The sequence below is a fragment of the Mastigoproctus giganteus genome, chromosome 5, assembly GCF_048544385.1.
Source record: "Mastigoproctus giganteus isolate SK-2022 chromosome 5, ASM4854438v1, whole genome shotgun sequence".
NCBI lineage: Eukaryota > Metazoa > Arthropoda > Arachnida > Uropygi > Thelyphonidae > Mastigoproctus > Mastigoproctus giganteus.
The window spans coordinates 77,143,773-77,287,951 of NC_143579.1; the positions used below are offsets into that span (position 1 = coordinate 77,143,773).

General features: G+C 37.9%; 2 protein-coding genes across 2 annotated transcripts; one reads left to right on the forward strand and one right to left on the reverse strand.

The window, feature by feature from the left end:
* Nucleotides 1-34,195: 34,195 nt before the first annotated feature.
* LOC150085508 (uncharacterized) lies at nt 34,196-104,625 on the forward strand. Its single transcript, XM_090374586.1, has 7 exons — nt 34,196-34,325; nt 55,756-55,917; nt 75,364-75,449; nt 88,636-88,780; nt 95,687-95,836; nt 98,406-98,576; nt 104,535-104,625. Exons 1-7 carry the CDS (start codon nt 34,196-34,198, stop codon nt 104,609-104,611), a joined length of 921 nt encoding a protein of 306 aa, XP_090230712.1. The 3' UTR covers nt 104,612-104,625.
* A 16,878-nt stretch (nt 104,626-121,503) lies between these two features.
* On the reverse strand, nt 121,504-122,326 carry LOC150085509 (COMM domain-containing protein 7-like). Its single transcript, XM_090373304.1, has one exon. It carries the CDS (start codon nt 122,308-122,310, stop codon nt 121,699-121,701), a length of 612 nt encoding a protein of 203 aa, XP_090229430.1. The 5' UTR covers nt 122,311-122,326; the 3' UTR covers nt 121,504-121,698.
* Nucleotides 122,327-144,179: the final 21,853 nt, after the last annotated feature.

The following is a 144,179-nucleotide window of genomic DNA, read 5'->3' on the forward strand; positions in this document are numbered from 1 at the left end:
GCAACTAAGGCCATGATGCATCATTATTTCTATCTTATCTTCTGTATCACCTCTTTTCCATTAATAGCATTTCAAATACATTATTTGGATGACAATATCCAAATGTTTATCTCTGGTTTGAATGATAGCTAATAGTCTATCATCCAGTAATATGAAATCATAAATTTAAAGAAAGATTATTAATATACAAATTTAATTATAATTTAATTAAATATACAAATGAGAGCAAGCAATTTGAACTTCTCAAACAAAAGACATCTTGAGAGAGAGAGAGAGAGAGAGAGAGAGAGAGTTTAAAAATAAATATGGCAGATTTTTCTAAATGTACTTATTAATTAAAATGTAGATGCAACTATTTCACATATTTACAAATTTTGGACAATAAATATATCAAAAACTTTTAGAACATCGATATAATATATTAGAAAAGAATACATAGGTCTGTCACATATGTTTTTAATGCATATTTCTGTTATTTTACTTTTTATCCGTTAAAATGACAAGTACATCAATACTACCTCTGTTATCAAATCATTATTTATATTAAAAAACCAGTTATTTAAGATTATTGGAATGAATATGGAATAAAAGTTATTTGAATATTGGATTTGCACAAGGTTAGTGATCAAATGCCATAATTGAGTGACTCCAGTATGTTAGTGTATTAATTGCATAACTTCTTTAAATTGATTTAAATAATACAGCATATAAGCAAGCAATATAATATATATTGTAAAAAGCATTATTTGGCCACAGATGAATATAACATGCCTGAAATGATGTATAAAGGATATGTTATATCATATGTATGTATGTATGTCATTTTTGTATCTTTTACAGGTGCATTCTTATGCAGTGCATACAGAAATATTCTTATACAAAGGTTGGGTTTTTTATGGTACATTGGTAGCTGAGACCTTGTTGTGCCAAGTGAAGATGATGGGATATATAAACATATATGTGTAATTTTATCTGTACAGGATTTAGAAGTTGCTTTCTTTTGTTATAAAGTTGGAAACTTTTCACCCAAACTTACCTGTTACCATGTCTCCAGTGTAATATATGCAGTATTCATTATTACTATTATGTACATATGTAAACAGTCTGTGCTCAGAATACATGCACCGAAGTCAAAATGGAGATGTTTGTATATAAGAATTCTGTATAGTAATTATTAATTGTATGTGTTTATTTTATTGTATATATGCAATTATATTTTGAAATAAGATTTTTATGTATGTATAAAATTATAATGTAAAGTACTGTTTTAGTCTTTATATCATATTCTTTTCTTGATCTAGCTGTGCAGATGATCATGTAAAGAATAACTATGGATGTTGATATTCTACCTTTACAAAATGTTTGCTATAGTTTCAATATATATATATATATATATATATAATACCACTTGATATGAGGCACTTTAATACTTCAACACTAATTTTCAATTCTTAATTTTGAAATAGCACTATATTTCTTCTCTTTACAAGGTATTTGATCACATGTAGTTGCAACAGTTAGTTACCATTAACAGAATGAGATAACAAGAAAAGGCAGATGTCTTTTATTTGGCTACATTTATTTGGCAAAAAAGATAAAGCCCATTCAGAATCATGTTCTATGCAGAAAACAAAACTAACAAATCAAACCTAAACAGACATCACGGTATCTCATTTATGAACCTGAGCAATAATCTAGCATGGAGTATGATTCATTGTACTCCATGCTAGAATGTGATGAATCACTTACCATAAGCCAGCCAACTTGGAGTTTGCTTACCTTTTGTATCCTCTTCCTAGGCTCTACTGACACTTCAGGTCATATAAATTGATTTACAATACAGCTCAATTTTTTGTAGTGAAAGCGATTGCTAGTGATCTCTTTCATTGTGCTGCAAAATTAACTGAGAACAATCAGATTAAAACACACATGCACACAGCACATTTAAATTTATTCAGAATAGTGTGCCAGAATATCATATATGCAGAGTTACTAAAGACCTTCATTGCATTGATCAAATTTATACAATTTAACAAAAATTTTATGTTATGCAAACCTTTCTTTCAATCAGTACATTTCCGTTTGAGCTAGCAAAATTCTGTATAGGATCTTAGCTTTCAATGCTGCAAATAAGATCTAACAGTTTCATAGATAAAGTGAGTCATACATTTAATTCGTTTTAGTACCCCCCCCCCAGAATGGGTGTTTCTGTATATGTCTTTTTTTTTTTTTTTTTTTTTTTTAATATTAATTTGTATCTTCTGCAATTGTTTTGAAACACTTGAGATGGCAATCTGTGGCCTTTCTGCTTTTCCTAGTAACCCTTTATATTGAGTGTGACTCAATATACTGTAAAGGTATTAATAAGCCTAAAATGTAACGCAAACATGGTGTAATCAAATTATGATTTACAAAATTAAACACTATTATATGATGTTAAAGGAATTGTTACAATGAGTAATGCCAGAGAGATGCTAACTGCCACCTTAATTCAAAAGAGTTTGAGAATTTCAACAGTTCCAATACCTCTTTGACCTCCCTTCTTAAGTGGATATCACTAGTCACTCATTGGGTTAGGTTCAGTGGGCATTTCCTTGCTAGTTGAAATAAAATAAATACACTCACCTAGGCAATCACTGAGACTGTAACCTCTATGCTTGCTTGAATGAATGTAGGGCCCTGCTTATCTATTCTTTAATTAATTAATTTTTATTTTATTTTATTTTTTTTCTCTTGAATAAAGGGGCTGTTGGCACCCCTTCAATGTTGCTTGCTGCAGTTTGCAACAATTCCTTTAATGTGATTAATAATATTTAATTTTGAAAATCATCATTATTAAGAAGCTTGGAGGACTAGCTTGTCCTTTCATATGTTTTTGTAATCAGCAGGATTTAAACTTAGTTAATGCAATGGTTTTAATGCTCATGTCAGAACAAACTAATTTTGAAAGTCTAACTTTGTAAGCCACATGAAAACTTACACAAAACAAATTCTTCACAACTGTTTTGTCTGAGTATTGTTATTAGAGATCCTGTTATTAGATGACACTTGGCTCCCGAAAATAGGCACATCCGTAGCCAGGTGGGAAGGAGCAGCAGTGCGTAGCACATGCTTCTTGATTAGACCAGGGTTCGAGCTCGTCACCACCAAATACAGAGGATGCGGAAAGATCAGGGAATGACCACCGCATATCCCCGGAGCAATATGGCCTTAGTTGCTAATGCTCCTAAAAACCAAATAACAAGCTCCCGAAACAGGCTATCTCATCTTTTAAATGGCCACTTAGCCATTTGGTGATTTCATTTATTTGAAAGTAGTGCAGTATCAAATTATACATGAAGGGACATGATATTCCTCCAGACTTCTTATAATTTCTGTGAGTCATAGCATTATATGTATTATAACTTTGAAGCTTTAATAAGCCATGGTTTCACCTTCTCATCTCTGCAGTTCTATTAGAATTCCACCTCTAATTTTGTTGCTTAATAACCATTGAAACAATTGAGTTTTTTGTGTACCAACATTTAGCTGCATCATGTAAGTTCCTGTGCTATGCATTAGTTATGCCCTTCTGCATCTCTCAGCTTCAAGTAACGGTAGTTTACCATTTTAGTTTTTAGTTTCAGTGCATATTAATGAGGGCACAAGACTAAAGAAATTAAAAGCAGACTACAAAGAATCTTATTTTATGAAATTATGGTGCACGTAAGTAGAAGAAACATAACATAAACTTTTCTTTTCAAAATAAATATAACCAAACCAACATACAAATTTGAACTCTTGCAGTGATGTCTGAAGCTGTAGTACATTCATCAGTCTTGAAGACATTTGTAAGTTATGTAAATTAACTAGTGCCAATCTTTGTGAAAGTTCTGAATTTCATGAATAATGTTTTATTAAATGAGAAGTTCACTATTCTATAGCCTGAAACTATATAATGGCATAACTCTAACAAATAATATATAATATATGCAGAAATTCTGAAATGCACGAAGTAAGAGGCACCTACTAAGGTCAGCAGTTAGTAAAAAAAAAAAGTCTGAATTTTTTGCAATATGATACAAAATGGATTATACACATTTTGATCCTTTTGTATTTCATATATAAGAAAACATGGAATACTTTATGAAAAAATTGCAGTTATTGAGAGAAGTGTTATCATCCACTATGAATATAGATTTGATGTTTTTAAATACTAATCAGCAAAGTCTTAAATATTATCAGAACTAAAGACCAAAGGAATACATTCAAGATACTAGGTTACATTTGAGATTTCATTAAAATTAGACTGCTTTGTTTCATGATTTAATTTACATTTTTACAGCATGATTTAATTTACATTTTTGTAAATTAAATCATGCTGTAAAATTTACAGTGTTGTTAACCCTCCATGATGACTTCATGGCTAGTTTCAAGAAAGAAGCATTTAAGGTCAAGTAGACCAATAAATGGATATAAATTTTGTGACAGGTCACTGTCTTAATGACTTCTTATATTCTGTTTAAATGAATGGTCAACTTACAATTAGGTAAGCTAAATATCACTAGAAATAAGGATAATAAATTACTGCATATTTATTAAAATATCAAAAAAATGTAAATCCAAAGAAGAAGAAGAATCTAAATTCTGATTATTTGGGATGAATATTTATCTATTTTGCTATCTGAAATAGAGAATGGATTGATAAAAAAATTGATTATTTTCTTTTAGTTTCAAAGATTTTTTGAAATGGGAACTAAACTGTATTAGTGATAAAGTAATAGAATAGAATAAGTAATAGAATAAAGTAATAACAGAAAGTTATCACAGTTGTATTGACCATTTTTCTTGTCTCAGAGAAATTTATAATTTTTCTGAGACATGAACCATATCTTGATTTAGGTTGAGCCATATCAAAATTTTCATCTATTTTATTTGAAAAGTACTTGAATAAAAAATAGCAAGGAGATTGTCATGTGGAGAAGAACAGTTACCAAGTTACCACCTAAGAGAATTAAAATTCTTGTCTTGTACAACAGAACAGTTACTAGTAATTGTGGTAATTGTTCTGTTGCATGTGATCAAGGACCTAGATAAAGATCAGAAATGGCTTGCTGTTCTAAATATTGTTGAAAATTATATCATACTGTTAAAATTGTATCTTATTTTCATTGTTTTTAGTATTAATATTAAGCATCCTAACAGTAAAAACTACAGTATGCAACATAAGTCTGAGGGCTGCTCAACGTGTTTAGTTGCACAGTTTTTCCACAGCAAAATATTACTTAACCTGAAAATTTGTTGTGAAATGTTAGACTTTATAAAGATAACTCAGTTCTGTAGAACTGCTGACTAGATTTCTATGGTAGAGGAGGAAGGGTGGGGGGAAGGAAAGCTAAAGGTATAGCAAGTCATTAAGAATTACAGCCCCACTAGAGTAGTAATCTTAATACTGCCATTTCTGGTTATAATATAACCAAAATTGAAGGAATTTTAAGAAAGAACATAATAATAAAAAGAGAACCAGCCTTTTTAGATTTATTGAACCAATTAAACCATATGGACGTGCATGAAAGACAGGGATTTATATATTTGGGTGGTCATGTGCTGTGGAGATCATGTATAGGGGTGGTTGTTTGTGAACTTAATTTTATCCAGGTATTTTAAATTGGAAAAGTCAACAGGTGGTCCAGCATTAAATGTGTTTGAATCGTCTGATTTATATTTAACTGTGGTAGCTAATGCTTCCATACTATATAGTTTATAGTCATCATTTAATTTGACTAAACTTTGGGCACTGTCTATCTGCAGTGTGTGCCAAAGTTGCATGCATGTGATGAAAATTCTATTAATCTTCCCATGCAGATAGTGTACTTGTAGAAATATGCATGTGTATTTGAGATGCCACATCAGCCATATTGGACAGAAATAAGCCTATATATTTGGCCTGGCAGCCTTGTTGGAAGTGAATGAAGTATACTATATTGTATAAGTCACAAATTTTTTAGGTTTGTGTACAGGAATTATGGAACATGTAATCAATGGTGGAGTATGAGGAAAAGACTAGCTTTATGGTAATGCCTTTACTTATTAGTACCATTAAAGTTCATAAACCTGGTTACCTCTTACATTCAGTAGCCTCATACAAGTCCTCATCCTTTTCTAGTTTATCCTCATTATAGTGAATGTTATCTGATCTATTAAAGTTAGTCTCATCCACCTTCTGAGTAAACAATACAAAATATATCTTCCAAAAGCTAAAATGCTTAATTTAGACCACAGTGATATATTTGCCTTTGTTGATATTGTTTCCTCTAAAGCAACATAGATATCAGCGTCATCATGCAAAGATTATTAGAACTACTATGAACAGATTCAAAATTAGGATAGTACACAAAATTAACCCCAGAAGATATTCCCTGTATATCAGCCATGATTTCTGATGTCTATTTGATTGCCATCAAAAACAGCACATTAGTCACCATACTTTGGGTCTGGTGACTAATGTTTAATGGTCTTACATTAAACTCTTTGCCAGATTTTCCAGTGATATCCTTATAAGCCACAGACTTGTCATCAATAACCTCCTTGTTAAATTCAACTCATTTCATCCATGATTTGAAATAACTCTCAAACTTGAGACCAATAACAGCATTAACTTCCTCATTTAACCCTTAAAAAGAAGCGGTGCACAACACTTGGTATTTAGAAAACCAATGCACTTCAGCCAATATTTATGTTTATTACCCTGTACTAAGGCAGTCTCCCTACCCCCATAATAAGATGTTGTTGCATGTGTTTTAAACCTTCTGATCTCTCTCTCTCTCTACAAGAATAATTCTTTGGAGAATTACAAGAATATAGTTTCCTTTCCATGCCATGATTTCATCAACTACCAATAAGGCTGCTCAGCCAAATATGTAGAATCCATTTCTGTCTGATGTGGTTGCTGTAGCATTACAAACAAGCAAGCATGCTTCTGCTAATACAGTATCCCAATGGGAACTAGATTAACGGAATTGTTATCACATGCACAACCTTGGCCACATGCTGTGGACAGACAATGCTCAAATTCTATTCAAACTAAACAACAAATATAAACTATACCATGAAAGCATTTGCCATAATTAAATACAAATCAGATGATTAAAACATGCTTAATGCCAGACCACCTGTTGACATTTTCCAATGTCTCGTGTCTGGATAAAATTAAGTTTGCAAACAACCACCCCTGTATGTGTTCTCCACAGCACATGACTACCCCGGACATATAAATCCTTGCCCTTCATATGCACCCATACATTAATTAACAATGATTTAAAAAAGACCAGTCCTCTTTTTACCATTATATTCTCAGTTTTTTTTTAAAAATCCCTTCAATTTTGGTTATATAAAATGACCAGAAATGGCAGTATTAAGATAATACACCCCACTGAAGTGCCAATATATATTGGCAGAACAGATACTCTAAATGAAAACATTTCACCTGTATAAAGTAAGTTTAGAACTGTTATTATTGTTATAATATAAACTTTATACAGATGAAGCACTTTCGTTTCAAGTATTTTTATCAGGATAGCCTCTGCAACTTGCTGTTCGAACACATCAGCACAGTATTAAATTCATATTCCACTTGAATTTTATTTATGAATCTGTATTGGATTGAAAGGCATTAAAAAGAGAAGTTGTCTTTAAAATACGTGTGTGCACGCACACACGCAAAAACAGTGATTGCAGAACAGTTGTCCATATTTACATCATATAAATATGAACATTTCATATTTATGTCAAGTTACATATTTTGAAGTTGCAGATACTCATTTTTGCTGCTGTGGAGAGAGATGTGCTGGATGAAGACAACGTTCACATATTTTTGGAGTGCTCTGAGGGCTATACAAAAACTTTTCAAACTGTACCTTGGACACCACTGCTTTAGACTATATTAGATTCAGACATACCCAGTTTCAAACTAATAAAATTAAATTTCAGTACTTGATATACCTCTTTTATAATAATAAGCTACCAGAGATCAGTGCCTTTATGAAAGGTTCTATTTTCATGGAAGCATTGATCTCTCATATTATGAGGCTTTGCTGATTTGATCTGCTCATGCTCTACTACAAAATAAATAGTGCTTTCCAAATGGGAAGTACAGTGCTGTTTATTTTTAATTCTGTTCTGTTACCCAGGTGCCGTTTCAAGGGCTATTGCCTTCTTGTTACTTAGTTGGCTAGGCGGACCGGGCTAGCCAGGTGGGTGAAGTGCCTGCCTGGCAACCCAAAGGTCGTGGGGTCGAATCCTGTCTCGGGCTTGGATCAGAGTAAAATGCAAAAACTTTGGGAGGTGCATCATGGTCACAAAGGCTGATGCACCAATAACTAACAAAAAAAAAAAAAAAAACTTAGTTGGCTTACCTGATTATCTGATCTGCTTAGCAGTGGTGGTACACTAGTGAAGAATTTTAGTAGTTGTTTCATAATTAGGGGTCAGTGCCTTTTATATATAAAAAAGACTATTTTGATAGACTGTTTTGACATATTAAAAAAAAAAAAAAAAAAAAAAAGTCTTTTTTTTTCCCTAGTATGCTTTTGTTTAACTTGCTGTAAAAGAAGTACGTACTACCAATCAGGAACTGATAACAACACAACTTTCACCTACATCATTTACTTAACTGGTGAGAAACAGTAACTTTGTCACTATTCCCTGTATAATACTGAATATGAAGGACAGCCATGATTTGCCTTTTGTTCTCAATAGAAAACAGTTTCCTGTATGGTTGGCTTTTGCTGTGGCAATCAACAAATGTTAGGGGCAACATTCAACCAGATAGGTTAGAATAAGCCAATCTTTGGCATGGCTCTGTCTTGATGTAAAACTGTGGCTAGCATCAAAATTCAAATTACAGGTGCTGAACATCTTGTTCAGACCAGTATAATTTACAATATTGTGTACAAAGAAGTTTTCAATAATGTATCTGTAAGGTAAGAAATAGGCTAATATATATTTTTGCTTTCTTAATTTCTTTTAAGTATTATTCAATTGTCCTCTCTTAGTACAATATTTTCTGTAAAAATCATTCATCAGGATTCAGACTAGTCACTTCATTGATTGTTTTGTGAAGCCAGTGGTTGGTGACTGGGGATAGAGGACTCTAGTCATGTAATATATTAATTTAAAATGTCTCATATAAAAAAAGTTATGAAATTACCATTTAGTTTTTAATGGTTATCCACAAGTATCCAGTATAATAATTTAATCGTGATCAGTTTTTTTTTTAAATATTCCCTATGGCCAGGAATCTGTTATGTTTCCCCACTTCATCTCATTGTAACTGTGATGGATCATGGCTTTTGATAAACCCAGTCCCTGATTGTTATTAGTTATCGAGATTCTTACACTGAAGTATCAACCAAGCAAAACATTATGGCTGAATGATAATCATTATTTTGAAAAAAAACAAAAAAAAAAAACAATAATTATATTATCTGTCCATTTAAAATGGAATTGCAAAAAAAATTTGATTTTAATGACTGTGTTAATTATTTTGACATTTCAGATTTTAGCTAATCATACTAGATTTAAGGAAGTGTTTTCTTATAATTGTTTATAATTTCAGTGTTTCTCTCTAATTCATTTCCTTGTGTTTATAAAAATAACATTAATTTAATTTTGTACTCCTTGCCTGGCATTTCAAAGTTGAATGCAAAATGCAAGCTTACTAATTTCATAGAATGGGGAATATTTTCCTTTTCTGATTGGGATGTGGTATGTTTGTTGCCAGTATATCAAAAAGTAATATTAAGATTTTGAATTTTTAAAATGCATTGAATTATTTCAATGCATTTTTTAAAAAATGTGATAACTGGATATTGTGTAGTTTTTGTATATTTTATTACTGTTTTTTCCCCCTCTCAATGAGAAAATGTATTCCTGATATATTTTTTTATTGATAATCTGTTCCCACTACTTTACCTATTTTACTTCTTAAAGCATTTAGAGGATATTGCAAGTTGAACAGTATGGCATTGTGAGAAAAGTTCTTTAAAATTGAAACTCTGACATTACTTTTAATGTTTATTAACAGTGGTTATAACACCTTGCAAGTTGGTGAAATATAAATGTTTATTTATATATAGTGTTTGAGTGAAAATGTCAGCTTGATTGGCTGTAGCTATATAACTGTTTAGTATGGCATATATGTTATAGCCAATAAATATATTTCACATCTTTAGAATATTATTATTATTTTAATATTGAGTACTTCCTGAGAATTCTTTGATAACCTGATTTTTAGAGCAATTACACAGTTACAACAGTGTTACATCCCCTTGAGGAGTATGACACTTGCAACACAAAATGCTTAAAGGAGGCATACACCAGCACCACATCCCTTAGATGTTAACACTGTTGGAAATTGCTGGAACTTAGTGAGGATGTCAGTAGCACTATCTTCTCACTGTTTCCCATATGTACTCTGGAAATCAAATTTAGAGGACAAACAGATCTCCATATGGTTTCTGTCCTCTTTCCATTACATCATTCACTGGCTGCATCCTCTGAGGTCTAGCATTGTTATCCATTAGAATGAACCTCTGACCTATAGCTTCAGTATATGTAATAACTCTTGGCCTGGGAATCACATATTTATACCTAAGTCTGTGAATCTTCCATTGTAATTTGGATCATGTTAAAGCCTTTTTAATTGTTGATGCTAATGTCTCTCTCTCTCTCTCTCTTAAAACATTGCTGTGTCATACTCTTGTCATACTAAAGCTTATCACAAATTAGACTGAATTTGAATTTTTCTGAAAGCAAACAGGCCAAAAAAGCTAATGGAATGCTTACGTTCTTAAGTTCTGTAAACAGAGGAATGTAAGACACTGACCTTGTACAAAAAAAAATCCATATTAACAATGACCACATGGTGCAAGGAAGCATACGGCTTATGCTGCACTAGCCAAAGAAAAAAAAAAGACAAATAAAATAATAATAAGAAGAAAGTTAAAAAAAATAAATAATTCATAAAAGAAAATAGACAATTTATGTGTTTCCCTCCTCTTGTAGATAACTATCCAGCTGACTTTTTAATTTCCCTAAACTGTGAGGTTCTATCACCTATGTAGGTAACTTATTCCAGTAATTTATAACTCGCTGGCATCTCCCCCCTCCCGTAACTTAACTTTATGGCCCCTAGTTCAAAAATCATTTACAACCGTGAAAATTTCATCCTCATTCATTTTACTTATGCCTCTCAGAGCCTTAAACACCTCAGTCAAGTTTCCTCTAAGGTGCCTAGTTTCCAAGCTCTGCAACCCACATACTCAAAGTCTTTCTTCATATGGACGGTCTTTTGCTAATCTCACCAGGCGAATACCCGTCTTTGGACCCCTTTCAAGAAGCACAATGTCTTTCTTTTGGTGCAGTCTCCATACTTGAACACAGTATTCCAAGTGTGGTCTAACAATAGTGTTATATAATGGGATTATGACGTCCTTATCTCTACTAGCAAGTGCTCGATAAATCATCGAAAGGACACCATTCGCCTTGCTTGAAACCTGTCTACAGTCAGACATGATGCTCGGAGAACATTGTGTCTGACTGTATTATAAAACCCATGTCCCTTTCCTTCACTACTGGCTTTAGTTCAACTCCACTAAGTGTATAAGTTATTTTGGGGTTACTCTTCCCCAGGTGTAATACTTTACACTTTTGCTGGATTAAAGCATAGCTTCCATTTTTCTGACCATCCCTGAAGTCTATCGAGGTCACTCTGAAGAAGCTCTGCTTGGTGCTGATCATTAACTACTCTACATCATTTGGAAATTTAGACATCAAGCCTCTATTCCTTCATTACTGTCATTTATGAAAATCAAAAACAACAGTGGTCCTGATACTGGTCCTTCGGGAACTCCACTTTTTTTTTATGAAAACCCCAAACACGAGAGGTATTAGAACCTATAGTACTTAGTGCTGTGCATGGGTTGGAGGTTGAGATGATGAAAGAAGATATTTGTTGACATTAGACTTGAACTTCTGTAGACTAATTTTCAGGAAATACGTATGAAGGAAGGTTGTCCCAGAAAACGGCAGTTGAATGAATAAATGAGGAAGATGAAAAGTTGGTTCTATGAGTTTGAATCAATATTCCATGGTAGGTCAGATTAGCGATTTGTACAGAGTGAACAGCTGTTTGAAAGAAAAGGAAGCAATATTTGTAATGTGCTTGTGCCAAGAGAGCAATTAGAAGACAGGGTAATTCCCAAAAGAGATATATCATCTTGCTTAGAAATCGGAGTTTCACCAAAGATAAGTGTAGGAGCAGAAGAATCCTTTTTGTGAGATATAAGACAGGACAGGTTTTAGAAGGATTGAAATCAACTAAGTTGCCTTTCCCCACTGGAGAATTACTTGGAGATTGGCATTTAAGGAATTGGTAGTGGATATTCGAGAAGTTGAAGCTGATTGAGCAGGACAAGATTTCTCAAAATGGAAAGTAGAATGCAATGTGCTATCATCGGCAAAACTATGGATAGGATTTCCAGTCAATGGAAGAAGGTCATTAATATACAAGAGGAAAAGAGTGGGGGACACCGGCGTTAGTGGAGAAGTTAGAAGACAGAACCATCTACCGTCACCCTCAGTGAGCGATCAGAGAGAAATCTGGATAACTAACTACAAAAAACAGTTGGCAAACTGTTGTTTAGAAGACCTTTATGCTAAACACAATCGAAAGCCTTTGAGTTGTCTAGAGCAACTACTTGTGTTTCACCGAACTTTTCCATTGAATTAGTCCATAAATGGGTAACATAAGGCAGAATATCATCAGTGGATCGACACTGATGGAATCCATACTGGCGATCGTTGATCAAATGGAAGGTTTCTAGGTAGTTTGAGTTGGCAGTTAATTTCTTTCTTTTTTTTTTTTTTTTTTTTTGGCTGATGCTGAATAAGCTTGCTTTCTTGCATCATATGCCTCTACTAATGCTAATGCTAAAAGAGTAGAAGTAATTGCAATGGGACGATAATTGGTTGGGAGGGACTTGTTACCCTTTTTAGGAACTGGCTGGATATGAGGAAATTTCTAAGCAGAAGGAAAAGACCTTTGCAATAAGAAAGTGCAAAAAGGTGGCAAAGAACAGGAGTAAATTCAGGAGCACAGGTTTTGAGAACAAGTGGAGAAATACCATCGGGACCTGGAGCTTTCTTAGCATCAAGATTCGTCAAAATCCTTCTGACATCCTTTTGACGGACCCAACACGCTCCATTCAGTGCCTCCTGTGGCATTGAATGGAGCGTGTTGGGAATGGTGGGAGGTGTTTTACCAAGGTCATTAATACATGAGTTGGAAGAAAAATTGGATGCTAGCAGGTCAGCTTTATTCTTGGCTGAAGTGACAACAGAACCATCTGGTTTGGACAGGGGTGGGGGCAGAGATGGGCAAAAGTTGCGGCCAATAGCTTTGGCAAGAGACCAGAATGCTTGGCTACCATTAGGGCAAGAAACAAGTTTTCTACTCTTAGCCTGTTCAAACTCTAGTTTGGACTGATTAATAACTGCTTTACAATTGTTGCGAGCTTTGGTGTAGGCAGAAAATGAAACTGAAGAATTAGAAACTAGCCAGTTACAATATGCAACGTTCTTCTCTTGAACAACGTTAGCACATTTATTGGAAAACCAAGGTTTAGATAAAGGACGAGATTTTAAAGTGGAGTATGGGATAAAGGATTCCATTCCTGCAAGAATAATTTCACTGACACGATCTGAGCAAACGTTGACAATGACAAACAATACGAGGTTGGGAATAACAATGAGATAAAGGCTCCATTGGAGGAGAGACAATCACCAAGTTGTGATCTGAGGTGGCTAAAGGACTTCTCACTTCGACCATGTACTTAGAAGGGTTGTTTGTGAGGAAAAGATCAAGCGTGTTGGATCAAGCGGTAGGTAAATGAACAATCTGTGCAAGGGCATTAGTAATTGCAAAAGCCTCAGCATGTCGACAAGCTGAGTCGGTGTGACTAGAAAACAGAAGCCAGCTGGAGTTGTGAACATTAAAATCACCAAGGAAAATTGCCTCACTGTTAAGAAAGTTGGACTGGAGAAAGTCAAGTTGCAAAGAGAGGAGTCAAAGAGCTCCAAGTGATTAGTGGAGTTGGGAGAACGATAGAGACAACAGATGAATTTGACACAATGAGGTAGAGAGATTTTAAGCCAGAGAAGATCGAAAAGAGGAGATTCCAAATTACCAAGTCTTTGACAGGGAATATCAGAACGGACATATGCACAAATACCACCTTTGAGGCAAAAGGAATCATACAGCGAATAATTTGGGCAACTGAGATGAGCAGTAGTTGAATTAACTGAGATTCTGTCAGAAAAAGTACATGGGGTTTGGCAGACTGCAAGTGGAAATGGACATCGTTGAGATTAGAATTGAGACTACGTATATTTGTGAAATGAATCAGGAAGTGTTTGGGAGGTTTAGATCTTTTTGCAGATGAGCTTGCTCTATTAGTTTGACAATTCATGGTAAGAAAAAGTGGGTGGGACATGCTGTGTGAAGTAATGAAATTTTTGGATATGGCATACACATGGTAAGAATATACCCAGATCCTTGACATAACATGGCCTCAACAATGCCCCCTGCCTACACAATACTAGGACTCCCTCCACTCACTATCTGGCAGAGTAGAGGTAGCAAGATCCGGAAGCCGCCTAGAGAAATACTAATAGGTTCGGTCCGGTGTACTAACTAGCGGCTGGCCTGCGAACACCGTTTTAGAGCTGTACCCTCGAAATGTAAGGATCATGGATCATTAATTGGATCAATTAATGATATAGATTGAAAGTGAATACCATAATAGAGGAACACTAGAATTCTCAGTGTCAAAATTCCGTTAGATATTAATTTTATTTTTTTGTTGTAGCCAGTACACCAAAATGCCCACTAGAGGATTAAATATCTGAATTATATTCAGCTCATCAGGAAGATCACTTACATTTATATTGCATTCCTTTTTACTATATTTTGTCAAATTGATTTTTATATGAGAAATTAAACATGTTACTGTGACTTTCTAATAATGTGGATTGCTCAAGTACAAATTGATTGTTGTATTCACAATATCAAGACAAAAGAAAATTATTTAGTAATTGTCTTGGATTCTCTGTTGTTTCATCAGTATGTTCATAGTAATTTTTTTAGAAGTCTAATCTGTAAAAATGTCGGGAAATTTCATATCAGCTATAGCATTTTCAGCAATTTATAGATGTTTTACCAACTATGTTGGTAAAACATCTATAAATTGATCATCAGGCTAAACTGAATATAAATATATATTCATTTCTTTTTTTAAATCCTTGTTATTTAAAATAAAGGTTAAAGTGTAAAGAGTGTCAGCAAAAGTCATAAACACAGTTAAGAGAAAATGGTATAACAATCTGTGACTGAAAAAAAATGTAAATAATTTATTTAGTTGATGATTGAACCTAGTATTTAGTATTATAATATTGATATTCATATTTGTGTTTATTGTTAACTCAAAAACCATCATAAATTTCTGCTAGGCAAAATTAAAAGTTTAATGTCTTCAATCCAGTGTACTTTCTCATGTAATATCAGAAAGTAGCACTAGCGTAAGGTTTGTGACATTATATTTTCAGTTTGTTAGTAATGTGTTGAGTGAAAACAGTTCTTTGATTCTCACAATTTTTTCTAAGAGAAGAGAAAAGCTTCTTTCCTGTTGCTTTCAATTAATTCTTTCAGTAGATTTTCAGTCTGTTGCAAAAAGAGAATACTGATTCTTTGGAAAGTTGCCTCTCGATCACAAAGTAAGAAGGCTGCTGACATCCCACAAGATTTATTTATTTATCTATCTATATTTATTTATTTATTATTATTTATTTTTTTTTTTGCTTATATATTGTGACAAAATTAAAAACACAAATTTGAGATATTCAGTCTTTCTTCATTAATATGACATACAATCTAAATCTTGCATGGTATGACACAATACTCCTAATTTTTTAAAGATGTGAGACCTTTAATAAGCTCAGTTTAGTTACAGGCTTGCTGATGCAGTTGCAAGTTAAATGAATATAACTAAAGAAAACAAGTAAACAAGAAAGCCTTTTGATTTTTGTTACTCAAGCACTGTGTATCATTTGCAGCCCTGATACAATTTATCTTTGAATGTAATCAGTTATGTATGTGCAATTTTTCATATACAATAATTTTTTTGCATATAACTTCTATGCTTAGAATCAACTTAAGTTCCTCACTCATCATTTGACCTGAAGTAGATACTACTGACATCCATACTAAAGCAAGACCTGCAATATTCTCTAATTGTTTTGAGTAATGTATGTTAAATATATGCTAAACATTAGCTTATAAAGAAAGAAGTTGTTCAAATGAATACTATTATCTTTTTAAGAAGTCAAAATTATTCTCCTTTTGAATTTTGTAGCTGTCACAAGATAGTTTTGCATACTGGGTAATTATCCAGTGATAGTTACATAAAGTTGTATGTACCTGACTAATGAACAAATTTTAAGAACAAATTGTTAAATAAAAAAATAAGTCTTTCAAAAAAAAAATTTTTTTTTTCCTTCGGTAATTTTCTGGGGAAATTGAAAATTAACCATGAAAAATTAACATGACAAACAGATAAGTTACAGTGACAATTTAAAAAATTAAAGTGAAATAAAATGTTCATTAAGTGATATTAAGAACTATCCATGACAATTCTAATCAAATTATGAAGGGGGAACTGAACCCTGATTAAGTTTCCATTCCACGATTAGATTTCATTTATTGAAATATTGATATATATTACATTAGGTTGTATGTAAACTTAAGATTACTAATACATTCTTCAGGCATAAAAATATTCACAAATACACATGGGACACACGAGGAAGCAAATCGATAATTGATTATATTCATATTAATCGCACATTGAATAAATACATTAAAGACTCCGAGTATACAGGAGAAATGAAATTGACAGTGATCATTACTTACTAGAAAGTAAATTTGAAATCCCTCACAAAAGGATTATAAAACAACAGAAAGAAGAACAAAGCTTATGACAAAATTTTTTTTAAAACATGCTTATTGGAACAGGAAAGCATCAGATATCTTTATGAAAAAAAATTATTAAAAAAAAGTAAACCTAGCACAAAGAAGATTGGCAAAATATAAATGAAGCAATATTGACAGCAGCAGAAGAAAGCATTGGATATAAAAGATGATTTTGTAATAAATCCAGTTATATTAAAGGAGGCAGCAAAGGAAGTAAGCAAATCCTTAGCCATAATTATGAGAGCTTCTTTGGACACAGGGGAGGTACCCATAGACTGGAGATGTGCAAATGTGTCCCAAATTCACAAAGGAGGATCAAAGGCTGACTCAAGTAATTATAGACCTGTGAGTTTAACTTCTGTTCCAGGAAAATTAATGGAGGCACTGGTTAAAGAAGCACTGCAGGATCATCTAGACAAGACTTCAGTTATAGCTCGGACACAGCATGGTTTTGTTAAGGGAAAGTCTTGCCTGACCAATTTGATTGGATACTATGATGCAGTCACAAAACAACTGGATGTAGGGAATAACTTTGATATTATATATTGGATCTTAGAAAGGCTTTTGATACTGTTGCACATGGAAGACTGCTGCACAAATTGGAGCAGTGTGGCATTGGAGGCAGATTGCTGCTATGGATATAGGGGTGGGTGAGGGGAAGAAGACAGTGGTAATCAGTGGACACTGCTCATTGTGGACTAATGTTATTAGTGGAGTTCCTCAGCGTTCAGTGTTGGGTCCATTGTTGTTTTCTGTATTTATAAATGATAGTATGTCAAGCTTAATGTCCAAGTTTGCAGACAATACAAAGTTTGGCAGGGTTGTTAAGGACACTATGCTGCTGCAACAGGATCTGGAAAGGTTGAGCAGATGGGCTGAGAGGTTGCAAATGAAGTTTAATATTGACAAATGTAAAGTACTACATATGGGAAACAGTAACCCCAGAGCAACGTATCAACTCTGTGGTACTACTGTGGTAGAGAATGAAAAGGACCTGGGGTAATTGTGCAGGCAGATATGAAGTTCTCTGAGCAGTCCAGACGGGCTGAAAGAGCTCATGGTGTCTTGTCAATGATATACGGGAATTTTTCTAGCAGGGATAAGGATGTGATTATTCCCTTGTATAAGGCAATGGTCAGGCCACACCTTGAGTACTGTATACAGGTTTGGAGGCCTCATTTCAAGAAGGATGTAGAGCTGCTGGAACGAGTACAGAGAAGAGCAACAAGATTAGTGAATGGAACAAAAGGTTGCTCTTACGAAGAAAGGCTTAAGTTTTGCAAATTACAGTGTCTGGAGACTAGGCACCGGCGAGGTGATCTGATAGAGGTGTATAAAGCCTTGAATGGTTTGAGCATGCTCAATGCTGATGGGATTCTTCCTCTTGCTCAGAATAATCACCTGAGATGGCATAAATTCAAATTGAGGAAAGACACATATAGGATAGATGTGCGGAAATTTGCCTTTAGCCAGCGGGTAGTTGATTGCTGGAACAGACTTCCATCCCTTGTTGTGGAAGTTGATAGCCTAAATAAATTTAAGGCTCAGCTGGACAGGTATTTTGAATGAACGGAGGGATGAAATGGGAGTGGGTTTTTTTTTTTTGGCTGATGCTGCATAATCTAGCTTCCTTGCATCATATGCCTTTACTAATGCTAATAAACCTTTAAAGAAAAAGAATTGGCTGAGGAGCTGGAACAAAGAAAATCAAAAATATAGAAAAGAAAAAACAAGCATATAAAATGCAAAGCAGAATTGTAGACAATTACATAAATTATAAAAAAAAAAACTAAGAGCAGAAGTTTGAAAACCATCACAAACTATAAAAATACAAGATTGGGATAAATTGCTAAATCTTTAGAATATGATATAACTGGTGCACAAAAGAATGGTGCTTACAAGAAATTTAAAAAATTATAAATTGAAAAAAATCACTTGAGGATTAATTTAAAGAAGAAACATGGAGAAAACATTACTCTTCACTATGGTTATTATATTAGCCATATAGTGCAAAGAAGCCTGAGGCTTATGCTGCACTAGCCAAAAAAAATTTGAATACCTTGAGAGAAAGAGAAGTAGGAGGAATCACCAAAAAAGGGAAGAATGATGATATCCAGCTCAGGACCCTGGGTGTTCCAAGCCCATGCCAGATGTGAGCCCCTGGGGTTGCTAGAAACAACAGCAGAAGATAATAGGAATATCCTTCCGAAGAGGAAATTGAAACTATAGATGCAATTTTACCTAGAAAACTACAATATGTCATTCAGAAGTCTAAGAACAAAAAAGAGTCCAGGACTAGATAATATATGTGTAGAACTGTTTCAACAACTGTTTGCCTGGGCCATATAATTGTTAATAGACACAGACCCTACGAGTGGGAGGATTAGAGATATACAGTACCTGGATCTGAATTCAAGGAGCTTGGCCGAGACCTCTTTTCGCCATTGCATCACTACTACATAATAACATCCATTATTACAGGGGCTCACATTTGGTGAGTATGGGCTTGGCAAACCCAAGGTCTCGATCTGGACATCATCATTCTTCTCTTCCTTGCTTTCTTGGCGATTCCCTTCTACTTCTGACACACACTCTCTCTCTCTCTCTCACACAGGGTAACATAATATGGGATTTTTTTTTTTTTTTTTTTTTGGCTGGTGCAGCATAAGCGTCAGGCTTCCTTGCACCTTATGGCTAATCATAATGACCATGGTGGAAAACTAATTCAGGAACGATTACTTGCACTGTTTAACAATACATGGAAATCTAAACGAATACCAAAAGATTGGCAGATAGCACTGGTAATCGGCATGCATGAAAAAGGACTGGGAATTACAAAGGAATCACATTATCAAAACTATATGCAAACATATTAAAAAACAAACAATGAATACTTCGAAGAAGAACAGTGTGGATTCAGAAGAGGATGCACAGATGCAATATTCACTCTGCAACAAATAATTGAGAAGAGAGTAAAATTTAACAACATATTTATTGATTATGACAAAGCTTACGATAGTTTGAATCGAGAAACACTATGGACAATTTTAGAAAATTATGATAACATCCCTGGGAACTGATAAATGCAATAAGAAGTTCCAGGGGCTCACATCTGGTGAGTATGGGCTTGGCATGTCCAGGGTCCTGAGCTGGATATCATCATTCTTCTCTTTCTTGGCGATTCCTTTCTACTTCTGACTCTGTCTCTCTTGGTAATTCAGGAATTCTTTTTTTTTTTTTGGCTGGTGCAGCATAAGCCTCAGGCTTCCTTCCACCATATGGCTAATAATAATAATAATAATAATATATATATATATATAAAGACACAAAAATTAGCATAAAATACATGAATGGACACATTTCAGAACTTACAACAAATAAGGGTGTAAGACAAGGTTGTGGACTGTCACTAACACTTCAATATTTGAAAAATTCATTTTTTAATTTCAACAATAGAGTGCCAGCAAGTACCTAAAAAAAGAAGAAAGCAATTTGAAATTGAAATTAGTATTAGTCATACGGTGGAAGGATGCCAGCCTTTTGCTGCATTGGCTAAAATGAAATAAATTAATAATAATCAACCACAATAAAGAAAATAAAAAAAAAAGAAGTACATAAGGAAATAGACTATATGAGCTTCACTTCTCACATAGGTAACTTCATTTGACCTTTGAATTTCTTAAAACTCAGCACCTCAACTACCCACAGAGGTAATTGAGGCACGTCCACAGAGATACATCCAGTAATCAACAACTTACGGGCTAATAGAAAGCATCCTACATTCCATTCTATGCTTCTTCCCCTGTAATTTGAATTTATGGACCCTAGTTTTTTGATCCTTTATAACTGAAAATTTTTGTCCATTCATTTTACTATTGACTCCCAGAGCCTTATAGATCTTGATCAGCCCACCCTAAGGTATCTAGTTGCCAAGGCAACTTATGAGGAATGGCTGTGTGGTCCATTGTTGCTTTCAAGATGCATTTTACATTTATAAGTGCTAAATATCCTGATTGTGATATGGACGGTGTTTATGGATTTTGTGTTGGAAATGCTGTTGCCATTTTCACTGAATACCAGCAAAGTTTCAAAACCACAGAGTTCCAAATTGACAAGTTATTAGAATTTTCCATATATTGTGAGATATCAACTCACTCCCTCTAAGTGTATAGTCCAACAATATGCGCTGAACAAGAAAGTATCATTGAGAAAATACAGCGTAGCCTCATGCTAGTATGCGAAGGATATCCTTGCATGTGTTTTGCCAATCAAGTGCGTAGAGAACAATCATTAAAAAATACAATAACAGCACCCTTGTGGGTGGTGTTCTTAGGGTATGTGGTGCCAATTGAAATTTGGTGCCCCCTTTAAAATTTTCTTCATATGTGTATGTAAGTTTTAGGTGCCCCTTGAACGTTGGTGCCTGGGTGCAGTGCACCCTCGGTACAGCCCGCCTTTGCTTATTAGTAGAATTGCTGTCCTCCTCATGCCTGCTGGAAAAGAGTTTGACTCCATCAATTACAGAAATTTTTATGGGCCTTTTTCACAGCATGGCCCAGTCGGTCTTAGGTGAGGGAAGCATGGTTTTTTTTCCTCCAGCAAACAGAAAATTTACCACAGAACACTCGCAATTTACAGATAGTATATATGAAGCAATATGGCCTTTGTTGCTGATGTTCCTAAAACCTTACAACAAAAACCTTATCAATTTGAATTTATGCCCCTTGTGTGTAGTAGTAATAATGGCAAATGATGCAAGAAGGCAAGCATTTTTTTAGCATCAGCCAAAAAAAAGAAAAACAGTTCACCCATCCATACCCTCCAAGAAGTGTAGTTTGAGCAAGAGAAAGGATTCCATCATCATCAAGCTTACCAATTCAATCAGGGTGTTAAACATTTCAATCACATCTCCTTGCAGGGGCTTGTCTCCAGATGCTGTGATTTGCAAAAACAAAACCTTTCCTGGTAAGAGCACGTTATGCACCCCTCACCAATCTTGTTACTCTTCTTTGCACTTGTTCCAACAGATCCACATTCTAAAATGAGGCTACTAGACCTGTATGTAGTATTTAAGTTGGGGCTACCCATTGCATCAAAAAGGGATAATCACCTCCGTGTACCTGTTGGCAAAATTCCTGTATATCATTGACAAAACCTAATGAGCTGCCTGGCAGCCTATCTGCACCACTCACAGAACTTTGTCTGATTTCATAATTATTCCTAGGTATTTTTCATTCTCCACTGGCCGGAGTGTGGTACTACACAGCTGGTACGTTAATCTAGGTTTACTGCTTATCATATGAAATACCTTGCATTTGTCATTAAACTTCATTTTCCACTTCTCAGCCCATCTGCCTAATTTGTACTGATCTTGATGCAGTAGCACATTCGACATTTCCTGATTATTGTGATATTAAGTAACCCCAGGGGCTCACATCTGGTGAGTATGGGCTTGGCACACCCAGGGTCCTAAGCTGGATATCACCATTCTTCTCTTTCTTGGTGATTCCCTTCTCTCTCTCTCTCTCTCTCTCTCTCTCTCTCTCTCTCTCTCTCTCTCTCTCTCTCTCTCTCTCTCTCTCTCTCTCTCTCTCTCGGGGTAATTCAGATTTTTTTTGGCTGGTGCAGCATAAGCTTCAGGCTTTCTTGCACCATAAAGCTAATAATAATAACTACACTGCCAACCTTCGTATCATCTGCAACTTAGACATTAAGGCCAATATGCCTTCATTAATAAATGTAGAAACCAACAATAATCCTAGCACTGAACCCTGGCGAACTCCACTAATAACATTATTCCAAGAAGAGCAGTACCCATGATTAACATTGTCTTATAGTATTACTCAATATGTTCGGGGGGGCTCACTCTAAACTTTGCAATGGAGCTCAGTAGTTAGATGGGAATAATAACGAAGTACGGCTCTATGAATTTTGCCGTCAATTTTCGTTTGTGCTGCTGCCGAGGTCGCCTGCTTTGCGGCATTGGTTTCGATTTCATGCACGTTTTTTCTCACACTGTATAGTTCCAAACATCAAGTATATTTGAAACTCAATTAACGCCTCTTGTTTCCGAAAATAGAAAACTTTTTTTTTTTTCAAACTTTGAAAAATTTCAAGCTTCAGAAATCATACTTATTTGTTGGTATACATTTTATTCTTGGGTATGATTTGTGAATGTAAGACCATGTGCACTTATATTTAGGAATAAAGGAGACATAGAAGTTTAAAAATATTGAAACAGGCCAATCATGTTGCATTTTTTTTCTTCAGAACATTAACTTCACACAACTAATAGTGACGCGTCTATTTCGAAACTAAACTTCCTGTTTTTGGCTGTTAAGTTCAAAGAATAAGAGCTAACCACCGTTGAAATTTTATTTAGGCAGACTTTCGTACTTCGCTGTCCGGATTGAATAGTCAGAATTAATTCACTTGTTGTCTATAGCTTAATTCTAAACGAACAACACCCACACAGTGCATTGAAATTGACCAGCCGGAGCGCTCATGTACGCACAACGAATTTAATATCATTTAACCGGTATATAGGTTTAGCATTAGCATTAGTAGAGGCATTTGATGCAAGAAAGCAAGCTTATGCAGCATCAGCCAAAAAAAAAAAAAAAAAACCCCACTTCCACTTCACCCCCTCTGTCGTTCAAAATACCTGTCCAGCTGAGCCTTAAACTTATTTAGGCTATCAACCTCCACCACAAGGGATGGAAGTCTGTTCCACCAACCAACCACCCTCTGGCTAAAGGCAAAATTCCGCACGTCTATCCTACATCTGTCTTTCCTCAATTTGAATTTATGCCCTCTCAGGTGATTTTTCTGAGCTAGAGGAAGAATCCCATCAGCATTGAGCATGCTTAAACCATTCAAGGCTTTATACACCTCTATCAGATCACCTTGCTGCTGCCTAGTCTCCAGACACTGTAATTTGCAAAACTTAAGCCTTTCTTCGTAAGAGCACCCCCTTTGTTCCATTCACCAATCTTGTTGCCCTTCTCTGTAATCGTTCCAGCATCTCTACATCCTTCTTGAAATGAGGCCTCCAGACCTGTATACAGTACTCTAGGTGTGGCCTGACCATTGCCTTATACAAGGGAATAATCACCCTCCTTATCCCTGCTGGAAAAATTCCTGTATATCATTGAAAATACTCCATGAGCTACTCTTGCAGCCCGTCTGCACTGCTCAGAGAACTTCATATCTGCCTGCACAACCACCCCAAAGTCCCTTTCATTCTCTACCACTGTCAGTGTAGTACCACAGAGTTGATACGTTGCTTTGGGGTTGCTATTTCCTATGTGTAGTACTTTACATTTGTCAATGTTAAACTTCATTTGCCACTTCTCAGCCCATCTGCTCAACCCTTCCAGATCCTGTTGCAGCAGCATAGTGTCAGTAGTGTCCTTGACAACCCTGCCAACCTTCGTATCGTCTGCAAACTTGGACATTAAGCTTGATATACCATCATCAATATCATTTATAAATACAGAAAACAATAATGGACCCAATACTGAGCCCTGAGGGACTACACTAATAACATTAGTCCACGATGAGCAGTGTTCATTGATTACCACTCTCTGTCTTCTCCCCCTCAGCCACCCCTTTATCCACAGCAGCAATTTGCCTCCAATGTCACACTGCTCCAATTTGTGCAGCAGTCTTCCATGTTCAACAGTATCAAAAGCCTTTCTAAGATCCAAGTATATAATATCAAAGTTATTCCCTGCATCCAGTTCTTTTGTGACGGCATCATAGTATCCAATCAAGTTGGTCAGGCAAGACTTCCCCTTAACAAAACCATGCTGTGTCTGAGCTATAACTGAAGTCTTGTCTAAATGATCCTGCAGTGCTTCTTTAACCAGTGCCTCCATTAATTTTCCTGGAACAGAAGTTAAGCTCACAGGTCTATAATTACTTGTGTCAGCCTTTGACCCTCCTTTGTGAATTGCGTCACATTTGCACATTTCCAGTCTATGGGTACCTCCCCTGAGTCCAAGGAAGCTCTCATAATTATGGCTAAGGGTTTGCTTACTTCCTTTGCTGCCTCCTTTAATATAACTGGATAGATCCCATCCACCCCAGGTGCCCTTCTTGTGTTTATCTTCAACAGTTTCTCCTCCACTTTACTCCCAGTTATTTCAAGATTCTGTAGCTTACTGCTAGAGTTGAATACACCTCTGGCATTCCCCATGCTGAATAACTCCTCATGTGTGAATGTCGTTGCAAAATATTCATTTAGTTTGTTAGCTACCTGAGCAGGTTCATCAACAGTTTACCCATCAATATCAAGTGGACCAATCTGATTCATCCCCTTCCTTCTAGAGTTTACATAAGTAAAGAACACTTTGCTGTTTTTCTTTGCATCCCTTGCCAAGGATTTCTCGTAATCTGCCTTCGCCTGCCTAATCTCCTTTGTAACTTGGTTGCATATCAACTTGTATCTATCATAGGCTTCTGTGTCATGTGTTAATTTGTAAGTATCCCATGCATTTTTCTTCTCTGCCATATGCCTCATTAGTTCATCTGACATCCATTTTGGCCTAAACCTTGAACAATATTTCTTAGTTGGTATGTAAAGCCTAGTAGCTTCCAAGATAAGTTCTTTGAATGCTTCCCATTTTGAATTTGCTGCTGGTAACATCATCAGTTGGTCCCACTGTATAGAATTTAAATACTATCTCATCATAGTCGCCTTTACGGAAGCAATAACCCTTCCCTTTACCCCTAATGGTAGTTACCTCTTTGAGTAAATCCCACTTCAGCACACTGTGATCACTGCCACCTAGTGGTTCATTTATCTGCAGATTCTTAATGCATGAAGAATCACTGCTGATAATCAAATCAAGAGTATTACTTCCTCTAGTTGCCTCCCGAACATGCTGATGTAGAAAACAATCATCCAATAAATCCACAAAAGCCCTGCTAGTGTGTGAGTAACCAGCTCCCAAATTCCAGTTAATATCTGGGAAATTAAAATCTCCCATTATAAAACTCTCTGATTTACTGGCGCACTCTATTTCCCTGTACAGTTCCTTATTATACTCATCAGTCATTAGGCCTATAGCACACTCCTACTCTCAATTTTGATCTCCCAATGTTTATGTCACACCAAACTGACTCAACACTGCACTGTCCAGCGATGTCGACTGGCTTCACTTCCTTGGATTTTATGTGTTTCTTAACTAATAGCATAACCCCTCCCCCTTCCTATCCTGTCTATCCTTTCTGTAGACGTTGTACTCCCCAAATTGCAGTTCTGCATCCCTTATATCTGTGTGACACGACGTCTCTGATATCCCAACAATATCTGCCTTCGATGTTTTGAGCAATACCTCAAATTCATCAAATTTATTTACTAAACTCCCAGCATTGGTGTACACGCAAGTATACCTGCACCTGTTTCTATTCTTAGCTACCCTAACACAACCCATGTGTTTACTTGTACCGCAATGGCTCCCAGCAGGCTCTGAAATACCATGCATCTTGTTTTTCAGGCTTCTGCTCATTCTAATAGAAGGAGTGCAAGAATCTCTTTCACCTCTGCCAGTGGCTACTGTCAATCTATTGGTCTTTGTCTCCCCCCAAGCTAGCAGTTTTCCGACCCACCTAACACTGCCTCAATAGCATCAGCAAATATTCTTGCACCCTTTCTATTTAAGTGTATCCCATCCCTGTAGAAGCAGTCTCTCCTGTTAACAAGTACAGTCCATGCTGAAAAAAATTCTACCCCTTGAGCCTTGCACAATCTTTCCAGGGCCGAATTGATCGACAAGGCTCTCATCATATACTCCCTCCTATCGTGTCTGGGCAGAATTGCAGACACTTTCAAATTCAACCCTATTTCACAGCTTTTTTTCCACAGTGACCTGTACTTGTTAAGTAATTCTGCCGGTCTCCTACTCTTAATATTATTATTGCCAACGTGTACAACTATATCACCTTTTGTGCCCTTAAAAGATGATATTCGCTCTACAACGTCATCAACCTTTGCCCCTGGCAGACAGGTTGTCGATAAAACTATGCTTTTGTAAATGTGATGTCTGTGTTTTTTTATTTTCAAGGATAACAAGCGTTGACAGAATAAAACTTTAAAAATTAACTGCTAAATAAGATAAACTTAACTGTATAAATAGATTTATAACTTTTGAACTGTTGAAGTTAAATGTAAGAAAAGCACCTCGGGTGGATGGGATCTATCCAGTATATTAAAGGAGGCGGCAAAGCAACTAAGCAAACCCTTAGCCATAATTATGAGAGCATCCTTAGACTCAGGGGAGGTTCCCACGGACTGGAGATGTGCAAATGTATCCCCAATTCACAAAGGGGGATCGAAAGGTGACACGAGTGATTACAGACCAGTTAGTTTAACTTCTGTTCCGGGTAAAATAATGGAGTCGCTGGTTAAAGATGCATTGCAGGATCATCTAGACAAGACTGCAGCAATAATTCAGACACAGCACGGGTTTGTTAACGGAAACTCTTGTCTGACAAATTTGATAGGATATTATGATGTGGTTACAAAGGAACTGGATGCAAAAAATAATTTTGATAACATATTAGCATTATCATTTTAGCATTAGCATTAGCATAGGCATTTGATGCAAGAAAGCGAGCTTATGCGGTATCAGCCAAAAAAAAAAAAAAAACACTTCCACTTCACCCCTCTGTTCGTTCAAAATATCTGTCCAGCTGAGCCTTAAACTTATTTAGGCTATCAACTTCCACGACAAGGGATGGAAGTCTGTTCCACCAACCAACCACCCTCTGGCTAAAGGCAATATTCCGCACGTCTATCCTGCATCTGTCTTTCCTCAATTTGAATTTATGCCCTCTCAGGTGATTATTCTGAGCGAGAGGAAGAATCCCATCAGAATTGAGCATGCTCAAACCATTCAAGGCTTTATACACCTCTGTCAGATCACCTCGCTGGTTCCTAGTCTCCAGACACCGTAATTTGCAAAACGTAAGCCTTTCTTCATAAGAGCACCCCTTTGTTCCATTCACTAATCTTGTTGCCCTTCTCTGTACTCGTTCCAGCAGCTCTACATCCTTCTTGAAATGAGGCCTCCAAACCTGTACAGAGTACTCTAGGTGTGGCCTGACCATTGCCTTATACAAGGGAATAATCACCTCCTTATCGCTGCTAGAAAAATTCCTATATATCATTGACAATACTCCATGAGCTACTCTTGCAGCCCGCCTGCACTGCTCAGAGAACTTCATATTTGCCTGCACAACCACCCCCAGGTCCCTTTCATTCTCTACCACTGTCAGTGTAGTACCACAGAGTTGATACGTTGCTCTGGGGTTGCTGTTTCCCATGTGTAGTACTTTACATTTGTCAATGTTAAACTTCATTTGCCACCTCTCAGCCCATCTGCTCAACCCTTCCAGATCCTGTTGCAGCAGCATAGTGTCAGTAGTGTCCTTGACAACCCTGCCTACCTTTGTATCGTCTGCAAACTTCGACATTAAGCTTGATATACCCTCATCAATATCATTTATGAATACAGAAAACAATAATGGACCCAACACTGAGCCCTGAGGGACTCCACTAATAACATTAGTCGGCGACGAGCAGTGTCCATTGATTACGACTCTCTGTCGTCTCCCCCTCAGCCACCCCTTTATCCACAGCAGCAATTTGCCTCCAATGCCACACTGCTCCAATTTGTGCAGCAGTCTTCCATGTACAACAGTATCAAAAGCCTTTCTAAGATCCAAGTATATAATATCAAAGTTATTTCCTGCATCCAGTTCCTTTGTGACTGCATCATAGTATCCAATAAAATTGGTCAGGCAAGACTTCCCCCTAACAAAACCATGCTGTGTCCGACCTATAGCTGAAGTCTTGTCTAGATGATCCTGCAGTGCTTCTTTAACTAGTGCCTCCATTAATTTTCCTGGAACAGAAGTTAAACTCACAGGTCTATAATTACTTGTGTCAGCCTTTGATCCTCCTTTGTGAATTGGGGTGACATTTGCACATCTCCAGTCTGTGGGTACCTCCCCTGAGTCCAAGGAAGCTCTCATAATTATGGCTAAGGGTTTGCTTACTTCCTTTGCTGCCTCCTTTAATATAACTGGATAGATCCCATCCACCCCAGGTGCCTTTCTTGTGTTTATCTTCAACAATTTCTTCTCCGCTTTACTCTCAGTTATTACAAATTCTCTAGCTTACTGCTAGAGTTGAATACACCTCTGGCTTTCCCCTCGCTAAATAACTCCTCATGTGTGAATGTCGATGCAAAATATTCATTTAGTTTGTTAGCTACCTGAGCGGGATCATCAACAGTTGACCCATCGACATCAAGTGGACCAATCTGATTCATCCCCTTCCTTCTAGAGTTTACATAAGTAAGGAACTCTTTGCTGTTTTTATTTGCATCCCTTGCCAAAGATTTCTCGTAATCTGCCTTCGCCTGCCTAACTTCCTTTGTAACTTGGTTACAGATCAACTTGTATCTATCATAGGCTTCTGTGTCGTGTTAATTTGTATGTATCCCATGCATGTTTCTTCTCTGCCATATTCCTCATCAGTTCATCTGACATCCATTTAACCCTAAACCTTGAACAATATTTCTTAGTTGGTATGTATAGCCTAGTAGCTTCCAAGATAAGTTCTTTGAATGCTTCCCATTTTGCATTTGCTGTTGGTAACATCATCAGTTGGTCCCACTGTATAGAATTTAAATACTGTCTCAGTCCATCGTAGTCGCCTTTACGAAAGCAATAACCCTTCCCTTTACCCCTAATGGTAGTTACCTCTTTGAGTAAATCCCACTTCAGCACACTGTGATCACTGCCACCTAGTGGTTCATTTATCTGCAGATTCTTAATGCATGAAGAATCACTGCTGATAATCAAATCAAGAGTATTCTTCCCTCTAGTTGCCTCCTGAACATGCTGATGTAGAAAACAATCATCCAATAAATCCACAAAAGTCTTGCTAGTGTGTGAGTGACCAGCCCCGGAATTCCAGTCAATATCTGGGAAATTAAAATCTCCCATTATAAGACTCTCTGATTTACTGGCCCACTCTATTTCCCTGTACAGTATCTTATTATACTCATCAGAGTCATTAGGCCTATAGCACACTCCTACTCTCAATTTTGATCACCCAATGCTTATGTCACACCAAACTGACTCGACACTGCACTGTCCAGCGATGTCCACTGGCTTCACTTCCTTGGATTTTATGTATTTCTTAACTAATAGCATAACCCCTCCTCCCTTCCTATCCAGTCTATCCTTTCTGTAGACATTGTACTCCCCAAATTCCAGTTCTGCATTCCTTATATCTGTGTGACACCATGTCTCTGAAATCCTAACAATATCTGCCTTTGATGTTTTGAGCAATACCTCAAATTCATCAAATTTATTTACTAAACTCCTAGTATTAGTGTACACGCAAGTATACATGCACCTATTTCTATTCTTAGCTACCCTAACACAACCCATGTGTTTACTTGTACCGCAATGACTCCCGGCAGTCTCTGAAATATCATGCATCTTGTTTTTCAGGCTTCTGCTCATTCTAATAGAAGCAGTGCAAGAATCTCTTTCACCTCTGCCAGTGGCTACTGTCAATCTATTGGTCTTTGTCTCCCCCCAAGCTAGCAGTTTTCCGACCCATCTAACACTGCCTCGATAGCATCAGCAAATATTCTTGCACCCTTTCTATTTAAGTGTATCCCATCCCTGTAGAAGCAATCTCTCCTGTTAACAATTACAGTCCAGGCTGAAAAAAATTCTACCCCTTGAGCCTTGCGCAATCTTTCTAGGGCCGAATTGATCGACAAGGCTCTCATCATATACTCCCTCCTATCGTGTCTGGGCAGAATTGCAGACACTTTCAAATTCAACCCTATATCACAGCTTTTTTTCCACAGTGACCTGTACTTGTTAAGCAATTCGTTTAGCAATATATTTGGATTTCAGGAAAGCTTTTGACACTGTTGCGCATGGAAGACTATTGTACAAATTGGAGCAGAATGGTATTAAGGGTAAGTTGCTATAATGGATAAAAGGTCTTCTCCACTTAAAAAAATTAAGTGGGAGAAGACAGAGGGTGGTAGTCAATGGGTGCTGTTCTTCTTGGACTAATTTTATTAGTGGAGTCCCACAGGGTTCGGTGTTGGGTCCACTGTTGTTTTGTATATTTATCAATGATATTGATGAAGGTATATCAGGCTTAGTGTCGAAGTTTGCAGATGATACAAAGGTTGGCAGGGTTGTTAATGACAGTAATGTGCTACTGCAACAGGATCTAGATAATTTGGGCAGATGGGCTAAGAAGTGGCAACTGAAGTTTAACCTTGACAAATGCAAAGTACTGCATATGGGTAGAAGTAACCCCAGAGAAACGTACGAACTGTGTGGTACTACACTTAAGGTGGTAGAAAATGAAAAAGACCTGGGAGTAATTGTGCAGGCAGATATGAAGTTTTCTGAGCAATGCAGACAGGCTGCCAGGGCAGGTCATGGGGTTTTGTCAATGATATATAGGAATTTTGCTAGCAGGGAAAAGAAGGTGATTATCCCTCTGTATAAGGCAATGGTCAGGCCACGCCTTGAGTACTGCGTACAGGGTCTGGAGGCCTCATTTTAGGAAGAATGTAGATTTACTTGAGCGTGTACAGAGAAGGGCAACAAGATTGGTGAGGGGAATGAAGGGATCCTCTTATCAAGAGAGGCTTAAGTTCTGCAAATTGCAGTGGCTGGAGACTAGGCTCCTGCGCGGTGATCTGATTGAGGTGTATAAAGCCTTGAATGGGTTCAGCACGCTGAATTCTGATGGGATCCTTCCACTTGTTCAGATTACGAACCTAAGGGGGCATAAATTCAAATTAAGAAAGGACAGATGTAGAATAGATGTGCGGAAATCTGCCTTTAGCCAGTGGGTGGTTAATTGCTGGAACAAACTTCCATCTGTCGTTGTGGAAGTTGATAGGTTGAATAAATTTAAGGAGGAAGTGGACAGGCATTTGGAGGGAATGGTGTGATTTTTTTTTTTTTTTTTTTTGGCTAATGCTGCATAAGCTCATACATTTGCTTTCTTGCATCACATCCACCACTACTACTACTACTATTTACAAAGTATTTATTCTGATTTGTCAAACTTTGACAAATCAGACAAAATTCATTGACAAAATGTGGTTCTTCTTACTATAAAATATATATGCCCACAACGTTGCAAGTCACATGACACAGTTCGGATTTAAGTGCAGCAGAACAACCTTTCTAGTATCAGTTATGCGTAGAAACCGTAACAAGAATAGGGAAAAGGAGTGATCTAACGGACTTCGAACGTGGCATGGTAGTAGGTGCAAAACGTGCTGGACAAAGTATCTCTGAAACGGCAGTTCTCCTGAACTTTTCACGCATCACAGTTTTAAGGGTGTATCGAGAATGGTGCAACGAACCGTAAACATCCTCTCAACGGCACTTCTGTGGAAGAAAATCGCTTGTTGATGAGAGAGGTCAGACGAGGATGGCTAGAATTATGCAAGCAAACAGACGGGCCACAATGTCGCACATCACGTCAGAATACAACCTTGGTGAACCTAACAAAATATCGCAACGGAGCACTTGTCGCACTTTGTCGCGAATGGGCTAGAATAGCCGAAGGCCACATTGCGTACCTTTGTTATCAATGAAGAACAAAAGAGCACGCCTCCTGTGGGCACAGCACCGCCAGCACTAGACTATCGAGGATTGGAAAACAGTTGCTTGGTCTGATGAGTCGAAGTTTCTGGTGCATCATGTTGATGGAAGGCTCAGAATTTGGCGAAAACAACACGAATCCATGGACACACGAATCCACACGCTGGTTCCACTGATACCCATAGATTCACGTCTGAATGCCACATCGTTGCTGGCCAAGTGCATCCGTTCATGTCGACAGTTTATCCTCAGTCAGGTGGTTACTTCCAGTAGGATAATCTGCCGGTGCACAAAGCCCGAATCACTATCGAATGGTTCCAGGAACATGACCTGACTTTTCTTTGCTGCAGTGGTCCACTCAGTCTCCGGATCTCAATCCTATTGAACATCTTTGGGATGAGCTGGAAAGGGCTGTTCGCTGCAGGCCTACACCTCCGTCGAATCTGAAGGAACTGCGTGACACATTCAAGTCTGCATGGTACTCCATTCCTGCACAACGTTTTCAGCCTCTTGTTCAATCCATGCCTAGACGAATTCAGGCTGTTTTGAAAGGAGGCTCAACACGCTACTAGGGAGGTGTACCTAATAAAGTGGCAACACTGTGTATGTCTACATGTCTTATAACCAAGGGAATTTCCTGTAGCTTTAAGAAGCAGCATCCCCGTTCATTAGAGTCACGAGCAGTCACTGTCTAAATGCATCAACGAACATTCTCAACATCTACTCTGGCCGTATAATTCTCCAGTTCTGAATCTAATTGAGAATGTGTATGAACACAGGAGCTGACAAATATTCTGATGAAAGCATGTTCAAATCTGAATTCTAATAGGTTGCCCTATTAGCTATTGAATGAAAGTTTCTAATTTTTTGGCCAGTGTGTGAAGTGGCTTTAACTTAGATGTGGTAAATTGTTCATCATTCAACGTAGACATCTAAGCTCTGTAATATAAGAAAGTATATGGTTTCTCTACGAAGGCATATCCATGCATTTTAACTCCCATGTTGGTATTCTTCTTTGCTTTCAACTCACTTATAATCGTTGCCATACCGGGCGCGCGTAGCTTTCCCTCCCGGTAGCACAATGGTTATAATCACTGTCCTCTCGCGTCTGGTGGAAAAGGTCCACGGTGGAATCCCGTTAATGACGGGAGGAATTTTTTTCACAACTTTGTGCGTTAGACCGTCTCATGCTATTTGGGCATGGTTTGACACCCCGAAACTCGGGTGGTTTGTTCAGCAAATTGCAATCGACCAAAGAGTAGATGCGATTACATTGACAAAATATATGTTGATAGCTATAATTTCTTTGGCGCATAACACACTCATGTAAGCAAGAGAGGGGTTATCTTCACCGATTCTATTCTTTCTCCTTGGTTGGTATCGAGAAAATGCGCTACCTTTAAAAAAAACAAAAAGTATAAAACGTTTCTGATGCGAGGGCGTTGCTATGCCATTATGGCTTCCCTTATCAGAAGCGAACTTGGTTATACACGTGCAGTTTGTAAAATACTATTTAAGAATCACTTATGTAAATCGTTTGTTAGGTACGAAGTGACAAGTAATAATGAAGATAGTACTGATCGCAGTAAGTTATTAATGAAATATCATTTTTATACTTGTAGCTCAAGAATGCTATTTTATCTTTTGAGCTTATACCTGTTTGTTAGCGAGTAGTATCACGTAACTGATGTTGCCGTGTTTGTAATACTATTGCATTGTGGCGATTCCATGACTTTCCCGTTGCCTTTTCCAGAAATTTTATTAAACGAATGCCATGTTTGTCGTTTATCATTGCCCATAGCATTACCGACTCACCGTCGCGGAGATGGGGTAAACCCCTGGTACCATTTGACACTATACACACTCTACCGACACCCAATAGTTCAATAAATATCAAACTACTGGGTACCTGGTCTGCCTCCACTGAGCTAAGTGCAGGCACAGTTGGGCCTCATCAGGGGTCCAGCGGCTAAATGACCGGAACAACAACAACGATACATAACACTACACTTACAAAATCCATACACTTTTAAATCTCTGGCTTCCCAGCGAACTGGTACACCTACAACACAAACTGTTACACCCTTGGTACCGTTTAACACAAAATACACTTTACACCGACTTACCAAGCCAGGCTGGGTAAGTGAGTAATGGTAAGGCGACGTTGGGTAACGTAGATGTGTCATTTTTTGATTTTTTAACGACGTTTTAAGAATTAATAAATGTGAACACGCTAGTGGTTTCAGATAGTCTCTGTAATGGAAACTATGAAGAATGGGCATTTCCATTCGGCAAATGGATGTGATTCATATGACTATCATTTGTATTTTGCTACTTATAAGAAATGATTGAAGCGGTTGTTTACAAATAAGTCTCGAATTTCAATGGGGAAGGGGGGACCGTGATTCGTAATATTTGTCACAAATTAAATTTTGCTGCAAATTAATTTTTTTTGTTTCTGGAGGAAGGGGAGATTGGAGTATAGCAGGCCCTCGTTATAATGTGGTTCACTCTACGCTGATTCGCTATAACACTGTTCTTATATTATAATCCATATCTCACTAGTGCTGTCACAACTTGCTATAACGCTCTTTTACCAGCGTACAGATTAAATTTTTGTCATGTTTAATAAAACTTTTCATCTGATGTAGTCGATAGCTTGAAAACGAATAGCAAAACAGCATTAAAACATTTTCCACGCTCAGTGAAATTTTCTTCCACGCTAATTTAATTGCAGTATGGTGGCTTGTTATGTAGTTTCAACATTTTAAAAAATGATCAAGTATGTTGCTTGTAATATTTGCATTATATGCATTTATCTGAAGTCCAGTCATCACTCAGTCAGTGTTAGGTAACGGACAGTTTACTCGTACATTGTATAATAATTAATGCAACGCAGTTACATTTTCGAAGATGAATAATGGTGGATAAGAATTAAAAAGCAACAATCTGGACACGGTACGAAGCCTACTAAGGTAAGAAAAAGACTGAATTTGAAAATTAAATTATACGTTTTGAAGCGAATCGATTCAGTTCAACAAGTGGATGTGTGCAATCATTTAGGGCTGGCAGATTTAACTGTAAGAACAATTATAAAAATTAAAGAACTAATTTTAGCAACGGGAAAGACAGCTGTTCCACTGCAAGCAACTAAATTGGTTATGGCTTGGTCGACTATTATAATTGAAATGGAGAGACTTCTAAATAATTTTATTGAAGATAATATCCAACACACAATTCCATTAAGTTAAATATTAAATAAAAAAGCGATTAGCCTATATGATGATCTGAAGAAAGCTCACCTTAAAAAAAAAAAAGTGGAACCATTTAAAACTAGTAAGGGCTGGTTCGATAAATTTAAAATTCAGGGAGAAGATTAACCTTGTGGAGAAGATTAACCTTGTTAATCTTCTCAAGAAGAAGCCAAAACATTCAAAAAAGAACTTCTTAAAATTATTGGAGAGGTGTTAGGACTGGCAGATTTAACTGTAAGAACAATTATAAAAAATAAAAAAGTATAACAATTATAAAATGTTATACTTCTCAACAAGTTTTTAACAGATAAAACAGGACTTTTTTGGAAATGAATACCTAAAAGAAGTTTCATATCAAAAGAAGAAAAAACATGCCAGGCTTGAAAGTGGCAAAGGATCGGTTGACTTTATTGTTGAGTGGTAATGCTGTGGGGGATCTTAAAGTAAACCCCTTTACTAGGATGAGGACCAAAGTACAACCCAAAATCGACCAAAGATATGAAAACTTGACAGCCCGGTGCTATTGGATTAATAGATTCATGATTTTAATTGGCATTTTAAGTTTAATTTTGATACGTAATGTAGTTACTTACCACAATTACACACGTATGTAACGGAGAATATTTTATATGTACAGATTTTTAATATTAAATGTTTTGACCGACATTTTGCATCTTTTCACTACCGTTTATTATTTGTGAGTCTATACCACTACGACTCACAAAAACATATGTTATATTATGGGAATATGGTGCTTGCTTAGCGCTCTGTTTTTCTGGAACGAATTATCAGCATTAAGTGAGAGTCACCTGTATTGTGTTCTTGGGTTAGTGGTTGCTTGGGGAGGAGTTCTTGGGTTAGTGGTTGCTGGGGTTCTTGGTTTAGTGGTTGTTGGTGCCTATATGCATAGGCACCAACTTTGGTTTTCTTGGGGGAAGAGTGGATGCAAGTTGAAAAAAAATTGGAACCAGTGTGAAGCAGAGAAACAGTACCTTTTTTGGTTAATCTTACAAGCGGGTATCCCTTCTGTGGATCTTTGTGGCAAGCAATGATAGACAAGTGTAGCTACTCCCAATTATTGCTCTGGCAGACTGCTAATTGCTGGTGGGTTGCGTTAGAGTTAATGCTGTCTTGCCGACCGGGCTAGACGGGTGGGTAAAGTGCCTGTCTGGCAACCCAAAGGTCGCGGGTGCGAATCCCGCCTCGGGCTTGGATCAGAGTACTGCAAAAAAAACCTTGGGAGGTGCATTATGGCCACAGAAGCCGATGCGCCAACAACTACCAGACAAAAAAATAATAATAATAAAAAAATAATGCTGTCTTTCCACAAACTAAAGCATTAACATTAGTAGAGACATATGATGCAAGAAAGCAAGCTTATACAGCATAAAAAAAATCTTCCCATTTCACCCATCCATTCACTCCAAAAGTTTGTCCAGTTCTTCCTTGAATGTATTTAAGTTATCAACTTCCACAAAAACAGATGGAAGTTAGTTCAAGCAATCAACTATTCAATGGTTCTAAAGGGAAATCTCCACACATTTATTACTACAACTGACTTTCCTCAGTTTGAGTTTATGCCCCCTCAGGTTAGTAATTTGAGCTAGAGGAAGAATCCCATCAGAACTGAGCCTGCTCAAACCATTCAATGCATTATACACCTCAATCAGATCACCTTGCAGGTGCCTAGTCTCTAGACACTGCAATTTGCAGAACTTAAGCCTTTCTTGGTAAGAGCAACCCTTTGTTCCCCCTCACTGATCTCATTGCTCTATTCTGTACTCATTCAAGCAGCTTTGCATCCTTCCTGAAGTGAGGCCTCCAGACCTGTATGCAGTACTCAAGGTGTGACTTGACCATTGCGTTGTACAAAGGGATAATCACCTCCTTATCCCTGCTAGAAAAATTTCTATATATCATTGACAAGACCCCATGAGCTGCTCTGGCAGCCTGTCTGCACTGCACAGAAAACTTCATATCTGACTGTTTCAGGACTTTTTCATTCTCCAACTACCCTTAGTGTATTACTGCACAGTTGGTACGTTATTTTGGGGTTACTGTTACCCATATGAAGTACTTTGCATTTGTGAATGTTAAACTTCAGTTTTTCTAGATCCCGTTGCGGTAGCATGTTGCCAGTACTGTCATTAACAACCTTACCAACCTTTGTATCATGTGCAAACTTGGACATTAAGCCTGATATACCATCATCAATATCATTGATAAATAGAAAAAACAACAATGGGCCCTACACGAACTTTGGGGAACTCCACTAATAACATTAGTCCACAAAGAGCAGTGTCCATTAATTACCACTCTCTGTCTTCTCCCACTCAACCATCCCTTTATCCATAGCAGCAACCTACCCTTAATGTCATACTGCTCCAATTTGTACAGTAGTCTTCCATGTGCAACAGTATCAAAAGCTTTCCTGAAATCCAAGTTTATGATATCAAAATTATTTTCTGCATCCAGCTCCTTTGTGAAGACAAGACTTCCCATTAAAAAACTCACGCTGTGTCTGAACTATAACTGTAGTCTTGTCTAGATGATCTTGTGAAGCTTCTTTAATTAGTGACTCCATTTTTTCCCCCAGAACAAAAGGTAAACTAACAGGTCTGTAATTACTCGTGCCACCCTTTGATCTGTCCTTGTGAATTGGGGATAAATTTGCACATTCCCAGTCTGTGAAGACCTCCACTGAATCCAAGGATGCTCTCATAATTATGGCTAAGGGTTTGCTAACTTCCTTTGCTGCCTACTTTAATATAACTGTATAGATCCCATCCACCCTAAATGCATTTTCTTATGTTTAACTTCAATTTCTCATCCACTTTTCTCTCGGTTATTACAAAATCACTTAGCTCGCTGTTAGTTTGATAAACTTCTAGCCTCCTGTGCTCTCCACAATTTTACATGTGTGAATGTAGATGAAAAATATTTATTTAGTTTGTCAGGTACCTAAGCAGGATCATCAACAATTGAACTGTCAATATGAAGTGGACCAATCTGATTAATTTCCTTCCTTCTGGAGTTTACATAAGTAAAGTCATTTTTGCTGTTTTTCTTTGCATTCTTTGCCAAAGATTTTTTGTAATCTGCCTTCTCTTCCCTAACTTCCTTTGTGACTTGATTACAGTCTAGCTTATATCTACCATAAGTTTCTGTGTCACTTGATAATTTATATGCATCCATGCATTTTTCTTCTATCTGCGAGTCTCAGTTCATCTGACATAAAAAAAAAAAAAATCTGACATCAATTTAGGCTTAAACCTTGAACATTATTTCTTAGTTGGTATGAAAAGCCTAGTAGCTTCCAAGATTAAGTCCTTTAATGCTTCCCATTTAGCATTTGCTGTTGGTAATGTGATCAGCTGGTCCCACTGTATAGAATTTAAAAACTGTCTGAAACCACTGTAGTCACCTTTACGAAAGCCAAAACCTTTCCCTTTACCCCTGATGGTAGTTACATCTCTAAGTAAATCTCACATCAATACACCGTGATCACTGCCACCTTGGTTCCTTTATCTGCGGATTCTTAAATCTGTTCTTTTTTTGATCATTTACTTCTACCAAAAATGTGATCCTTCTTGAATAATTTGATGTATTGGTATATGCACATATGATAATAATATATTTTGCCATTTCTTTCTTATATTAAAATAGGATACTTTTAAAATGAGAAGTCATAAAATGCCATCCTCCCTTCTGAGCTTTGCTCTCCTTTAATCCTGGCAGCATTTTCTAACAAATGCTTCTCTGAGATTATTATTGTTTATTTTACAGCAGTTTAACTCTTAACATTCCCCAGAGATTAAAGCTTGCTTTCAGCTGTGAGTACCTATACCGAAGAACGAAAGTAGCCTGTGCGGACGTAGATTTTTGCCGCTCCTGGAACAGAGAAGTTTTTTCTGATTTATTTTCTGTTTTATTAGCTTAAATTGCATATTAACTTATTTTCTAGAGTAGCTTTATATTCCTACTTACGATACTTAGTTTAAAGTAACTTAGATAGAGATTTTGTAGGTATTACTTAGTGTATCGGAAAGGGTATCAAATCCATGTGTTTACCGTTCGTAAAGTGCCGCCATTGTTATGCAACACAAAATATCTCGAACTAGATGATATAAGCTTAATATAGTATAGTATAGTACATAATATTGTCAATTAATCAGATAATTAATCTTGTTGAACTTCATTGTCAATTAAATTGTACTTTTAACTATATATATAACGACTTAGGTTACGTAACATAAATAATTAGTAAAAAATAAATAATTAATACTTAACTTGATACAGAAGTTATATAAAGGGATTTCGTAGATAACACTCGATATTGAAACATAAATATAGCGTTATAACTGTGTTGGGATACAAGTTTAGGGTTTTAATTTTGTACTGAAATTGAAATTTTATTGAAATTAAATCAAAATCATGACTCAGATCAGAGCAACAAAGCAAAAGGCTCAAGCTAATGGGAGTGCTGTGGCTCAGGGGAGAACTGAGGGGGGGCAGTTGCCTTCTGAATCACAGCCTATTAAAATGCACTACTTGCTTGATGTTTGTGGAGCAGACGGGTACGGGACATGATACTGCCATGGGGGATGTCTTTGTGTGTGTGTGCACGCGCGATGCAAGGAGTGTAAGGAAATCAGGCGACAACTCAGCGTTGTTATGGGCCTATATGAGAGCTTGAAGGACAGGGTGGATACCCTCGAAGGATTAAAAGTGAGGGGCCCATCGAGCTCTCAGCTGCCCACACCAATGCCAGAGCTTGCACTTGGTCATCGCGCAACACAGCGGCAGCCCCCAAGGCAGAATGCGCTGGTCCCAAAGGAACTAGTAGTTGTTGGTGACTCTATTGTCAGGGAAACGGGAAACATGCTTTGTAAAAAGGATAGGTGGAACAGGACCAGGGTATGTCTGCCAGGGGCAAAGGTTGATGATGTTGTAGAGCGAATATCATCTTTTAAGGGCACAAAAGGTGATATAGTTGTACACGTTGGCACTAATGATATTAAGAGTAGGAGACCGGCGGAATTACTTAACAAGTACAGGTCACTGTTGAAAAAAAAGCCGTGAATTAGGGTTGAATTTGAAAGTGTCTGCAATTCTGCCCAGACACGATAGGAGGGAGTGTATGATGAGAGCCCTGTCGATCAATTCGGCCCTGAAAAGATTGTGCAAGGCTCAAGAGGTAGAATTTTTTTCAGCCTGCTCTGTACTTGTTAACAGGAGAGACTGTTTCTACAGGGATGGGATACACTTAAATAGAAAGGGTGCAAGAATGTTTGCTGATGCTATCGAGGCAGTGTTAGGTAGGTCGGAAAACTGTTAGATTGGGAGGATATAAGGACTAAAAGATTAACAGTAGCCACTGGCAGAGGTGAAAGTGATTCTTGCACCTTCTATTGGAATGAGCTGCAGCCTGGAAAATAAGATGCAGGATATTTCAGAGACTGCTGGGAATCATTGGGGTACAAGTAAACACATGGGTTGTGTTAGGGTAGCTAAGAAAAAGAACAGGTGCATGTATACTTGCGTGTACATCAATGCTAGGAGTTTAGTAAATAAATTTCATGAATTTGAGGTATTGCTCAAAACATCAAAGGCAGATATTGTGGGGATTTCAGAGACGTGGTGTCACACAGATATAAGGAATGCAGAACTGGAATTTGGGGAGTACAATGTATACAGAAAGGATAGACAGGATAGGAAGGGAGGAGGGGTTATGCTATTAGTTAAGAAATACATAAAATCCAAGGAAGTGAAGCCAGTCGACATCGCTGGACAGTGCAGTGTCGAGTCAGTTTGGTGTGACATAAGCATTGGGAGATCAAAATTGAGAGTAGGAGTGTGCTATAAGCCTAATGACTCTGATGAGTATAATAAGGAACTGTACAGGGAAATAGAGTGGGCCAGTAAATCAGAGAGTCTTATAATGGGGGATTTTAATTTCCCAGATATTGACTGGAATTTGGGGGCTGGTCACTCACACACTAGCAAGTCTTTTGTGGATTTATTGGATGATTGTTTTCGACATCAGCATGTTTGGGAGGCAACTAGAGGGAGTAATACTCTTGATTTGATTATCAGTAGTGATTCTTCATGCATTAAAAATCTGCAGGGAAATGAACCACTAGGTGGCAGTGATCACAGTGTTCTGAAGTGGGATTTACTCAAAGAGGTAACTACCATTAGGGGTAAAGGGAAGGGGTATTGCTTTCGTAAAGGCGACTACGATGGACTGAGACAGTATTTAAATTCTATACAGTGGGACCAACTGATGATGTTACCAACAGCAAATTCCAAATGGGAAGCATATAAAGAACTTATCTTGGAAGCTGCTAGGCTTTACATACCAACTAAGAAATATTGTTCAAGGTTTAGGCCTAAGTGGATGTCAGATGAACTACTGAGCCTTATGGCAGAGAAGAAAAATGCATGGGATACATACAAATTAACACGTGACACAGAAGCTTATGATAGATACAAGTTGATTTGTAACCAAGTTTCAAAGGAGGTTAGGCAGGCAAAGGCAGATTACGAGAAATCTTTGGCAAGGGATGCAAAGAAAAACAGCAAAGAGTTCTTTACTTATGTAAACTCTAGAAGGAAGGGGATGAATCAGATTGGTCCACTTGATATCGATGGGTCAACTGTTGATGATCCTGCTCAGGTAGCTAACAAACTAAATGAATAATTTGCATCGACATTCACACATGAGGAGTTAATCAGCAAGGGGAATGCCAGAGATGTATTCAACTCTGGCAGTAAGCTAGAGAATCTTATAATAACTGAGAGTAAAGTGGAGGAGAGATTGTTGAAGATAAACACAAGAAAGGCACCTGGGGTGGATGGGATCTATCCAGTTATATTAAAGGAGGCAGCAAAGGAAGTAAGCAAACCCTTAGCCATAATTATGAGAGCTTCCTTGGACTCAGGGGAAGTACCCATTGACTGGAAATGTGCAAATGTGACCCCAATTCACAAAGGAGGATCAAAGGGCAACACAAGTAATTATAGACCTGTTAGTTTAACTTCTGTTCCTGGAAAATTAATGGAGGCACTGGTTAAAGAAGCACTGCAGGATCATCTAGACAAGACTTCAGTTATAGCTCGGACACAGCATGGTTTTGTTAAGGGGAAGTCTTGCCTGACCAATTTGATTGGATACTATGATGCAGTCACAAAAGAACTGAATGCAGGGAATAACTTTGATATTATATACTTGGATCTTAGAAAGGCTTTTGATACTGTTGCACATGGAAGACTGCTGCACAAATTAAAACAGTGTGGCATTGGAGACAAATTGCTGCTATGGATAAAGGGATGGTTGAGGAGTAGAAGACAGAGTGGTAATCAATGGACACTGCTCATTGTGGACTAATGTTATTAGTGGAGTCCCTCAGGGTTCAGTATTGGGTCCATTATTGTTTTCTGTATTTATAAATGATATTGACGATGGTATATCAAGCTTAATGTCCAAGTTTACAGACGATATGAAGGTTGTCAGGGTTGTCAAGGACACTACTGACACTATGCTACTGCAACAGGATCTGGAAAGGTTGAGCAGATGGGCTGAGAGGTGGCAAATGAAGTTTAACATTGACAAATGTAAAGTACTACATATGGGAAACAGCAACCCCAAAGCAACGTATCAACTCTGTGGTACTACACTGACAGTGGTAGAGAATGAAAGGGACTTGGGGGTGGTTGTGCAGGCAGATATGAAGTTCTCTGAGCAGTGCAGATGGGCTGCAAGAGTAGCTCATGGTGTATTGTCAATGATATATAGGAATTTTTCTAGCAGGGATAAGGAGGTGATTATTCCCTTGTATAAGGCAATGGTCAGGCCACACCTAGAGTACTGTATACAGGTCTGGAGGCCTCATTTCAAGAAGGATGTAGAGATGCTGGAACGAGTACAGAGAAGGGCAACAAGATTAGTGAATGGAACAAAGGGGTGCTGTTACGAAGAAAGGCTTAAGTTTTGCAAATTACAGTGTCTGGAGACTAGGCACCAGCGAGGTGATCTGATAGAGGTGTATAAAGCCTTGAATGGTTTGAGCATGCTCAATGCTGATGGGATTCTTCCTCTTGCTCAGAATAATCACCTGAGAGGGCATAAATTCAAATTGAGGAAAGACAGATGTAGGATAGATGTGAGGAAATTTGCCTTTAGCCAGCGGGTGGTTGGTTGGTGGAACACACTTCCATCCCTTGTTGTGGAAGTTGATAGCCTAAATAAATTTAAGGCTCAGCTGGACAGGTATTTCGAACGAACAGAGGGGTGAAGTGGAAGTGGTTATTTTTTATTTATTTATTTGTTTATTTTTTATTTTTTTTGGCTGAGGCTGCATAAGCTTGCTTTCTTGCATCAAATACCTCTACTAATGCTAATACTCAACTGCCATTTATGCTGGGCTTTTTATGGACTACAACCAATTAAGGGACTTATTTGATATACTTCTTTGTAATGCATGTGAGAAGAACTTATCTCATTCTTGCTGTGCTTTCTCATGATCAGCTTTTCTTATTCCATTGGTGGTTTTGTTACATATTCTCATATAATGCTTGTACAAAGCTGAATTGCATCATCATCATCAGCCATCTTCAATCCACTGCAGGATGAAGGCCTCTCCAGCAACTTTCCAGTTCCTTCTGTTTTGAGCACTGGCCATCCATTTACTACCCACAAACTCATGAATTTCATCTCTCCATCTCCGCCTTTGTCTTCCAGGTTTTCTTCTAGCTCCTCTTGGATACCATTCTGTTATTTTCTTAGTCCATCTGTCATCATGTCTTTGAGCTATGTGTCCTGCCCAAGACCATTTTTTTAGTTCTTTAGTTTTGATAAGAATATCCTTTACTTGAGTTTGCTGCCTAATCCATGTGTTTCTCTTCTTCTCTAACAGTCTGATTCCCAATATAATTCCTTCCATTCTTCGCTGTTTAGTTCTCAGCTTCTTTTCCATTCTTTTGGTGAGTGCCAAAGTTTCACTTCCATAAGTCATGGTGGGGAGTATACATTGGTTCATTATTTTACGTTTCAGACAAACTGGGATATTGCTCTTCAGTATGTGACTATATTTCCTGAATGCTATGCATCCAAAATTTATTCTTCTCTTGACTTCCATCCATTTATCATTATTACAGCTAATAACTTGTCCCAGATAAGTATATGACTCCACCTTTTCAATTACTGCTCCTTCAATCATTATTTCCCTTTCGTTCATCATTACTTTTGTTTTAGTCATATTCATGTTTAGTCCAAAATCCTTACTAGCTGTGCATAACTGATTAAGATTTTCCTCTAATTCTTTGGGATCATGGCTTATGACCACCATGTTATCTGCAAATCGTAAATGGTTTAGGTACTCTCCATTCACATTGACTCCTTTCTGCGACCAGTCTAATCTTCTGAAAGCTTCAAGGGCAGCAGTAAACAGCTTCGGAGATATTGGGTCTCCCTGTCGAACTCCTATCTCAATTTTAAATTTCCTACTGTCTTTGTCTAGTCTAATAAAGGAAGTAGCACTCTCATATATTTTCTTCAAAATTATAATATATGGGGTATCAATGCCTTGTCTTTCCAGTGCCCGAAACATTGCCTTATGCTGTATGGAGTCAAATGCCTTTTCATAGTCCACAAATGCCAGGCATAATGGTGTTTTATATTCATTTGCTTTCTCCATTAGCTGTGATATTACGTGAAGGTGATCCATAGTTGAGAATCCTGTCCTAAAGCCAGCTTGCTCTTTCTGTTGATTCTCATCAAGTATTCTTTCTAATCTGTTAGTAGTGACCCTTGTGAACAACTTGTAGATGTGGGATAACAAGCTAATTGGTCTATAATTTCTTATTTTTGATTTATCTCCTTTCTTATGCAGCAAAACTATGATTGCATTATTCCACTGCACTTTGTGAAGAGCCTTGCCAGTTTTTGTGTTATGTCTCTTCCTCCCAATTTTAACAACTCTACAGTAACTTCATCTTCCCCCGGGGCTTTCTGATTATTCATTTTCTTCAATGCATGTTCTACCTCATCAGGAAGAATATTGGGTATGTCGTATGTGTTGCTACTTTGCAATCCATCTTTCCCGCTGCTGGCATCATTCCCCTGCTCCTTGTATAATTCTCTATAGTAGTCTTCTGCTGTTTATAAGTACACCATCGCTATTCTTCAGTTTCAGTATCATTTGTCTTTCTGTATTTACTGCTCATGGCTGCTTATTTAAATCCTTTGTTTTCCCTTAATTCTTGTTCTACTTTTCTTGTGTTAAATCTTCTTATGTCCCCTCTGAGTCTCTTTCTATTGGCTTTGCATAACTCAGTTTACTCAGTTTTCTCCCTGTCAGTGTTTTTCTTGCTTTTCATTTGTCGTCTTCGGTTCATCATGACAAGTGTTTCTTGACTAATTTTTTCTTCTTTGGATTTCTTTTTCCCTATAGGTTTCTTGGGCTTTATCACTTTCAAAATTGCATAGCATAATTATCTGTAATTGTTTAGTGTTTGTTTCTTTGTTCACTGGTACTAATGTTTGTGGCTTCGTGTATAAATTCCTTGAATAATTCCATTAGCATATTTGTATCCAACAATATACAGTAATCTCTCCAGTTAATTGAGCCCAAGAAACGTCTCATTCCATTATAGTCCACTCTCTTGAAATTGAGACACTCACCTTTACTTTAAATACATAGGTTCTTCTGATACAACCACATTTTATGGTACTGTGGTCATTGCCTATTATTAGCTCCCCATTGTCATGCTTTTGATACAGTTAGGCTCCTTAGTGAGAACCAGATCTAACATATTAGAGCCCCTTCTGCTCTTGGACATGCTTGAATAAGTGGCTATCGTCCCGTTTGTATATATAAAAAAAAATGTTATCATACAGTACATTTTCTGCCTGTGCCTTCTGTTTTATAGGAGGTAGGTTAAAGGTGCATGAGACAACTGTAATTACTAGCCCATTCAGTCTGTCTAATAAGCTTTGTCACACCCTTCAGAGTCACTTGACCTATAAAGTACACCCATTATCATCTCCCCTTCTCTTCTGTTCATTTCACATGATACTGATTCAACATCTGTGTTACCTTAATTTGACTCGGGGAACTTCAGAAGGTTAATTATGAGGGAATCACTGGGGTTGGGAGAGATTCCTTTGGATTGCAGAAGTGTTACTTTATCACCAGTATATAAAGGTTGTTTTAAGAGTGAATGAGTAACTATAGACTTGTCTGTCTCACTTCAGTGATGAAGAAAATTATGATTATTTGATAAAATTATGTAATTATGATAGAGTGCAATATGGGGTATCTAGATAGAAATGGAATCCTGAAGGGTTCTTAACACAACGTGGATTGTTTATGGGAAAATCATATTTAACTAACCTGGTTGAGTATTTTGACAGGTTACTCCTGAGCTGGATGAGGGAATTATTTTGAAATTGTTTATTTGTATTTTAGCAAAGTATTTGATTTGGTCCCACATGGGGAACTGGTATAAGTATTATTTTTAAGTTTTAAGGTGGATCACAGGGTAGCTAGAGAGTAGATGCAGGGGGTTGTGGTTAATGGGTTATTTTTCAGATTGGTGTAATGTTAGAAGTTGAACTCTTAGGATAAGTTGTGGGACTACTGTTGTTTTTGATTTTCAAATATGACACTGATGAAGGGATAGAGGGTGAAGAGTGAAGATTAGGAGAGTGATAAATGAAGCAGTTCTCTTTCAGGATGACTTAAATAGGTTCCAAGTATGGTCAGAAAAGCCACAGAATAGATGCACAGAAATTTGCTTTCACGTAGAGGGGTAGTTGATTGTCAGAACAAACTTCCACCTAGAGTTGTGGAAATGGGTAGTTTTTAATAAATTTAAGGAAGAATTAAATAGATTGTTATAGAGGATGAATGATGTGAGAATTTTTTTATTTTTTGAATAATGCTGTATAAGCTTACTTCCTTGCATCATTTACCAATTTGGAATAGCAATCCCAAATTAACTTACCCACTTGGTTGGGGTTGAATTAAAAACAGTAGAGGAAGAAAGGGATTTTGGAGTTATGATACAGTCAGACACTAAGTTCTCTGAGCAATATAGACAGGCAGCAAGGAAGGCATGTGGTGTGCTATTAATAATTTATCAAACATATGTTTATAGGAATAGGGAGTTCATGATCCCACTGTATAAGGCAATTGTAAGACTTCACTTTTAATACTGTCCATGTATGGAGATCTCGTCTAAAAAAAGACATTGATCTTCTTGGAAGAGATGGGAAGTCTACTTTGTGAGATTTGCAGAAGGACACTGGTATGAGGAAAGACTTTGAATATGTGGGCAACAGAGCTTGGCAGCCAGTCACCTTAGAGGGGGAACTGATTTTGGGATAGTATAATGAATAAAGGAGAAATTTTCATTGTCATAAATGTGTCCAGAACTAGGAGCTGTAAATTCAAATTATGAGAATGAGATCTAGACTGGAGTATAGGAAGTTTTCTGTTAGCTAATGGGTTGTTAATTGCTGGATTAAGTTATTTTTACAGATAGTTGAAGGCTTGGAGAAATTTAAAAATCAGTTGGATAGTTATCTGTCAGGAGGGAAATGTAGATCATTTATATTCTTTTTTATATTTCAATTTTACTTAGATATTTATTTTTTTTTGGCTAGTGCAGCAAATCTTGCACTATATGACTAATACTAACATTCTTATTACCTTTAGGCAATTTTTGACCATTATAAGCAGCACCAGTCCTGGGTGCCAAGCGATTGTGATCGAGCGTTTTCTCTGTGCTTAAAGTGTGATTATCTAAAAGCGATTTATAGTTTTTAAGTTCCTATCCTTAAGAAATTTATTTATTTTATAACAACTCCTGTTACAAAAGTTCTTGTACAGAGCAAGAAAGAAAAATAATCTTTCTTTATTTTTCTTACTTCTATTACTAACATTTGCTATTTTACGCTTGGTCACACCAGGCACTGCTCCTGCCTCCCCGTGGCGGGGCCGGAAACCTTGGCAGAAAAGCTAATCTGCCAAGGGCCAAAAGGAGCAAACATGGATCAAAATGTGTTTCTGCTTCTAGAGCTGACAAGCTCTCGGCCAGAGTTAGATATTGAACATGACACGTAACCCAAGAGGTTGAAAACCACTTCCTCAGTGACAGATTTTCCTGCATTTCTTATAATGCACTCTCTTCCAGATCAGCCTCTCAGTAAGCTCTCTCCGTTCCTTATCCAGAAACTCCTGGAAAGTCTGGCAGGATCTCTGAAGACAGTCAATAGACTGCAATCAGGGGACCTTCTAGTGGAAACAATGAACCGTAAACATTCAGGGAAACTGCTAAAACTTACAAACTTTGCTGGAATTCCAGTAAAGGTTTCTCCCCATGCAACCTTAAATACATCTAAGGTTGTTATATCCAGCTGGGATCTATTGAATAATGTCACGGAGGAGGAGATAACTCAAGAGCTTCAAGATTAAAATGTCATTGTTGTGAAAAGAATTATGGTTAAAAGAGAAAATACACTCACACCTACAAGAAATATTATTCTAACCTTTAACACGGCAAATCTACCATCATTGATAAAAGCAGGCTATCTACTTTGCCGCATTAGACCATACATTCCTAATCCATTGAGATGTTTTAAGTGCCAAAAGTATGGTCACTCTCAAACGGCATGCAGAGGAAACCAAGTTTGTCCTAATTGCAGGTCCTCTGACCACACCCAAAGTGACTGCTTGGCAAAAGAAATGACCTGCCCCCAACTGTAAAGGAAACCATCCTGCTTATTCAAGGACATGTGACAGATGGAAAACTGAAAAGAAAATTGTTCAATATAAGATCGAAAATAAAATAAGCTTTCAAGAAGCAAGGAAATTAATTGCTCCCAGTATGAATAAATGTACATATGCCAATATTGCGCAAAAATATCAATCAGTGGCCACCCAAACTAATGTTACAGTCCCTTCAAATGCCTCAATCTCTGACTGGGCTCGGACTATTCTCTCTCAGCAACAGTCCAGTATCCCGAAGCAGTTGAACCAGGCAAGTAATACTGCACTTACAGTGCCAGCTACAACTCCTTCTCCTCCCCCAGTGATTGCTTCTACATCGAATAATTGAAGGTCAAATTTAAAAAATAATATCCAAGAAACGTGTATGCATACAATTTACTCATCCAGACAAAAAGACCCAATCTTAGAATTATATGTGGAAGAAGATATGGACATGGTTGCGCATTCTTCTCAAAAAAAGACAAACCAATGCCCGAACGCCATAAGCCAGCCAATTAAAGAAACAGTCAGATACAGCTTCTTCTACTAAACACCAGTAATGCCTTACATTCTACAATGGAATTGTAGAGGATATCGTAGCAACCTTAATGATATTCAAGTCTTAATTAACCGCTACTCTCCAGTTGGTTTCTGGCTACAATAAACCTACCTATAATGTCTCAAATTTCTACCAACATAAAGAACTATTCTATCCATCGACAAGATCGTAATACTTCAAATGCGCCCTGTGAGGGCGTGGCCATTTTGGTCAGCACAAAGATCCCGACCAAACAAATTGTTTTGCAAACTGAAATTGAAGTTGTTGGCGTACGTTTGATAGCCCAGATTGTGTTAACACTAGTATCAATCTATCTCCCACCAAGTCATACCTTCTCTTACCAAGATCTTGAAAACCTTCTAATGCCCTGCTCCTTACACGAAGGTAACTTCCCCCTGTAAGGGGGAAATTACCTTCCCCTGTCTGTCTCTTGGGGGATTTCAATGGCCACCAACCCTTATGGGGATCGACTAAATTAGATAGACATGGCCAACTAATTGAAACCTTTCTGGATAAGCAAAACCTTACTGTTCTTAATATGGTGCACCCATTCACATACAATTACCAACTGGACAAACTTCTGCAATCGATCTAGCAGTATGCTCCCTGATTCTGTTTCTAATCGTGGAATGGTCCACTCTGGATGATCCCATGGGAAGTGACCATTTTCCAATCGTTTGTGAGCTGCTCACTACCCAACCACCATTATCACAACCCTGTAGGAAATGGAAATTCTCTCAAGCCAACTGGGTCAAATTTCAATCAGCTATCAATCTGCATGAGAAATTTATACAAATGCAGCCGATAGATGAAGCCACAGATTATATCACATCACACCTATTATCTGCAGCTAAATGTTCAATTCCATTGTCAATCGAATCCCCCTTCCTGACGGCACCGTAATTATTGGTAGAATTAAGAATGCACAAAAACAAAAGTTAAAAAATAAAGCGTGGAATTCTTTTCATAGATCTTCAACCACAGTTAATCTTCTTAACTATAAGAAGCTAAGGACAAAAGCATGTCTGACACAAAGACAAGCCAAAAAGAATTCCTGGATTTGATTCGCCTCTACTGTAAACAAAAACACTAATTCCAGGTTAATATGGAAGAAAATTAGGCAGATTTCTGGCAAATTTTCAATCACCCCTTCCCCAATACTTTCGTGGAATGGACAAGAGCTCTCTGCTCTTGAGGACATTGCAAATGCCTTGGGCACAACCTTTGCCCAAGTTTCAGCAGCATCAATTTACTCTCTGGATTTACAGAAAATTAAGACCATATTTGAACAGCGATCCATCAACTTTCGAACCTCTGTATTTCTTCCATATAATCAGCTACTTCAATATTCTGAACTTCTACATGCTCTTAAAAGCAATGCGCAATGGTGCCTCTGGGCCAGATGGAATATATTATATCATGTTACAACATCTTGAAGAAAAAAATTTAAAAATACTCCTGGTCTTCTATAACCGAATCTTCCTTGAAAACCTTTACCCTACCTCTTGGCACCATGCCACAGTTCTGGCCTTTTTGAAACCTGGAAAAGATTCTACCAGTCCGTACAGTTACAGACCAATTTCCTTCTCCAGTTGCCTCAGCAAGTTACTTGAAAAAATAATCCATAATCGACTTGTTTGGATCATAGAAACGCAACATCTTCTGAGTAATAATCAGCATGGCTTTCACCAGAACAGGTCCTCCTTAGATCTCATGATCAAAGCTGAGCTTGCAATTCGTAATGCCATCGTAAAAAATGAACATCTTGTTATGGTTTCCCTAGACATAGAGAAGGCATTTGACAATACCTGGCATCACGGCATTCTCATTGACCTCCATGCTCTTGGTCTACGAGGCAACCTGCCTATATTCATCAGGAACTTCCTCCAGAATCGTTTGTTCCAAGTTCGATACCACAACTTGCTTTCTATGACATTCTTACAGGAAGGAGCACCACAAGGGTCTGTACTGAGTGCAACCCTTTTTGCCCTTAGAATTGATTCCATCACAAAAGAACTTCCAAACACTCTTCAGACCTACCTTTACGGTGACAATCTCTATTTCTTGCCATTCTTAGAACATGAGATCCATTGAATGGCAATTGCAAATATCCCTGAATAAAGTGTAAAGGTGGGCAATGTGCAATGGCTATCATCTGTCACAGCAGAAAACTGTTGCAATTCACTTTTGCAATCAACATAAATTACATATAGATCCTGAACTTCAGATGTCAAATTCTACCGTTCCAGTAACCAACAACATCAGATTCTTGGGATTAATCCTTGGCAGGAAGTTAAATTTCTTTGAGCACATTAAATTTGTGTGTACTACCTACCTCAAAAAGCTGAACATACTAATAGCTTTATCTGCCCTGTCTTGGGGAGCAGACAGTACATCTTTGCTTCTCCTATATAGAGCATTGATCAGATCCTGTTTGGATTATGGTACTCCAATCTATGATTCTGCCTGAAAGAGTACACTACGTTGGCTGGAACCTATACAGCATAGTGCATTACGGATTGCCCTTGGTGCTTTATATATTGAAGCTCATGAGCCTCCTCTTTGCCTCCACAGGAAAACACTACTTCTTAAGTATGCAGCCCAAATACAAAGTTTCTGTCAGCATCCTATTGAGCACTATCTCTTTAATCCACCACTGCAAAACCTCTACAGAAATAAACTCAGTAAAATAAGACTGGTAGACTTACGCCTTATTGAATTAATGCAGAGTTGGAATGTTCCTATTTTCAACAGGCAACAATTAATGAATTACTCCCAACCGCCTTGGACTCCCCCTCCTCAGTTATCTTTCGATACTTATCTTCACAAGTGGGGAAAGAATCGTCTACCGACACTCAATGTGAAACAACTCCATGCAAGCCATATTCAGAAATACGCTGATTTTTTGCCAATATATACTGATGGCTCCAAATCACATTCAGTCATTGGAGCATTCCCTCTACTATCATTTCGGCTGCTCTTCCACCTGAGTATAGCAGCTTCTCTGCAGAAGTTCATGCAATAAAATTAGCTTTAGACAACTTGAATCTCTACCCATCTCTAAAATATGTAGTATACATGGACTCTCTCAGCTCAATTACAGCAATGCAAAACTCCTCTTACAAGGTTCACCCTGTATTAAATCAAATCAAATCAGAAGACTCCTATTACAAATTGAAGAATGTCATCAATCAGTGACCTTTGGCTGGATCCCAGCACATTCAGGGATAAAGGGGAACAAACTTGCTGATCAAACTGCTAAAAATCCAACTTTTGATTTAACCTCCATTCTGGTTCCAGCCTCTGACTACAGTCACACCATACAAAAAGCATGTCTCGCGCAGTGGAAAGAACTATGGCACACCCAAACCAATAATAAACTCTACCAGTTGAAACACGATCCAAAGCGTTGGCACTCTAGCACCAAAACAGTGCGAAGAGAAGTAGTAGTACTTGCATGGGCACGAATCGGACATACATACATACTTGACTCACCTTCATCTACTCAGAGCGAAGATCCTCCTCAGTGTCCATACTGTTCAGAAAATTTAACAGTCAAACATATTCTGATTGACTGCCCTCACTATCACCAGGACAGAACATGTCCTGTTTTTCCTGAGAAATCTACGAGAACCAATGACGTTACAACATATTATTGGAGATGATGCAAACATTGAGTTTTTCTCTTATCTGAAAATAACTGAATTATATGATAAATTCTAAAATATTTCTGTAAACAAAACCAAGTGGTTATTCCTAAATTTTGTTTTTAGCATTTTCCTGTGAATAGGCGCATTATAGCCGCAGCACCAATTTAGAACTCAATATATATGTGTTGACACAAATGAAATTGCATGTGTTAGTGGGAATCCCAATATCTCCTGATATATGTATATTTATTTTAATCTGCCACCTTGAAGAAAGTTACTTTATCCCTACAGTGGTGGCCCCCAGGTGTAACAATGCTGGTAGCTCATATCATGTCAGGTGGCTCATATCATCAATTTTGCTGCTGAGCTCATTTTCAATGAAGTCAAAGCTGACATACCCAATAACTTACACATTTTAAAATCATGTCTCCAGCATTTGAGAGCACATGCCTTAAAGTCTTTTAGCTTGCTTCCATTTATGGAAAGGAAGCATGGGGGGAAGGCACTGTGGCATAGTACCTCATCCCCTCCCATGACACGTGGATGTAGTCTAGTCCAAATCAACGCAGGAGAAGTACCTTCCCACACCAGTGATTCTTCCATAGCATTATCTCTGGCCAGCATTTTGAGAAGAGTACGTTCTCAGTCATAATTCATGTTGTCTAGCAATCCAGATGTCTCCTAATGATTTCTGACTTGTGTGGAGTAATTAACATCAGAAATTTATGGGTATTGTTTTGATGTTACATTATTCCTTTGTGATATTTGTTGCTAGCTAATTATGGTTGATTGTCGATTCTATGATGCTTTGTGTCATTAATTTTATTTTGGAAACCTTTTTCTTAACATTGATAAGTTTTGCAGTATCGTCTGGTGGCAATTAGAGCTATTGCAACGAGTACATAGAAGGGCAACAAGATTAGTGAATGGAACAAAGGGTTGCTCGTACAAATAAAGACTTAAGTTTTGCAAATTACAGTGTATGGAGACTAGGCACCTGCGAGGTGACCTGATTGAGGTTTATAAAGCTTTGAATGGTTTGAGCATGCTCAGTGCAGATGGGATTCTTCCTCTTGCTCAGAATAATCACTTGAGAGGGCATAAATTCAAATTGAGGAAAGACAGTTGTAGGATAGATGTGCGGAAGTTTGCCTTTAGCCAGCGGGTGGTTGATTGGTGGAACAAACTTCCATCTGTCATTGTAGAAGTTGATAGCTTAAATGGATTCAAGGCAGAACTTGACAAACATTTGGAGCGAGTGGATGGGTGAAATGTTTTTTTTTTTTTTTTTTTTTTTTTTAGCTGATGCTATATAAGCTTGCTTTCTTGCATCATGTGCCTTTGCTAATGCTAATATTTACAAGCAAAACTCATTCTCAAAATCTATGTGGTGAGCTGATCGATAGGTTTGCATTTTCTGAAAGATTAAATAATATTGCAGAACTTTTTAACTATGTGTATGATACATTATTTTTTTTAATAAAGAATTCCTGTTAACAAAAAAAAAAAAAAAAAAAAAGTGCCTGTTCCAGATGAGTGGCTACTAGTAATTTGGTCAATGGCAATCATACCTCATGTTGTTTCATTTGCTCTATATGTAATGCATGGTCCAATTTGATGCATGATCCATTGAAATGTGCTTGATCAATTTATCTATTTATATATTCAGTGGACAAATCTATCTTGATTATAATCATAGACTGATTATAATATTTATTTTTAAGTACATTAATTTGTGAACATTTAACTTTTTGTTATTATTTTATTTTTAAACTAGAATTGGTCATAACTGAGAAGTATAAAAAACTACATATCATTAAAATTAACAGACCTGAGAAAAAGAATTGTGTAAATGCATCTACAGCTAAAGCATTGGCAGAGGCTTTTAAAGCATTTGAAGAAGATGAAACAGCTGTTGCTGGTGTCCTCTATGGAGAAGGTAATATATTAACTAATTTTTTGAATGAATTTTCTCAATTTTACTACAGTGACTCACCTGTGTGTTATTTATTTGATTATTTATAAAAGATACTTAGAAGATGCTTTTCAGATAAAAAGAAATAACAAAACCATCTTCATCAAACTTAATGGTGAATGCAAACTCTGCCATGGAGTTTAACTGGAGGCAGTCTAATTGTATTGGGCTGTTTCATCCATTTTGGTCTTAGTCCATGTATTAGCAGTGCCTGAAACTGTGAAGTCCACAACCTACTTGGATGTTTGGACAATCATGTGCTAATGGTGCAAAAATGGAAATGGAACTCAGTCAGGGTCAACACAACGACACTCCATGTCATATGACAAGGTAATAGAGCACTGCTTTGTGGACAGTAACATCAAAGTTGAACCAATTTAGGCCACATTCAAAATGGCCTCATTTCAAACTATGTCAGCTGCTTTGCAGAGGAATGGAGGTCAATTCCAACTTCTGTGAAGTTGAACTTCGCTTGCATTCCTCCTGCAGAGGTAGAAGTAGAAAGTATGCCTAGAAGAGTTTATTTAGGGTTGTCATACAGGCCAAAGGTAGCTATACTATATATTAGGTTTTTGAAGTAAAATCCTTTTTTGCAACTACCTGTACGTATGCAAATACTTTTGGTTATATACCGTACTTTGTCTTTAACTCCTCTAACTCTGTATAATTGTCCTAGAGTATAAACGGAATAAGTTTAATAATGCAAATTTTATTATAATATTAATTGCTGAAATAAGACTAACCATAGACATTATGTTAATAAAATGAGCTATTTATTCACTGTATTTCAAAAATAATCAGGTTTACACCACTATGGATATTGATGAATATCAAGAAACCCTCAGGAAGAGCCAGACAGCTTCTAGAGTCACTCCCCATTCCCATTCCCATTCGTGTACTCTATAGAAGGCTCTCAGAATGTTTAGATCCCTGGTCCAGAAGCAGATGATTCCTAACTATATATTCTAGACCTGATCATCACCCATGAACCAGGTGACATTGTAGGGCTGTCAGTATAGGGACAATTACTAGGGAATGATTACAGAATTCTAAGTTGGATGATGAGGAGAAAGGTAGCATTTGCTATATGCAAAGGAATATGTTTTAATTTCAGAAAGGAGAGTATGACAGCTTAGAATGCTACATGGCCTCTATTAACTTTGGATATTCAGATACATTAGATTTATGGTATACATTATAAAGTTATGATCTCAGAAGCCATGCATGCATATATACCATTAGCAAAATATAGCATGAGGAGAGTACCAAGGTTGCTGAATAATGAGCTAGTCAGTTTATCAGAACAGAAAAAGTTAGCATGGGAACAATACTGAGCAATGAAAAGTACTGAAGTCCATAACAGCTATATATTGATCTGTGATAGTACTACAGGAAAAGGTAAGGCTAGCAAAGACAAGACAGATTATGAAAAATTGTTGGCTAAGAGAGCAAAGAAAGGGCACAAAGAGTTCATGAATGTGAAAATGCAAAGAAAAAAAAAGCCAATTAGCTCAAACCCTTGTGTATTAGATCAACCCCTGATGTTGTCAATGAATTGAACAGGTAATTTTCATTGATATTTACAGATGAAAGACTAATATCAATGAAACCATACATTTGAAGCTGGGATGCATGAAATTATCTGTTTAAATTTCAGGAGAATATCAGAAAAACTGTTGAGCCTAAAAGCAGGTAAGATGCATGGAGTTGATGGCACATACCCTGTAATTTAGAGGAAGTGGCAAGAGTATATAAAGAGCTCTGAGTCCAGTGATGCCCTCAATTAACCATTAAGATTAATTATGAGGGCATCACTGGACTCAGGAGAGACTTTCTTGGATTGAAGAAGTGCCACTGTTTCACTAATACATAAAGGTGGTTAAGTGGGTAATTACTGACCAATGTGTCTAACTTTAGTGGTAGGGAAAATTTTGGAAGCAATGATCAAGAGTGCAGTACAGGATCATTTAGATAGAAATGAAATTCTGAAGGGAATACACAGCACAATTTTATAAAAGGAAAATCATGTTTAGCCAACCTAGTTAACTATTTTGGCAGTAACTCATGAGCCAGATCTAGGAAACAATTTCAACATTGTTTATTTGGTTTTTAGAAAAGCATTTGACTTGATCCCTGAGTCAAATGCTCTGCCAAAATCCGTGAGAGGTTACAGTATAAGCTGGAACATATTCAAATCATGAATAAGAGTCTAAGTATATCACAGTGTAGCTGCAGAGCAGGAGGCAGTAGGATCTGATTAATGGTTACTCTTAGATTGGGCTAACATAAGAAGTGGGTTCTCCAAGGATACAGGGACTACTGTTTTTGGTTTTCTTAAATGACATCAGCAAGGGGTAAAGGGTAAACATTTGTATACCCTCTATGATGTAAACATTTGTAGATAATGTCAAGATTGGTAGAGTAATTAAAGTGCCAAGGAGCACTTCTTCAGGACACCTTAGATGGACTTCAGGAGTGGTCAGAAAAGTGGTAGCTATATTTTAACATAGCAGAATGTAAGATCTTATGCTTGGGGAACAGCAATCCCAAAATAACTTATATGCTTGTTGGGATTGGATTAAGAACTGTAGCAGAAGAAAGGGATTTGGGAGTTATATGGTTGGTTATGATGTTCTGAAATTGGTGTTAGACAAGCAGCGAGGAAGATCCATGGTACTCTATTGATAAGTTATCAAACATTTGTGTGTAGAGGTGGGGAGGTCATGATCCCGAGATTATGACTTATCCATCTCAACAAACAAATGTTATATTATGAATTGTTTTGAGGCAATTCTAAGACAGCACTTGAAATGCTGTGTTTGAGTGTGGACACCACACTTAGAAAAAAAAGATTCAGCTTCTCGAAAGGGTCTAAGGATGGACAGCTCCAGCTTCTGACAAAGCAGGAGGTAGAAAGTAATATTATTGAGACTGAGTGGGCATATGCATCTCGCTCACCTGCACCTCCTAATGAATGTCAGTGCTCCCAAATGTGCATCTTGTCATATATGACTGTTCATCATTTATTAATAGAATATCCTTACCTTTCAGCTGTCTGCCCAAGTACATTTCAATCACTTAATATGTAACTGCCACTGCTACTATTTCATCTTCTTAGAGATGATGCTAACATGAACTTTTTACTTACCTAGATCAGACTGGACTATGCCATAAAACATGATTGAAACTTACAATAAAGTTAACTCCTTAATGTAGGTAGACACGATTTGGCCCTGGTAACCCTTGTATCATTAATTCCAACAACAACCAAAGATGGGCAGTGTGTCTGAGATCAGCAAAATGACATCCCTATGGGGAAAGACTTCAAATATGTATGCTACTGAGCTTGTTCACCAGGCACCTTACAGGAGACCTAATTGTGGTGTAGAAGGCTCTGAAAAGAGAAAATAAAATGAATTAGAGTGAATTTTTGCTGTTATGATTCCATAACTAGGGTTTTAAATTCAAATTATGGGGGAACAGATTTAGACTAGATTTCAGGAAGTTTTCTTTTAAACAGCAAGTATTTAATTACTGAAATAAGTTGCTTTCATGGGTGGTTGAGGCTGGGAGCTTGGGGAAATTCAAAAGTTAGCCGGCTAGGTATCTACATGAAGAGGAAGTCAAACAGGTAGTTTTTTTTTTTTTTTTTTAAATTATTATTTTTATTAATTAAGTTTATTTTTGGCTCTTGCAGCAAAAGCCTCAGGTTTCCTTTCACCCGTGTGTCTGATACTAATACAAGACTGTTAATATGATTGCTTTCTCTGTATCTAGTGCTACCTTTGCAGGTAGCATAGTAGTTATAATCACTGTCCCTCCCATGTTTGGTGCCGACCGGGCTAGCCGAGTGGGTAAAGTACCTGCCCGGCAACCCCAAGGTCGCGGGTTCGATTCCCGCCTCGGGCTTGGATCAAAGTACTGCAAAAACCTTGGGAGGTGCAATATGGCCACAGAAGCCGATGCGCCAACAACTACCAAATCAAAATCAATCAACCCATGTTTGGTGTGGAAAAGGCCTGGGTTCGAATCATGTAGATGACATGGGGAACTATTATGGGGCGTTTCTCACTACATGGCTGAGTTAGTTGGTTTCAGGCAAGGATTGTAAGGCCTAGGTAGATGTGGTAGTTTTCAGGTGCCCCTAATATGGCAGTTTTGCTGATTTTTTTTTTTTTTTTTACCTAATGCTTTTTAAGGATACACTTGATGTATGTCACATCCTGAGTTGAGACATCAACCTGAGTTAAGTTCAGAATTGTTCTACCTAATCCAAGGAATCTTGGATTATATAGGATGACAGGCCAAGCAGTTTATTAACACAGCTAATCAAAAAAAAGAGAGCAAAATAAAGAAGCATAAGGACTGTATATAGTGCATAGAAAGAAATGCAAAGATAGCTGTATCTCAGTGATGATGTCATAAGTGCTGAATGTTTATTTGCATCTTTTGCCATAGAACATACTCTTCCTCTTAATTTGTGCTGATTATGGAGTTGCATTGTTCAGAAAAATCTTTCCCAATAGTGAAACAGCAAAAAATATGGTTGTGGAAAAACAAAAACAGGCATGGTTAGTGAAATTGCATGGATAGGGTAAGAAAAGTTAGTGATGACTCTGAAAAATGGGCCATTTTTGATTGGCTTAGATGGCAGTAATTACAGCAATTCCAAGCTATATCCTGTTGTGGTGACCTTTTGTAATTAAAAAAAGTTGAAGTGCCTGCTCTCAGTGCCAACACTGGCAGGTTTGTTTGTTATTGTTTGTTATTTGGTTTTTAGGAGCATTAGCAACTAAGGCCATATTGCTCCGGGATATGCGGTGGTCATTCCCTGACCTTTCCACATCTTCCGTATTTGGTGGTGACGGGCTTGAACCCCTGGTCTAATCAAGAAGCGTGTGCAACGCACTGCTGCTACTTCCCACCTGGCTACGGAGGCGCCTGACACTGGCAGGTGACTGTGGGATATGACATTGGGCATCTTCTTCTAAACAATCTGAAAGCATGGGGATTCCTTCAAATAAACCTGCTTGGCACTTAGTGCTGACGATGCTCCTGTTACGGTAGTCCTTAAAACTGGAGTAGCAAGAGTGTTAAAAAATGACGTTAAGCATTTGGTGGTAATAGGCTGTCATCATATTAATTTGTGTCCTGAAAAGGAGCACCATATACCTCTTGGAATCAACTTCCATTTGGGAAGTTGATTACTGTAGCAGACTAAACCAGAATAATGAATTACTTAATGAATTATTAATGAATGACTTAGTTTTGGGTATTTCTACTGAGCTGGTTGTGGAGTGTCTAAAACAATAGAAGATTGTTCTTCAATTCAGTGAGGGCATGCTATTTAAAAGAATACTGTACTAATGAATAATCCTCTGTGTGTATTTCAATATAAAATGTGCATTTTATGAGTGAAATCTTTTTCACAGACAAGACACCATGTGCTTTTCTAGCTGCTTGGAAAATGATGTTTTTCCTTTGATGTTTACACTGCATGAAAAATTTCATGTCTAAATGAATCATTTCATGTCTTTTTTGTCTTGAACCATTTTTAACTCAAATTACCCCCCCCCCCCACTCCCAGCTCCTAAGTAATGGGTACAAGCCGCCCATGTAGTGCATAGGGAGGAAATCCTTGTAACCATTATGTTAGGGTTACAGACAGCAATGGCAGCCCAGGGTGTGTCTTCATCTGTATGTATGATTTTGAAAGTCAGGGGGGGGTATCCCCTGACTAGCTTTGAATGGGTATATGGCTCCTGTAGAATTAATATGTCAGCATTTTCCTCTTCGGCCCTGATTCTAATCTGGGCACTTACTGCATGGGCTCACTGGGCGTTTAGTTGGATAAACTTTATGATATTGCTGTTGAATGATTTAGGGCATGCTGCCATAATCAGTCTTTATTTGTTGGTTCCTCTTAGCTTTTAGATAAACAGGGCACTTACTGTCCCTGAGAGAATGTGCTGCATCAAGCTTTGCAGTTTGCACAAACTGCATCTGTGGATTTGTTTGGGCAAGAATTAGTCATGCCCTTTTTGGGCACAGTGCCCACAGGTAGACACGGTTTGCATGCATGTGTGGGTGGTGTGCCCAAAACGGCAGCATCGGAAACACTTTGGAACAGGCATGTGCTCCTTGAAGCCCCTCAACGTGGGCACCTGTACGTGGTGAGGGGACCTCCCAGTGATGCTGCTGGGTTTCCAGATTAGCATCACTGGGATCTAACGCCCATACCTTGGTTCCAGGGTTACATCTTTGGAATCCGGCGTGTGCAGCCGTGCGCCGCGACCCGTGGAAGCGGAAAGGGGGATCCTGGTGGTTGAGGGGCCCAGCCTTAATACACCACTTTGGCCCCTGCTTCGACAAGACGGGCGGTCCCGGACCGGCTCGACTGGGATCAATCGGCGGGTGGTTCTATACTGCTAGGGTCAACTGCGTTCCAATAAGTCTCCCTCCCTTTGGTCCTGGGACGGGATAAAGACTTATTGGTAACGTGGGTATGGTGTTCTAAGCGAACTCGGCGTCCCATTCGTGTACGCAGTACCTGCTAGTTCACGGGTGGGCGCCCCCTCGTAGGGCTCCGTGGTGGGTGAGGTACTTAGGCATCAGACATTTTTTCTTTACTCTCATGAGTAATTTAAATCCTTCTTCTGGGGCCCCAACAAGGCCCCTACCTAATCGATCGTTAGATGAGAGTGAAAGTAATTCAGCTAAAAGAGCCAGAACTGAGGAGAAAACAACATCTGTGACACCTCTTTTCCTCATTCTCCATTCCACCGGAGAGCAGTCACTTGGGAAAATGTCACCCTTCTTCATCCAGAAAGGATTAGAAGGGATGGCAGGTTCACCCAAATCCGTAAAACGGCTGCGTTCTGGAGATATTCTAATAGAAGCATCAAATGTAAATCAAGCTGAAAAGTTTTTGAAAGCCACATCTATAGGGGGAATACCCATCATCACAACCCCTCACAAAACTTTGAACTCTTCAAGAGGTGTGATATCAGAGTGGGATCTTCTTCACGTTTCTGAAGAAGAGATCTGCTCTGAATTAAAAGAACAAGGAGTAACAGCTGTCAAGCGAATATCCATGCGTAAGGATGGGAATCTTGTCCCTACCCGAGTTCTCATCCTAACATTCAACACCCCAAGGCCTCCAAGTTCCATCAAGGCAGGGTACTTAAACTGCCCAGTGAGGATTTACGTTCCAAACCCACTGAGGTGTTTTAAATGTCAAAAGTACGGCCACTCACAAACAGCTTGTCGTGGTAACCCTGCCTGTGCTCGATGTGGTGCTAAAGATCACGAGAGCAAGGAATGTATAGCTCCTAAGCCTAACTGTATTAACTGCCAAGGAGAGCACCCTGCATACTCTCGAGCATGCCAGCGGTGGAAGGACGAAAAGGAGATACAAAAGTTAAAAACGGAGCTAAACATCTCCTACCCAGAGGCCAGAAAACGCATACAACCAATAAATAGCGGAAAGCCTTCATATGCTCAGAAGGTTTCTGCGAAGTGCACTATCGGTACACAAACAGATATGACTATACCACCAAGAGAGTCATTCACGCCGATTGCACGCTATTTATTGAGTTCACAAAAGCCCACCACAAAAACACAATCAGCTGCTACTCCAATATCCGTACCTCCTAGTGCTCCACCACTAACAAAACCAAGTGGTAAAAAAGAGCAACCAAAATTAACAGAATCAATGGATGTAGAGGACAAGGAGGTACCGGACGATTCAGTCTTGCAACTCTTCGTGGAGGAAGAAATGGACACCGGACAGCGTCCATTCTTCCCCAAAAAAGATAAAGCCAAGACTGATAAAAGTAAGCCCTCAGCACCTCGGAAGCCGCCTGATGGACCCACCAAGCCAAAATAATGGCTAAATTCCTACAATGGAATTGTCGTGGATTCCGGCGAAATACAGATGATATCAAGGCCCTCCTGCAAAAGCATGAGCCAGTTTGCTTTTGCTTGCAGGAGACATATCTAAAGGCAAATGATGATCCTACCATGCATAACATCACAATCTTTCGTAAGGATAGAATTGCGGATGGTCCTGCTCATGGAGGAGTGGCTATCCTTGTGAGTAATCAGACCCCAGTTCAGCCTTTGCTAATTACAACCAGCATAGAGGCTGTTGCAATTCGCCTTACAGTGGGATTTTTATTAACGGTCTGCTCTATTTATTTGCCACCTGGGACTGACATCTCCCAGGAAGACCTTGATGATCTTCTAACGCAGTTGCCACCCCCTTTCTTACTTCTTGGGGATTTTAATGGACATAACACCCTGTGGGGTAGTGCTAACATCAATGGAAGGGGGCGGGTCATAGAGCGTATGCTCAATGACAATGCCCTTTCCCTTCTAAATACTGGAACAAACACCTTCTTCCATATGCCTACCCGTACTTTTTCTGCCATTGATCTCTCTATCTGCTCCCCTTCTCTACTCCCATCACTCACTTGGGAAGTGGAGGAGAATCCATACGGAAGTGATCACTTCCCTGTGATAACCTTGTTACACAGTGGGAGACCATGTCTTCCTTTTAGGTTACCACGGTGGAAGTTTGATCAGGCTGACTGGAATGCCTTCCAACATCAGGCAAATTTTGAACTCAGTACAGTCAGTCAGGAGCCTATCAATGACGCAGTAACGTACATCACAGAAATCATTGTCCAAGCAGCTGCGAATGCTGTTCCAAAAACATCTGCCCGGTTTCCACCATTTCCCAAACCTTGGTGGAATTCACAATGCACGGCAGCAAAAAAGGCTCAAAACAAAGCGTGGGGGATATTCCGTCGATATCCTACCACTTGTAATCTAATAGCCTTCAAGCGTGCACGAGCCAAAGCACGCTACATTCGCCGTCAGAGTCAAAAGGAATCATGGATCCGTTTTACATCATCTATTAACCAGGCTACCAATTCTAAGGTAGTCTGGGATAAAATCCGGAAAATGAAGGGAAAATATACATCCCACCCTTCTTCAATCCTAGATTATAATGGATGCGCTATTGCAGATCCAACTGCAATAGCCAATGCTCTTGGGGAAACATTCTCTAACATCTCCGCAACATCTTCGTATTCCCCAGAGTTCCTGGTCCTGAAACATAAAATTGAAAAGCAGGCACTTAATTTCAAGTCCAAGGGCCTCTATCCCTACAACGGGGCATTCACTATGCAGGAACTGAAGAGAGCCCTCACTCTTTCTAATGCAAGTGCTGTTGGACCAGATGGCATCCATTATGAAATGATTAAACGGCTTTCACCAAAATCTATGGATTATCTGCTCCTTCTTTATAACAGAATCTTTATTGAAGGGCAGTTTCCGGACTCCTGGCGGAAGGCAATCGTCCTTGCTTTTCCTAAGCCAGGAAAGGATCCAAAAGTCACCACCAATTATCGTCCTATAGCTCTGACTAGCTGTCTGTGCAAAATCCTGGAGAGAATGGTTAATTCTCGTTTAATATGGTACTTAGAAACAAATGACCTTCTCTCCAACATCCAGTGCGGCTTCCGAAGGAACCGGTCCACTTTGGACCATCTTATTAGATTGGAAACATCCATCCGGGATGCTTTCCTAAAACGCGAACACTTGGTGTCGGTGTTCTTTGACATGGAGAAAGCGTATGACACAACTTGGAGATTTGGCATCATAAAAGATCTGCATAGCCTTGGTCTTAGGGGACGACTCCCCATTTTTATTGAAAACTTTTTAGCCGATCGATCTTTCCAAGTTCGTGTGGGATCCTCACTCTCTCGTTCCTTTAGCCAAGAGGAGGGAGTACCACAGGGATCAGTTTTAAGTGTCACGCTTTTCGCCATCAAAGTAAATTCCATCACAGAACAACTTCCTCCAACCGTAAACGGTGCCCTCTATGTTGATGACTTTAGCATATTTTGTCAGTCATGCAACATGAGGGTTATTGAAAGACAACTGCAGAAAGCCATTGATTGCCTCAACTCCTGGGCACTTGAAAATGGTTTCAGGTTCTCGCCGGAGAAGACCGTTTGCGTACACTTTTGTCGTAAGCGTAATCTTCATCCTGAACCTGAATTAAGGCTCGGACAAAATGCTATTCCAGTTGCGGCGGATACAAAATTTCTGGGACTCGTATTTGATAAAAAGTTGACCTTTCTTGATCACATTCGTCAACTCCGCACCAAGTGCACAAGAGGGCTAAATATCCTCCGCTCTCTCTCCTCTACATCTTGGGGAGCAGACCGATGTACCCTCCTTCGGCTTTACCGTGCACTTGTGCGATCCAGACTAGATTACGGGTCCCTGGTATACAATTCGGCCAGAGACAGTGTACTTCGGTGGCTGGATCCTGTCCATCATCTGGCACTCCGTACCGCTATTGGAGCATATCGAACATCTCCAGTCCAGAGCTTATACGTCGAAGCAAACGAACCGCCGTTATCGCTTCGTCGTAAGCAGTTGTCTCTAAACTACGTTTTCAAACTGAAATCCCTGCCAGACCATCCTACGTGGCTATCCGTTTTTGAGCCACGATGGGAAAATTTGTATAACACACGTAAGACTGCCAACCGACCTTTTGGTATTCGTGTCCAAGAGCTACTCAAAGAATTTAATATCAAGGTAGACAAGGTTGCCCAAACACCGAAGCAACCCCTTCCACCCTGGCATGCTCATTTCCCGGCATGTGACTTGTCACTTAGAAATTGGGGAAAGTCGGACACTCCATCGTCTGTCTACCTGCAGCTTTATTCAGCACACCGAGCTGAATATTCTGACTTCGCGCCAGTTTACACAGACGGCTCGAAGTCGGAATCATATGTGGGATCTGCTGCTGTCTTTACAGACAGCATTACATCAGAGCAGATTCCCTCTGAATGCAGCATATTTACTGCAGAGCTGCTCGCTATAGAGTTAGCCTTGGATCACATTAGTAAATGCGAATACCAACGGTTCATTTTGTATACCGACGCTCTCAGCGTGTTACAGGCTTTAATATCTGTGAGATATAATTCTCATCCAGTTCTGTCTAGCATTCAGCAGAAGATTCACTTCCTCCGAGAACGTGAATATGATATCCGCTTCTGCTGGATTCCCAGCCACATTGGGATTAAGGGAAATGATTTGGCTGACAATGCAGCCAAATCAGCAGTTCCCAATAATAATCGCTGCCTGTCAGTCCCTTATACAGACTGCAGGCGAATAATACACGAAAAGATACACTCCCAATGGCAGGATTCGTGGAATAGACAGACTGCGAATAAATTATATCTTATAAAGCCTTTAATTGAACCGTGGCAGTCTAGTCTGCGCAGGAATCGTAAAGAGGAAGTTGTTCTCGCCCGGACCCGCATAGGACATAGTCATTTGACTCATTCGTTTTTGCTGAGGGCTGATGACCCTCCTATGTGTGAGTCCTGTGGCACAATTTTATCAATTAGACACATTTTAGTTGACTGTCCAGATTTTAGCAATATCCGTTTTACCGCTTTTAGCCATCTGACTGAGCCGTATACACTCAGTCAGATTTTATCTGACAATGACAATGTGTCTGCTATTTTTAGCTTTTTGAAAGCAATAAACGTTTTTAATCGTATTTAAAATTCATGTTATTATTATTTCGTTTATTGATTTATCATTGTAATTAGATCTGGACACGGTGGCCTAATTAATTAGGTCACTGAGATGTTAAATTTTTATATATTACCTGGTCTTGGCGCATTATAGCCTTAGATGCTAATGCGCCAATAAAACCAAACCAAACCAAACCAAGCTCCTTGAAGCGGTGACTGCTCCAACCCATAAAGACTCTGTCCTGTAGTTTGAGGATGTTCCATGCCTGAGGAGAAAGCTCCACCACCCAATTGTATAGCTGGGAAGACTTGGAGCTAGTGTGATATTTTGGTTTGATGTGTTCCTTGGCATTACTTATGTCAGTTAATTCTTGGAAGTTTCTGTTGAAGAGTTCATCTGTGATGTTCTCTGGAGTGATATCCTTTCCCACATCAACTATACATATGGATGGGCCTCTCTTTTTAGGGATTTCTGCTGTGAGACCTAGGGTGCTGACTGTTGGATTGGTGATGATAGAGTGAGCCTCTTGCTTGGTTGTTGTTTCAATGATTACTCCAACATTTCTTGTTTTTCAGATGGACTTTATTCTTGTGGTTTTAAAGTCTTTGGCTAATTTATGGACAACGGTAGTTTTTATTGCTTCGCTACTGTCTATAGTTGAGTTTTCCACTGGCTTTATTATGATCAGATGTGGCATGCTGAGTAGTGTTTTCTTCTTTGTTGATGGTGGTTTGATGCTTGCAGTTGTATCTGGAGTTGTCCTCAGCGCTTGGGTGTAGGATAAGGGGGTGTTATGGCATTTCTTTTCCCCTTCCTTCAAGGTAAGCTTCTAGCTTAGCCTTGGTTCTCTCATGTTCTACATGAAGATTTATCAGAACATGCTCCATTCGTGACCATACTTCTATGATTTCTCCTCTGACAATGGTAGTGATTTGATTGCTCTGTTCTGCCATTATCGCCTCCAGGTTTAGGTGCAGTGAATGAATTTGTTCTGTTATAGATCCATCTAGTGACTGTATGATGTTAGCATCTGTATTCAGTGATGTAGAGTCTTCGGGGTCGTCATTCTGCTTTGGCAGCACGTTAGCTTCTGTGGCGCCCCTTGGGGCAGGTTTGCACTTGCATTGGGCACAAACATAACGCTCTTTAGCTACCTTTGTCATTTTAGAAATTAGTGACTGTCCTGAGCAATTTCCGCACAGGGATTGGCTGCAGTCGCCATTGCATATTATTACATGTTTTACCTTCTTCAGACAGGCCTGACAGGTGTGTAAAAAATCTTCTGACGACATATTGCTCATAGAGTGGTCCGACCTATGAGAGGTGTTGCTGATGGTCATGTGACCCAAACAACGGAAACAATGCCCTTTGATTTTAGTGGTTGGGGAAGAAGTTATGGCTGCTGCCGGTGTACGTAATTATTTCAACGAAATCTTCATGAGTACCTATTTCATTAATGACAAATCCAATCTTTCTAAAAATTAAATATAACTAAATTGTAATGAAGCAGCTTCAATCCTGCATAATGTCAAACATCTAAATAGAAAATAAAGTTACAAACTCCTTAATAAAAAAAACATATGTTGAATAACGGCCGGACCTTTATGGCATCGCCATGCTGTGTGCTGTTGTACATAGTAATCACATGCTACCAGTCAAAATTTTGAGTCATAACTTCTCATTACCTTTGCCGATCTTGACTCTGAAACCATCTACAGATAGATCTTGACGAATAGTGTTTTCTGAACACAAAATAAGTCCACTTTAATCACTTTGAATAACTAATTAACACTATAATCCAAGGAGCATCAGAAGTAGTAGTGGCAATGATGCAAGAGAGCAAGCTTATATATATATAGTATCAGCCAAAAAAAAAACAAAAAAAAAAAAAAAAACCCCACTACGCACTTCTCCCAGCAAGCCATCTGAATTCAGAGGAACCAGCACAAGCTGGAATCTATCCAGAGATATATTCTCCTTGTGGCCACACATGCCTGCTGCACTGTACGCCAGCCCTATGCTGGAGCTTCCCTCAACCATACAAAACCTAGAGTGGAAAGACAAGTCATTCTGCTGACTTAACATCACATGAGGACATTGCTGGTGTCTTGGTTACTGGACACTAGATCCTTGACTTTTTCACCTGTACACTGTAAAGTGGGTCAGGTACCGGTTACGCCTTCCTTCAGGTGTGGGATGTCAAATTGGCGATCTTCTTTGCAGGGCACTCTAGCCCTGCATTCTTTCTACTTTCCTCATACCTGGGTGGGCATCCCAGTTCAGGGAGATCCCACTCTTTGGTTCCTCCCATTCTCTCCACTGGAGGGTGCCTTCTCTCCTTGTCTTCCTACTTCATACCCACTTTAAGTCCTACTCCTTTACTATCACCCTCACTCACTTTTTTTTTTTTTTTTTTTACTTGATCCAGGAAACTCAGGTGATCCTGGTGGAGACAGTCCAGCAGAACGGACTGCCTGGCTCACCTCCCAGTGGTGGTGGGCAAAGTAGAGTTCCATTATGGGCTCTGCAGCCAAGAAGCCAGACACACAACAGAACATAACACAACTTTAACATAAACCACACACTACCCTCAATCCTGGCTTTTACAGAGCACTGTATTCCCTCACAAGAGAACTTATGGTGCAGATGTGGAAAACCACTGGTGGCACCTTACCCCAAACACTATGCCACTACACACATCTCCCATCCATACCATTCAAGGATTTGTCTAGTTCTTTGAATTTATTCAAACCATCCACTTCCACAACCAATTTTTACTGAAGCCTATCAGATTGGTTGGACAAGACTGCCACTTAAATCTGTGCTGTGACAATGGAGTATACAGTGAAACTTCCCTTTAACGGACAGCCATGGGGGATGAAAATCTGCCCGTTAGAGAGAAGTGTCCGCTAACAAGAAGTCTGAGGGAGAAACAAAAAAGAAAGAAAGAAAAATCATTAAACGTTTAATGTAAAATTAAATTAAATACAGATTTTGCACAATATTTTTGTAAATAATATACATACAATTGTGCTATGCATATTATGACTTTATCTTAAGAAAAATACATACAGTAATCACTTATTTTCTTCTGCACATTCTTCCGGCTGATAATTTTGTTTTCAACATTTGTTTGGAGTGAAGAAACCATCGAAAGTCCTTTAGTATCTTCTTCAGCGGCGAAAAACATTTTTAAACGATTGATTTGTATGAGCGCTTCTATTTTCATGGGTGGTTCATCATTAATATGTTCTTCGACAGAATGACCTCCTTCCATTTCTTCATTCTCATGAGGAACTTCTTGAAAAATATCGATGATAATGTCATTGATATCTAGATCACCATCTTCTGTAGTGAGGTTCGAGTCTATATCTTTGTAACCAGGGTCACTTGTAGTGGAAGTATCGTACATTATCAATAGATGTTGAAGTTCTTGTTCTTCTTGGGGCTCAACATTGCTGTTCACAACTTCAATTTTTGCGTTTGAGAAGCCTACTTTACAAAACAGTTCACAACAGTTTGTTTTCTAATTGCGTTTACTGAAGAGGAAATCCATTGAATCGCATCTAGGATGCTGAGTTTCTTTGCAAGGTCACTCGCACATGTTACATCGTTCATGTTTGCAATGAGATGTCTTAAAACACGTTTTCTGTAGTGAAGTTTAAAATTTTTTATTATCCCTTGATCCAAGGGCTGACACTCTGCAGATGTGTTTGGTGGCAGAAAAACGATTTGAATGTTGGACAATTCAATGTGCGGGTGAGATGCAGCATTATCCATGAAAAGAATAATTTTTCTGTTTTGACGAATCATGTTTTGGTTAAAGTAACTTATCCATTCGCTCATGATATCTCGTGTCATCCACGCTTTTTTATTAGACTTCCAGTAAACATTCAAAAGATTCAACTTTATGCCCTTGAAACAACGAGGATTTTGTGGTTTTCCTATAACAAGAGGTTGTTCAAAGTCTCCCAGCATATTTTAGAAATTTTTCCGCCCTGGCACTTTTCGTTTTTTAGACTGTTTTTTCAGGAAGAGCTTTAGAAAACAACCCTGTTTCGTCACAGTTGTAAATATCCTTAGCTTCAAAATCACGACATAAATCTTCCAATTTGACGGTCCACTCTGTTACAACCCCAGTATCAACAGATCCACCTTCAACACTTACGGCTTTCCAAGAAATTTTATGCCAAGTTTTGAACTTGTCTAGCCATCCCACAGAAGCTTTGAACTCATTTACTCCCATAGATTTCTCAACCTCCAAAGCCTTTTCTCTAATAATAGGCCCATTAATGGGAATTTTTTTAGCACGTGCGCGACAAATTTGAAGTCCAACAGTTTTCGGGAATGATTTTTGAACCTGATCATTTACGTGTTGCCAAAATTGTTTGAGCAGTTCATTCTTTTTCTTTAGGATGTCGTTTACTTCTCGTAAATGTTTACGAGAAGACATTGTGCACTTCACACGACACTGAACAAAACTGAAAACTGAAACTTAAAAATCCCCCCCCCCCCCGCACACACCGAATTCATCAGAAGTTTTACACGTGCCTTAAATTTCCTGAAAAAGGGTTTAGAACCGCGACGTAAACCTTGATAAAATTCAGAGAATCGGAAATAGAAAATAAACACATGATTGAGGCAATACGTGGAAGAAACTTTCCTAGAAAAAGGGCCATGAGCTCACCCGCTGTCCGTTATTGGGAGATCAAATTAAGTGCTAATCTAAACGAAACAGTACAGATTGCCTGTCCGCGTCCGTTACAGAGAATGTCCGCTAGACAGAAGCTGAAAACACGTTAAAACCAATAGAGGAGAGTTGGGGAATTTGAAAATCTCCGTTGTAGAGAGATGTCTGTTAAAGAGAGGTGTCCGTTAGGAGAAGTTTCACTGTAATTGTATTCCTGTCCAGAAGATCCTGCATTACTTCTTTAACCAGTGACTCCATTATTTTTCTTGGAACATATGTTAAGCTAACAGATCTGTAATTACTTATGTCACCTTTTGATCCCCCTTTATGAATTGGAGGTACATTTCCACACCTCCAGTGTATAAAGACCTCCTCTGAATCCCAGCATGCTCTCATAATTATGGCTGAAGGCTTGCTTACCTTCTTTGCTACCTCTCTTATTATGATTAGAAAGATTCCATCTGCCCCAGGTACCTTTTTTACATTCAGCTTTAACAATTCCTCTTCCACTTTCCTTTCAGTTATCACAGTCATTTAGCTCCCCATTGCAGTTTGATTAACTTCTGGCATCCCCTCTTTTAAAGATCAGCATCGTGTGAATGTAGATGCAAAATACCTGTTCAGTTTTTCAGCAACCTCAGCAGGTCATCAGCAGTTAACCCATTGACATCATGGTCCAGTGTGATTTAATTCCGTTCTTCTACTGTTAATATTAGCATAGAAGTCCTTGCTGCTTTTCTTTTCATTCTTTGTTAGAGACTTCTCATAATCTACCTTAGCTTGCCTAACTTCCTTTGTGACTTGATTACAGACTAAAAATATGTCTACCATAGGCTTCTGTATCACCTGATAATTTATATGCATCCCATGCACTTTTCTTCTCTGCCACATGTCTCAGTAGTTCATCTGACATTCATTTAAGTCTGTCTTGAACAATATTTCTTCATTGGTATGAAAAGCCTGGAACTTCTTTGATTACTTCCCTTTTGGTAACATTATCAGTTGCTCCCACTGCACAGAACTTAAAAACTGTCTGAGACCTCTGTAGTAATCCTTACGAAAACAAAAGCCTTTATACTCGATGGTGTTTGTCTTTAATTTAATTCCATGTTAGTATAGTGTGATTGCTGAGACTCAGTGGGTCTTTTACCTGCAGATTCTTAATGCACGGAGAATCAATGCTGCTAACCAGATCAAGAGTATTGCTCCCTCTTGTTGCCTCTAACACACTGCTGCTGCTGTAGAAAACAGTCATCCAAGCTAGTGTGCGAGTGACTAACCCACAAATTCCAGTGTCAATATCTGGAAAGTTAAAATCCCCCATTATGAGACATTCTGATTTGCTGGTCCACTCTATTTCCCTGTATAGCTAACAGTCATTAGGCCTATAACACTCTCCTACTCTGTTTTGTTTTCTCTGTGCTTATATCACACCAAACTGACTCAACATTGCACACATCATCCATGTCAACTGCCTTAACCCCTCCACTTCTCCTGCCCTGTCTGTCCTTCCTGTGTACATTGTACTTCCCATATTCAAATTCAGCATCACTTATGTCTGAGTGATACTATGTCTCTGCTATCCCTACAATATATGCATTTGATGACTTAATTAGTACTTCAGATTCATCAAGTTTATTTACAGTGCTCTTGGCATTAGTGTACATGCATATATTCTTACTCTTAATTAACCTAACACAGGCCATGTATTCACTTGTTCGATGATGACCCACAGCAGGGCCCAAAATCCTCAACACCTTGCTTTCCTGGCTACTGCATTTTCCCATAGAAGCAGTGCAAGAATCACCTTCATCTGTGGCTCCTGTTAATATAGCCCCCCCCCCCAAGCTAGCAGTTTGCCAACCCACCTATCAATGCATTGATAGCATCAGCAAATATTCTTGCATCCCCTCTATTTAAGTGTATCCTATCCCTGTAAAAACAGTCTCTCCTGTTAACAAGCACAGACTACACCAAGAAAAATTCATTCTACCCCCATGAGCCTTTGTCAATCAATTTGCCCATGTGCGATTTGATTGACAAGGCTCTCAACATGTACTCTCTCTCCTATCGTGTCTGGGCAGAATTGCAGACACTTTCAAATTAAATCATATCTCTCAATTTTTTTCTCAGCGTTTCCCTGTACTTGTTAAGTCCTCTGATCCCCCTTTAAGTTACATTTAGAGAATTTTGTTGTACTCCTCAGAATTGTTTGGTGTTGAAGATAACTGTTTTGGATAAGAACAGTTATTATCTTCCCTTTACCACATTTGATCGTGTATTACACAGACTTGACTCGATGTCCATATGAAATTGATGTGACTGGATATAGTATGATTACTTTTAGAGATGTTTTGATGAGAATTGTCATCCTATTCCCTTTCCCTTCTGAACACCCTTATACTATCCATAATTAAATTCTTCATCCACTTTCTCTGAATGGAACCATGTCTCCATTGGTCCTGTTATATATCAGCATTGACTGACCTAATCAAAAGCTCAAATTAAATTTGGTAAAAAGCCAAAAGATAATTTGGTTTTTACAACCCTGACACATCTCTTATAGTTGCTTAAGCACAAATTTTCTGTGGTATGTGAATGCTTGTGGTTTTTGAACTTATATCGGTGCTTCTCTCTTTGCCCAGGGTAATTACAGGTTATACAGAAGTACCCAACAGGGTGAGTGCAAATGTGATTTTTGCCTATGACATTAATCTGTATCATTTGAGTGGTTCCCTTAACCTCCTGAATTAATTTCCCTGAACCCTTAAGGCTTCCTCAGTGACACAAGTAGCAACTCTTGCATCTCTTCTGTTCAAATGAATTTCATTTCTACAAAACAAATTTTTTGTATTAACTGGGGCAGGCCATGCTGAGAAATCCCCCTCCCCATAAGCCTTGCACAGTCTCTCTCAAGCCTAGATTTAATTCACAAGGCTTCCATCATATATTCCTGCTATCATGTCTGGGCAAAACTGCAGTCACAAGAACAGTTTTCAAGTGTGGCATTATATTCTTAACCAAGTCATTGATTTTACTAAAATTTTTAAAATTCTTTTATATAAAATTATCTATTAGTTACATGTTTAGTGTACTAAACATGTAACTAATAGATATTTTTTTGATTTTTGTTTTTTGTAAAACTTTACTTTCAGGTGGAAGTTTTTGTGCTGGATTTGATCTCTCTGATATAGCAGAAGCAAAATGGAAGGCATTTTATTGTCGTCTGGGCCTATGGTATGTAATTTCAGTGAACATTCATAAATGGTAAAAAAGAAAGCTTGGTTATTAAATATCTTCTGAGTGACATTACAAGTCTATAAGTGAAAGTAATCTCTTTTGTAGAAAAGTTTGATATTAAGTAATATAACCAAGAATATTACCTCTACTGAATGATCTGTTTTGATTGAAAGACAAGATTGAAATATCTGGAGTGATCTGTAAATATGATTGTTTGGGATGAATCCAATACAACTTAGTAATAAATATAGGGTTTTCTGTGTGAACCACCATGCAGTGTGAAGAATATAGTAAAAGCTATATGGTCTAGTTTTAATCTTTTAGTGAATGTCAGACTGGCTTTCAGTGATGCCATTTGTTTGAAAGGTGGAATACCTAAGCAACTTGAGGATAACAACTAACAGTATGGATGGAAAACACCTGAATGTTCAGAAAAATAAAAGCTTTTTTTATTTATTTATTTTTTTTTTGTAAGATAACTGATTTTTTGTTAAGAGCTACGATTAATATACTTTTAAGGCTAATGATGCCAACTGTAATTATTACTGTAAAGTAGTAACAAATTAGGTATAAGCAGTATAGAAATTAACTGCTGGTCATGTAGAAAATTTGTATCACTTATCAGAGAATTTCTCTAAATTTGCCTGATACCTTTCCCTAAAATTAGGAAATTTGAAAATCACTGCCATGGCCACTTTATTAGGACCACAGAGGTGGTGCCTCCGTAGCCAGGTGGGAAGGAGCAGCAGTGTGGTAGCGCACGCTTCTTGATTAGACCGGGGTTCGAGCCCGTGACCACCAAATACGGAGAATGCAGAAAGGTCAGGGAATGACCACCGCATATCCCCGGAGCAATATGGCCTTAGTTGCTAATGCTCCTAAAAACCAAATAACAAACTAACAAACAAGACCACAGAGGTTTAGACTACAGATAGTTCCCTACTTTATGAGTTAATTCATTCCTAGTGCGCGCTTGTAAAGCGGGAATTTATTTCCCATAGCCATAATGTTAAAAACAGGGGTTACGTTCTTAACAATGAAATTGTTAGCTAATTAGTTTGTTTAAACAATGATTGATTTATCCAAAAATATGAAAACGTAGCCGGTTAAATCAAGCAAATTATAATAATAAAGAAATTATTTATTACTTACAAATGTTAAAGAATGTTTACTCTTTATCATCAACTAAATGCACACTTGTTAATCACTCATTAGGCTTCAAGAGGCATTTTTTCCAAGATAATCTTCTCTTTTATTTATAAATTTTACGATAGCATACATAAGCATTTTTTAAAGGCACACACAAATTGCAACTAACATGATATGTGCAAGTGAAGTGAGATTGCAACTAACACAATTTGCACGGAGTAACAAGTTTACGAAGCTTAAAAAAAAAGGAAAGAAGAGAAGTTTATGAAAATTTATTTATGTTTTTTTATACGATTGAAGATTTCAGTAAAGGGGAAACACATTTCACCATAATAAGGTAAAAGAAACCACACAATTCCAGCAGTATTTTCGCATTTGCGAAAATACCGATGGCTGGAATTTATAATTGCTTGCACTAACAGAAAAGCCCAATAAACCGGAAAGTGAAAATTGTTTTATGGTCGTGACCTCCAGAAATGTGCTTTAGAAAAATATCACAAATCAAAATTGGTTCTTATAACAGAACATATGATAACGACGAAAGTGTAGTCCATTTTAATGATTTGAATTGGTAACTAATACAATTTACACTATAAAAATGACCTTTTGGAGAGATGAATAGCTTAGTTATACAGCAAAAATTTCAACTTCTGAGGTCATGGAATAAATTACTAAAAATTGTTATTGGGTTCACATTACTATATTTTCACGATACAATGAGGTCTCTGGAATGGATTAATATTGTAAAGCTGGGTGCACTGTATTGTATAGCCACACGTGTGGTTTGAAATGCGGTATTTATGAATGTTTAACATTCTTTTTTGGAATTAATGTTCATATTTTCAATTTTGTTGATACTTGATACTTGAAAAAAAAAAAAACACTGTAAACCCAGGAACTTGTAAAGCGAAAGCTGCCTATATATGCAAACATATGCAAATTGAAGAGGTCATATACAAGGAAGGGCTATAAAACCACGTGACAGTAGTCCTTAAATCATTTCACCAGCAATTGGGAATAGATAGGATTTTACAAACTCCCAAAGAAGTATTACTGTCAGTGTGCTACAGCAGAGAGGAGAGATGCACTTGTTAATATTTGAAACACCAGTTTCATTTTCATATCAGTGTTCTCCCCAGAAAAGTTTGCCAGCCGGGTGGCATTATGAAGTAGCTGAGTGGGGAAGGGTAATACTTCGCAATATTATAAAATTTTCTGTCATTTATAAATGTGACTTAAGCAATCCAGAGCAAAAATTAATTACATAATTTAACATTATATGCTCCTGTTGCATTGACCTCGATCGCATAGTATATTCGAATTAATATTGATAGAAATCAGTACTATACAGTACTGCAAGAATCGCTTAAATTTTAGCCAGGCAGTCAGTTAAATTCACCGGGTGGTGTGCCCATTTGATAGGTCCTGGGGAGAACACTGCACATATTTAACAAATGGAAAAACGCTGGAGAACAGATTCAACTGTATCCAAAAGTGTAAGGTGACAGAGTGAAGTGCTTGATTTGGAGATTATATGGTGTAATCAAGGATGGAACACTTAACCTCTGCATTTAATGCAGTAACATCACATGGATCAGTATGCATACCATTTGAGGAACTCTACAAAGAATTTCCTGCAGGAGTAGGAAGCCTTTGTGGAGCCACTGATTTTGGATACCAACCATATAGCTGCAGCTAGTCAATAATGCATAAAATGTGGAATGTGTGAAATTAAATCTTATATTGTTTGTAATGTGAAACTATTTTTTGTGTGTACGTGTGATGCAAGACTAAATTTGATTTAACAGTGTCCTATATATGAGATTTTTTGTGTATTATAAGGTCTGGAAAAGGTAATGTTTGCTTTGTGTACTATATATAGATGTCATTTTTTACTGTCTGTAAATTTCAAACAGAAATCCAAAGGCAAAAAAATCCTAGGTACATTAGTCTGAAATGATACTGTTTTAGTAAACAGTCAAAAGGTTTTTTTTCTTTATATACAAAGGTCATTCAACGAAAACTGCAAAACGAACATAAAATGCATATCGTGCATAAACTGATGATAATCATTATTAATCAAAGTCTCTTGGCAACATCGAGCATGCACTGGATGGTGACAAATCCTAGATGCACTATTATACACCAGAAAGCAAATTCATGAGTTCAGGGTGATGCCATTCAGATTTTCCTCGACTGAAGAAAATTCCATATCCAGGCATTAGACAGGAAAGTGTTACTGTATATTGAAATAATAAAGGAGTGATTCTAGAATATTATCTGAAGAGAGGAGAAACAGTGACAACTGAAAAATACTGTGCTTCTGAACTATTTAAAGCCAGCAATTCAAAATAAACTTTATTTCCTGTCCTTAAGTGCATGCTTATATGTACCTGAGGACAGCATGATAATGCTGTCTTCATACCCGTTCTACAGTGAATCAGATTGAGATGGAGTCTAAAGTATTATCATCCTTTTTGGCCACTAAAAGGCACTCTGAGAGGGACTTCTTCTCAGATGAAGAGATCAAAATGGTGTTACATATGAGGGTAGTTCAATAAAGAATCGCCCTGATCTAGCTGCAGAGGTGCTAGCCTGTTGATTCTTGGCACAGGTTTTAGTCCTTCTCTACATAGCCATCGTGCAGATTTACATATTTTTCCCATTGATGGATGAGGCTACGGATACTGTTTTTGTAGAAGTAGTGAGGTTGGTCTTTGAACCATGACTCTGTTACAGAAATGAGTGTTTCATCATCAGGGAAGTGGGTCCCCCAAAGAAATGATTTGAGGGAAGGAAACAATAAGAAGTCCGATGGTGCAAGATCGGGTGAGTAGGCTGGATGGGGCAGTATTTCATATCCATAAATGGTCGCTTGTGTTGTTGCAATTTCAGAAGTGTGAACTAGGGCATTGTCTTGAAGCATTCTAACTCCTTTGGACAGCATGCCACGCCTACATGTTTTGATTTTCTCCTGTAATTTTGTGAGTAAGTTGGCATAATAGGCACCTGCAATTGTTCTACCTTTTGGCAAGTAAACCAGTAACTTAACTATTGCAACAAAAATAGAAGATGGGGAGAAGAAAATAAATTAAGAATAGGTTAAGAATATGTAGTTCAGCTTGATTAAATAATCAAGTTTACACTTTATTTATGTAATTTAATTATTACCTATAATTTATCTTTAATTTTGTTATTAGAAATAGTTTTCTTATTTTATGCTCTTTTATTTTCTTCTTTTCATCCTTCCTATTTTTCTAGCATCGAGGGCTTGGCAAACTGTACCGAACCAGGGGTGGGGAACCTGCAGCCTTTTGGGGTACCAGTTGCAGCTTTTTGTCTGTTTCTCTCAAGTGAAAAATCTGCCTTTTATTTCATGACATAATAGAATAAATAGAATTTTATCTTTTATCTTTTTTTATATATCGTTATTCTCCTTATATAAATTAGTTTACATTTACGCTGTACATTACCAAAAGAAATATAAAGGGCATAAAAATATTGGATAGTTCAATTGAGGACAAAACAAAGTGAAGAGGTAAAATTATTTATATCAATAAGACTGAAATGCTTTAAGGGCTGCGAGAGAATTAGACAACGTACAAGTCAGTGCAAACACATCATATTAAGTACGCAGCTAAACTCTGAATTAGCAAAATTTGCAAAGGTTGCATTGTTTAAGTTATATCTCATGTTGTGAATACCTTCATGAGTTGCCATGATATTGCACTACTTCAAATAAGTAACGCTTCACCAAAGGAGAAGACTATTGTTACTTATTCTTAGCGGATAACACCACCCAGATGGCACTGTTTCAGGGCTATTTGGCCCTTCTTCGGTGGTGGGTAGGTACCTTAGTGATGTAATGATGACAAAACAGTTATGAAGTATAACTCCACAATATGAGAGATGCCTGAAAGATTAAGACATTTCAATCTTAATTCATCTTATACACCATCAGGCATCTCTCATATTGTGGAGTTATACTTCATAACTGTTTTGTCATCATTATAACTTAAATGATGCCACCTTTGCAAATTTTGCTAATTCAGAGTTTAGCTAGCTGCGTACTAATATGATGCGTTTGCACTAACTTGTATGTTATATCAATAACTGTGTGTTTAGCGAGAGACCCGTCAGTGGCAACTCGGTAATTGGATTGGCGTCACAGGCCTGAGAGCTTCTTAAGAAAGAACTGTAAAATGTTAAAGTAAATACAAAAATTAGCATTCATTCTAATTCACTAATCTTTACAGAATATTATTGTTTCCCATATAGATATGGCATCACTTCCACTTGAAATTGAACTTCGTTTGACAATGTTGCCTGTCTTATCAGTGATGACTCATCTTGCTGACTGCTATCAGTATCAGTTGACATTCTCCCCAGTGCCATTGGTTTTCAGTGCTTGTTTCCTATAAAATTGAATCTTCAATCAATCTCTGTATTTCATTTTTAATTTTTACTGGTAACCCGATTATGTCAAGAAATAAGAAGAGCATTAAAGGAAGAAAAGAGAGTATTCAATGAAGAATGGGAATTGCAGTATTATGTTGTTGCAGTGAACAATAAAATGTGTTTGCTCTGCAATGCCATATTGGCAACAGTGAAGAAATACAATGCATATCAGCATTATACAACTCATAAAGACAAATATGCTAAACTAGAAGAAGTTCTTTAAAGTTCTTCAAAGGAGAACCTTCTGAAGGAGAAGCAGCAGCAGCAACAAGTATTCAAAACTACGTCAGGACAAGGACTGACATCAATGAAGCAACATATAAAGTAGCATGTACCGGGTGGTTATAAAATTTTTCCCTATTCAGAAGATCCTAGTGTCAAAACGATTATAGATAGTGCTGTGAAAATCAGTGGGTATGTCATTTAGGGTATGTGGAAGCAATTTGTAGAAGAAAAAAAATTAGTTCAAATGTCTGCCACCAGGGGAGAAATTGGCACTGTAAACATGAGATGGAATACTTAACTTAAGATTAGATTTTAATACCAGAACTTAGAAATCTACAGATATTGTTCTATGTGTTTTCCTTCACTTGAGATGACATTCTGAAAACAGAGGACCTCGTGCGACACAGTTTCACATAGCATCTCATTGGGGATGTTGGCTACACGATGTTTAATGCTTGCTTTCAACTCGACAAGCGTCTGTATGCCGCCACAATAAACTCTGTCTTTCAGGTCCCTATAGCCAGAAATCACAGGGCTGGCCAGAACTACGGAAAGTCTCTAGAAATGATGCAATCATTTCCGAATGTTGAATGGAGCAGTTCCTTCACTTGTCAACCAACGTGGGGAGGGGCACCATCTTGCACGAACACTACAGTCTGTGAGCATTACCTTTCTTCCAGAGTGGGAATAACGTGATCTCTTAGAAGAGTGCAGTACTGTGCACTAGTTACTGTACACCTTACAGAGGGGGCCATAAGGTGTAGACTCTTCAAAGAAAAATGGTCTGATTATAAACTCTGCTGTGAATCCACACCATACTATAACATATGGTCTTTGTAGTGGTCTTTCATGCACAGCAGATAAACGAGAATATTCGGCAGTTTTGTGCATTTACAACCCCACGAAGAGTGAAATGAGCCTAATCAGACCACAAGATCATTCGAGCCCATGTATCGTCAAGTTTCATACAAGCCAGAAATCGTAGAGCAAAGTATTTGTTGTGCTGATCACAAGACTTTTATTCTTCCACTACATGAATCTTTTATGGGAACCAGCGTAAAATTATTCTAAGCACTTTACGTACCACAGACCAAGGAATGTTCAATCTCTTGACACACCTCTGGCACTACTGACTGGTAGTGTTTTGCATTCTGAAAATTGCTACTGCCATTTTATCCACTACGTACGTTCCGATACGTGGTCATCCCCTGCCTGAAATTACACCTAACCCCTTGGTCGCTTCAAATTTCTTTATTAGTTTTCGAAGCCTCACTGATGTCAAAGGCAAACCTTATTTAAGTTTCTGATATTCATGTAGTGCTGCATTAGCACTGCTATTATTGTAATGCTTAATATTGTAAGATTTCTAAAAGTCTCAACGTAAATTTGTTCTCATCATCTACTGCAGACAATGCCTGAGCAAATGGCGTAAATAGTATGCTTTTAAATTTGAAATAACACCCTGATCCATAGGTTGGATGAGCGAAGTCATGTTTGGCGGTAGAAATATGACTCTCACATTCGAACTGAAATCATCTAGATGTGTAGGATGTCGAGGAGCGTTATCTAATAGAAGCAAAATCTTGAAAGGAACATTGTTATCTTTACAATATTTTTCAACCTTGGGAATGAAGCAGCATTTAAACCAATCATCAAAGAGAAATATTCTTATCCAGGCTCTCTGGTTCAATCGTAAATGCACGGGTAGGGTGGCGTTATTGATGCCCTTAAATGCATGAGGATTTCCAGAATGGTACACAAGCAGTGGTTTTAATCTGTAATCTCCCGCTGCATTCAATAGCCGCCTTCATCAATAATTTTTTCCAACACATCACAAAATTTCTCTGCAGCTGCAGAATCGGCACTGGCGATTTCCCCGCACACTCTAACGTTGTGGAAACCAGCACGATGCTTGAAACTATTAAACTACCCATTTCTTGCCTTGAACTTGGGTTGGGGTTCGCCGTACTTTTCTTTAATATCTGTATAAATACTAGTTGCTTTTGCTTGAATGGTCGTTAGACTCGAGGAGGAGGCACTCACTTCTGAATCTGATTTGCTATCCATATTATTAACAGCTGTTCCATCCTCGATATAGCACCTGAACGCTGTTTTGTGACCACTGTTGATCTTAAGTGCATTGATCCTTTAACATGTTCTTTTATACACGCATTGTCCGTTTAAATAGTATTCACTGTTGAAGCAGCGAGACCTAATTCCCTTGCAATAGATGACAAACTTTGTCCTGCTTCATATACTTCTTAATCATTTTCATCTTCATTTCTAAATCAATTTTGTTTTGTTTCCTGGCACTGCCAGCATGTGCACTTTCCATTGGTCCCTTTCCCTTCATCATTATAATACGCAAATAGGAATGACAAGAAGTTTCTGAAAATTTGTTTTTTTATACGATTGAAGATTTCAGTGAAAGGGGAAAACATTTCACCATGATAGCGTAAAAACCCACACAGTATTATCGCAAATGCAATAAGATTGAGTTTACTACCCATTTATAATTAGATGCACTAACAGAAAAGCCCAATAAAATGGAAAGTGCAAATTATTTTTATTGTTTTTTGGTCGTGACCTCCAGAAATGTGCTTTAGAAAAATATCACAAAGGCGTTCAAATGTGATTCTTATAACGGGAACATATGATAACGATGAAAGGGTAGGGCAATTTCCATTATAAATATGACCTTTTAGAGAGATAAATAGCCTAGTAATATAGTGAAATTTTCAACTTCCAAGAACTTGGAACGAATTACAAAAAAAAAACAAAAAGCAATCCAGTGTTATTGGGTTCACATTACGATATTTTCATGATACCTCCATTTATTCCTACGGGATGCAAAATACTTTTCCACGATTTTTTTAAGTTTGCACTGGCCGGCAAAAACTTATGTAAAGTTGAATTTCCGTAAGTCGGGGAGTACCTGTATATATAATTTAGTAAGTGTATGCACAGATGGCACACCTTCCATGAGAGAAAAACATGAAGGATTTGTTGCATTACTACAAAAAGAATTGCCAGATCCAGATTTCCTTTCACTGTATTCTTCATCAGCAGAATCTGGGTGTCAAATCTACTGTTTTAAGTGACCCATTATAAAGTTATAGGTATTGTAAACTACATTCAAGCAGCAAATGCATCACGCCATTGCTAATTTTGCAACATGTTTCAGCTTGATGATGAAACATTCAGTGTGGATCTGCCATATTCTAAAGTGCATTGGTTGTCCCAAGGACAAATACTTGTCAAACTTTTATCTTTGCAAAAAATCGCATGATTTTTTTTTTTGAGGAATAGAATCAACAGTGTGAATTGTCACACGTGGAATTCTGCAGAGATATTGCAGAATTATATCTTTTGTGTGATATTATGTCAAAGCAAAATGATCTGAATATTTTTCTGCAAGGTAAAACCAAATCTATATATGATATGTGGCTTAAAATACAGGCATTTCATAAAAAGCTGAACTTTTTCAAAACCTTGCTTACCCAATTGGAACTTTCAGCTGAACACTTTCCTGAACTGGCAAAAGTAATTAATGAACAGGATACAAAAAAATCATTAAGAAAATGCGACATGAAAGAATACACAGCTGTTCTAGACCCCCTGATTTAAAAATACAATGAAAGATTTGCTGATTTTGAGAAACATCTCACACTGAAATTAACTTTTCAACCACACCTGATTAATGTCTCCAAAGCACCTGTTGACTTACAGATGGAATTAATTGAGCTCTCAGAAGATAATGTTCTGAAATCTCTATTTGACGTGAAGAAGGATCCTCTTCAAATATGGAAAAGTGGTGTTAACTACCCACGTCTACGTCAACATACTTATTGAATGCTATCTTGTTTTGGCACAACTTACTGTTGTGAATCAACATTTTCATATATGACACAAATTAAAACAAGCTTTATCTCAGATGACAGAAATTATTCACTTGAAGGACCAATTAAAACTATGCTTGACAATGTTGGAACCAAATATCAGACTACTATCTGGCATTAAGCACTTGGGAAAAGTCATTAAATGGTTTGTTTTTTAAGTTCATCCATTTTTAGTTTTGTTATCTTTGCTAAACAAATAAGTCTTCATTAATTTTTTTGTTTAAATTCCTCATACAATAACAGATTGTAATTAAAATTGTAAATAAACCTACAAAAATATAATTTTTTTTGTATACATTTAATTCTCAGCATGTGGCCTAATAGTGTCTTGGTTAAATAACATATGGCCTTCCAATGTAAAAAGATTCCCCACCCTTGTACTAAAAACTGTGCACCCTTTCTCCAATAAATTCTCAAATGAACATGTATTTTACTTTTACATTCTTTTAAGTTTCTTTGTTATTGTAGATGTAATTCTCGTATTCCACGTTTTATTTTAAACTCTTGCATCTATCCATACCCTTTTTATGTTTTCTTTCTACTTATATTGCACTCTCTCTCATATAGGTATCTATCTGGCTGATCTTTGAATTTCACAAAGCTTTCATCCTTTTAACCTTTAACAACTTACTGGACAAGAAAGTATAGGTATCTATCTGGCTGATCTTTGAATTTCACAAAGCTTTCATCTCAACTTTTAACCTTTAACAACTTACTGGACAAGAAAGAACCTCCTACAATCCAGTCAAAACCTCTTCCCCTGTAATTCAAATTTATAACCGTAGTTTTGGAATCATTTGTAACCATGAAAATTTTATTTTCATTTTACTGTGATTTAGACCTCAGACTTTTGTAGCCTGCACATTCAAAGAAGTTTCCATATATTGGCCCCTTTTGCTGATCTCTTCAAGCATATTGCCTATTCTTTGAACAATTTCAAATACAGTCGGACCTCTCTTTAACTAACTTCCATATAGCGAATTTTTCTATGTAGTAAACTTTTTTTGATTTCCCCTTGGTCATTACATTGAAAATAGTTTCTGTATAATAAAGGAAATTTCCATTTAATGAAATGATTTCGAGAGACCTGGATGCACATTGTTCGCACCTCTGGCCTTTAGGCAATAGAGCTGATGCTGTAGAAAGCACTAATTAAGAGCTAAAGTGATTAAGAATTAATCACTTTAGCTTTTAATAGCTAATAGGTTTAATTCTTAAGAGTATTCCAAAATTTAGTGTTGCCTGTAAAGCATTTATTGTACCGAGATGTCGCACTGGGCAACTGCTATCTATGTATCCACAGCCATTAGCAAATATTAAGGAATATTCCTGACACGGATATTTGTAAGCACCCTATTAGAGGATTAGGAGAGAGTGATTTTCCTTTATCCCAGAAATTCATCTGTTTCACAGAAATAAGTCATCCATACTTTCACTAAATTTCACCTGTCTCTGTATAGTAGGTACAAGTTGTCTGTAAATCAGTTTTTTTTGATTTCCCCCTGGTCATAGTGGAAGTGCTTAATAGTGTAGATCGGGGCTTTAAAAAAAAAAAAGAAATCACTTTAAAATTTGGTATCCCTGCCAGTAGTGTGTCAACCATTCTGTAAAACCGTGTTTCGATTCTCAAACTGAGGAAACAGGATCCAGTAGGAACCGTGCGAAACTATGCCTGTATGAAGATGTAGATGAAGCAGTTTTTAAGTGGGTGAAGTTGATTCAAGACCAAAAACATGCTGATATCAGGGACATTAATAAAAGAAAAGGCTATGGATATGTATCTTTTCTGGGGCATCAAATTTTCCAAGCCAGTCTGGTTGGCTGGACAAATTTAAAAAGCGCCATGGCTTACTCGAAAAAGGTATTTCTGGTGAGAGTGGGGTTGTAATTGAAGAAGCCTGTACTCATTGCAAAGAAACAGTTTTGAAAAAATTATGGAGGACTATGAGCCCAAAGACTTATTCAACGTTGATGAAACAGGTCTATTTTTTAAATGTCTGCCGAACAGGACACTGACTTTTAAAGGTGACAAATGTGTAGGTGGTAAAAATAATAAGGAAAGAATTAGTCTTGGTTGATGCAAATATGGCTAGTAATGAAAAACTGAAGCTTTTGGTAGGGCGCCTCCGTAGCCAGGTGGGAAGGAGCAGCAGTGCGTAGCACATGCTTCTTGATTAGACCGGGGTTCAAGCCCGTCACCACCAAATACGGAGTATGCGGAAAGGTCAAGGAATGACCACCGCATATCCCGGAGCAATATGGCCTTAGTTGCTAATGCTCCTAAAAAAAACCAAATAACAAATAACAATAAGCTTTTGGTAATAGGCAAAAGTAAACAACCTCGATGTTTGGATGTGCATATCAGAGTTGGCAAATGTGTGGAGTCAAGATGTGATGGAAACAACGATTAAGAACTGTTTTACAAAAGCAGGTTTTACTAAAACACCAATTAACAGCAATGAGAGGGATGAACTACTAGAAGACATTGAGCAATCTTGGGACAAACTCCAAACGAGAGGTTTGATCAGTGGAGAAATTGTTCTTGAAGGAATTTTAGGAGTTGGTAACAATGTCATAGTAGCTGAATATTCAAGTGACTCCAACATTTTAGAGAGTATTCAAAGAACTAGTGACAATATTGATGATGAGATGGATGAAAATGAGGGCAATATTAAACCTGATAACCTAAAACTGTAGGCAAACATGAAATGTTGGTAGCATTTGAAACTTTGCATTGAGGCCTTCAGTGTGAAGAAAATATATTTCAGTGCTTAAACAAATGTGAACATTTTTGTGAACAATGTACAGTAAAATCTGGTGTAAAACAAAAAATAACCAAATATTTTATGACATAATTCTTAAAAGTGTACTAATATATTGTGCGTATCATGCAAGTAGTCATTTCTTAATATGTGTGCATTAATAAATTAATTGTTTTTAAATGATAGAAGAAAATTTATTCATTCCCACTTATTTCTGATTTATTTCCCATATTTTACTGTATTTCTGAGTTAAATTACAGTGTTCTTCATTGTCGAAATTTCTGTATAACGAATTTTTTTAAGTGAATGATCGATTTCATTATATGGAGGTCCAGACTGTAGTCTGGTGTGTCTGAGTGTTTAGGTGTGGTTTCCATACTTAGGCATAGTATTCTAAATGCCTGTACAACTGCTTTTTACAGTGGGATTATGCCCTCCCTAGCTCTACAAGCAGTGCAACTAGTGAAGTCTACCTACTATTGAATGCTTCTCACATTCAGACATCATTATTTTGTCATCAGCAACGTTAGTTATTCACTGTAGTATGGATCTTTGTTTCAATAACAGATCAATGTTTTTTATATAACCTATAATTTAAATTATTAATTCTGTTTAACTTAGTACATTTAATTATTATAGTTTTTTATATTAATGTCACATGGCATTGGATTTTATGTAAACAGTTATTTTGTAGGGTCCATCTAGGATGCTGACATCTAAACCCATTGTAGCAGCTATATCTGGCTATGCCGTTGCTGGTGGGATGGAATTGGCTCTTCTCTGTGACCTGAGAATAGCAGAGGAAACAGCTGTTATGGGTGTTTTTTCTCGGAGATTTGGTAAGTTACGATTGTACAAGAATTATTCATTTTCGTCTTGCACTGTATTTTTCGTTTTGCACTGTTCTATATTTAAAATAAGAAAAACATTTATAATTTTAATCAAATTAATATGAACATTTTCCTTAGTTCGAAAATATTTACTTCATACTTATTTCTTATGATGAGAGGTGGGGGACAGTGTTGTGCTTCTAACCCAAAGCAGCCTGAGTACAACAAAATCTTCCAAAGTTCAGAACTTATGCATGCCAGTATAGAATTTGTGGTGTGAGGTAGTTGGATAGTTGTAAGAAAAGTAAAGTGAGAGTGGCCATATGTTCCAGACTAGAAGATTGTGAAAAGTATGACAAGACCAATGTCATTAGTCGAGGCATATCATGCAAGAAAGCAAGCTTATAGAGCATCAGCCAAAAAAAAAAAAAAAAAAACCCTTCCCATTTCACTCATCCGGTCACTCCAAATGTTTGTCTAGTTCAGCTTTAAATTTATTTAAGCTATCAACTTCCACACATCTATTCTACAACTGTCTTTTCTCAATTTGAATCTATGCCCCCTCAGGTTCTTAATCTGAGAAAGTGGAAGTATCCCATCAGCACTGAGCCTGCTCAAACCATTCAAGGCCTTGTACACCTAAATCAGATCACTTCGCAGGTGCCTAGTCTTCAGATGCTGCAACTTGCAGAATTTAAGCCTCTCTTGGTAAGAGAACCCCTTTGTTCCTCTCACAAATCTTGTTGCCCTTCTCTGTACACGTTCTAGGAACTCTACATCCTTCCTAAAATGAGGCCTCCAGACCTGTATGCATACTCAAGGTGTGGCCTGACCATTGCCTTCTACAAAGGTATAATCACCTCCTTGTCTCTGCTAGCAAAATTCCTCTATACCATTGACAAAACTCCATGACCTGCTCTGGCAGCCTGTCTGCACTGCTCAGAGAAATTCATATCTGACTGCACAATTACCCCCAGGTCTTTTTCACTTTCCACTTCCCTGAGTGTAGTACCACACAGTTGATACATTTCTGTTGGGTTACTGCTATCCATATGCAGTACTTGGCATTTGTCAATGTTAAATTTCAGTTGTCACCTCAGGTGGTAGATGACTTTCATCAACCGGTGAAATACCACCATTTTGCTTATTGGAGGCTTGAAGTGGTGAAACCCATGTTTAGTCTCTAGAGCAAAGTTTCTGGCATCCCCCTCCCCCCCATACTTCTCCTTCAACCCATGCACGGTACTAAGTACTATAGGTTTTGATACCTTTCGTTTGGGGTTTTCATAAAAATAAAAAAAAACACAGGCCCCTGGGGAACACCACTAATAACATTAGGCCACGAAGAGCAGTGTCCATTGATTACCACTGTCTTCTCCCACTCAACCTTCCCTTTATCCATTGCAGCAACTTGCCCTTAATGCTATACTGCTCCAAATTGTACAGCAATCTTCCATGTGCAACAGTATCAAAAGCTTTCCTAAATCCAAGTATATGATATCAAAATTATTTTTTGCATCCAGTTTCTTTGTGACCACATAGTAGTATCCAATCAAATTGGTCAGACAAAACTTCCTCTTAAGAAACCCATGCTGTGTCTGAACTGTTACTGCAGCCTTGTCTAGGTGGTCCTGTATCACTCTTTAACCAGTGACTACATTATTATCCCCAGAACAGAAGTTAAACTAACAGGCCTATAATTATTTGTCACCCTTTGAACCTCCTTTGTGAATTGGGGATACATTTGCACATCTCCAGTCCATTGGGACCTCCCCTGAATCTGAGGATGCTCTCATAATTATGGCTAAGGGTTTGCTTACTTCCCTCACTGCCTCCTTCAGTATAGCTACCTGAGCAGGATCATCAACCGTCAAACCACCAACATCAAGTGGACCAATCTGATTCATCCCCTTCCTTCTAGAGTTTACATAAGTGAAGAAGACTTTGTTGCTTTTCTTTGCATCCTTTGCCAAGGATTTCTCGCAATCAGCCTTCGCTTGCCTAACCTCCTTTGTGACTTGATTATAGGCTTCTGTGTCACCTGATAATTTATATGCATCCCACACATTTTTGTTCTCTGCCAAGAGCCTCATTATTTCATCCGACATCCATTTAGGTCTAAACCTTGAACAGTATTTCTTAGTTGGTATGAAAAGCCTAGTAGCTTCCAAAGCCGACCGGGCTAGCCGAGTGGGTAAAGTACCTGCCCGGCAACCCAAAGGTCGCGGGTTCGATTCCTGCCTCGGGCTTGGATCAAAGTACTGCAAAAACCTTGGGAGGTGCAATATGGCCACAGAAGCCGATGCGCCAACAACTACCAAATCAAAAAAAAAAAAAAAAAAGTAGCTTCCAAGATTAATTCCTGGAAGGCTTCCCATTTAGAATTCGCTGTTTTTAACATCATCAGTTGATCCTCTGTAGTCAGCTTTACAACAACAAAAACCCTTCCCTTTACCCTTGATGGTAGTTACATCTTTAAGTAAATCCCACATCAGTACACTGTGATCACTGTCACTTATGGTTCCTTTATCTGAAAATTCCTAATGCGCAAATCATCACTGGAGATAATCAGATCAAGAGTATTACTCCCTCTGGTTGCCCCTCAAACATATTGCTGTAGAAAACAGCAGTATGTTCTAAACAATGCTCTAATAAATCCACAAGTCTTGCTAGCGTTTGAGTGGCCAACCCACAAGTTTCAGTCAATATGTGGAAAGTTAAAATCCCCCATTACAAGACATTCTGATTTATTGGCCCACTCTATTTCTCTGCACAATTGTTCATTGTACTCATTAGTTCTATAACACACCCCTACTTTCATTTTTCCTTTCCCAGTGTTTGTCACACCAGACTGACTCAACATTGCACTGTCCACCCATGTCAACTTGGATGAGCTTCCTTAGATTTTGTGTTTCTCAACTAATAGCATAACCCTCCTCCCTTCCTGTATGCATTCTACTCCCAAATTTCAATTCTGCACTGCTTATATCTGTGTGACACCATGTCTGTGATATCCTGACAGTATCTGCCTTTGATGCCTTGATCAGCACTTCAAATTCATCAAGTTTATTTACTATACTTCTAGCATTGGTGTACATGCAAGTAAACATGCACCTGTCCTAACACAGCCCATGTATTTACTTGTTCCATGATGACTCCCAGCAGCTCTTGAAGTCCCCAGCAACTTCCTCTAGCAGTTTTCCAACCCCCCAACATTGCCTCGAAGCATCAGCAAATATTCTTGCACCCTTTCTTTTTAAATGTATCCCATCCCTGTAGAAGCAGTCTCTCCTGTTAGCAAGCACAGACCATGCTGAAAATAATTCAACCCCATGCGTCTTGCACAATATCTCTCCAGGGCTGAATTGATTGACAAGGCTCTCATCATATACTCCCTCCTATTGTATCTGGGCAAAATTGCAGACACTTTCATATTTAACCCTAACTTGTGACTTTTTTTCAACATTGACCTGTACTTGTTAAGTAATTCTGCAGATCTACTCTTAATGTCGTTAGAGCCAACGTGCCCAACAATATCATCCTTTGTGTCCTTACAAGATGATATCTGCTCTACAATGTCATCAACTTTTTACCTGGCAGACATACCCTGGTCTTATGTCACTTATCCTTTTTGCTCAATATATTTCCTGTCTCCCTTAGACAATACAATAACTGATAATAATTTGCTCCTGTGGGACCAGCATGTTCTTCCTTGAAGATTGCCACTGCATTACCTGATGCACAAGAGTGAGCTCTGACATTGAGTTGAACAGCTGAGAGCTTGATAGACCCCCATTTTAATTCCTTTGAGGGCTACAATACGGTCAGATATGAAGTTTTCTGTACAGTGTAAACAGGCAGCCAGGAAAGCCCATGGTGTCCTATCGATGATTTATCTAATGTTATCCTGTAGAGGTCATAATCCTACTGTATAATGAGCCAAGTCACTACTCACCCGTCAACAAATTAGTAAAGTCCACCTTCTGTGTCAGCAACAACCACTGAGAGACTAATTCAGAGTTGTCATGAATGTCACAGAGGTTGATAAATGACTGACTGTATCATGGGAAACATTAATTATAAATTTTTATACACACTCAAGTTACAGCTGCGTTCATATACAACTAAAGAAAAAAGTGAACTACAGCTTGACCTGCCGAGAACAATAAAGTTGGCCATTAAGAGAGAAATCTAATCTCTCACTATAGTCCACTTTAGATTTACCAAGAATCTCCATGTGATCAGTTGGAACCCACCCATTTCAGGGTCTCACAAAGACCAATAACTGGTATCTTAATAGGTTTTTTTTTTTTTCTTTAAATAAATCTGGTATATTGCAGACTTGGCATTCTGCAGTCCTTCTGTCATGAGATAGTAAGACTATATTGTTTACTTACAGTAGTTGAAAGCCTTCTGGCTGCCAAACAGCATATACACAGACAACATATGTACAGAGATATAAACAGTTTTCAGAAGCTTTGAATTAAATGTTATTTAACTTTAATGTCAACGAATTCGCTAGTTGTTTATCCAATTGCGCTATTCAAAGAACAAGGTTTTTTTGGCATCAGAGTGAAAGATTTTTTATAAAAGAAATAAAAAAATCAATCGAATTGTAATGTCCAGGTTTTGGAATATTCTATCTGTATTGTGCTGTCCTACGGATAGATTAATATCCGGACTCCTGCATGCCTACAAATAAACTTTACTTACGGGAAAACTAATGTGTGCTGAAACCTTTAGTCTTTATGACAGCCTTTAGTTTGTGGGACATTCTCCACTAGTTCACTAATTTTTTTGTAAATGTTCTCTGATATTTTTCATGATTTGACCTTCAAAGCTGCAACCAGTCAAGCTCTATGTTTTGGGGAGTCTTTCTTCACATGCACTCAATAATCTAATTCATCCCAGTTCTCTACAGGGCTGTGGGCAGGCTAGTCAAACATTTTGACGCTTGTGTCCTCAAACCAATCCATCACAATCTAGGTAATGCATTATTGGCCAGGACATCTAGATAGACCTCAGTATTCATGGTTTTGTTTGAAACAGCCAATCAGCCCAAGCCAAACCATGAAAACTAGCCCCAGGCTATCACGATGCCTCTACAAAACTTTGTCGTTGGGACAATACAGTCCAACAGGTAGGGTTCTCCAGGCATCTGCCACACCTAGGCAATCAGGGTAAAGTCTACTAGTCAAGACTGGTAGACTTTACCATGATTCATCACCCCAGAGTACATCTTTCTATTGGTTTACATTTCAAGAATAACAGGCCTCATACCAAGCTAGATGGCAACTGTCATTAGTCAGGGTGATTAGTGACTCATGGATGGCTACATGAACACATTAACTCATATCATGCAGCATCCTGCACATTATACTGGTGCTGACATACATTCCAGTTTGCAATATCAACCTGTTTTGAGTGTACAATTCTTTGCAGGGCTCTTCTGTTGTGTTCCATCATTTTCAGTGGTATTCTGTGTTACTTTGTGACAGTTTCAGCACTGGTCCACTTTCATTTCAAGATCACATTACCAATCATCAGTGTGGGGATCTTCAGTGCCACTGATGTCACATTCAGACTGAGTGTTCATATGGCACCCAGTAAGTCTAACTCCTCTGTAGCATCTTGCATTTATAGTTGTCTGTGTAGGATGTGACTACATGAGAATGGAGGAGTGTCTAGATATTACTGATGGGGCAGTATATGCATAAAGGGATGGTTAATAATAAGAAACAGTAGTTATAAATGGCCACTGCTTTTCCTGGATTGATATTATGAATGGGATCCAATTGTTTAGTTCTTAGCTTCTTACTGTTTCTAAAATTGATTATTGATGTAAGTGTTTCACTATTAAGTGGCTTAGATTTAATGTGGTTCACTATCTTTACAGCATCATCCAACTGAGTTTTTAGGTCTCTTTCCATTGTTTTGGTGACAAGTGCTTGTTGGTGGAGTGTGGAGTGTTTGATGTAAGTCTTGGTACTAGAAATTTAAAGGTCTTGCATCTAGACAGTGGTAATCATAGAATAATGTATTGATAACAGGTTGGAAAGGGTGAATAGTAATGAAATTGGTTAAGGCATAAAAGGGGTATTCTTATCAAGATTTGAGTTTTTTAAGCCACTGTGTTTGGAAACCAGGTTTCTGTAGGGTGACTGATCAAGCTGTTTAATGCCTTCAACAGTTCAAGTAAATTAAATAGAGAGAATATTTATGTGACATAGCAAGGAGGCATAAACTGACATATGTGGGAGTATCAGAAAGATTTTCCCCTAACCTTCCGCATTCTATGAATGTTATTTTGTATTGACTGTATTGCTTGTTTATCTAGTACTATATGCCAGAAGTTTCATTGCTCTTATATGTTTATTTTGTCAAGTGTATACATCAATATTATCAAATTCCTGTTTTTGCAAGGCAAACAGCCAAGAACTATACATGAAGATAGATGTTTTGGGATATGTCAGTGGAGACAGTTCAAGTGTAGCTAGGAGAGCATCGATGATGAGGAAGAAACAGGCAGCAAAATTTGTTTCCCACCCTCCCATTTGATGTCGGCATTTTCTGAGGTTGTAGAATGAATATAAGACAGTTCTCATTTAGCCAGTGGGGGGGGGGGGCACTATTAATTATTAGGTAGTCATTTACTCCAAATTACTACATAATCTTTTTTGAGCTTCGATAGGTTATAAAAATTTGAGGAAAGTTTCAAGAAATAATTGTATGAAATTAGGACAGGTGAATTTTTGTTTTTAATTTTTACATCAATTTACGTTTGTTTTATATTAATAATGTTAAATATTATTTAATTATTTTATCTTGTATTTTATATTTTTCTGCAATGATTCTCATGTATTCAAGAAATAAATTCTTTTTTTATTTTTCTAATTATGTTTTGAATATTTCAAGGTGTTCCTCTAATAGATGGAGGTACAGTTCGGTTACCACAGTTAATTGGGTTATCTCGAGCACTTGATCTTATTCTCACAGGAAGGGGTATTAGTGCAAAGGAGGCGTTGGAATTTGGACTTGTTAACCAGGTAACAGCCATAGGAACAGGTAATTACTGATTCTAATTCACATATAAGAGAGCAAGTGAGAGCACAGGTCTTAATAGGAGCATTCATTAAGAATTTTTTTTTATATTTAGGTAGATTTACCTAATACCTGTAGATATAAATTATGATCACTGTAAGATATTTCAGTATTGAGTTAAGTAGGCTGATTTCTGAGAAAAAAGTAATTTAATGAAAAATAATTTATGCAAGTTTTTTTAATTTTACACCACCCAAGTAAATTTAGGGTAGGGTTAAGAGTTATAGAACATAATTGTACATTATATATAATTTATTTAAAATGGAGAATAGCATACATTAAAAAAATAATAATACAAAGTATACTTCATTTAGAGGAATGCTTCCAATGGAATTAGATTTATAAATGTTTGTATGATTAAAATTTTTTGTGGCCTGATAGTTTCTAAATAAATACTTCATTCTGAAACTGTTTTAGCCCTCGCACTTCATTATTTATGTACCATTTCTTTTTTTATCTTTGGTTTCTTAGATATTATTGGTCTGGAGTGAAACATGATCTTACCTAATCACGAACAGGTTACTAATTATAACTTTGAAGGAATTGAGTTGTTAGGCACTTCTTGAGTATTAAGCTTCTTTATTGCTGCTAAGTACTATTACTTAGCAGCTCATGGTACTAGTGACAATAATTCTCATCACAGTGACATGGCCAGGAGTTTTACATTATATATGTGATTAAATTAGCAAAAATTACAGTTACATGGGAAATTATGAGTTACACAAAATTAAACATGTAAAAATGAATTATAATAATAGGAAAATATAAAGAGGAACTGAACATCGTGACCCAGTTTGGAGGAATTTATCCCAATTTCAAAGATGTAATCCACTCGAGGAGCATGTGATGGTATGTAGTCAGTAGCCATTTTCTGTAGGTTGACTCCAAGATGGAGCAGTGCCTGGGCAGGTAGGAACCGACTACACAGTTTCAACCGGTTGTATTTGAGGATTAGTGTGGGCTCTGACCTCAAGGATGGCAGAGGATTGTGCCACTGACAGAAATTCCAGATGTTTGGGGCGTTTATGACTCCTATGTACATTTTTTAATGTAGTCATTAAACGCCTGCTGTCAATTAACCTTGGGAGCCTGGGTACATTTAGCTGCTCAGCCATGTCAGTTGTTCTTAATTGAGGGGGTCGGCGATGCTTATTTGTGGCCCATTTCAGGGTCCAGTATTCACACAAGAACACCGGTTTTTGAAGTAAGGGCAACGCAGATGCCCAAATTTCAGCAGCATATAAAATAACTGGATAAACAGTGGTTTGAAGATATCTGGTAGTGGTTGCGGCATCGTTGGAATGAAGTAAGTGTTGCTTCGCTCTCCAGCGTGTTAAATCGCTTCTGGAGGTATTCTGTGTGAACATTAAATTTCAGCTTTGGATCAACATAGATACAGAGATCCTTATGGCAGGTAAATTGGGATGAGAGTACCCAAAACTGATGGTTGAATTACTGTTGGTTGCTGTTTCAATGAGTAAATCATTATTGCAGATTTTGAAGGGTTAAGGTTTTATTCAAACATCTTCAAGTAAGTTGAAAGAGCGGTCAAGTTCTCTGTGATTGAAGACTTGATTGCCATTGGGTTTGCAGACGTTGATTAAGGTAAGAAACTTTATATCATTGCATATATTAGAGCATCATCACGGGGACTCATGAAAGGAATTAGATTAGAATGGCTGAGAAGAGAAGGCCAGACAGGACGCCACCTTGTGGGACTCCTGCATTGATTTTTCTTGTAAAGTGGGTCTTCTTCATTGTGAGGTGGACACTTCTATTCCTCAGTAAGGCAGTGAAGAAAGCTAGGTCTCCATTAATCCTGAAGAATTTCAGAAGACTGAGAAGGGCTGGAATCTAGGCTGTCAAAAGCAGCTTCAATTCTTAGCTCTAGTGCTTATTAACCCAGTAGTGCTCCCACTGGACCTTTCAGGTGCTGTTCCAAGAAATTGATTGCATGTTAATTATGGGTTCCTTTCTAAATATTATAGATAGCGTTACTTGAGTAATTGTGGATGTGAACAGTTGTTTACCTAGAATTATATGCAAGAATAACTGGTTAAGTCCAGAATGACCATTTTTGTCGTCTGCTTCACTTGCTATGTAACAAAAATGCATTTCTTGCCACCAGTTTCTGCTAGGTATTCTTTATTTCATAATTATTATAAAAAATGATTTCTTGTTTCAATTATGTTTTTCTTTCTTTTGCAAAACATACTAATGCATGCACATGTATGTTTTGTAGATATTAATGATATTATAAACTAGAAAAATAAAATGACTAATAGCTTCATGTTTATATTTTATTTTCAGCAGCATTACCAAAAGTTTTTTTTGTTAAAAATAATGTATGAACACAACCTTTCACTAAAACCAGCATATTTCAAGGGCCACATCACCAGCACCAGGAATATTTATCAAAGAAAGTTTTCATATTAATAATACAAGTGTAATTTGCAATTTAATTCCTTTTTTTTTTTTTTATGTGAATGTCAGTTTATATATAATGTTTTTGATAACCTGTACTGTATTACAGCACTTGGAAATGGCATTAAATTGGCCGAGTGTATTGCAAAATTTCCACAGGAATGCTTGAAGGCTGACAGGCGATCTGCATATTATTCAACATTTGAAGCAAAATCATTGGAAGAGGCATTGCAGTTTGAATATGAAAACAGCAAACATGTATTAACACAATCAGTCGAAGGTGATTTTTTTTCTTTTCAGTTTTTACACTTTAATTTATCATTCTCTGTATTTTATTGGAAGAGCTACTTTACTATTAGTAATAAATTACATTTAGACAGTTGTCATCACCTGGTGTAATAGCAAAGGTTTTTGGTATATAGATTTCTCTTAAGACATTGCTGGTTATTGCTATGACATTCAAAGAATTTTTTGAGATTATCTCACTCGTACCAATGTTGAATATGTGGACTGCAGAGAAACTTGCTTTGGAAGAATATGCACATTTATTATTTTAATGTTATTTGTATTACAGATTACATTGCCTCAAACAGTTATTCTAAGACATTCAATAACCATGGTATAGTGGAAATGAACTAGATCCTTTCCCGATAGCTTCAAGTTTTTAGAAAAATACTCTATATAAATTCATTTAATTTCAAGTCAATGTTCATATGCCTTCGGCTCCTGAAATGATCCAAGGTTGATTGCTAGTTTTCTTGTTGAAAAAAGAAAAACTCCTACTACTCTGTTGACATACTCATCATTATTGCAACTTATTTAATCTTATAAAGAAAGGAAAAGATAGATCAGTGTTCATTTTCCATATTAAATACATTCTTCCTCTGCTTGCATAGTAATATCAACTATACATCACTATCATAGTGAGCATAACTTCCTATGATATGACATTTTTTACATTTATATCAGTTAATCAGCATGCAACATCCGTAAAGTGCCAGTTTAACAGTGGTTACTTATAAGAGGTGTTAAGATGTACAACTTACCACATTCAATTTTTATAATTTTTCACCAGAACTAAAAAAAACTGTTTTATAAACTAAAGAATAGAACAGTTTGGAGTATTATAAAAATAAGAGTTAATATTAGTTTGTAATACATCATAATATTATTAAAATGTTGGACCATGGACTTGAGTCCAAAGTTATCCCTAAAATATTTCACACTCTTACATTATCAGGGAACTTAGCCCCACGTTTCTCTACCATCATTATTCAATGTATTTTTATGCCACTCCAGTGTGTCAAACTGCCAGTCTGGTCGATAGTGTTTAGTCAGTAGCTTTTTTCCCTTTACAGAAACACCAGTGGCAAGTAAATCTGGATTAGTTTCTCAGTGTTTCCATCCCTTTTATTACACCACAGCTGACCGGGCTAGCCAGGTGGGTAAAGTGCCTGCCTCGGGCTTAGATCAGAGTAAAATGCAAAAACTTTGGGAGGTGCATTATGGTCACAGAAGCTGACGTGCCAACAACAAATAAAAAAAATATATTACACCAAAGTTACTTTTGTAAAAATGCTCTTCACAAACTCCAGTTTTAGTTTGTGAAAAAGTGCCATCTGATGATTTCAAGCGTTCCTTGCACACACTTTTAAAATCATCATGCACAGGAAAGTTTTCATTTTGCAGAACAGTGACAAATTTACCACATACCTCAGGAATTGTAATAACATTAATTAGCATTAGTAGTGATATGATGCAAGAAAGCAAGCTTATATTAGCCAAAAAAAAAAAAAAACCCCTTCCTGTTTCACCTATTCATTCACTCCAAAAGTTTGTCTAGTTCAGCCTTGAATTTATTTAAGCTGTCAACTTCCACAATGACAGATAGAAGTTTTTCCAGCAATTGACCACCTGCTGGCTAAAGGCAAAATTCCACACATTATTCTACAACTGCCTTTCCTCATTTTGAATTTATGCCCACTCACGTGTGAAATCTGAGCAAGAGGAAGAATCCCATCCATCAGCATTGAGCTTGCTCAAGCCTTATACACTTCAGTCAGATCACCTTGTAGGTGCAGAGTCTTTTAGCCTTTTTTTGGTAACCACAACCCTTCTCTGTACTCGTTCCAGCAGCTCTACATCTTTCCTAAAATGAGGCCTCCAGACCTGTATGCAGTACTCAAGGGGCGGCCTGACCATTCCGTTTTACAAGGGAATAATTGCCTCCTTATCCCTGCTAGCAAAATTCCTATACAGGGTGTCTCAAAAATATTGGTACAAACATTTAGGGGAGGTAGGTAACATCTAAAGGAATGTGAATTGCATAGGAACCCATAACTGGAAACGTCACCGTAAGTCGGCACTGTTCATCAGTTCGCGAGAGAGAAAATTTCTGGTTTACTCATTCAAGCAGTAGTTGCTGCATGAAGAGCATGCATCGATATACGAAGTGTGAGCGGGCAGACATGCACCTAGTGTATGGATTAGCAGAGGGCAATGGACGAGCCGCTCAACGAATTTATGGAGAACACTTCCCAGATAGACATGTACTGGACCACCATTTGTTTGTCCATGTGCATCAAAATTTGTGCAATTATGGGTCATTTAGAGGTAACAGGAGTAGTGTGGGTAGACCACGTTCGACGCAAACTCCCGCCATGGAAGAAAGTGTTGAATGCCGTCCAGAATAATCCTACTACCAGCACATGTGCCTCTGCCTTAGGAGTGTCTCGTTGCAGTGTACAGCAAGTCTGACACGATTCCTTACACCCCTTTCATCTCCAAAGGGTTCACTTACTGCTCCCCCAAGATCATCCTACACCTGTGGCTTTTGTGCAGTGGTTTCTCCAAGAAAGTGTTCAAGACTTGAATTTTCCAGCCAATGTTTTGTTCACGGATGAGGCTTATTCAATCAGCACAATGCTCATGTGTGAGCTCATGACAACCCACATGGTGTGTGCCCCCATGCGGCACAACATCGCTTCGCAATAAATGTGTGGGCAGGTATTGTCGGTGACTGCTTAGTCGGCCCATACCTGTTACAATCTCGCACGAACTCTGCTAAATATCGGATCTTTCTTGTACAAGTTCTACCAGGGTTACTTGATGATGTTCCAGCAAATGTGAGATGCAACATTTGGTTTCAACATGATGGGGAGGGTCCTCAAATCTATCGTGTATGAATCACCTGTGGGGACGGAAATAGATCTCGTGACGAGACTCGTCTGCACTGCTGCTACTGTCAAAGAAACTCCAGCTGTGTTCGTCCATGTCCACCAATCCATGCTTCATCGATGTCACGCATGCATCGCATCTCATCGTGTCTTTTTTCCATAACCGGAAACGTTTGTACCAATATTTTTGAGATGCCCTGTATATCACTGACAAGACTCCATGAGCTACTCTTGGAGCCTGTTTGCACTGCTCAGAAAACATCATAACTTACAAAACCCCCAGGTCTTTTTCATTCTCCATTATCTTGAATGTAGTATCACACAGTTGGTACATTTCTCTGGGGTTACTTCTACCCATATGCAGTACTTTACATTTGTCAATGTTAAATTTCAGTTGTTACCTCAGTCCATCTGCTCAACATTTCTAGATCCAGTTGCATACCATCCTTACTGTCATTAACCACCATACCACCCTTTGTATTCTCTGCAAAGTTGGACATTTAAGCCTGATATACCTTCATCATTAATAAATATAGAAAACAACAATGGGCCCAACACAGGCTCCTGGGGGACACCACTAATAACATTAGTCCACAAAGAGCAGTGTCCATTGATTACCACTGTCTTCTCCCACTCAACCCTCCCTTTATCCTTAATGCCATACTGCTCCAACTTGACCAGAACTCTTCCATGGGCAACAGTATCAAAAGCATTCCTAAGTATGTGATATCAAAATTATTTTGATATCAGACAAGACTTCCCCTTAACAAACCCATGCAAAGTCTGAACCATAACTGCAGTCTTGTCTAGATCAGCATTTCTCAAACTGTGTTCTGCAAAAAAAATAATTAAATAAATTTTGCATATTTGTAATGTATACCACTCTTGTATCATTATATTTAAAAAAAATAATTTTTTTTTTTTTTTTGTTATTAATATACTGGCATGGACTGGAACACTTTATTTTGGCGGGCTTTTGCATAGAGAAGTATGCGTAGAGGTAATTACATCTACGAAAAAGTAGCAACGTAGTGATCTAATATGCCATTTGTAGGCGATTTAACTGAACTCACTTCCTTGTATAAATTTTTGATATATTAGTATTTCAAAATATTATAAAATTATGTGACCATAGATTTGTGGTTGAAAAAAGGAACTTTAAAACGAGAAGCAAAGTAGTAGTGCAACTGTGGTCGATGAAAACAAACACAATATTGTCACACTTCAAAGTGAAGATGAACAATCGCAGCCTTTTGCCCTCCAAAAATCTGAAGTGAAAAAAATAGGAACCAACTAATAAAAGACCAAAATGAAAGTATGATAACAGTAATTTGATTTTTGGCTTTACACGTGTTGGAAATATAGATGCTCCTTATGCCCAGTTTGTCATATGTAATAAAATATTATGAAATAGTTCTTTGGATCCCGCTGGTCTTGATGATCTTGCAGTGCTTCTTTAACCAGTGACTCCATTATTTTCCCAAAGCACAGAAGTTAAACTAACAGGTCTGTAATTATTCATGTCAATCTCCCTTTGTGAATTGAGGATACATTTGCACATCTCCAGTCCATTGGGACCTTCTTGAGTCCAAGGATGCCTTCATAATCATGATTAAAGCCTACTTACTTCCTTTGCTGCCTCCTTTAATATAACTGTATAGATCCTGTCCATCCAAGGTGCCTTTCACTTTGCTCTCTCATGTAACTCCCTGTTAGAGTTTAAGAAATTCTGACCTCCACTTCCCTACAGCATTCAGTCAGCTACCTGAGCAGAATCATCAACAATTGATTGAACCATCGATATCAAGTGGACCAATCTGATTCATCTACTTCATTCTAGAGTTTACATAAGAAGCCTTTGCTGTTTTTCTTTGCATCCTTTGCCACAGGTTTTTTGTAATCTGCCTTTGCTTGCCTAACTGCCTTGCGATTTGATTACAGGCTATCTTATATTTACCATTGGCCTGATAATTTATATGCATCCCACTTTTTTTTTTTTTTTCACTACCATGAGTCATCAGTTCATCTGACAACTGTTTAGGAAAAGTATTTTTTGGACATTGAACAGTCTTTCTTAGTTTGTACAAAAAGCCTAGTAGCTTCCAAGATTAATTCCTTGAATGCATCCACCGTAGAATTTGCTGTTAGTAACATCAGTTGGTCCCACTGTGTGGAATTTAAAAACTGCCTGAGACTAATGTACTCACCTTTATGAAAGGAATTTGTTCTTACCTTTTCTCTCAACACCAACAAATCATTTGAAAATACAAAAGTCGTGCATAATCACTTCTCTGGTAATTACAAAATCAGCAATGCAGTTTTTTTTTTATATGACTGTCCCTTTCTCCAGTTAGGTATAAACACATGGTATTGTATAAACTTGCCACAAAAATTATGCATTAAGCAATTCTATGTTACACTTGTACTAAACTATTACAGTAAAATCTTGGTTATACAAAACATTTGAGGAAAAAAAAAATATATATAGAAAATTTACAGCAATCTCTTATTTACACTTTATGTATCATACATGCTTATATAACTTAAAAATAATTATCAGTGTGTTACTTTTTTCTGCTCCGCGATTTTGTATTATCAGACATGTAACGTGAAAGATTTTGCATACTCATTCACTTCATGTGAAACAGCCCATTTCTTAACAACCTGAAGGGCAATAAGGGCTTTGTTGGTTTTTACATGTCCTCTCTTCTCTGGATTAGTATTTAAGGTGAAACTATTAATATGTCAAGAAGTGGTAACCTGATTCATTGTTAAAGTTCATACTTGGTCTAATTTTATGCAACTGCACTTAATTTCCAAAGGAATGATTATAGTTCATTAAAATTGTTTAAAGGTCATGGAGCCTGAATAGATTATCTATGCCATTTAGTTACTTTGTAGGTATTATACATGCAATATTTCTAAAAATGCATTATGGGGATGCCCATTTCTATCCTTCCCCACAATACAAACTTTGGTGTGTAAGTAAAATGATGCATTTCCTGCTATTGGTATTTTGTGTGGATCTTTGAATATTACTGATGCACTTATTTTATTTTTAGGGGCAAAGAAATTCATGGATGGTATTGGAAGACATGGCAACTTCAACATTGATAATATACCATCTTTTCACCAATAAAAAAAAATTGTACAGAAATTATAGTCAATAAATTATTTTTCTTTATATTGTGGAGCATTATTCAGAGTACACTTCACATGTATTCCAGTTGTAAGAGAATGCCATATGGCCCCCCTCCATCAATTTGGTGAGAGACTAATGCAGCATTAAATAGCTTATGTCAAATTAAAACTAAATTTTTTTTTCATGTCATAAGCTACTAGAAAGCATAAGCAAAGATTCTGCCCACCATTATCAAGAAATACAGCAGCAGTCTAAAAATAACACTTTCAGAACTTTGAAAACAGCCAAGTAATGTAGCAGTACCTCTGACATAGCTTATGCGTGCACTCAGCATGAATGGCCAAATGATAGAAATACACGTGCTCTTCACTGGAGTGAGCAGTTTATGAAAAAGCTTTAACCAGACGTATACAACTTTGCTTGTTGTTCGTGTTTTACACCCAGCCATGTATGCTGATGAATATACAAGTTTCTAACATTTCCAAGTCTCCATAAATTAACTGGGCATGAATGCCCAAACCAAGCACTGCACACACATATATATATTATACTGATGCAGACAAGTGTTCACAGGAACTGCATTGTACTGGTACTAACCTTAGTTGACAATTGGGCAAAGGATAGCATAATTGTTTTTTTTTTTTTTTATGAAAACCCCAAACACAAAAAGGTATCAAAACCTATTATAGCACTTAGTACTGTGCATGGGTTGAAGGAGAAGTATGGGGGAGAGGGATTTTAAACTTTGGAGCAGTAACACATTATTAATCTATGTGTGCTAATTTACCTGTTCATCCAGATATACCAAACAATATCTTGCAGAAGAGTTCAACTTTTGTTTCTGTGCTAAAAGCTTCAAGAACTTGGGCAAAAATGGGTCAAATCAATTGCCCTTTGGACAAATCTGCAAGAAAATCCAAGGCAATTATCATGTATATTGCATCCTTTGAATGCAAAAAAATTAAACTGCATGTAGATAAGCACCATTGACCATTCTATGAATATTATGTTTATCATTATATGTACGAGATTGTAGCATCTTAAACTGCCAATACTAACTGACTAGTGCTCTTGGCTGCCATTATATTTGATTATTTCCAGAGCGAGATAGATCTGCTTCCATTGATTTCCCTCAGACTAAGCATGATAGAGAAAACTTTTTATGAAGAGGAAACAATACTTGTGTTATGCCAAGAGGTTAAAAATCAGGTTATTTCCATTAAAAATAAGCATTCTTGAAGATTAGCATAGATGCAACAATAGCAACTTCTCTTTTGAAAGAAAAGACAGGACTAGATTTGGGGGTGGGGCAAAATTTTAAAATCAACTATTGCTATTTATATCAGCATGTTAGAGAAAGTACTAAAGGCCAGAATATTTTAGATGTGATCACCCACAGACCAGATAGCATAAGAGGAGAGTTCTAAGTTCACTGATGCCAAAAGAGGTTGCAGTTGTTTTAACGGTAAAGGATTTAATCTCGGGAAAATGGACGGTGGTAGTTTAAGATGTTACACGTCCCTCTATTAACTGAGAATATTGAGGAATTAAGAAATGCCATCAAAGAGGAGAGAATAGGGGACAAGGAGTTTCACATGCAACTACAAAAAAAAAAAAAAAAGTCTTACATAATGAAAAGTCTTGGATAACCCAGCTGATATTGCTGAAGAATTGTGTATTTTGCATCAATCTTCAGATAACACACCCTTCATCTTGAGGAGAAATTGCATGTGAAACTGAGAAGTGCTACATTAGCAATATTAAAACGACTGAAGATTGTTTATTAGAAAATTTTTTTAGTCTAAGGGAAAGGAAAGCCCTTAGAGTTGAGAGCATATCATCCATCCATAACCAGCATTTCTAAGACTGAAATGAGTAACTACAGACCAATCAACCTTGCTGCAGTGGTAGGGAAAATCAGAGGCAATGATTATTAATGTAATCCAAGGTAATACAGTGCAGTTTTACCCCATGGGCTTGGCTCACCCAGGGTGCTGAGCTGGATATCATCATTCTTCTCTCTCTCTCTCTCAGAAATTTGTTTTTGGCTGGTGCAGCAAAAGCCTCTGCTTCCTTGCACCATATGGCTAATAATAATAAAGGGATAATCCAGATAACTATTTTCCCGTCCTGCATGTGTAGACTGAAATTAATTTTTAATCAGTATAAGGTGAAACACGTTAGTCACTTGAATGATCCTTAGATGGATCTTGGATGGCTGCTGGAGAGAAGGTTGTGATTAATGGTTACTCTTCATATTGGACTTAAAAGTTAGAAATGGAATTCCTCAGGATATGATTTTGTCAAATGACATTGACACAGGAATACAGACACTATCAAAGTTTGCAGATGATGACAAGATTGGGAGAATGCTTAATGATACTAGTATCAAGCCACTACACTATTATTATGGGGGTCTTCAATGCTAAGGTTGGAAAAAGGCAAAACAGTGCAGAAAGAGGAACTATAGGAAATTTTGGAATTGGTGAAAGAAATAAGAGGTGAAAGACTTGTGGAATTTGCAGAATCTTAAGGACTGTCAGTAATGAACACTTTTTTCAAGAAAAGGGTGAACAGAAAGTGCACATGGAAGAGTCCAAATGGATTAACAACTAATGAAATCTATCTACTTCATCCTCACTAACAGAAGATATATTGTGAATGATGTTACCATCCTGAATAAGGTAAATGTTGGAAGTGATCACAGAATGGTTAGATGTACACTTGATATAGATGTAGGAAAGGAAAAAACTGACTCGAGTTAATAATACAAAGGTCTTTGAGATAACAGAGGAGGAGAAAAAGCAGTATGTACTGGAACTTAAGAACAAGTTTGAGCTTCTGCAGACTGCTGAGGACCAAGATATCGACGAGGAATATTACAACTTTCTGAAAGTGATAAAGCCCAAGAAACCTATAGGTAAAAAGAAATCCAAAGAAGAAAAAATTACTCAAGAAACACTTGTCATAATGAACCGAAGACGACAAATGAAGAGCAAGAAAAACACTGACAGGGAGAAAATTGAGTATACTGAGTTATGCAAAGCCATTAGAAAGAGACTCAGAGGACAAAAGAAGATTTAACACAAGAAAAGAAGAACAAGCATTAAGGGAAAACAAAGGATTTAAATCAGCAGCCATGAGCAGTAAAACAGAAAGACAAATGATACTGAAACTGAAGAATAGCGATGGTGTACTTATAAACAGCAGAGAAGGCATAATTCAAATAGCAGAAGACTACTATAGAGAATTATACAAGGAGCGAGGGAATGATGTCAGCAGTGGGGAAGATGGATTGCAAAGTAGCAACACATACGAAATGAAGAATCAGAAAGCCCCAGGGGAAGATGAAGTTACTGTAGAGTTGTTAAAATTGAGAGGAAGAGAGAACAAAAACTGGCAAGGCTCTTCACAAAGTGCATTAGAAAAGGTGTGATGCCTAAGCAGTGGGATAATGCAATCATAGTTTTGCTGCATAAGAAAGGAGATAAATCAGAAATTGGAAATTATAGATCAATTAGTTTGTTATCCCACATCTACAAGTTGTTCACAAGGGTAATTACTAACAGATTAGAAAGAATACTTGATGAGAATCAACCGAAAGAGCAAGCTGGCTTCAGGACAGGATTCTCAACTATGGATCACCTAAACGTAATATCACAGCTAATGGAGAAAACAAATGAATATAAAACACCATTATGCCTGGCATTTGACTCCATACGGCATAAGGCAATGTTTCGGGCACTGGAAAGACAAGGCATAGATACCCCCCATATATGATTTTGAAGAAGATATATATGAGAGTGCTACCTCCTTTATTAGACTAGACAAAGACAGTAGGAAATTTAAAATCAAGAAGGGAGTTCGACAAGGAGACACAATGTCTCCGAAGCTGTTTACTGCTGCCCTTGAGGAAGCTTTCAGAAGATCAGCGAGTACAATGTGTACAGAAAGCATAGACAGGAGAGGAAGGGAGGAGGGGTTATTTTAAATGAGTAGGTGTGTGTTATAGGTCTAATGAACATTATAAGCATTGTGCAGGGAAATATATTGGGCCAGTAAATCAGTGTCTTATAATGGGGGATTTTAATTTCCCAGAGATTGACTGGAATTTGTGGGTTAGTCACTCACACACTAGCAAGGCTTTTGTGGATTTATTGGATGATTGTTTTCTACATCAGCATGTTTGGGAGGCAACTAGAGGGAGTAATACTCTTGATCTGATTATCAGTAGCGATTCTTCATGCATTAAGAATCTGCAGATAAAGGAACCACCAGGAGGCAGTGGAAAGGAGTTCAACAAGGAGAGACAATATCTCCGAAGTTGTTTACTGCTGCCCTTGAGGAAGCTTTCAGAAGATTAGACTGGTCGCAGAAAGGAGTCAATTTGAATGGAGAGTACCTAAACCATTTACAATTTGCAGATGACATTGTGGTCATAAGCCCCGATCCCAAAGAATTAGAGGAAAATTTTAATCAGTTATGCACAGTTAGTAAGGATTTTGGACTAAAGATGAATATGGCTAAAACAAAAGTAATGATGAACAAGTATGCCACAGAAAGGGAAATAATGATTGAAGGAGCAGTAATTGAAAAGGTGGAGTTATATACTTATCTGGGACAAGTTATTGGCTGTAATAATGATAAAGGGCTGGAAGTCAAGAGAAGAATAAATTTTGGATGGATAGCATTCAGGAAATATAGTCACATACTGAAGAGCAATATCCCAGTTTGTCTGAAACGTAAAATAATGAACCAATGTATACTCCTCACCATGACTTATGGAAGTGAAACTTGGGCACTCACCAAAAGAATGGAAGAGAAGCTGAGAACTACACAGCGAAGAATGGAACGAATTATATTGGGAATCAGACTGTTAGATAAGAAGAGAAACACATGGATTAGGCAGCAAACTCAAGTAAAGGACATTCTTATCAAAACTAAAGAACTAAAATGGTCTTGGGCAGGACACATAGCTCGAAGACATGATGACAGATGGATTAAGAAAATAACAGAATGGTACCCAAGAGAAGCTAGAAGAAAACCTGGAAGACAAAGGTGGGGATGTATAGATGAAATTCATGAGTTTTTGGGTAGTAAATGGATAGTCAGTGCTCAAAACAGAAGGAACTGGAAAGTTGCTGGAGAGGCCTTCTTCCTGCAGCGGATTGAAAATGGCTGATGATGATGATCAAGCAGTGCTCCTTCAGGACCAACTTGAATTAACTTAAAGGATGGTCAGAAAAGTGACAGCTAAGTTTTAATTCTGTAAAATGCAACATTTTGGAAAAAAACCAAAATAACTTAGTTTAGGGTTGAATCAGTATTAGCAAATTATGCAGGGAATAAAATTTATACAGCATAAAGAAGGAGAAAAAAAAAAAAAAAAACCAATTGTATACTCAATTCACCTTATTTTCTTAAACAATATACAAATAGAATTGAACAAATTTCATTATAGAATATTGCTTATTTTCAATACGATTAGTATATATATATATATATATATATATATATATATATATACATATACACACACACACACATACATACACACACAGTGAAACTTCCCTTTATCGGACAGCCATGGGGAAACGAAAATTTGTCCGTTAGAGAGAAGTGTCTGCTAACAAGAAGTCTGAGGGAGAAAAAAAAAAGAAAGAAAGAAAAATCATTAAACGTTTAATGTAAAATTAAATTAAATACAGATTTTGCACAATATTTTTGTAAATAATATACATACAATTGTTCTATGCATATTATGACTTTATCTTAAGAAAAATACATACAGTAATCACTTATTTTCTTCTGCACCTTCTTCCGGCTGATAATTTTGTTTTCAACATTTGTTTGGAGTGAAGAAACCATCGAAAGTCCTTCAGTATCTTCTTCAGCTGCGAAAAACATTTTTAAACGATTGATTTGTATGAGTGCTTCTTCTGTTTTCATCGGTGGTTCGTCGTTAATATGTTCTTCGACAAAATGACCTCCTTCCATTTCTTCATCCTCATGAGGAACTTCTTAAATATTGATGATAAATGTTGTTGATATCTATAGCACCATCTTCTGTAATGAGGTTCGAGTCTATATCTTTGTAGCCAGGGTCACTTGTAGCTGAAATATCATACATTATCAATAGATGTTGAAGTTCTTGTTCTTCTTGGTGCTCCACATTGCTGTTCACAACTTCAATTTTTGCGTTTGAGAAGCCAGACTTTACACAACAGTTTGTTTTCTAATTGCGTTTACTGAAGAGGAAATCCATTGAATCGCATCTAGGATGGTGATTTTCTTTGCAAGGTCACTCGCACATGTTACATCCTTCATGTTTGCAATGAGATGTCTTAAAACGTTTTCTGTAGTGAAGTTTAAATTTTTTTTATTATCCTTGATCTCCTATGATCCAAGGGCTGACACTCTGCAGATGTGTTTGGTGGCAGAAAAACGATTTGAATGTTGGACAATTCAGTGTGCGGGTGAGATGCAGCATTATCCATGAAAAGAATAATTTTTCTGTTTTGACGAATCATGTTTTGGTTAAAGTGACTTATCCATTCGTTCATGATATCTCATGTCATCCACGCTTTTTTATTAGACTTCCAGTCAACATTCAACTTTATGCCCTTGAATCAATGAGGATTTTGTGGTTTTCCTATAACAAGAGGTTGTTCAAAGTCTCCCAGCATATTTGTACACAATAGTACAGTCAATCGTTCCTTAGAAATTTTTCTGCCCTGGCACTTTTCGTTTTTTAGACTCATTGTTTTTTCAGGAAGAGCTTTAAAAAACAACCCTGTTTCGTCGCAGTTGTAAATATCCTTAGCTTCAAAATCACAACATAAATCTTCCAATTTGACGGTCCACTCTGTTAGAACCCCAGTATCAACAGATTCACCTTCACCACTTAAGGTTTTCAATTAATTTTATGCCAAGTTTTGAATTTGTCTCGCCATCCCACAGAAGCTTTGAACTCATTTACTCCCTAATAATAGGCCCATTAATGGGAATTTTTTTAGAACGTTCGCGACAAACCCACTCATACGTAACATTGTCAATTTGGAGTCCAACAGTGTTCGGGAATGGTTTTTGAACCTGATCATTTCCGTGTTGCCAAAATTGTTTGAGCAGTTCCATTTTTTTTTTTTCTTTTGGATGTCGCTTACCTGCGTCTTCCCGATTTTGAATTTTGCAGCGAGATTGCAAACACTATTTTTTTGCCGATCATACGCATTAATGAGTTAGACTCATTTTTAAAGTTAAATGTATACAAGAAGACTGTGCACTTCACACGACACTGAACATAACTGAAACGACAAAAGGCCGAACCATATTCCCCCCAAATTCATCAGCAGTTTTACACGTGCCTTAAAATTCTTGAAAAAGGGTTTAGAACCGCGACGTAAACCTTGATAAAATTCAGAGAATCGGAAATAGAAAATAAACACACGATTGAGGCAATACGTGGAAGAAACATTCCTAGAAAAAGGGCCATGAGCTCGCCCGCTGTCCGTTATGGGGAAATCAAATTAAGTGCTAATCTAAACGAAACAGTGCAGATTGCCTGTCCGCGTCCATTACAGAGAATGTCAGCTAGACAGAAGCTGCAAAAACGTTAAAACCAATAGAGGAGAGTTGGGGAATTTGAAAATGTCCATTGTAGAGAGGTGTCCGTTAGGAGAAGTTTCACTGTATATAATTGTACACATTTCAAAATTATTCATCCCATGTATAGCAAATTGATGATACAAAGTTATTATTATATATCTGTATAAAAATAAGAATAAAAGTTGTTTTACACATGAAACTTTTCAGAAAAACATAAATTTCTTTTCAGAAAACCCAGCGTTCATACAGACATATATATAAGGGTCCAAAAACTTGTTTTGATTTTTGAAGGGGTCCGTAAATCTCAGTAGTTTGGGAACCTCTGTCTTAAGTAAATCATCTTTACTAAACAAATATTGAATGAGTTCTTCAAAAAAGAGAGAAAAAAAAAAAAAAAACAATGAAAAAAACTACCATTTCCACACGTACATTTTTTCTAATTGATGTACTTCAGTACCAGCCACATAGGCATGTTCCAATGCATTTGGTTAGCGGTTAAAAATGCTGTAATTTGTTATATTTCTACTATCTATTAATTTATTTGGAACAATACTTACCTTGTAAAAACCTCCATTTATTGCACTAAAAAAATCTATTTACTTAAAAATAAATCCTTAACAAGTCCCCCCCCCCCCATAAGAGTTAAATGAAATGTAAGATCCAACAGTGTATAGGTAGGCAGATTAGGTGAGGAAACAATTCAAGTTAGTACGATGGCAATAAAAATTCTCCATAAAAATAAGTTCAATAAATTATTTACCATATAACTTCCCATTGTTATATTTCAGTGGTTCATCGTGTTCCTACATATCTCAACTTAGAATCATTAATTTTGATCTCACTGTTTTTAGGTTGTGCTGCTATAACAGGAAAACACCTGTATCAAATTATGGATTTGCTGAAATTGGAGCATGATTCAGTCATCAAGTTTCTCACCAAAGAAGGAAATGAGCCAAAGGCCATTCACAAAAGGATGATGGCTGTGTATGGCAACAGTGCACCTTCAGGGTACCAGGTAAAATTCTGGTCAAAACAATTCAAGTGGGGTAGAGCTCATCAAAAATCTGCATTCAGGAAGGCCTGTGACAGCAACTACTCCAGAAATGTGCCTAGTTGTGGAAACCCTTGTCCTGAATAACAGACATTTAAAGGTGTCCCAAATCTCTAGGGAAATGTGAAATATTGGAAGGAACAGTTATAACCATCCTCCATGAACATTTGGGATGAGCAAATGTCAGTACAAGGTGGTTCCCCAGATTTCTGACCCCTGTGTGGAAGCAATTCAGAATATGATGTTGAGTAGAATTTATAGCTTTATGGAAGGAATCCTGAAACCACAAGAATCAATGCAATGGAAGCAGAATGGTTCTCTCCCACTCAAAAATATTTCTGACAACCTTCAGCGGGCAAGATTATGGCCACCACTTTTTGGGATGCTGAGGGAATTTTGTACATTCACTTGGAACACAAGCAGTCAATGGGGGTCATATGCATCCCTACTATATAACTTAAGGGATGTTGTAAAGGAAAATTGCAGTGGAAAATTTTCCAGAGGTATGCTGCTTCAGGACAATGCACAGGTCCCATGCTGCTTTGAGAGACTGACTTTACAGAACTTACCCATCCACCTTATAGTTCAGATCTGTTGATGATAATGAACTAAAGCCTAGTTGATGGACAGAACAAAGAATTTTATTTGTCTGGTATTTCCTCACTGGCAACAAAATGGAACAAGTGTATTGAAATTCAGAGAAATTACATTGAAAAATAAAATCAGATTTTTGCCTCTATCTCATTTCCTTCATTAGGTAGGTAGATAACTTATTGAAAAATTGTAACAATAGAGAAGGAAAATAAAGGTGATGGGAAGAAACTCTGCTTTATAAGAGTGAGCTATCAATTATATATATATAAAAATTTTTTTTTTTTTAGTTTATTTCTATTTTGTTTAAATTCAGAATTAACCAAAAAGGATACCCTCTGTCACTCAAGGAAACATCTATAGTTACTTTAATGACATGCACAACACAAAAGATATTCATTAATGAATTTGATATAGTATCTAATTAAGCTAAGATTATTTTTACTGTCACTTCTACTTTTGAAAATATGATAGTAATCTTAACTTAATCCTGTGTTAGTCTTAGCTTTGTGGGCTGAAATCTACTATCCATAACAGTGTGACCAATGCCATCATTATATGAAAATAAGATTTGGGTGTTTCTATTTTGTTTACATTTTAGAAATTTCAAAATTAAAGGTAAATTAAAATCACCTATAAATAATTGAGGAGAAGCAGTTAAATTATCAAGTGCAAAGGTCCAGGTGGTCCAATAAATTTATACTGACTGAGGGAGGGAAATGGGAAGATATCAATACAGTACAAATAATGTCTTTGTTTTATGTGAACTCCTTCAGTGTGGATGATAAATTCCATACTTTATCACGTTTAGACTATTATTCCAAATAACATCTTCCTGTCTGCTATTTCTATCTTTACATAATAAGATGGAATAATTAGGGGTTATTATTTCAGAATCAAAATTAACTGATACAGCCATATTCCAGAAAACAGTAACATATTATATTCTTCCAATTCAAGAAAATTGCTGGCCCACAGGATTTATTGTTGATGACTATTGTCAGGGGGAGACGAGAAATATATTATGCAAAAAGGATAGGTAGAACAGGACCAGGGTATGTCTGCCAGAGGCAAAAGTAGATAATGGTTGTAGAGCAGATATCATCTTTTAAAGTGACAAAGGGTGATATTGTTGCACACTTTGGCACTAATGACATTAAGAGTAGGTTGTCTGTGGATTTACTTAGCAAGTACAGGTCAATGTTGAAAAAAAAAAAAAAAAAAAAGGCACAAGTTAGGGTTAAATTTGAAAGCATCTGCAATTCTGCCCAGATATGATAGGAGGGAGTATATGAATAGAGCCTTGTCAATCAATTTGGCCCTAGAGAGATTGTTTCACTTAAATAGAAAGGGTGCAAGAATATTTGTTGATTCTATCGAGACAGTGTTAGGTGGGTCAGAAAACTGCTAGCTGGGGGGGGGATTCACAGACTAATAGATTAACAGTAGCCGCAGGCAGAGGTGAAAGTGATTCTTGCACTGCTTCCATTGGAATGAGCAGCAGCCTGGAAAGCAAGGTGCTAGGGATTTTCAGGACAGCTGGGAGTTATATTGGAACAAGTAAATACATGGGCTGTGTTAGGATAACTAAGAGTAAGAATAGGTGCATGTATACCAATGCTAGGAGTATAGTAAATTTGAGGTGTGCGTGAAGACATCAAAGGCAGATATTGTTGGGATAGCAGAAACATGGTGTCACACAGGGATAAGGAATGCAGCATTGTAATTTGGGGAGTACGATGTGTATAGAAAGGGAGGAGGGTTTATGCTGTAAGTTAAGAAACTGAAAATCCAAGGAAGTGCATCCAGTTGACGTGGTGGACAGTACAATGTCGAATCAGTTTAGTGTGACATAAGCACTAGGAAAGCAAAATTGGGTAGGAGTGTGTTAGAACCTAATGACCTGATGAGTACAATGAACAACTGTACAGAGAAATAGTGGGCCAGTAAATCAGATTGTCTTATAATGGAAGATTTTAATGTCCCAGATATTGACTGGTACTTGAGGATGGTCACTCACACACTAGTAAGGCTTTTGGGGATTTATTGGATGATTATTTTCTACAGCAGCATGTTCAAGGGGCAACTAGAGGGAGTAATACCCTTGATCTGATTATCAACAGTGATTCTTCATGCATTAAGAATCTGCAGATAAAGGAGCCACTAGGTGGCAGTGCTGATGTGGAATTTACTTAAAGATGTAACTACCATCAGGAGTAAAAGGTAAGTGTTTTTGCTTTCATAAAGGTGACTACAGACAGTTTTTAAATTCTATACAGTGGGATCAACTGGTGATGTTACCAACAGCAAATTCTAAATGGGAAGCATTCAAAGACGTAATCTTGGAAGCTACTAAGCTTTTTGTCTACACTAAGAAATACCGTTCAAGATTTAGGCCCCACTGGATGGTAGATGTACTAATGAGACTCACGATAGAGAAGGAAAATGAATGGGATGCATATAAATTATCAGGTAACACAGAAGACTAGTAGATATAAGCTAGTCTGTAATGAAGTCACAAAGGAGGTTAGGCAAGCGAAGGCAGATTATGAGAAATCTCGGGCAAAGGATGCAAAGAAAAACAGCAGCGAGTTGTTAGAACGATAACAGAGAAGGGCAGCATGATTGGTGAGAAGGACAAAGGAGTGTGCTAACAAGGAAAGGCTTAAGTTCTGGAGACCAGGCACCTGTGAGGTGATCTGATTGAGGTGTATAAGGCCTTCAATGGTTTGAGCAAGCTAAATGCTGATGGGAAACTTCCGCTTGCTCAGACTAAGAACCTGAGGGAGCATAGATTCAAATTGAGGAAAGACTGTTGTAGAATAGATATGCATAAGTTTGCCTTTAGCCAGAGGATAGTTGATTGCTGGAACAGACTTCCATCTGTTGTTGTGAAGTTGATAGCTTAAATAAATTTAAGGCTGAACTAGACAAACATTTGGTGTAATCAGATGGGCAAAATGGGAAGGTTAAGGTTTTTTTTTTTTTGGCTGATGCTATATAAGCTTGCTTTTTTTTTTATGTCATAAGCCTCAACTAATGCTTTGCAAAAATCAAGATGCCTATAATCAAACAATATCTTATACATTTCACAAGTGTTACTTTTTTTAAGGTGATGCAGTTTTTTTTTTTATCTGCCACTGTATACAAACTTTCAGCCATACAACTTATTCTGTTTCTCTTTTACAGGGGCAATTCTTAAGTTTGCTGACAAGCCAAAAATGGGAAATCTGAGCAGGAAGCTTTTGTTAGCAATTAAAAAATTGTTAACAAAAGAGAAAGTAAATTACCTGAAATTGTTTGATGTTTGAACAATGTAAATGATGAATCTACCCCATCAGAGCATACAATCCGGAGGTGGTTTATTGAATTTATTGACCAAGAGAGCATCGAAGACGCCCCAAGGACTGGGCCCAGAGTCCTTGGGCCAAAATGAGGAAACAGTCAACATGGTTCAAAAAATAATTATGGAAGATTGCAAAATGAATGTTTAACTGATACCCAATAGAGTAAAGGTTATCTCTCTGTCAGTTTGCTCATGTAGGATGGCATGTACTAAGTGACAGTCAAAGAGTAGAGAGTGAACACTGTCAAGCCTTTTTTGGAGCCTGCCACTCCAAACAAAGTTTTCTTTTGGCACAAACTGCTACTGCTGATGAACATTGGATTCACTACTTTGTTCCAGGAACTAAAAGTTACCACCACAAAAAAATAAAAAGAAGTGCAAGCCTGAGCTGGGAATATTCTGTTGACAGTGTTCTAGGGTTGTTCAGGAGTACTGCTGACTAATTTCCTCGAAAAAGGTAAAATGTGGATCTATTAACCACATTATGAGAAAACAAGCAGCAATGATGAATGCTTTCTGAGGAGTTCTGTTGCTGAATGCAACGTCTTGCCTCACAAATGTGAACTGATAGGAAAAACAGTGGCCTAACTGGGGTTCAAACCTTTGCCACATCCACTTTACATGGCCCCATCTGACTTTTTAACGAAGAGGAATCCTTCATTCCCTTCACCAATATTGCCCTCTGTACACACTCAAGCAACTCTACATCCTTCCTAAAATTAGGCCTCTCAACCTGTATGCAGTACTCAAAAAGTTGCCTGACCATTGCCTTATACAAAGGAATAATCACTTCCCTTTCCCTACTAGCAAAATTCCTGTATATAACTGACAATAGCCCATGACCTGCTCTGGAAGCCTGTCTGCATTGCTCAGAAAACTTCATATCTGACTGCACGAAACTCACAAATCTTTCATTTTCTACACCCTAAGTGTAGTACCAAACAATTGGTACGTTTCTCTGGAGTTAATTCTACCCATATGCAGTACTTTGCATTTGTTAAACATCAGTTGCCACTTCTTAGCCCATCTGCCTAAATTTTCTAGATCCTGTTGCAGTAGTACACTGCCATTACTGTCACATAACAGCCCTGCCAACATTGATATTAAGCCTGATATATACCTTCAATATCATTGATAAAAAAAAATAAGTGGGCCCAACATGAACCCTGGGGGTCTCCACTAATAACATTAGTTCATGAAGATGTTTGTTTGTTATTTGGTTTTTAGGAGCATTAGCAACTAAGGTCATATTGCTCCGGGATATGTGGTGGTCATTCCCTGACCTTTCCGCATTCTCCGTATTTGGTGGTGACGGGCTCAAACCCCGGTCTAATCAAGAAGCGTGTGCTATGCACTGCTGCTCCTTCCCACCTGGCTACGGAGGCACTGCAGTTCATGAAGAGCAGCATCCATTGATTACCACTATCTTCTCCCACTCAACCACTGTTTTATTCATTTATTCATTGCAGCAACTTACCCTTAATACCATACTGCTCCAATTGTAGACTTCCATGTGCAACAGTATCAAAAGCTTTCCTTAAATCTAAGTATATGATATCAACATTTTTTGCATCTAGTTCCTTTGTAACCACATCATAGTATCCAATCAAATTTGTCAGACAAGACTTAACAAACCAATGCTATGTCTAAATTATATACCCAAACAGAGAGGTTAACTATTAACTTGAGTATTAAGACACTGTGAAATGTCAATGAAAAGAGCACACCAATGACCAGATGAATATAACGACTTTTGGAATTTAACAATCCACTTATATAAATATTTGGACCACAGCATACTACATAAATAGATGTATTTAAGCTGTTGTGATCTAAAATTAGGTAGTACTTAAAAAAAAAAAAAAAAGTATGAAAATTCAAATTTCATTAGGGAATGGATAAGACAAGTTTTGGAATCAAATGCAACAACTTGATCACAAATACTTGTGTTCTTACTTTTTAAGAAGAACATTAGCATCATATCTGAGGCAAAGGAAGCCTGTATCAACGTAAGTTTCAATTAACAGAAGTTATATTTAATACTTTCTGGCATTTTTTTGCTGCTAAATACAGAACTTTTATGTATTGAGAGTATGCAACTAACTTTTATTATAATACTATTTTGTCAGGAATGCACACTGAAATTTTCTCAATAGCATAGCATAAGTTTCTTGAATTTGTGGATTAAATTGTTTTAATATGCTTAAGGAGCAGAAAGTAGTTATCACTGTAGTACAAAAATTAAAAGTTAATTATTACTGTTATACACAAAATTGAATTTTATAAATCAACTTAAGTTTTTCTGAATGTAATAGTTTTAAAACAACTTTTCAGTTAAGTTTATGTCCATTCAGGATTTGCCTAAAATATTTAGTTTGGGAAAGATGTGATATTACCACCCATTACAAAAAATGTCAAACAATTTTAAAATGCACTGCAAAATATTATAATTAAAGTAAAAGTTACATTAGAAACTACTTTCTTAGTGCCATGAGCTTTTTTTTTTTTTTTTTACATACTATAAAGTTGTAGTAAAAGTCTTACATTAACATTAATTGCTAACATGTTTTTGTCTGAAGTGCTGTAACAAAATTTAGGGTTAGATTATTATTTTATTCCAAAATTTATTATTAATCATTATATCAAAAACAATATTTTGTGGTTAGAAAATACTTTCCATTTCTAGATTCACATTGTCATCCAGCATTGTGATTAGCACAATGGGAGATGCTTTGCACAGCTAGTGAGTTTAATTTGTCAAGAAATAGATTTGAAACAACCAACATTTTAAATAGCTATACTCAGATATGGATTGCAGAAAACGAGTGTTGGTTCATTTCTGACTTATCACTAAATCTATTGAAAGAACAATTCTATTCCATTAGGAAGGGTAAAGGATAATTATTTCTTGTGTGCAATTTACCCAATCCACTTTTGGAAGAACCATTTAAAAAGAGAAAATCCATTATGATTTGTCTTATATAGTGAGACAACTTGTGATGACAAGGATGCTACAAAGAATTTCACATAACAAGAAGAAAAACCTTCAGCTATTTTGCAAATGGATAGAAAGTTGCAATAGTAATAATCAAATACACTGACTTTACTGGCCTGCACATTCATCAGGGCTTGAATTTTATTGAAAATATCCATGAAACCTTAAAAAAATAAAAAATAACAAAAATAAAAGTTGGTCAATTCTCATGTTAATACATTAAGTGCTGATATCTTTATGCAGTAGTAATCAGTATTCCACAGCATAAGTAAGGTACACAATTTATTACTCAGAATAAACTTTATACATTAACTTTTGATCTGACAGATATTGTAAAAATATATGCATAAAATTTATTTGTAAACATGGAACTAATTGATTAATAAAAAGACTATTTTATTAAAGCACTTATAAGAAAAACATTTCTGTGCCGTGTTACTACTGACTGGCTTCTGGACTGTCCAGATATTGACTTATCTTGGCAATCATTACTTGTGAAATGTCTTGCATATCTCAATCTTTCTTGAAATATTGAGAATTAAATTTTCAGAGGCTTCATTCCTGATAATGTGACTGGTAATGTTAGAAAAACTTACTACAATATAAATATTTGGAATTAGAGATAATTTATTTTACATTAGTGAGAATTTTTTTTTTTTTTTGGCAAAAAAAAAAAAAACTTAATATTTTTAATTTTACAATGAAGGACTGAGACTAAAATGATCTTTTATGTGTTATTTGACATTTCTAAATCATTTTAAAATACTGACAGAAGTAGTAAACAAAAACATGAACAATGCTGAAATTCATCACACGTCTAGGCTAGATGTAAGCTTTTCTACATCACATTTAGCAGTGTAAGCATACCGTCCAATGAGTAAGATTAAAACGGCTTAAAGGGACTAATTTTATTTTTTTTTCTCCACACATTTATATGATAAGATTCTATATTTTAAAAGCAAAAGATACTCAACCTACAGCAACTAAAAGTTGCTGCATGGTAATGATTGTTATATAGTACATACAACCTTGCAGAACCACTAGATTAATGTTGACTTATTCTGTATTTATTTCTTAATAACCAATTAGTGTTAAAGGGTTTGACATTTTTACACATTACTATTTCTGTATGTAGAAATTTTATAGCAGGAATAGCATAGGCGCCAACCTTTTATATTCATAATATACATAAATATTAATACTTAAATCCATATGTTAACATACTTTTATGTTAAGTTTCATATTTTGCTAATACAGTAACTTTATAAATCTAGGTGATTATTATAATCAAACGTTATCTTTTTTATCACATGAAAACCAAGATGTTTTTAGACAAGTCACTCCTTTCCATTATCTCATTAGAAGCTCCTTCCTTTTCTCTCACAATAAAGATTGATTAATTTATTTTAGTTTCTCAAGTGTGCAGATGACTGTTTATATAGATATTAATTGATCGCTTAGTTAGTGTCTAGAATAAAATTAAATATGTCAAATATCTAACTTAAATACTGCAAGCTAGCCCTAGCTCGTTCCATTTCATGAAGAAAAGAATAGAATTCCGATAACGTAAGTTCCGCAACGACACTATCATTCTGATAACTATCAGAATTTTCTACTTCCATCCGCAACTGTAAAAACATATTTCCAAATGTGCTTAGCTCACTACTGGCTGCTGTCACACCAAACTTCCATTCCATGTCAATTAATTGATTAACAGAAACTGACTGTTCATAATTGAATTCTGCTAAAGCCGAATATTCGTTTTCCCATGCTGCTAAAAATTGGTCAGCTCTATCAGCATTTAAACCTAATTTTAAAACATGTTCACGTAATTCTGAGAATACTCGACCTTTCGTTACAGCTTCTTTCGCTACAACCAACAATCCTTTTATGGCGGTGCTGCACATGTCAAAATCGACGCCATTTCGCTCACATAACGTTTCCATTTGACTACTGAAATTCGAAACTTGTTGCTTCCTCGATAACAAGCTAAAAGCGATTTTTAAAACTGTTTCAAAATCGCCACTGTTAAACTTATTCAAAGCTAAAATATACTTTCCGAGCTCTTCCAGAAGTACTGGACTTTTCCAAATGGGCGGAAGCGACATAGTCTTAACTTGCTAATAAACGATCAACGCCACCTGCCTACTTAGATCTCACAAATAAATATCAAAAATTCTAACATTGGAATAAAACTGTTCTCCCCAAAGAGTAGTACGCATGCTCCCAGGGATTTAAATGGAACATGGCAGAATTTATTTCATCACAGTTTTTTTTTTTTTTTTTTGTTTAGCTGCAGAAAACAATTCAATAAAATTTAGTACAGGGGCTTCCGCTCATAAAAATCACTAGTTAATTGATCAGCCGCTTTACTGAATCAAAATTAAAAAAAAAAAAAAAAAAAAAAAATGGAACCCTTCACACCTTGTAGTATGTAAAACTCTTCTCTTTATTAGAATCACAATTTCAGTTTATTGGACCACATCAAAGATGATACAGCTACAAATCGTGGTTTTTCCGACTTGTTTTCCTCTTTCATTTAATGTTATTGGACTACACCCTTAGTGATTAAGGATATGTGATTAAGGATATTGATGAAGGAATATCAGGCTTAGTGTCGAAGTTTGCAGATGATACAAAGGTTGACAGGGTTGTTAATGACAGTAATGGCAGTGTGCTACTGCAACAGGATCTAGATAATTTGGGCAGATGGGCTAAGAAGTGGCAACTGAAGTTTAACCTTGACAAATGCAAACTACTGCATATGGGTAGAAGTAACCCCAGAGAAACGTACCAACTGTGTGGAACTATACTTAAGGTGGTAGTAAATGAAAAAGACCTGGGAGTAATTGTGCAGGCAGATATGAAGTTTTCTGAGCAATGCAGATAGGCTGCCAGGGCAGGTCATGGGGTTTTGTCAATGATATATAAGAATTTTGCTAGCAGGGAAAAGGAGGTGATTATCCCTCTGTATAAGGCAATGGTCAGGCCATGCCGTGAGTACTGTGTACAGGTCTGGAGGCCTCATTTTAGGAAGGATGTAGATTTACTTGAGCGTGTACAGAGAAGGGCAACAAGATTAGTGAGGGGAATGAAGGGATCCTCTTATGAAGAGAGGCTTAAGTTCTGCAAATTGCAGTGGCTGGAGACTAGGCACCTGCGCGGTGATCTGATTGAGGTGTATAAGGCCTTGAATGGGTTCAGCACGCTGAATTCTGATGGGATCCTTCCACTTGTTCAGATTACGAATCTAAGGGGGCATAAATTCAAATTAAGAAAAGACAGATGTAGATTGGATGTGCGAAAATTTGCCTTTAGCCAGCGGGTGGTTAATTGCTGGAACAAACTTCCATCTGTCGTTCTGGAAGTTGATAGGTTGAATAAATTTAAGGAGGAACTGGACAGGCATTTGGAGGGAATGGTGTGATTTTTTTTTTTGGCTGATGCTGCATAAGCTCATACATTTGCTTTCTTGCATCACATGGCACTACTACTATTACCTCAATGTGTGTGTTTACATGTAGTGACACAAAATAGACCATTCGGTAGGAGTTTATACGTGTCGTATTGCAGTGGTATGTTGTTTGACAAGCCACTTAAACTCAGCAGTGAGTGGAGCGCACTCCACCTAAGGAGTGCAGGTTTGTGTCTTAGAAGATTGCAGCAAGGACCATGGAAATTCCACCAAGATGGGGTCAGCCTGTCCCACAGTGGGGAAAGAAAGCCAATCCATCAGCCGTTGAAATCCTCACAGATGAGCAGGAAAAAGGTGATTTTACCGGACATCTGTGAGATGTAATCACTTGAGGATGAACTCTGATGTATGTATGAACAGTAAGTAACTGGGTTAACTTTTGAATGCCAGTTACTGCAGTCTTTTCAAGAAGTGTGCTTTCTTAAATTTTGTTTAATCCTTTTACTCGGTAAATGTTGTAAGTTGTGTTAAAAAAAAAAAGTGCTTGGTACATAATTTAAACCTATACATTTTAATACCAAATGGAAAGTAAAAATGTGCTTTATTCACTAGTTAACATGCATACTTTTAATTTCAGATGGTAGGAATCCACCATATATATTTACGCTGTCCTGTCAGATTGTTTGTTGGTTTTTATTACTTCCGTTTTAAAATTATTTCTATATAACTTTTATTATATATTAATAAATGAATACTATACATTGTACTTTATTCTCTAGTCCAGATAAAATAGTATTATTAAAGGCCTCCGTAGCCGAGTGGTCAGGAGCGGGAGTGCAGTAGCACACGCTCTTTGAGTAGACCGGGGTTCAAGCCCCTGACTGCTGAATACGGTCGATCTGCCAACCTGCACTGGACCAGCGTGGCAGATTATGGTCCGTTTCCCTCAGCATGAATTGTTGAGGAGGCTTCCACCCTGCAGTGGGGTTGATAATGGCTGCACTTTACTTTTATTTTTTATTAAAATTATCTTCGCCCGAGAGGGGGTAAACCAATAAGACTAAACTCTCAAAAGGAGAATGCAATTATTATAAACCTGGCTACGGAGGCGCCTCATCAGTAGGAAGACACAGTTTTTAATATAAGGTGTCTACCTATCCAGTATCTAACATGCGAAATTTCATTCCCTAGTGTGAAATTTATTTGATAGGTGATCGTATACCAGAGTTGGAGCCCGGAATCCGAGGAAGGATGCTATGGTTGACAAAGTGGAGTATCGAGCAGTGAGTAAATTCCTGCATTTGCAGGGCAAGAAAGCTCAGGAAACTGACGAAGAAACGAAAGCTGTGTATGGGAAGAATTGTCCATCCTATGACAATGACACTGTAAAAAGTGGAAACGGGAATTCCAGTACAGTCGTGCAAGCGTCTTTGACGAGCAAAGAGAAGGAAGGCTATCAACATCTACAGACAGTGACACTGTTTTCAGCTAGTGCCGAGTGACAGCGGAGTGACAATTCATTTCATCGCAAATGCAGTGGGAATTAGTTATGGGTCTGCCCACAACATTTTACATGACTATTTGCACATCTCTAAGACTTCCGTGCTATGGGTTCCAAGATTGCTGACGCCTTTGCAGAAGCAATGTCGAATGCAGTGTTCTCGTCAACTGTTGGATTTATGCTACTGCAACACCCACCCTATTCTCCTGACCTAACACAGTCAGACTTCTTGTTTCGATAAATTAAGAAACCATTGCGTGGACGCTGCTTTAATTCGTCTCAGGAAGTCATCAATGAAATGGAATCGTGGTTTCAGGCAAAAAGTGCGGATTCTATGATCAAGGCATTAAACAACTGATCCCCATAGATGGGAGAAATGTGTTACTATACAAGGAGAGTACATAGAACAGTGGCCCAGGCAGTCTCACCAGAAATCTGAACAAATACTGATTGTGTCCTTACTCTCTCGGACAACACGAGAGGGGACATAAATTGAAAAAGGATGGATGCAGCATACACGTGCAAAAATATTTTCAGCCAGAATAATTGATTGTCAGAACAAACTTCCATCCGATGTTGCGAAAATGGGTAGTTTTAATAAATTTAAAGAATTAGACAAATTATTAGAGTGGGGGGTGTATTAGGAGAGGTTGGTAGTTTTTTTTGTTTGGATGTTTCCTTGAATCATTGCCATTACGAATACTAGAAAGATCTCATAAGCGAGGGAGAAGAGCCGTCGTTCACAATAAATCGCATCCAAAGGGGACCAGGGTCACTAGGGCTCAACAGGGGCAGGAAGAATAAGAGACTACCACAAAAGGGCAAGGCAAATCCCATGCTGGGGAGAACTGGCAACCATACATCAGCAAAGGAAGTGCCGTGCCCTGTAAAAACTGAGGAGTGTTGCAGAAAGGCGCACTCAGTGACTAAGTATCCCACTTAAAGAGAGGTTCATCTAAGTCAGTTGGTTGATTTTTATTGGCACATTAGCAACTAAGGCTATAATGCGCCAAAACCTAGTACTAAGTCAGTAAGTAAAGATGAGACTAGGGAGAACCAGCTCCAGGAAGGGTCATGCATCCCACACCAAAGAACAGATCTGGCATCAGCAGGTTGTGATGGGGATCCATCAGAAGAGTAGATTAGTATTCCACGACGAGGTGGGGGTAGTGATTGTAGGGTTGAAGCCTAAAACATCAGCGACTTAGACCATATTGCGCGTATATAAAGGGAATGCGTTCTAAGGTCGATTTTCCTGTCTACTACACCAAAAACCAACCCGAGTTTACGGGGGGGGGGGGAAATGCAACCTTCGCAAGAGCCCGACTAACAAAATGGGTGCTTGCCCTAGAAACAAAACGTAACTGACAGCTCGTCAGGAACAAGTATTTCGTGATCTGCCAAGTGATGCACTTGCCATCTGGGTTCCAGAACAGATTAGTCAAGTACATACTGCTCTGGTTGAAGGAGATTCTATTGTCATGGAAGCAGGTTAGGTGGACCAGAACCATAGTGTGTTAGGAGCAACAACTGATGATATTACCAACAGACTGTCTGATTTTAAGGGGAGAAGGTAAAGCGAGCATTATAATTCATCTGGGGACTAAGGATATTAAACGAAGACGACAGGACTATTTCTTGCATAAATACAGGACCATGCTGGGAGAAAAAAAAAAAAAAAAAAAAGTTGCAAGTTAGGTCAGAATGTGTGTGTGTGTGTGTGTCTGAAATTTTGTCCAGACACGATAGGAAGGATTATACGTTGAAGGCGTTGTGGAATGAATCTAGACTCGAGGGAGTCTTCAAGGCTCTGGTGAAGGGGGGATTTTTTTTTTTAAATTAGGGTGACTCGCACTTGTAGATAGAAGGAATTTATTTTGTAGAGACAGTGTTCCTTTGAACAAAAGGTGGTGCATGGGTTTTTTCCGGTATCATTCAGGGTCTGCGCGTGTAGAACAGTGGTATCATCACCGTACTCCCCACTGGGTGGAAAAGGCCGAGGTTCAAATCCCGTTGATGACGCAAGGAACTTTAATGGGCTTTTTTCACTTCGTGGCTGAGTTAATGTCTCAGGCGTAGACAGCAAGGTTTTTCTTCCCCGAGTAACTGGGTTTTTTTCGTCCAGCAAAAGAGGCAAATCGACCAGAGAACACACGCAATTTACAGACATAATATGGGTATATATAAAGAAATTATGAGTGCCCTAATATAGTAGTTTGAGTTTGAATTTCAATCAGGATGCTCTAAGGGTTCAGGGAAACTGCTAGTTAGATGGGAAGAGTAATATAGATTCGCATTCATCTGATGATATGGTTCAAAGTAACGCTTGCATTCACCTCAAGAATTCTGGTTTGTTGCCACAACAGACAATGTTGGCAAGATTTTTTGAGAGTAGCAAAGATAGGGATCAGAAATATAGGGAAACATGCCAAAATAACTTTAAGGGTTGCGTCTGGGTAGGAAACTATAGAAGAATACTTAGTCTTAACTGTATCTACAGTAATGTCAGGAGTGTTGTCAAATAAAATGGGTGAATTTGAACTCTTGGTTAGGATAACTAATGCTGACATAATAGGGCTAACAGAAACATTGTGCCACCGAGTATTGGCGATGACGAATTCCACAGCAGTATCTGGGATGTGTTCACAGAACTTAGAGAGAGGGATTAGAGGGGAATAGCCATTCTGTGTGTTATCAGATACTCAGTCTAAAACACTGATGGATCCAATATCGGGATTTGAACCTCAGCCTTTTCCACCCGGTGGGGAACGACGGTGACGATACCGCTGTGCTACCCGCGCAGACCCTGAATGATACCGCAAAAAACCCATGCACCACCTTTTGTTCAGAAGATTCAGGAGGAGAAGTCCGGGTTGGCCTGCCTCCCTGAAATCCACTCATGCACACGTTCTCTATGGTAAACCTTGTTACATCACTTAGGTGGCAAAAAAACATGTAGGGTGGTTCTCTTCAAGGTGCCTGGTCAGCGTGAAGAGGAAAAAGACCAAGCCCTCCAGCACATGACAGCACGAAGAAACAAATGGCCCTCAGTCCCCAGCAGCTATAACTCCTCCTCTTACAGCAGCGAGAGGATCAGAGTGGAAGTAGAGGGTGCTAAGAATCTCTGGGCACGACTAGGCTGCCATGCACGGAAACTGTACTTGGCCTTTTTTAAGATCTCTCATCGGTGAAGATAGGATATTAGAGCTGGAAAAGGAATCAGAAAATATGAATTGAAATATCATCAGTTTGGCTGAAACAAGAAGAAATGAATCACTTATAAGTGTATCAAGTGGAAATATGCTGTACACCAATAGAAACAGTGAAAGGAGCGAAGGTGTAGTTGATTTTCTGGTCCATAAAGATATAAAAAACAACATTTTGCAATTCAAAAGTACATCACCAACGGTGTCAAGACAACTACTCGGGATTTCACCTAAAGGTTATAATGATTTATGCACCAACGTCGAGCCGTGATGAAGAGGTTGAAGAAATGTACACCGAAATTGAGTCTTCTGGATGAGCAGAAAACCCATTACGCTATCACATTACGGGGGACTTCAATGCTAAGGTTGGAAAGAGACAAAACAGTGCAGAAAGGGGAACTATAGGAAATTTTGGAACTGGTGAAAGAAATGAGAGGAAAGACTTGTGGAATTTGCAAAATCTCGAGGAATATTAGTAATGAACACTTTTTTCAAGAAAAGAGTGAACAGAAAAGTGGACCTGGAGGAGATCAAATGGATTAACTAATGAAATCGATTTAATTCTCACTAACAAGAAGATATATCGTGAATGATGTTACCGTCCTGAACAAGGTAGATGTTGGAAGTGATCACAAAATGATGATGCACACTTGATATAAAATGTATGAAAGGGGAAAAAAAGGAAAGAAAGGGAAAAACTGACTCCAGTAAATAATACGAAGGTATTTGAGATAACAGAAGAGGAGAAAAAGCAGTATGTACTGGAACTTAAGAACAAGTTTGAGCTTCTGCAGACTGCTCAGGACCAAGATATCGAGGAGGAATATTACAACTTTCTGAAAGTGATAAAGCCCAAGAAACACTTGTTATGATGAACCGAAGACGAAAAATGAAGAGCAAGATAAACACTGACAAGGAAAAATTGAGTATACTGAGTTATGCAAAGCCATTAGAAAGAGACTCAGAGGACATAAGAAGATTTAATACAAGAAAAGTAAGGGAATAAGAAATTAACGGAAAACAAAGGACTTAAATCAGCAGCTATGAGCAGTAATATAGAAAGACAAATGATAATGCAACTGAAGAATAGCCAAGGTGTACTTATAAATAGCAAAGGCATAATTCAAATAGCAGAAGACTACTATAGAGAATTATACAAGGAGTGAGGAAATGATGCCAGCAGTGGGGAAGTTGGATCACAAATTAGTAACACATACGACATACCTGATATCCTTCCTGATGAGGTAGAACATGTGTTGAAGAAAATGAAGAATCAGAAAGCCCCAGAGGAAGATGAAGTTACAGTAGAGTCGGTAAAATTGTGAGGAAGAGACATGGCACAAAAACTGGCAAGATTCTTCACAAAATGCATTAGAAAAGGTGTGACTCCTAAGGAGTGGAATAATGCAATCATAGTTTTGCAAATCAGAAGTTGGAAATTATAGACCAATTAGCTTGTTATCCCACATCTACAAGTTGTTCACAAGGGTCATTACTAACAGATTAGAAAGAATACTTGATGAGAATACTTGATGAGAATCAACCAAAAGAGCAAGCTTGCTTTAGGACAGGATTCTCAACTTTGAACCACCTTCACGTAATATCACAGCTAATGGAGAAAGCAAATGAATATAAAACACCATTATGCCTGGCATTTGTGGATTATGAAAAGGCATTTGACTCCATACAGCATAAGGCAATGTTTTGGGCACTGGAAAGACAAGGCATAGATACCCCATATATTATGATTTTGAAGAAAATATATGAGAACGCTACCTCCTTTATTAGACTAGACAAAGACAGTAGCAAATTAAAATTGAGAAAGGAGTTCGACAAGGAGACTATCAATTGAGGAAGCTTTCAGAAAATTATACTGGTCGCAGAAAGGAGTCAATGTGAACGGAGAGTACATAAGCCATTTACGATTTTCAGATGACACTGTGGTCATAAGCCACGATCCCAAAGAATTAGAGGAAAATCTTAAATCAGTTTTTTTTTTTCTTGTTAGTTGTTGGCGCATCAGCTTCTATGGCCATAATGTACCTCCCAAAGTTTTTGCATTTTACTGTGATCCAAGCCCGAGGCGGGATTCGAACCCGCGGCGCTCGCAGCCCTAGAAGCATATAAAGATGCTGATGGTGGCAAACAAATGCTACAGCGCGCCCCATCATATGCCCACGCGCTGAGGCAAACCCCAAGTGAGAGGGAAAAAACCAGCGAATTACAAGTTCAAAAGAAGAAAGTACTCACAAAAACTCCAAATATAGTGATACTGAGACATACCGGGGACAGCAACCAATCAAGTGAGCAAATCAAACAAAAAGTCATAGATAATATGAAGGAAGACTTTCAAAACACCAGGATAAAGTCTATCCGCAAAATCAGGAACCCAGGGATTGTGATTGAGACTGAGAGCGAGAAGGAGATAGAAGATATAAAAGCAAATGAGAAAATAACCACATTAGGACTAAAGGCAGAACTACCGAAAAAGAAAGGCCCAACTATACTAATATTCGATGTAGAGTATGACATGGATCCGCAGCAATTAACCAACGAGATTTATAGAAAGAACTTACAGAGCCACTTCCCAGAGTTGGAACCCTCTGAGCTGATTTTTCCAAAGTTCAAAATAAAAGCAAAGAACGGGATGGGAGTCAATTGGACGGTGGAACTGGCGCCATCTGCTTGGCAAATCTTAAGCACCCAAAACAGAATTTATATAGAATGGAGCAGCCTGAGATACAGGGAACATATATCCATTCCCAAGTGCTTTCGCTGCTGCAGATATGGCCACACCACCCATACTTGCACACAAAGAGAGCCGACCTGCAGCCACTGCTCTGGTAAAGGACATGAGTACAATACCTGCCCCAACAAAACCGATGCACCAACCTGCGCAAACTGTAAGAGTCAAACTGGAGCACTCACACTCCATCCGCGATACTGGGTGTCCGACATACCAAAAAATCAAGAGTTCCTACCAACAGAGAATAGATTATGGCCACACACCATAAACAATTCAACTCCAGCATTCTCACATTCCACCAACTCAATGCACAGCGTGCCAGAGCGGTGGCAGAGCAAGTCCGACTAAAAGCCGACGATGAAAACGCTGACATCCTCATAATATTGGAACCGTACACGCACCAAAAGCAAGTACGGGGATATCCTATTAAATACAAAATTGTGCAGTACACAGATGAAACTCCATGGGCAACTGTGATAATCAGGAATCCCCATAACACGGTCACAAAAATCCCACAATTCTGCACACCATGGGCAGCATGTGCCCACCTTGTCACCTCCTTGGGAAGTCTTTATGTGGTTGCTCTATACTGCAGGCCAGGGGCAGAAATCGACTATGCGATAACATACCTGGAGAATCTTTAAACTGTACTAAGCGGACACAAGATAATAGTGGGGGCAGACGTCAACTGCAGGCCCCCCTCTGGCACAGTACCACGCCTGAAAGAAGAGGCTCAACGAATGGACAAAGGCTCGAGGAGCACCTGGCCAACTCCATATTTGTTGTTAAAAACCAACCCTTCTGCCTTCCGACCTTCTGCAACACCTTATGGGAAGCAGAGATTGACATAACATTAGCCACAAGAAACAGACACCCACATCACAAATTGGACGGTTAGAAACGCCTGGACGACCTCGGACCATCATACAATAACCTTCACATTAGAAAGGAACCTGACAAGAACAGCTGCCGACAGGCACATGCTAAATAGATTTGCCCTCAGCAAGGCAAACTGGGACACCTTCCGAGAGAATCTACGCACAGCAGGCCAGCAATACCTGCACACACTGAGGGAGCAGGAATGCGGGAGCGAAAACCCAGAACGACTCCAGAAGGATTTAACAAAAATAATAACAGAAGCAGCAGAGAAAGCCATGAAGAGAAGAATCCCCATTGCAGGGGCCACGCCCTGGTGGACTCCAGAGCTCACACGGATGAGGAAATTAGTACAACACAGAAGAAAACAATTTCAGAGGGCTAGGAGGAATTGGCCTCAACAAGAAGTCACTGAACTCAGGAACCAATATAGAATTGCTAGAAATTGTTATACTGAACAGATAAAGAAAAAGAAAAGAGAATCATGGGAGAGGTTGGTACAAGGGTCAGGAAACAGCAACCCCTGGGGGATGGTATACAAAATTACCACTCACAAACTCCCCAGGGAAGAAGTCGTGACAGCCACCAAAACAGCACAAGGAAATTTAACCATAACCTGGGAGGAGTCGATTGGGAACATCCTGGACAACATCCTTCAGGAGCTGCCAACAACACTAACAGATGAGCAGCAGGCTATCTGCCAAGCAAACAATTGCTATAATAATGACCAAATAGAACCCCCCCCTTCACCTTAGAAGAAATTCAGGATGCAGCAAGCCGCGCAAATAATAAGAAATGCCCTGGACTGGACCTAATTGAACCGGAGATGGCAAAAGAAGCAATGGAACATATACCGGAATTACTGCTAAAACTATTCAATTGCTGCCTGGAAGCAGGTAAATTTCCACTACAGTGGAAAAAGGCAAATTTAAAACTGCTCCTAAAAAACCCAACAAAGCCACCAGAGACACCTAGTTCCTACAGACCCATAGCCCTGCTACCCACCCTCAGTAAAATATTCGAAAGGCTGCTACATACCAGAATCACAAGGCATTATAATGAAGTAAATCCTAACATGACAAAGCAATATGGATTTACTCCTGGCAAATCCACAATCGAAGCAAAACAGAACCTCCTCTCTAGAGCCACCCATTGTCAAAGGAAATACTTCCTCGTCATCGCAGTGGATTTCGCTGGGGCGTTTGACACCCTCTGGTGGCCGAGCGTCTTGGCGAGACTCAGAGCTGCCAACCTTCCATTGAATCTTTATTATTGCATGAAGGATTACCTGGCTGATAGAGCAGTGCAAGTTACCACACCATATAAATGCCTTAGTCGCCCAGTCCGCAGGGGCTGCCCCCAGGGTTCTGTCCTGGGGCCGCTCCTGTGGAACATTGTCTTAGACGAATTCCTTGCCATGGATTTGGATGGTGTGGAGGACCAGGCCTATGCAGATGACTTGGTCTTGACCATCGAGGCTGACATCAGATCCTCCTTAGAAATGCAGGCAAATGATGCCCTGCAAAAGCTGCTAGATTGGACGAAGCTACACTTGCTCAAACTAGCACCCGACAAGACAAAATCGGTGCTGCTAAATGGTATGCTAGACTTAAGGAGACCACCACAAATTAAGATTGAGAACAAAACAGTTAAGCTGTGCGAACAGATTAAATACCTAGGAATAATCCTGGACAGAAAATTAAATTTCAAGCCACACCTAGAATATATTAAACAAAAGATAAGATACGCGGCCCTCATCGCTCGAGTCACTCGCGGGGACTGGAGACTCAGACGTACTACCCTGTCTCTGTACTACAAAGCTCTCTTCATCCCTGCCATCACATATGGCTCCCCTGTCTGGTACACGAGGGCGGCACTAGAAGTGAATAAACGGATCCTCGAAACCATTCAGAGGCCTATCCTCCTTACTATGTCGAGAGCAACTAGAACGACTAGCACGGCTGCCCTCCAAGTCCTGGTAGGAGTTCTGCCCCTGGATCTCGAAGCTATCCGCTGTGGTCTGCTCTACCATCTTGCCAGAAACATATCGGCTACAATGTATGACCTCACCACTGACATCACTAATGACCGCAACTGTGAGAAGAGAAGAATCACCGACCACCTCGTCCAGATTTGGCAGAGGAGATGGAGCAACACAGAAAAAGGTGCAGTGACCAGAAGATTCCTCCCCACTATCACCAAGCTGTACCCTAAGGCGCCAGCGTGGTTTCACCCTGGTCGAAATACCACCTTCCTCCTTACAGGGCACGGCCCGTTTAAAGCTAAACTTCACCAACTTGGCATCATAAATAACGCGGACTGTCCCTGTGGCAACCCAGAGTCCTGGAGACACTTAATGTTTGAGTGCGATTTGTATGATGACCTACGACTACGCCTAATAACAGCAATCAAATATATCCCAGACAACCAAGAGCCCAGATGTTAGACACTCGGGAGGACTACAAGGCACTCAGTCAATATGCCCAGGATCTATTTTCTAGAAGGAAAACAATGATAGAAATATACCAAAGGCAACCCGACTAGAAAGAATGCAGGAGGTCAAACAAGTAAAAAAAAAAAAAAAAACTCAGATTACAACAGAAAGTCAAGACTTTAGGATGATTTGGTTGGCCTACTGTCGACCTAAAACTGCACTCCCTTGTGCGGTTTTTTTTTTTTCCCCGGGGAAGGGGTATTTGTTCTTCTCCTCTCCTCCCCTCCCCATATTTTTTTTTTATTTATTATTATATTTTTTTAATTTTTTATTATTTTTTTCCCTCTCCTCGCCACCCCATGTCGTGGGGTATGGGCATGTCCCACTTAAAATGGGGGATCACTTCCTATCCGACCCCTTCTTCTTCCTATTTCATCCCCACATCCACACCCTCCCTCTCATTACTTTATCTTATACAGCGACTGCCCCACATGTCCAAATTTAAATCACATCAAATTTTGCCCGACCTTTTATGCTATCTAAAAATAGTTCTTTCAGCGTAAAACCCCACGCAACGCTTTCTCAATGCAATTTTACTTAAATCAACAGCATTAACTCCAACCTTTATTTTAGGTCCTAGTCACCGAAATCCCAGGAAAGTAAGTGGCAGGACCTGCCAGAGTATAATTAGTCTCTTGGTACACCCGGCCGGCGTCCCCGTCGCTAGGTATGGTAACGCCGGGTCCCACTGGGGGTCCCGGCGGCCAACAGGCCGGATGAACAATGGGCACAACAAACTACATACCACATGACCCATACATTATTTTTAAACCTCTGGCATAGACAGGGTACTGTCACTCGATACATAGAACATACGCGGAGATGGGAGAAATCTCCGGAGCCGTCAGACCCTCAACATACCTATACCTATACCTTCGGGTTGCCAGGCAGGCACTTTACCCACCTGGCTAGCCCGGTCAGCTCTTAATCAGTTAAGCACAGGTAGTAAGGATTTTGAACTAAAGATGAATATGGTTAAAACAAAAGTAATGATGAACAAGAATTCTACAGAAAGGGGCATAATGATTGAAGGAGCAGTAATTGAAAAGGTGGAGTCATATACTTATCTGGGACAAGTTATTAGCTGTAATAATGATAAATGGCTGGAAGTCAAGAGAAGAATAAATTTTGGATGGATAGCATTCAGGAAATATAGTCACATACTGAAGAGCAATATCCCAGTTTGTCTGAAACGTAAAATAATGAACCAATGTATACTCCCCACCATGACTTATGGAAGTGAAACTTTGGCACTCACCAAAAGAATGGAAGAGAAGCTGAGAACTACACAGCGAAGAATGGAACGAATCATATTGAGAATCAGACTGTTAGATAAGAAGAAAAACACATAGATTAGGTAGCAAACTGAAGTAAATGACATTCTTATCAAAACTAAAGAACTCAAATGGTCTTGGGCAGGACACATAGCTCGAAGACATGACAGATGGACTAAGAAAGTAACAGAATAGTACCCAAGAGGAGCTAGAAGAAAACCTGGAAGACAACGGCGGAGATGGACAGATGAAATTCACGAGTTCGTGTGTAGTAAATGGATGTTCATTGCAGAAAACTGGAAAGTTGCTGGAGAGGCCTTCATCCTGCAGTGGATTGAAAATGGCTGATGATGATGTTCAAGGAACATAGGAAAGATAGAATGGGTGTGGAGTCATGCTTGTTATCAAAAGCAGCCTGAGCAGAAAGCTTTTGCTGAGTCACAAGTTACGCCTGCAAGAGTAGAATCTGTTTTGTGTGAGTTACTTGGAAGCAAAAGTATAATGAGAGTCTGAGTAATCTACAGACCAGAATATTTTGAAAACCATTACGAGAATCGTTACGTACAGATGCAACGAGTAAGCAAGCTTCAATGTCTTATTATGGGCGACTTCAATCTGCCCCTAATTGATTGGAATAAGTGGAAGGAAAACTAGTCATGGGGAACAAAATGTTTAAATGAACTACATAATTATTTGTACCACAAAGTTAGAAAAAAATACAAGAGGAAAGAATATTCTAGACTTCATCATTACTCAAGAATAAGATGACATCACAGGGTTTTAAGTACACGAACCATTGGCAGGTAATGATCACGCAGTCGTTAGTCAGAGGATGAAGAAATATATAGCATTAGGTAAAGACAGATTTTAATTTCAAAAAAGGAACTCTGATGGTTAAAAGCGTTACATGGCATCTATTAATTGGGTGAATTGCAGAGGGAAGACGAATATATTACAGTTATGGAGTACCTTTAAAGCAATAACCACAGAAGCCACGAACGCATATACAGGGGGAACAGTAAATATTTTGGCAGGTTATAATATCGATTTCTCTGAGTAATAAAGTTCATATAAACATGTGTCCAATTCTCAATGGATTCGAAGATACAGGTGTTTGAAACTGGCTCGCACACCTCCGTGAATCAGATGTGACCTGACGCTGTTTGGTGTTAGAAGTGTTGTTAAGAATGCCGCACATCTTCACACATGTATGTATGTATGTATTTATTTGTCTTGGGCGGCACCTGGAACGTTAGTTCATCTCTGCCTCGTTAACTTATACAAATATACAAAGATTAAATACTGTACAAAAGAAAACCTCAACAGATTGAGGTAAACACAGATAATTTCAAAGTAAACAATGAAAGTAATCTTATGCATATTAACATAAAAAAAAAAAAAAGAAAACAAGTTCAAAGAAAATAATTAAGGATAACAGTACCATTCAACCGACAAAACTTTGCACAAGCCCAGAAGCCTTAAACAAGCCTTAAAAACAGTTGAGGCACAAACCTTAAAAACAGTTGAGGTTAAATCCAGTAAGTCCTGCAGTCATTAGTAGCAAAGTCACAGTCAATCACCAATAACAAAGTTACAGTCAGTTAACAGCCATCCGAGCAAAGGAGCACAGGAATTCTTCACACATGCTGAATATGCCCATATGGTGTTTATGTACGATTTTTGTGGTGGAAGAGGCTTCTTCCACCACGAAAATCGACGGCTTCCTAACCGCAGAATACCGGATTCAGGAGCGTTTACTGGTTTTTACACCAAACTGCATGAGACTGGTACAGATCCCAGCGCTCATTCTTCTGAACATGCAAATGAACAAAATATGGATGAAATAGAACACATTCTTCAGTCGGTAGAACGTAGTCCTACTATTAGCACACGAAGAATTTCTACGCCGTACGGGGTTCCACAGGCAAGAGTATGGCAAACATTACATGAGCATGGCTTGTACCCATTTCACATACAGCGGATGCTACACCTTCAACCATGAGACTATTCCCAGCGATTTGAATTTTGTCCAGCTGTGGGTAAATGCTAATCGCTGATTAATTCCATTAATACTGTTCAGCGATGAAGCTACTTTCACCCGTCACGGTATCAATAACACCCGTAACTCTCCTAGGTGGTCAGACGAAAATCCACATGCCACTGTAGAAACAAATTTTGAACATCGCTTTTCTGTAAATGTGTGGTCCTGTATCATCGAAAATCAGTTGATTTGGACTGTTGTGGTGCAAAATCGTCTTACATGGCCCATTTACCAAGAATTTCTGCAAAACGAACTTCCACTAGTATTGGAGGATGTTCTCTTGCCTACAAGGATAGATATGTACTTTCAGCATGACGGAGCTCTGCACATTATACCCATCTGGTGATACAATATCTAAATAAACTTTCTCTGAACGATAGATCGGCTGTGATGGTCCCATTCATTGGCCACCAAGGTCTGCAGACCTCACCCCGTTAGTTTTGTTTGTGGGGATGGATGAAATGAGCAGTATACAAAGAAAAGCAAAGACGCAGATTGTCGTCAATCGCCGAAAGCTAGACACCATTCAGCGCTTTATCTTCCGAACAATAACACGGGCTTGTCGCACAGTCTCAACCAATGCCCTGCGAGTGCTAGCAGGTGTACTACCTTTAGACCTAGAAAGGTCTACTCTATCAACTCACCAAAGGAAACTCGGACACAATATTAGACTTCACCTCTGTTCCACTCAACAACAGGACTGCAGAAGAGAAGAGACTTATCACCCATTTAATACAGGTCTAGCAGACTAGGTGGACAGAGTCTACAAAGGTGGCCGTAATCGAAAATTTCTTCCAAAAGTCTAAACAGTTTATCTCAAATGCCCGATATAGTTCTCCTCGGGCCTACAAACCACCTTCCTTCCCACAGGGCACAGTTTCAATCGTGCAAAACTGACTTCCTTCCATATAGCAGACAATCCTCTGTGTAACTGTGGATCCCAGGAAACCTGGGACCACCTTACGTACCACTGCCCGCTTTACAAAGATCCCCGACGCATTCTCATTACGCAGATTCACTGGCTTCCGCAGGATCAATAAAACCATCTTCTGGAACACGAGCAGCACTACCGCGCCTTTTCGAAGTTTGCTCAAGACTTTTTTTTGCCAGGCAACGAACTTTACCTCAACCGTAAACCTCTGCGGGAATAGTGGCATACAACTCCTTCCAGGAGTGACAACCACCAGCACAGCTCAGATGCTGCCATTAGGCCTTCCTAGACACGTTCCTTTGCGTGGTCCTTCTCCTCCACCCCCAGGGCAGAAGGAAGCAACTCCTGGTCTCCCCCCTCTTTTCCCTCTGGTGGGGGCATGGTACAACCACTGATTTGGGGGGTCATCTTCTATATGGACTCCTTATCTCTATTTCCCCCCAGCCTTCAGTTTCTCCCCTCTCTAACTTACAACTACTAATGTTCGAATCAATCATCTAAGTTGCTTGAACCCTACACCCAAAAACTTAACATCAATTCGCATAAATAGTACTCCTTGTGACTGACCCCTATCTATAACGTTAAGGTTTTTTCAGGTCCTAGCCACAGAAATCTCAGAAATTAGGTGGCAGAGTAAATAACTATAATACTGTTGTGCCTGGTCTGCTTCCACAGGGTGTGTGCGCACAACGTTGGGTCCCATTAGGGGGCCCAGCAGCCCTCTAATGGGACCCAACTTTTAAACCTCTGGCGTTGACAGTGTTCTGTTTCACATCCACAATTATTATTATCACAATGTATGGTACACGGAGATGGGGAAAACCCTTGGTGCCATTTGACAATAAAAACACTCTACACAAAGAAAAGGTGAATAAAAGAGATGAATTGCTCGCTCGCATTTTGGATATTGCTACCCTCATAAAGAAACGCCAACACGACGTCAGAAGAACGACACTTCATATTGCCACAAGAGTTGCAAAGTGCATTGAGGCTGTCGGTGGGATTTTCTAACTTTTGTGAACTCTAAAAAAATTGTCAATTATTTGTGTTTTGTATCAATCAAAAAAAACTATAAATACAAACAATAAGTCAATAATAAACTGATTGAGGACCGGGTTTTTTGGAACTTGGTGCTCGATCAGTAGTTGCAAAGGGAGATTTCTAATTGCCATAAGGTAGCTTACACAGACGATTTAGTATTGTGTGTGATAGATAAGTCCAGGAATGTCATTGTGAGTAGGTTGGAACTTATTATTGATGATCTTGTGGACTGGATTTCAACGAATAAACTTAAAATATCTTCAAACAAAACAGCTATGCTGTTATTGAAAGGAAGATTTAGACTATAATAGGCCTCCACGTTTAGTAATTAATAAAAAACAAATACCATTAGTCTCCTGTATGAAATATTTAGGGGTAAATTTAGACGACAAATTACTGTTTACACCATATTTGGATTATTTTAATAATAAAATAAAAAATATACGGCCTACATTGTGAGGATTACTAAGAAAGATTGGGGTTTGAATAAAAGAATTCGTACTCTTTATTACAAAATGATATTTATCCCTTAGTGGCTTTGCGGCCTCTGTCTGGTATGCCTTGGGAAGGGTTGTTAAATTTTGCCAGAAGTTATTATCCATACAGAGAATTACGTTGTTAATTATCTTGCGGGTGTGTAAAACAGTGTCAACTAATGCCCTAAAAGTAACTGCAGGGACTCTTCCATTAGATTTAGTTGCAACTTTTAGAGCTTTCTGTTATTTTATGCGTAAAAGGTAAACAGATTTCTTTTATGGGCATTGCTAATAATCTCTCTGCGGGAATTAAAAAGGAAAAGAAAAATATCATTAAGAAATGGTGGATCAGTGGCAAGTTAGATGGGATAAGTGTAACTGGTAGGACAACGTATTTGTTTATTCCAAAAGTAAGCTATAATTTCAACGATACATCAAAAGGGTGGTCTTACATGGAGGCTTCCTATGTAATCACTAGTCATGGCTCATTAAAAAAAAAAGTTATTCCAACTGGGTGTAGTAGAACAACCATATTGTATTTGTGGTATGCTGGAAACGTGGGATCGTGTACTATATGACTGTTCCATTTATGAAGAGTATAGATGTACATTAAGATCTTTGATACCAAATTTTGGTAGAGCATCTGAAACTTTGTTAATGTTAACTACACATTTCAGATTACGTTTTGGCCTTACAAGAATTATGTAGAAAGGCTTTAACAAAAAGAAAGCGAATTTCTTTAATAACTTATGTTAGCTAATTAACTGTACATTTATTTATTTATTATTATTTTGTTTAATTGTGTGCTAGAGGGGGTGCGTGCTTTTTTATATATATATATATATATATATATAAAAAAAAAAAAAAAAAAAAAAACTGTCCCTCCCCCGCATCCTTTATTTAATTTATTACTTTATTATTATTTTTTTCCCGGTACTGTGAACTTGTTCTACAGTCTCTTACTCTATCGGTAATAAACTCGCTTGTGTTTTTTTTTTTTTTTTTTTTTTTTGCTGGAATCAGGGAAGGCAGCTGATGCGAGATTTTGCTCATGCAGGTTTGGAAAATATTTATTTTTTTGTTATTTATTATTAATTTTTATATTATTATTATTTTATTATTATACACTAGTCTTCAAAGAAAGTACATCACCTAGGAATCTCACATTTCTAACCCTTTTTCGCGATGGTATGTTAAATTAATGACTAGCATCACAAATAGAAATATAAACAAAAGATATTAATAGTTAAGGCAAGGCTAAGTTATATTTGACAGGTGCTTTAAAAATATTCCAAAATGAGCATTTGCAACCTTTATACAACAGTTTTGGTAAACACGACAATTATGGCTTGGGGCTTATCAGAAGCCCCAAGTTTGCTTCAGTTTAAATGGAAAACAAAATGAAAAGTTCACCAAGTGCAAACTAATATTTAGTTGAACCGCCTCTGGCCCTGATGACAGCAGCACACCGCCGAGGGATTGACAAGATCAATTTCTGAAGAATGATCAACTGATAGTTCGTGGATCCAAACACGAATTACAGCTTACTGAGTTCACGAAGGGTCTTTGGTTTCTTTCTGGCAACTGCAGATTCCACACGATGCCAACAGTTCTCTATAGGATTCAGGTCCGGCCGGGCTGTTTCCTGGCCAGCTAAGAGTTGTAATGGACCGTTTTTCCAACCAATGTTTCACCTGTAACAAATGTAAACACATTAGTGTCGAACCTGTAATGCAGAAATGAAGCTAAAGTAACTACAGAAGTGCCTACTTACACCTTTCGCCCGATGACAAGGAGCAGAGTCGTCCTGAAAGATGCAGTTACTTGGCAGGTTGAAATGGTCTCTAATAGAAAAAGGTAAAGTGCAGCCATTATCAACCCACTGCAGGATGGAAGCCTCCTCAACAATTCATGCTGAGGGAAATAATGATTGGCAGCAATTTGCCTTCCAATATAGCCAGGTATCCATTGGCATTTATGAAACCTTCATAAACTACAGGTGACGTACTCCGCGATATGAAATGCACCCCATATCATTTGGCTGGTAGGGAATTTTACTGTAGACACCATACAGTCTGGATGGCATTCTTCACCACGTCTACGGCGAATCGTTTGCCTCCCATCAGAGCCATGAAGGTTGAATTTTAACTCATCCGAGAAAATTACTTCCACTGCTCGGGGGTCCATCTGACATGCTCCTTACACCAAATTAATCGGGCCTTTTTCATTTTTTTTTTTTTTTGTGTGAGGAGGGGGGGGAGCTTCTTAGGACCACAAGTCCATTTTTGAAGAGGCGTCTTCTGACTGTTACTGCACTTGCTACCACTCCTGTATGTTCTTCCCATTCTCTTTTCAGCTCAAACGAAGAAGCTTTACGGTTTTTAAGGCATAAGCGCTTCAAAACGTGGTCCTGTTTTGGCATAGACTCGTTTGCACCAGGTTCCTTTTTTCCTGTCAGCAGAACCGGTATTCTTGAGTTTAGAAAGAAATCTACTCACTGTTGACTGATTACAAGACACTCTATATGCAATATGACAGGAAGAACATCCTTCCTCACGTAAAGCAACAATAGCACTCCTTCGTGGCGTGTGAACTGCATGTAACTCGCCATCCTGACACAAGCAAGGAATGACTGCAACTCTTGCAGCGTGTGCTTATATAGCTGAAAGTAACAGCTGATGCAATATTACGTCATCACCTACACATGTCAATCTTATCTGATGCAATCTGTAAGAAATACTGCCATATACTTAAGTAATTCAGATGACAATTACAATTTTACGGAGTGATGCACTTTCTTTGAACGCCAATGTGTGTATATATATATATATTTTTTTTTTTATTTTATTTATTTATTTATTTATTATTATTTATATATTTTTTTATTTTATTACTATTTTTTACTTTTGCAGAAGTGGGCACCCTTTGGACTAGCTCTTCTACCATTGGTTTGAGATTTTTGTGCTATTAGCACACAGTGTAGTAGACCTACGCACTCCATGTGCCTTGGGACGGACATCAGTTGCCCGGGTGTCGGCTGCTGTTTTGAGGCCAGGTAGCCTGGATACAACATAAACACACACTTATACACAACGTACATTTTTTTTTTTTTTTTTTTCCCTCTCTCTTCCAGGCCTGTGGTAATCCGGTGTGGATATTACAGACAACAAAATTAGGTGGATTTAGACTAATGTCTCGGGGCCACCAAAGACCATATATATAAACAAGTCATTTATCGTTCTTTAATGCCTCTCATAATGGCTTTGTGGGCGCCAGTTTCAAACAGCTCTATCTCCGTATCCATTGAGAATTGGACACATGTTTATATGAACTTTTTTACTCAGGTTATAGTATCGATTTAGTATTGTGTGTTTACTCTGACTAGCATCAGAATAATCGATACTATAACCTCCCAAAATATTTACTACCTGAATCACTGAGTACCATTAAGAAAATACAGCAGAATGGGGGGGGGGAGAGATACCAAGATGGATGAATACAGAACTGTCCAGGCTAATAGAGTAGAAGAAAGACAGCATGGGAAAATAACAGAAGGGCTGAAGCCTAAAACAGCTACAAGTTGATCTGTAATAGCACCACAGACAAAGTTATGGAGAACAAGGCTCAGTATGAGAAAGCACCGAATGAGGGCAAGGAGTTTCATGTATTTGAATACAAATAAAACGAATCAGATCGTAACCCTGAATAATCTGCATTGGAAAGTCTTACATAAACCAGCTGATGAAACGTATAGGTACATCTCACTGACGAAAGACCCTTTAATGCTGAGTACAAAGTTGCGAGTGAAGCTGAGCAATACGATATTATGAAATTACAAACAACTATTTATTAGAAAAATTTTCGAGCCTAAAGGCAAGTAAAGCTCTTGGAGTTGATGACTATTGTTGTTGTAGTGGGGTTTTAAGAGCATCAGCGACCAAGGCAATAGTGCTCCGTGTATATTGTCTGTAAATTG

Excerpts from the sequence above, each read along its gene's own strand:
- LOC150085508 (XM_090374586.1), top strand. The coding sequence starts at position 34,196 with ATGGCTTCCCTTATCAGAAGCGAACTTGGTTATACACGTGCAGTTTGT. Across the intron at positions 88,781-95,686 it reads TGTTTTTTCTCGGAGATTTG|GTGTTCCTCTAATAGATGGA; the intron begins GTAAGTTACGAT and ends GAATATTTCAAG. Across the intron at positions 95,837-98,405 it reads GGTAACAGCCATAGGAACAG|CACTTGGAAATGGCATTAAA; the intron begins GTAATTACTGAT and ends ACTGTATTACAG.
- LOC150085509 (XM_090373304.1), bottom strand. The coding sequence starts at position 122,310 with ATGTCGCTTCCGCCCATTTGGAAAAGTCCAGTACTTCTGGAAGAGCTC.